The sequence below is a fragment of the Lithobates pipiens genome, unplaced genomic scaffold (assembly GCF_037356315.1).
Source record: "Lithobates pipiens isolate NorthernLeopardFrog02 unplaced genomic scaffold, aLitPip1_a1.2 Scaffold_16, whole genome shotgun sequence".
Classification (NCBI taxonomy): domain Eukaryota; kingdom Metazoa; phylum Chordata; class Amphibia; order Anura; family Ranidae; genus Lithobates; species Lithobates pipiens.
In genome coordinates this window covers 81,187,513-81,331,691 of record NW_027507748.1, presented here as the reverse complement: position 1 = coordinate 81,331,691, position 144,179 = coordinate 81,187,513, and positions in this window count along the sequence as shown.

The following is a 144,179-nucleotide window of genomic DNA, read 5'->3' as shown; positions in this document are numbered from 1 at the left end:
GGGGAGGAGAGGGGTGAAAAGCGCTCCGGAGTCCGAGACCTCCGAGCGTGCCATGCCCCTGAAGTACCTGCCACCGGGCTGTCCTCCTCGATGGCAGCTATCTGCCTGTGTAGCCCGTAGTTGCAGGAGAAAATCTTCCATTCCGGCCATGCTGGAGAGTCACGCAGCTGCTCCTTCTTCCAGTGGCAAGGGGCTGAGCCTCGGACCTTGGCTCCCCCTACCCCCTCGGAATCAATTACCAAGCCACCCCTGCACTAACCTGTACACTCCCATTACTTATTAAGTCTTGCTATGCCGGTTTCCTCTGCTACCCCTTCATGTCAACCCTATCTTAGCCTGCATCCCACTACGGCTTCTCAGGACCACAAAAACTGCACTGCATACCTATAGCTGTGCAGTTGTGCAGGGTAACCAGATTCCAAGAGCTACCTCATGGTCCCTAGCTGTCAGGGTTTAAACTTTGCGGTATCCGCAAGGTGAAGAGTGTACTCTGCTTAATGTTGCTGAGCATTTTGGAGTATCTCATGCCCCAATTCCTCTCTTGTTACAAGTTCTGCAAGCAAAAAATCACGGCTCATTTACACTTGTTTCAACTTCAACACATATTAAAGAACCTACCATTTCAACATGCTTTTTGATATGTTTTTGATGCTTCTGTAATGCTTCAGTGGTGCTTCAATGATGCTTCAATAATGTTCCGGTGATGCTTTTTTAAAGCTTTAATTAAGCTTGGCAGATGCCCTGTGTGTGTAGATATCTCATACCCTGTTATTTCTCTAAAACAAAGCAAAGCTAAAGCTGATGTATCCAGGAGCCGGCTATTTGTGCCTGCAATCACAAGACATTATGCAGCCTTATGCCCCGTACACACAAGCGAATTTCTGCCAGCAAAAGATTGAGAGCAGGTTCTCTATTTTTCCGTTGGAAAAAGTTCCTATCGGAAATTTTGTTCGTCTGTATGCAATTCCGACACGCAAAAGACCACGCATGCTCGGAAACAATTCGACGCATGCTCGGAAGCATTGAACTTCACTTTCTCAGCTCCTCCTAGTGTTGTACGTCACTGCGTTCTTGACGGTCGAAAGTTCAGAGAACTTTTGTGTGACAGTGTGTATGCAAGCCAAGCTTCAGCGGAATTCCATCGGAAAAACCATCCAAGATCGTATATACGGGGCATTACTTTTGTGGAGCTGTTTCCCTCTAGTGTTGAGCTTGGGGTCTGTGCTGTCACATCCAGAACATCTGAATGCAGTGGCAGCAGCTGGTGGGGTTTTTTTGGCAGGGAGACGGCAAACAACAACCACCATTTCTGTCAGTCGGTCCTCTGACACTTACCCCATCTAACCATCTAGGTGGCAGGCATGAGGTAGCGGTGGGCATCGGCAGGCATCTTGCAACAGGCAGCGCCAGGCATCAGGCATCAAGCCAAAGTATGAATCAGACATCAGGCAGCAGTGGGCATTGGGCATTGGTGGGCATCAGGCAGAGATGGGAATTCAGGCTCCTGTGTCTTCTCCTCCTCGCTTTCGCTGTGTGTCTCCTCCCCTCGTCCTAGGTATCCATTAGGATCGCCTGTCCTTTCAGCCAGTCGGGTGATGGGTTTCAGACCCTCTTCCTGATTGGCCAGGAGGAGGATCAGTGTTACAACAGCAAATATTCATTCGCTATAGCAACACACCTGGGTGAGCTCCGGACGCAATTCTCTGCATTCAGAGCCCACCCTATTTTGAAGCCTATTAGAGCCTCTGGCTGTAATCAGGTGCTTCAAAAGAACACCCCCATCACTTTAATTCATGCGCCCGGCGTCCTGCAAGGGCCAAGTGCATGGATAGGGGGGTGGCAGCATAGATGAGAGGCAGCGCTCGTGCGCCCTTAATGGAGGAGCTGCCCCTGCTGGGACGTGTAGTTTAGACTGCTGGGATTTCCCTTTCAGCTGAACTGTTTTGAAACTACAGCAACCAGAGGCTGAGAAGGAAGGTCTTTAGATCTCTCTCTTGGGACCCCGGCCTGGATTTGCAGGCAGGGACGCTGTGTTGAAGAGTGCTGAGGCTGAGTTGAGGCCTGGGCAAGGAAGAGTCTTCCCACATGCTTTACTGTCCAGCAGCAGCCTGGAGGCCATTTCTGCTTCTTTTAGATAACGTTGCAGCTGCTCTGGGTGGACTGTGGTACAGTGCAGTGGTGGCTGGATGCCATTACCTGAGCCAGGACCCTGTGGAAGAGCCTGTAAAGTCACTTTCATCGCCACCAGTTTGACCCATTGCAGTATCAGTGAGCGGGCACTTGCCCATCCAGCTACATAGACACTGTATACAGACATTATTGTCTCTGTTCACCTTGCTGTTACATGTATGCTACAGTACAAGTTCATCCTGCTACATAGCCATTGTATACAGATATGATTACTTCAATTCACCTTGCTGTTACTTGCAGTACCACAGGATACAATACCTTTAAATCAACAATTAAACTGATCTCTCTCTGCATTTAACCAATACCAAAAGACTCTGTTCTTTGCTTGTTGAAACCAGACCAGTTGAATTGCTTTGCTCTGCTATTCAGGAATTTCTTACAATACCATTCCCCCAAATGCTAGCTGAAGACCTAAGGACTTCATCTCTGTAATTCAGGACTACATCAATCCCCCCCCCCCCCCCCCCCCCCCAGCATAAGGAATCCTCTTTACTGTGCTCACAAAGCCTGAATTAGCCGACAACTCTTGCGAGAGCAGGTTAAATTCCACCAATAAAACAGTTTGCTGAAGGTTGTGCCATTGTGTTTATTGTTTGCATCTATGGGTTGAGGTACAGCCAACATTGAACTGTTTCTTTATATTTGATTATCTGACATTATTCATTATTATTGCTGTTTCATCACCAATGACATTTTACTTGACGTATTTCTATAGCTTGTAAGTGTAGCGGTACCCCTGTGAGGGCTGCCAATTGACGCTATGCCCCACTGGTTACCCCAACTCTGCAGATCTTCTCTTACCTCTGACACCTTGGGTTCAATCCTGCAATGTGGTGTTAGCAATAAGAAACTCACACAATATTACTGAACCACTCAGAAAGGTTTACTGAGATAAGTAATATAACACAATAAAGAGCATGAATAAACACAGTTATGCTTGACAATAGTTGACACTTTATGCACATATACAGAACATATAACCGTTTAATCACCTTAAAGTGTATATGGGAACAGATGCACAGAGGGATAAGTACCCAATATCTTCAGAACATATTAAATACCTTCCCACTGAGGCCTCAACACACAGACCAAAATGCAGCCTATAAACTTTACATTCAATAACACAGTGTAAAATTAAGCATCTATGCAAATGGCTCCCCCTAGGCAATAATTCAGAGGATGAACTAGTGAGTAGAGCACCAATGCTTAGTAAAATAAGAAGACGGTGAAAGTTCTTTAAACTCCAGATATCTTCAGCTAGCCTGATGGTTAAACTGCAGTATATTGTTGTAGTTTGTAATTCACAGAGACGAAGGGAAAGAGATGACTGTAGAATAAAAGGTGTGCTGATGATTGCTTAACTGAAGAAATATAACCACTTGTAGATTCCTCTTTACATGTGAATGCAATACAACCTTACAGCGCAGGAGAGAAAGACAAGGCCCCAAAGTTCAGCTGTATGATGCCTGTGAAGAAGTAGATTCACCTCCATGGAACTACAAGTCTCACCAGCAGTCTGTAGAAATAACTCACTCAGCAATACTGTAATCTCTACTGGAATGGGCAGGTGCCCTCTCACCACAATAGGCTCCAATGGCTGTGAGGCTCCATCCGGAGTACCCTCCTGGTGTCTCCATCTGGTGAAAATGGCGCCGCCATGCTGAAACTCCCGATGGACTGAGGTGCAGGTGGCTTTCAGTTGCTCTGAAGTGCAGGCCGGTCTGCTTGCTAGAATAGTAGGTCTGTCCTCCAAGATCCCTCAGAGGTGGGCGATCCAGCTCTCCGCTGTATGGGCTGCAGTCTGTCACTCCTGGTCACACACAGACCCCCTGCTGGTAGGTGTTGAATGGCATCCAGGGAGGCTGAAATCAGGCTGTGCCTGTCCTTTTATCACTCCTCCCAGCAGGCAGTTCTGCACGCTTTGCTTAAGCTGTCCTGTAGTTCAGGGCTGATCCAGTTAACAGAGTCACTTCCTCCTCCAAACTACATCTCCCGTAATACTTTGCTGCATCCCTCCATCAGTGTAAATGAAAAAATCCTAACAGAGTTCAGCTGACACTAGGGGGAGCCAAACCCATTTCTAAACAACAATGAACTGTTTAACTATAATGTCTATAGTAGCAAACCCTTGGCTACTTCAGTTTACCTCCAACGTTCTTTATCATATCAGTAAACAGTGTCTACGTGATTAGAGCCTTCAAAATACACACCTCCCACCTATCCCCGCCATAATATTCCATGTGTCTGGCGTCCTGAAAGGGGCTGGGCATATGAATAGGGAGGACGGCGGAGGTGTCAGGGGGGCTGCCACTGGTCTACGTCCTTTGGCACATTGACAATAAAGTAACTATTCTACAGAAGTTCTTCCTTCCATGGTGTGCATGTAATGCTAAGGTGCTGGATCTGGTGTGGTGTAAGTTTAATTCTTGCTACACAGGATGTATGAATCAAATGCATAGGCAGACATGAGTAAAATCTTCATATTATGCTTCAAATATTAATCAAGGTTTTAGAAAGCAAGTAGTGCCACAACAAGAATGAAGAGTCCAAAAAATGTATTGAGTATCCTTAATTAATCAGCATAAAAGATAAGCCAACTAATTTTGGGGAATTTAGGAGTCCCTTTCACCAGGGTTCTGTAAAACCTTGATCTGAATGGCACTGCGTTTGAATGGGTTAAAAATAATTGAAAGTAATACAGCAAAACTGTTCAAGGAAAACATGTTTGAGCAGCTGACTTAGCAACCTGTGTTGCATCTTAGTGCTGCTGAATTCCTGCAACCTATTTGCAGACACTTTTTCCATGCAAGAACTCCAGTGATAGCTGCTTGGCATTTCCCACGGTTTTTCTCTGATGATGGCATTAGTGGACCATGTAACATTCGAAAATTACAATGTTTAGTCTCCATTAGACATCCATGTGACAGGGTGACAACACAGAAGCACAACTGAAGGACAGGGACAGAGCATTGACACCCTATAACAGGAAGTGTTTGCACAGGAACTTTCATGGCAGGATGACCGGATATTACGTTCAGAAAGCCGCAGATTTAAAATACTTTTGAAATTCCATTAACATGATATAGCATATATAAGATTTTAGTGTTTGTGTTTACATATACTTTAACACCAAGATAAATGTTTGAACATTTTTTTTCTAGAGATGTTATTCAGTAATTTATTTCCATTTTTGTATTGTTTATGCAGCTTTCCACACCTGTCAGTCACTGCCATCAAATCATATGGCTTTTTCACAGGAGTTGTAAGACAGTCAGCAGGTAGAAACAAGTTATAGAGACACTACAGGGTATGGAAAGGAATCTTTCTAAGGACAAGGACCTGCTGTGGTCTTCTTCTCATGCCCCATAAGAATAATGTCCCATGGCAGGTGTGTTGCCTTTTCCTAGTAAACATAGTACATAACTATTATCCCTAATAAACCTACATGCCGAATAGTTTCTTGGTCCTTGAAACATGTTTGAATTGGTCGCAACACTTATAATTGGTCGCATCACCAAGTGGCGCTTGGTGCCTATGCCCATGAACAGTCTGGATACACCACACAAGAAAGACTGTATTAAGCAGATTGTCTCAATACACACAGGAGATAAACAAAGCATTTGGTTTGCTTAAGTCTATGCTGCATTCTCTTGAATACTGCCTTGCTTTTTTATTTCGGCATATCAGTTTAAAAACATTTCTGTATCCAGTGATACGTTGATTTTATCAATCCCAATAATGCTTCTTGGCACTCTTTGCACATTTTAGTTGTGCTAATCTTTCTCCAAAGGATCCCCCTTTTTTGACTGTTGTAAAACACCAAACTACTGTTTGCTTAGATTAAGGGGGACATTTATAATGGAGTGCAGCTACTGATATCCCCTTTCCAACATATACTGGAAGGTTAGACTACACAGCAGCCTGCATTTTAAAATTAATTAAACTTAAAGCAGCACAATGAATACTGGGATTTGAGGGGAGGTTGGTATAGCTCTGCTGTAGCTAGCTGAGATGAAATGTACTTTTTAGGTCTGGTCAGGTTTATCCCTAAACCTGGGGCTGATTGCTTCTGACTGCCTCTAGATCAGGGGTCTCAAACTCATATACCCTCCACACTGCATAAATACCCCCCAAAATACCCCCCACATTCCATAAATACCCCCCCACAAATACCCCCACACTCCATAAACCCCCACACATAAATTTCTACCCCAGTCACCCCACTAAGAACTTGCTTCAGTTTGATGGCTCACTCACCTCTCTTCAAGTCAGCTCCTGGCTCCAACACAGGCCACCCAGAGAAGGACACAATCACCCGCCCTGAGGTGGCAGCAGGACCCTGGATCCAGAGCTCTGATCGATCTCCAGTGCCTAGGCGGGCGGGGCGATGGTCCGCTGCTTCCTCCACTCTGTTCTCTCTCTGGGCTGCAGCAGCATGCAGCAGAGGAGGACACAGGAGGTGGAGACGGAGATAAAGCTCTTCAGCACCTCCCCCTCTGCGGTGCAATGCCGTCCAGGATCGGCCATTTATAACCATAAATGGCCCGAAGGCCGGTACTTTGAGACCACTGCTCCAGAGGAAACCGTGTGGGAGGATTGATCCCTGGGTTATGACTAATCTGACCTTAGCAAATCCCTGGGTAGACCCAGAAGGTGTGACTGGTTAGCAGATAAATACAGTTTTAGGGAAAATCTGATCCCTGCTCTCTTGCCCTTGGGTCCCCACCTGGGAGGGAGCATGTGGGTATTCCAGATGTTACTGCTACTATGCCTCAGCAGGTGTTATGGCTGAGGTCCCGAAGGAAGCTGGATTTAAGGGAACTTGCTGAAGGAAACTTGCCTGTGGAAGCTTGGCTAGAGAGGTGGGTGCCTTTTGCATGAAGTTTTAGGTACAGAACTGCTCACTAGAAGACTGGAATATGGGTTTCTGAATTGAGGCACCGGAGGTTTCCACACCAGCTGCAGAGAGGCATGAGGGTCCAAATACCCCTGTTCAGTTAATGAGCACTAGCACTGATGGGACTGAAGACAAGGGGCTGCTCTTGCAGCTGTGACCAGGGAGATAAAGAACCTGCCCTTAACAATGATATTGTGGCGAAGGCCGAAAAGACATAGGAAGGTGAGACTTCTGAAGTTGCTGGTGATGGGGGTTCAGACCCAGGGTCACCAAATTTGAGCCAGAGATGATAACCTGTAGAGAAGACCCCCCCCCCCCCCCCAATGTGAACATTGAGGGTATGGAGACAGAGGAGTTATCCTGTTCTGATTGTTCCTGAGGGGGAAATAGAAAAAAAAGAGCTGCAGCAGACTATCCATGTTTGTCTGCAAGCTGAATGTCCACTGTGTAAATTTTAGGGGCTTGAATTGATGCCTAAGATAGGTGGAAAGCTTATTCCAAAGTGATGTGCTACCTCAAGCTGAGTTCTGCGGAGGGGACACTCTTCCATTGCAACAGCCTGCCAAACAAATGTGGTTGATTTTTAAAAAAATGTTCACGATGTTTTGTGATTTTCTTTTTCAAGAGTAGTCTAGTCACAAGTTTGTGCAGGTTGCATCTAGTTCATTTTCGTGTAGATAGGATATGTTCTTTTAGCTTTATTATTATTATTATTATTATTATACAGGTTAGAGCTTACAATCTAAAAAGGAAGGGGCAATTACAGGACAGCAGAAAATGTCTCCATGTTGGACTAACAACACTGTAGTCACAGTTACGCAAATGTATGGACTTTGTGTTTGCTGCACTATTTATTTGTGCCACTGGTGGTAAAGTACAGAATGGACTCTAATGCCTTGTACTCAAGATTGGACTTTCCGACAACAAAACCATGGATTTTTGTTCGAAGGATGTTGGCTCCAACTTTTCTTGCATATACAAGGTCACACAAATGTTGGCCAACAATTACGAACGTAGTAACGTACAATATGTACGTGATATCTCCATTACGAATGCTAGTTTTACAAGACCAAGCGCTTCCATCTTGTACTTGATTCCGAGCATGCGTGGACTTTTGTCCGACGGACTTGTGTACACACTATCTGAAAGTCCGACAACCAACATTTTTTGGTAGAAAATTTGAGAACATGCCCGCCAACAAATGTTCGATGTAGCATACACACGGTCAGACTTTCCGACAATAAGCTCACATCCAACGATCGTGTGTATAGGGTATAAGTCAAAATGTTTTGTTTTTTTGTTAGAGATGTAATGCACTGCCAATGCTTTTGAATATTTTTCTTGAGAGGATAAGGTTGCAAAAGTAAGGAATATGTCATGTATTTTTTTTTCTGATTTGTTCTCTTCCAGATAAACAATTCAAAGATTTTTACACTTCCATTGATTGTAAAGTCTTGTTTTTTTAGTTAAAAATAACAAACATGTCATACTTACCTAGTATGTGCAGTGGTTTTGCACAGCGCAGCCCTTCTCTGGTCCCTCTTCGATTCTCCTGGCCTCGCCCTGTTGAGTGCCCCCACAGCAAGTAGCTTGCCGTGGGGGCACCCAAACCGAGCCACAGCTCCCTGTGTCCATTCAGACACGGAGCTGCGGCCTGGCCACCCCATATTTTCTTCTCATTGGCTGATTGACTTTGATTGACAGCAGCGGGAGCCAATGGCACTGCACTGCTGTCTCAACCAATAAGGAGGAGAGTCCCGGGTAGCTGCAGCATCGCTGGATAGCAATGGACCTCAGGTAAGTATTAGGGGGGCTGAGGGTGGCTGCTGCTGGAAGGGATCTACATATGATGTGATTTTTATACCTTCTCATTGTAAAAGTACCTGTCACTGTATGACTGAGTTTGCCTTGTGACAGCCTTTATTTTGTTATGGACTCCAAAGTTTATTATAGTCTTCTTGTGTAAAATTTTACATACAATTATATTTGCTAATTGTTTACCCTTTTTAACCCTTGCCCACTTGTAATGCAGTATATTCAGCTCTTATGCCACGTGCACACGATCGGAATTGTCGTCGGAAAAAGCTCTGATGGTTTTCCCATTGGAATTCCAACGGAATTCCACTCAACCTGTTTTGCCTACACACGGTCACACCAAATTTAAACCGCAGAGAACGTGGTGACGTACAACATGTACGACGGGACTATAAAAAGGAAGTTCAATACCTAGTAGCCAATAGCTTCCATCTCGTAGTTGAATCTGAGCTTGCGTGAGTTTTTGCGCTTCGGAATTGCATACACACGATCAGAATTTTACCATTGGGAAAATTGAGAACATGCTATCAAATTGTTGCTGGCGGGAATTCGGCCAACTAAATTCCGATGGAGCATACACATGGTCACATTTTCTGATGAAAAGCTGTCATCAGTCTTTTGCTGGCCGAAATTCCAATCGTGTGTATGTGGCATCAGGAGCAACAGCCATTTATGATTTTTTTTTCTTGGACTATGAGGGCAAGGCCAACTGTTTTCTTGTAGGTGGAGGGAGGTGGCCCCTGCCCTGGGCTGGCTAAATATATTGTATAGCTCTTCTGTAGCCAGCTGAGCTGCAAATTACTTTTCAGGTCTACGTACAGCACTGCTCACTTGGGAAGAGACACTAGAGGTTGTGTAATGAATATTGAATGCAGGTATCCAGCGGCAGCAAGGATGACCAGTTCAGTGTATAGTAGCTGTACTTAGGAAAATGGAATCAGGCTGAGTTAGATTCAAATATAGTTTATTAATGCCGACAACACAAATCCACCAATACACCAATACCACCATAAGACCATAAGCAAAAGTGTAAACTAAATGTGACAGTGAAGCAAAACCAAACCAAAAACCTAACGATAATGCACTATATGCAAATAAAAGGAAGTTGACATAACGGGGCCTGACCAAGACTGGGACAAGGAAAGCAGAGATGGGGTAACAGGATACAGGAAACAAGACGCAAGATACAGCATAAGGCAGGGATTAGGATAATCAGCAAGCAGGGTTATGGCTAAAGCCTGGTACACACTATAGGTTTTTTTTTCCGTTCAACCCATCGGGTTGAACGAACAAAAACTGTCAGATCTGGGCGGAGCATGTAAAGTAAATACAGCGATCTCCCTCATTAACCACTTCCCACCCGGCCACTGTATATAAATGGCCAGGTGGGAGCCCTCTACTTCTGACTGGACGTTCCTGAACGTCTTGTCAGAAGTAGCGGGAGCGCGTGGGCGCGCTCCCGCGCAGCTGCGTGATCCCGTTGCCTGCATGTCCCCCGCACATGCCGCATCTCGGATCGGCAGGAGGGCAATGTAATTTGTCCTCCTGATCCGCACGATGGCTGTGTCTAATCACAGCCATCGTAAGGTAAACAAAGGGGGATGGGTGGCAGATAACAGGTGATCATGCCGCTGCGTGCCCACGCAGCAGCGCGATCCCGATCTGCCTGTGCCCCCCGGAGACTGCAGAGCAGTATACGACAGGAGGGCCATGTGATTGGCCCTCCTGATCACATGACGACTCTGTCCAATCACAGTCATCATGTAATATAAATAGAGAGCAGTTGTAACTGGTCTCATCTCTTCCTCTCCTCACACAGAGCCTGTCAGTGAGGAGAGGAAGAGAGATCTGTGCTGCAGCTGGGAGATCAGTGTAGAGTGTAGAGTGTAGAGTGTAGAGTGTATAGCTGTTTGTCCGCTGTTTACCCACTGATCACCCAGCTAGTATCCCCCAAAACACAGTGTCCCCAAAACACAGTAAAAACACCTGTCATACAGAACAGTGAACATCTGTCCGCCAACAGTGGGCCCATCAGCCCGCCAACAGCCGGCACATCAGCCCATCAACAGCGGGCACATCAGCCACCTGCCATCATCAGGTGCATCTGCCCACCATCATCTGGCGCATATGCCCGCCATGACCAGGCGCATCTGCGCCTGGTCATGAAGATAGGCCAGATGCTAGCAATGGAGCATCCCATCAACGAGGCAGTGCCCATACTAGCCTTCCAGATGTTCTACTGTATCCAACATGGCTGCCCGATACATCAGTAGAACCTGTAATTCCCCTTTTTACATCCCAGCCAGGCCCTCAGATACAGACAGAAAATGTAACCCCATTTTATTATTTTCATTTATTTTTTACCAATGATCTCCTAACCAACATTGTGGAGCAATGTAATCTATACGCCAGCCAACATATAGCCAACAATCCAAGTTCTTCCTATGCCCGTCCTTTTGTTTGAAAACCCCTCACCATGGAAGAATTTTAAATTTTCCTTGGTCTACCCAACCTATCCACCACATGCCGGTCTATTCATCAATGATGCCCAGAACCAGTTATGAGATGATCATGAGATTTTTACATTTCAATAACAATACCCAATACCTCCCTCGAAATCATCCCAGTTACGATAAATTATTCAAAATTCGGCCCCTAATCAATTTTTTTTCCGCTAGTTTCAAGCAGATGTTTACCCCTGATAGAAATATTTGTGTGGATGAATCCCTATTACACTTCACTGGGCGACTTGGAATACAACACTACATCCCCAGTAATATAGCCAGACGTGGGGTAAAATTTTATAAGGCGTGTGACAGGGCCACGGGTTACACATATGACTTTATAATTTATAAGGGAAAAGACCGACAGCTAAACCCCCCTGGATGCCCTACCTACATGGGAACAAGTGGCAAAATTGTCTGGCAGCTGATCCAACCATTGCTTGGGAAAGGTTACCACCTATATGTAGACAATTTCTACACAAGTCTCCCACTTTTCCGCCATTTGTACCTAAAGCAGACTATGGCCTGTGGGACAGCACGGACCCACCGCAAAGGCTTTCCACAGACATTGGTCGCTAAGAAATTAAAACAGGGTGAAATGGCCAGTATGCGGACTGAAGAGGTACTAGCACTGAAGTGGAGAGATAAAAAAAGAGATGTCTACATCCTTTCCACAATACACAATGACACCTTGGTGGAACTGCAGAGAAGAAAAGGCCCCATCCAGAAGCCAAAATGTATCCATGAGTATAACCTATACATGGGGGGTGGATATGAATGACCAGATGATGCAGCCCTACTTGGTCACCAGAAGATCACTGTTTTGGTACAAGAAAGTCGCCATTTATTTGATGCAACTAGCCATGTTCAATTCATATATTATTTTTTCTAAGAGCACCCAAAGTTCCCTGACCTAAAATTCCAAGAAGATGTTATCACAGCCCTTGTCTATCCCCATGGCCAACCCACTCAACTAATTCGCTCTGATGCAGTAGCCAGACTCCATGAAAGGCACTTTTCTGAAATCCTCCCTCCTACCCAAACAGGTCGCAAACCCCCAAAAAGATGTTGTGTGTGTTCAAGTAAAGGAATTCGCCACGACACCCGATACTACTGTCCAGACTGTCTCTCCCAGCCAGGCCTCTGCATTGGAACTTGCTATCGAAGCTATCATACTTCACGACACTATTAGTAAAGTGAAGATGATTTCTTTCCAGTTTCCACTTTCTGCCATTTCTGTGTATGACCCGGACTGTTAAACGACTATGCATCTGCCAAACATGTTTCTGCCTTCAACGTGAATTGACCTCGGCCTGTTAAATGACCATGCTTTTTGCCTGCCTCCTGAACTGATCATTTGCCCTGCCACTGTACAGCACAGGAGTCTCACATGTGAGGGGCTCCAGAAAAAGTTTTCTGAGTGGAGAAAACATTTTTCTCCGGGTTTTTCTTTTTCTTGGATTAGGGTCTGAAGACTCGGAGGCTTCGTAGAGATTTGGGTGGGAAGAAGCCTCTACCCCTGTCCTCAGGTCTGACCAAGGCCCAATGTACAAAGTGCCGCCTGCTGCCATCTGAACTGTCCCTGCCTTTGCCTGCCACCTGAACTGGCCATGCATTTGCCTGCCACCTGAACTGGCCATGCCTGTGCCTGCCACCTGAACTGGCCATGCCTTTGCCTGCCACCTGAACTAGCCATGCCTTTGCCTGCCACCTAAAATGGCCATGCCTTTGCCTGCCACCTGAACTGGCCATGCCTGTGCCTGACACCTGAACTGGCCATGCATATGCCTGCCACCTGAACTGGCCATGCCTATTACCTGAACTGGCCATGCCTATGCCTGAACTGCCTGCTAAACCTTGGACTGTACTGAACCATGTTCATACTTTTGCATATCTGTCTGCTGCCTGGACAATTCCTGGACATTTCCTTTGGCTGTCTAGAAAATGCTTTGACTGCTCTGGAACGGTATTCCTGCCTGCTAAAACCACAGGTGAGCCTTTTTTTTACCCTTTGCTCAGCAGAATGTATTTTGGGGTGTAATTCCTGGGGTGTACATGCTATATGTTAGAAGCCTGAAGGTGCTACTTGCATGTTGGGCTTCTGTATGTGGCCAGGCTGTGGAAAAGTCTGATACATGGGGTATCGCCATACTCAGAACGAGTAGCAGAATGTATTTTGGGGTGTCATTTTGGCTATGTACATGCTATGTGTTAGAAAGATGTTCTAAATTGACAACTTTGTGAGAAAAAAAATAGGTTTTCATTTTCTTTCCACATTTTCCAAAAACTTGCGGAAAGAAATTACACGTTCAAAAGACTCATTATGCCTCATAGAATATACATCGGGGTGTTTTCTTTCCAAAATTGGGTCACTTTGTGGGTAATACCATTGTTCTGGTGCTCCAGGGCCTTCAAAAATGTGATAGGTACTCAGGAAATGAAATGTGCAATTCATGCCTTTAGAACACCTGATGGTGCTACATGGATGTTGGGCCTCTGTATGTTGCTAGGCTGTAGAAAAGTCTGACACATGGGGTATCGCCATACTCAGGACGAGTAGCAGAATGTATTTTGGGGTATCATTGTGGCTATGTACATGTTATATGTTAGAAAGATCTTCTAAATTTACAACTTTGTGAGAAAAAAATAGGTTTTCATTTTCTTTTCACATTTTCCAAAAACATGTGGAAAGAAATTACATGTTCAAAAGACTCATTATGCCTCATAGAATATACATTGGGTTGTTTTTTTTCCAAATGGGGTCACTTTGTGGGTAATTCCATTGTCCTGGTGCTCCAGGGCCTTCAGAAACGTGATAGGTACTAAGGAAATGAAATGTGCAATTTATGCCTTTAGAACTCCTGATGGTGCTATATGGATGTTGAGCCTCTGTATGTAGTCAGGCTGTGGAAAAGTCTCACACATGGTGTATCTCCATACTCAGGACGAATAGCAGAATGTATTTTGGGGTGTAATTGCAATTATGCCTGCACCATGTGTGAAAAATGACTTGTAAATATGATCATTTAGTGAAGAAAAAAAAAATATATATATATGTATATATATATATGTATATATATATATATATATATATATATATATATATATATATATATATTTATATATATATATATATATATATTTATATATATATATATATATATATATATATATATATATATATATTTCTTAATTTTCCAAAGCATTTTGGGGGAAAAATTGCAACTTAAAAAAATTCACTATGCCTTTTACTAAATACCGCAGACTGTCTTCTTTCCAAAAAGGGGTCATTTACTGTCCTGACATTTTAGGGCCTCAAGAAATGAGATAGGCCATCAGTGCATTAGGATTGATACATTTTCAATAATGCATAGCATGGCTTGTAGGTTCTATAACTTTCACACAAACCAATAGTCATACACTTATCAGGATTTTTTTTACCAAAGACAAGTAGTAGAATACATTTTGGCCAAAATTTGATTTTTTTTTTTGGTTTCTTTTAAAAGAGAAAGTAAAATTTTATTTTTTTTCAAAATATTCACTCTTTTTTCGCTTACATTACAAAAAATAATAAATGAAGTGGCGAATAAATACCACCAAAAGAAAGTTCTATTTGTGTGAACAAAATGATAAAAAATTCATTTGTTTACAGTGTAGCATGACTGAGTAATTGTCATTCAAAATGAGAGAGCACTGAAAGCTGAAAATTGGTCTGGGAGGGAAGGGGGTTTAAGTGTCCTGTATTGAGGTGGTTAAGCTGTAGTGTTCTGACACACTCCAGCTAGTGCTCTCCACCATTGGCTGAGAGTCGGTTGGCTGCTGGCTTTGCCAGCATACTTGTCCAATAGATGGCCGGCTTCTGTTGGACAAACCGACATACACACGGGCAGAATGTTGGCCGTTTTTTTTTAACTGGCAAATGTCTCCTGACATTTGGCTCATGTGTACCTGGCTTAACAAGCAAAACATTGAAGCTCTGATAAAAAGTCAAGGAAGGGGTTATACCCCTTCCCAGGAGCCAGCATCAGGTGGAGCCTAATTACTAGGATCTGTTGGCTGCTGGGAAACACCCGCCAGGTGGCCAGAGGAACTGCATTCTTCAACTCTGGAAACCATAGTTCCACCAGAATGAGATCCAGTTCCTCACATGTAGTTGCTTAAGAACTGTGACTGCTTGCATAGGATCTCAGATTGACTGGCTGTCCCCTCTTTCTTCAGCATAATTTTGTGGCTGCTACTGTAGGGCCCAATAATGCTGGAATATGATTTTTCATGGAAGCTGTTCTCCAAGATTCTGTATCTTGGGTATCCTGCAACCCTAAGACTTTCTCTTTGCATTTTGTTCAAGATCTGTTATAAAAGTTAAAAAGACCCCTAGACTGAGCCTGAACTTGTTGGTGTGCTTCTGGGACTGAACAGGCAGCCTCTGAACAGGTAAGTGGGACCTTTATATACCCAGCAGTCCCTCTGGGGGTTAGCGCTACATTATTATTCCTCCGTCAACTTTGGGGTGAGCAAAGGAATGGAGAATATGTGCAGCTGGAGGGAGCAGTTTAGGTAATCTGTCGCTTTGCAATGTATGAGCAAAGTACAAGTTTACTTTAATAAAATACTTGATAAATGTGTTTGATATAAATATATACAGTATATATATATATATAAATATAGATATACAGTATCTCACAAAAGTGAGTACACCCTCACATTTTTGTAAATATTTTATTCTGTCTCTTCATGTGACAACACTGAAGAAATGACACTTTTCTACAATGTAAAGTAGTGAGTGTACAGCCTGTAGAACAGTGTAAATTTGCTGTCCCCTCAAAATAACTCAACACACAACCATTAATGTCTAAATCGCTGGAAACAAAAGTGAGTACACCCCTAAGTGAAAATGTCCAAATTGGGCCCAATTAGTTTTACAAGGTCTCAGGTGTGAATGGGATGCAGGTGTGTTAAATTTGGTGTTATCGCTCTCACTCTCTCATATTGGTGACTGGAAGTTCAACATGGCACCTCATGGCAAAGAACTCTGAGCATCTGAAAAAAGAGTTGTTGCTCTACATAAAGATGGCCTAGGCTATAAGAAGATTGCCAAGACCCGGAAATTGAATTTCAGCACTGTGGCCAAGACCATACAGCAGTATAACAGGACAGGTTCCACTAAGAATCAGGGGTGTACTTCACACAATCTTTTTTTTCTGATCCTCAGAGAGTTCTTTGCCATGAGGTGCCATGTTGAACTTCCAGTGACCAGTATGAGAGAATGAGAGCAATAACACCAAATTTAACACACCTGCTCCCCATTCACCCCTCAGACCTTGTTACACTAATGAGCCACATGATACCGGGGAGGTGAAATGGCTAATTGAATCCAATTTGGATATTTTCACTTAGGGTTGTACTCACTTTTGTTGCCAGCAGTTTAGACATGAATGGCTGTGTGTTGAGTTATTTTGAGGAGGCAGCAAACTTACACTGTTATACAGGCTGTACACTCAATACTTTACATTGTAGCAAAGTGTAATTTCTTTGGTGTTAAAAGTTATAATAAAATATTTACAAAAATGTGAGGGGTGTACTCACTTTTGTGAGATACTGTATGTGTGTTTTATAATTGTATTCAAACTTTATTGCACAATGTTCCCATTGTATCCAATGCTGTTGGATACAATGGGAACAATCAACTATTGTTGTATTTCAGTTGACAGAAGTTTTTATTGTCTTTGTAACTACGACAAACAACTCTGTAACCTGGGAAAACAATAGCTTGTTTTTTTTTTTACATAAATGACCTATGGAATGTATGATATCATAGTGCCATCTTTAGGTTGAATTGGGGAATGTTTCTCCCATTGCAACTCAATATTGTGAAAGGGCCACACCCATGTGGGATGGTAAATTTTCCAAATAAAAGGTTGTCCGGCATAAGGAAACAAGATGACTCCATAGTGACTTAACACCAAGGAATGTCTGTACCAGCCAGAAAAAGCTACACCTGGAGAGGATTTCACCTGATCTCCAGCAACTGCTTATAGATTAAGCCTGGGTTCATCGTTGCCTACAGAGATCATGAACCCACTCTAATCTGAGTAAAGTAACTTTTCAGGGTATTTCTACTGTTTACAGACCATAGTTTCTGCTTGTTTGCTAGGCATTTTGCTTGTTACAGGTACTGTATATCTGTAATGCCGCATACACATGGTCAGATTTTCTGTCATAAAATGTTCGATGGGAGCTCTTTGTCGGAAATTCTGTGTGTAGGCTCCATCGAACATTTTCCATCGGAATTTCCGACACACAAAATTTGAGAATCCGTTGTCAGAAATTCTGATCGCATGTACACAATTCCGACGCACAAAGTACTACGCATGCTCAGAATCAAGCAGAAGTGCTACACTGGCTATTGAACTTCAATTTTCTTGGCTTGTCGTACGTCACTGTGTTCTTGACGTTTGGAATTTCGGAACATTGTGTAACTGTGTGTATGCAAGGCAAGTTTGAGCCAGCATCCGTCAGAAAAAATCTCATGGATTTTGTTGTCGGAATGTCCGATCATGTATACGCGGCTTTAGTCTTGTATTTTATTCTTATAATTGTAATCATTTTGTATGTACAGCATTTTTTTCATTTAGTAAAAGCACATTAATACATTGCAGAGGTCTAAGCTTCCTTGCTTATGACGCAAAGTAACCTTAATTGATGCAAGCAAAACAATAAAATGACAATCCTAGTTCATATTAAACAACATAAACCTCTTTGTGTCTTGGAATCATTTTTGCATGTCATCCTTGCTGCTATAATTTATGTTGGTATAGTTGATAAAATAGCTTGGAAGTATTTAAGAACATCTAACGAGTGTTTTAGGTCTCTGTGCACCCAGCCATCTCTGCCAGGCAAACAGAATCAATGGTGGCGCTTCCATGCCTTACAGTGTTTATCAAAAGGGTCTTTGTTTAGTACAAGTCTGTAATTTCAGGTAGATGCTGCTCTTTTCCCTACCTTGTTCTAAATTATATCTGCTGCTCCTCACATTACTTGCATTTGCTGACCTATTTCTGAACCAGTTGGTCAAACTACAAACAGCTCTTTTTAAAGTGGCTGTGGGCTGTGATTATAGTAACAGACTTGAAGATGCCTTTTTGTCACAGGTAACATTCACGTTTCACTTAACTACACCTGATGATTTGGATAATATGGGACTCTGTGATTACTTCATTCACAGATGGGCTACTTGTGGATGCTGATATGTTTTAGTGTAAAAGCCAAACATCCTTTATGAATCACACCATGATCATCATTGAAACAACTTCATGTTTAAAAAAAAAAGGGGGGGTAATGTATTCATTTTGCAAAGTGCAAATGGGATGAGAATAATTGCTGAGTATCTTTTCAGTTTCCTCGAGATTACCTTAAATTGAAGGTATTGGAGTGTAAACCTGTACATCACTATCACCATGAAAATGGAACTAAGAAAGGTAGAGATGGTCTACTAATGATAGCATTAAAACATCAATCTTTGAAATTTACATTGTGCACCAGCAAATGTCAGCTACTGCAAATAAAAAAAAGGAAAAGCATGAGACATGAGCAGTACAAAAAAGTCAACAGCCACTGAGAACATCCAGGTTTCTTGATAGCACCACTAGAGCTCACACTCCAATTGTGCTCCAAGACTGTATTTCATGTTTCACCCACTGATTCCATTGGCAAGACCCCACTCCTCAGTATTTAGGCAACATCCTCTCTTCTATTCAAATCCCCAATGTCTACACCTAACTACCAGTGGCAATTGCATTTACCCAAAGAACCACTGGGGGAGATTTACTAAAACTGGAGCACTCATAATCTGGTGTAGCTGTGCATGATAGCCAATCAGCTTCTAACTTCAGCTTGTTCAATTAAGCTTTGACAATAAAACCTGGAAACTCACCCTATGCAGAGCTGCACCAGATTGTGCACTATCCAGTTTTAGTAAAGCTCCCCCACTGTGTCTAAGCCCTTGTACACACGGTCGGACATTTTTGTCCGATGGATTGTGTCCGAAACTTCCGGTCAGACAAAGTTGTCGGAAAATATGATCGTACGTAACGTGATGACGTTATTTCGTTACGACGGGACTATGTTCAGGCTAGTAGCCAATAGCTTTGGTCTAGGAATTTGATCTGAGCATGCGTGGCACTTTGTCCGATCGGAATTCTCTATACACAATCGGACAAATTCTGATCGGATCATGTTGTCGGAAAGTTTTATAGCCCAGCTCTAAAACTTTGTCCATCGGATATTCCGACGGAAACAGTCCGATGGAGCCCACACACAGTCGTATTAAACCGACAACACAGTCCGATCAGACATTTTCCGTCGGAATGTCTGACCGTGTGTACAAGGCCTAAGAGGTCCGTTGAGAAAGCAACAGTATGGATTTACTACCACACAATGATAAAGCACATGTCATGCTTTACAAATGTAAGGTTTTGGGAGTCCAAATCTGGTGGAGCACAAAGAAGATGAATGAAAGCAGAATCAAAACCTATCAAAGACATAACTAGCTCTCCCCCAACCATGAAGTCCTCTCTCCTGCATTATGGGTATTGCTGACTTTACATAGAGGCCCACTTGTTATGAATGGGTTGTAAAATGTAGGCCACAGTGTGCATATCCAAGCTAAAAATAACTAAGAGTGGATAGCAATATCTGCCTTCTGTTATTAATTTCCCTCAAGAGTATTAAAGCGGAACTTCACCCAAAAGGGGAAGTTCCGCTCTTCCCCCTCCTTATTTACATTTGGCACATTTTTGGGGGTTAAGGGGGGCTAGCACCTGATTTTGACAGATACCCACCCCCTACTTCTGGTCGGATCACCTCAGTGATCCGAGCAAAGGTTTGGCTCCTTCTCCTTCCGCCACAGGAGCTGTAACTTGTGGGACACGTTACAGGTCCCAGAAGATTGCAGGATCATCTACAGCTCATACATGCACAGTTGGAAGCTGGCTGTGAAGCCGCAAGGCTTCACTGCCAGTTTCCATTAGTCAAGATGCCGGTGCCTGGACCTGAAGCCAATTGAACAATTGGCTTGAATGAGGACATCGCTGAATCCCAGGGAAGGTAAGTGTCCTTATAATAAAAGTCAGCAGCTACAGTATTTTCATTTGATGACTTTTATCTTTCTTTGGTGAGACTGGAGCTTTTCTTTAAGTATTAGCCTGTCAACCCTTCATGGGCTGCTCACACTGAATACAGCAAGTTTTATTTAAAAAAGTATAATGCACTTCAACGTATATACATTTTACCATTGGTTCCCAGTTAACCAATGAACTGGTTATGAGATCGTTGCATAAATAAATTTAAAGAGCAATAATGTTTCAGTACATCCAGAAAGAGATATTTTAATCATAGGTAGAGCTGGCTGGGATTTAGTTCCTCCCTGGTTTTGTATATTTCTTGGATACTTCAACAAAGAGATAATCCTACCATGATATCTTGGCTCCAAGATTTTCCTGTCAACCTGAGAGTTTTAGGGGTTCTTGCCCACCTTTAAACTTTTCAGCTCCTCTTCTTAAATTCCATATGTACTTTGAAATAAAAAAAACAATGAGATGAGTGCCAATTATAACAACCACAGAAGGGACATAACCTGTGAAATTTAGACTAGATATCTAACCAAGAGGGTCTACAAGATATAGAAGAAAATGCCAGATGGTTTAATCCTACATTGTCTACCAAAAGCTAAAATATCAGTCTTGGGTGGACTGACCCTAATATTAAAATTTATATTTCACCTGGAGCAAAAGAGTTCAAATCAGAATTACAAAACAATGTTACTTACGATGTAAACAAAGGTGCTCCAGAGCTTCCTAATAAGGCCTAAAGTCTAGGCAAAGATAATGTGGTCTTTGGCTGTCAGAAGAATTGTGTTATTTGTTTTTAACCAGACTGAACCTGTCTTTAGTGATATATAAGAAGCAGTAAGACACAATCACTGTGCCACCTGTCTATGGAGGTGGAAGGCACTCCCATTTCCAAGGAGGAAATATCAGCTGGACAGGTTTAGAATCCTCTTTTTGATGATGATTTTGCCTGAAAACAAGCAACATTGTAAGCTGCCTGCCTCCTCTACTTTCAGCAAACCATGCATGTTAGGGATGAGCCAGGCATACGTTTTTAGAGGATCCCCAGCCAATAGATTGGTAATATCATGGGCTGTATGTTTTTGGTGATTTTAAGAGTATTGCCTGAGTTTAGATCAGGTTTTTCAACATTCTTACCTTAAATAAATCCTTAATTATTTCTAATCTGATCCTGAAGAGCACGTGCTATGCGCTTTTCAAAGTTAAACTTTGCCTAAACTGCAGTTTGGTTTGGGTTTATTTGTTTAAATTGGACCTCTGCATCAGTCTGATTGGACTGTGAGATGTTCAGCCTGGCCACAGGGGGCACTGTCTATTGTGGCAGGCATGGAACTATGGTCTGGTTGGGTGCTTAAGTTACTCTCTTTTGGAGCCAGGTCAGTGGGAGTGGCCCTCTTGCTGTGCCCTCTGGGAGAGGGTATTTAAGACGTCACGTGGTTCGGGGTTCCGGTCCAGTATTATGTGCTGATTACATGGTCCTGGTCCTCCTGACCAGCCCCCAGAAAGGCTATGGCCTGCGATGCGGATCCACCCGACTTTAAAGAGGAAGTAAACTCTCCCACTCTGATGCTTCTTTTCATTTAGTCCATTATAACAAGTCATTATCAGACTATAGCCACTGTAATCCAGCCCAAATCGCATATTACTTACTGTTTAAAGAAACTTTAAAAAACTTGTTTCCAGGGGTTAGGCAGCGCCATCTTAAGTAATGTTTTCTGAGTCCACAGTGGGGTGTATTTCCGCCCTTACATTGAGCACTTCCTGTACTGTTAACCAAGCCTCCTTCTCAATCCAACGTTTCTGTGGCAACCCTGCTTTCCTGTTCATAACTTACTTGTTTATTTCATAGTATTTACTTGTGCCGATGTCTACTGTTTCCCTTTGTCAGACTTATCAGCTTCAGCTTATAAAACTGCAGTAATAGCCAAGTTTAGACTGTATGTGAGGTCACATGGTGTGTAGGAGAAAGCTCTGAGTGATTAGCAGAGTTCAGTGCTGTGCCGTAGGAAGTCCTGATAACAGATAGATAAGCACATAGAGAGTGTGCCGTAAATCAGGGGAGATCTGGGCATGCTCAGTGACTTCATTCTACAGAACAACAAGGATTACAACAATACTAAGCAAGTAAGGAGATATCTACAAGCAGTGTTTATTAGAGTTTTTTTATGCTGATTTACATGGGACAAAGTTGTGGGGGAGGGTTTAACACCACTTTAATGTCTCGGGCTGGCTAGCCCGAGGCAAGGAAACTAAAGGAGGATTCTGAGGTGGTTGGGTGCCATCTCCAGTTCGGGAGAGACCCAGTGTACTTCAAGCATTCTGGGGGAGGACTCTTTATAAGAACACCATGTATGGCTTAGTTTTCTTAACAAGAGCCTGGAAGGGCTGAAGTAATCGAGAGAATGCGGTCTTGTGGATATCGCCAAGCAGGCTGAAAGATCCAGGTATCCTACAAGTGTTCTGAAGCTTAGTTTCCCTACATGTTCTGCAACAACGTCTGTGACAAAGACTTTGTTCTTGAGTAAGCACCTTGTTGGCTGCTAGGCCTTGTGAGAGAGGGACTGTCCAACTTGAGTGATCATCCAGCTGCGAATGGCTATTCTGTGGATGCAGTAAAAGTAAGCAAGTTCTTTATCGTTTTTGGACTTTGGCATTAAAAATACCTGAACTTCCTTTTACAACCCTCTGATCCCAAGTTGAAAGACTGTTCAATGGTTTGAGTTATGCAAATAAAATCCATTCAAATGGATCTATTGTCAGTCTTAAGTTACTGGGCCATCTACCACGGGACATCCCTACATGTTCCCTACATGTTCTGCAACAACGTCTGTGACAAAGACTTTGTTCCTTAGTAAGCACCTAAGTACCTGAACTTACTTTTACAACCCTCTGATCCCAAGTTGAAAGACAACGGTAACGGTAAGCCCAAAAATAACCAGCAGCTCCTTCGGGGGTTAGTGCTACACATGGTCCTAGTAGATGACAAGCTAAGCAATGGCATGCAATGCCAATCTGCTGCTAACAAAGCAAACAGAATATTGGCATGCATTAAAAAGGGGATTAACTCCAGGGATAAAGCAATAATTCTCCCACTCTACAAGACTCAGGTCTGGCTGCACCTCTGGAGTATGCTGTCCAGTTCTGGGCACCAGTCCTCAGGAAGGATGTGCTGGAAATAGAGCGAATACAAAGAAGGACAACAAAGCTAATACAGGGTCTGGAAGACATTCGTAACGAACAAAGGTTGGGGGCACTGAACTTATTCTCTCTGGAGAAGAGACGCTTGAGAAGGGATATGATTTCAATTTACAAATACCATACTGGTGGCCTCACAATAGGAATAAAACTTTTTCGCCTAAGAGAGTTTAACAAGACTCGTGGCCATTCATTAAAATTAGAAGAAAAGAGGTTTAACCTTAAACTAGGTAGAGGGTTCTTTACTGTTAGCCCTTGTATACACGGTTGAATATTCCGATGGACAATGTCTGATCGGACTGTGTTGTCGGATAATCCGACAGTGTGTGGGCTCCATCGGACTGTTTCCATCGGAGTATCCGACGGACCAAGTTTTTCAACTTGTCTATAACATTTTCTGACAACATGCTCCGATCTGACTTTGTCTGATCATGTGTAGAGAATTCCGATCGGACAAAGTGCCACGCATGCTCAGATCAAATTCCTAGACCAAAGCTATTGGCTACTAGCCTGAACGTAGTCCCATCCTAATGAAATAATGTCATCACGCTAAGTACGATCGGATTTTCTGACAACTTTGTCTGACTGTGTGTATGCAACAGTTTCGGACAAAATCCGTCTGACAAAATCTGACGGATTTGGTTGTCCGACCGTGTGTACGAGGGCTAAGAGCGGCAAGGATGTGGAATTGCCTTCCACAGGCGGTGGTCTCATCGGGGGCATCAATAGTTTAAAGAAACTATTAGATAAGCACCTGAACAACCTCAACATACCGGTATATACAATGTAATACTGACATATACTCACACCCATAGGTTGGACTTGATAGACTTGAGTCTTTTTTCAACCTCACCTACTATGTATCTATGTAACAGGCCTTGCCATGGTCGACCAAAGAAGTTGAGTGCATGTGCTCAGCACCATGAGTGCTGCAAGCTTTGCTGCAGGGGTGGGGGGGTCAGCCTGTGGGTGCTCAGACCATACACCACACACTGAATCAAATTGGTCTGCATGGCTGTCATCCCACAAGGGAGCCTCTTCTAAAGATAATGCACAAGAAAGCCCACAAACAGTTTTCTGAACACAAGCAAACTAAGGACATGGATTACTGGAACCATGTCCTGTGTTCTAATGAGACCAAGATAAACTTATTTGGCTCAGATGGTGTCAAGCGTCTGTGGCAGCAACCAGGTGAGGAGTACACAGACCAGTGTGTCTTGCCTACAGTCAAGCATGGTGGTGGGAGTGTCATAGTCTGGGGCTGCATGAGTGTTGCCGGAACTGGGGAGCTACAGTTCATTAAGGGAACTTTGAATTCCAACATGTACTGTGGCATACTGAAGCAGAGCATGATCCCCTCCCTTCGAAGACTGGGCCGCAGGGCAGTATTCCAACATGATAACGGCCCCAAACACACCTCCAAGACAACCATTGCCTTGCTAAACAAGCTGAGGGTAAAGGTTATGGACTGGCCAAGTAGTCTCCGGACTTAAACCTTATTGAGCATCTGTGGGGCATCTTCAAATGGAAGGTCTCTAACGTCCACCAGCTCCACGATGTTGTCATGGAGGAGTGGAAGAGGACTCCAGTGGCAACCTGTGAAGCTCTGGTGAACTCCATGCCCAAGAGGGTTAAGGCAGTTCTGGAAAATAATGGTGGCCACACAAAATATTGACACTTTGGGCCCAATTTGGACATTTTCACTTAGGGGTGTACTCACTTTTGTTGCCAGCGGTTAAGACATTAAGGGCTGTGTGCGAGTTATTTTGAGGGGACAGCAAATTTACACTGTTATGCAAGCTGTACACTCACTACTTTATATTGTAGCAAAGTGTAATTTCTCCAGTGTTGTCATGTGAAAAGATTTAATAAAATATTTACAATAATGTGAGGGGTGTACTCACTTTTGTGAGATACTGTATATATGTAGCACTGACCCCCGAAGGAGCTGCTGGTTTTATTTGGGCCGGCACTTTGCTTAGGAAACCCCTTAACTTGACTCAATCCCCTTGACACAGCTGTGGTGCAATATGAATGAGTAGTGAAATAGTGAGAGATGACCCCACAATATACAATACAATATACCTATATTATTACCGTGATACCCAATGGCTCCACCTGCTGAGAGAAGAAGAGTACTCCACACAATTGAGGTACTTAACCATAAATATACTTTACTATAAATTGTGATAGGCAGGTGGTTACAATAATTGTACTGTCACCCTAAAATGAAATGACAGAACAATGAATTCAAGACAACAATTAAACAAAGTAAAACTACAAGGGAGCTCCCCCTAATTTAAGAGCTAGTTGAAAGATCTTGTTAATAGTACACAGTCTTTAATCTTCGTTTCTTCTGCTAGCTATGACGGTCTTTATAATTTGTAATCTAAACGGCAAAAAGATTAGGCTGAACTTAAAGTGGTTCTGCTACTATCTCTTTAAGCGCTCCAGGGAGAGTTCCCTCAGCTATAGTGCAATGCTCAAGATGCAACAAGAGTTAGGCCTTGAGCCTGCCTAAAGTCAGTTTCTGTAAGCTTCTTCCGTAAGACTAAAAATCCCAGCAAACACTGTATGTGATTCTATCTGAATGCAAATGCATAACAAGATGTGGGCTGCAGCCCGCTCACCAACTGCATCTGAAGTCCCGATCAACAGCTCTGGTCCGATGCACCGTAACTTGCTGCAATGCCGGCTGGCTCAGTCATTCCATTCCGCTGGGTGAGCCGAGTCCTGTGACGCTCCAGGAAGTGTCTCTGGATCTCTCCCGATTCAGTCACCGCATCTCTCACATTGTCAGATGACTGGTAATGTCTGTCACTGCAGCGCTCCGCAATGGCTGTAGGCTGTTCCTCCTGAAGGACTCAGCACGGGTCCTCACAGGCAAACCACCTCCGGAAGAGGCCTGAAATGACCACGCCAGGCCCTTTTATAATCTACCCAGCATGCAATTCCGTCCTAGGTGACCATTGGTTGGGCACCTGGCATTCTGGGTAGGCAAAGGTGAATAAAAAGGAACATAAACATAGTCACTTCCTATGATGCTTTCCAATGTTCAAAAAAGAAAGATCCAAGTTCATTACTTGCTATTGGCTGCTAGATGGCGCCAAATACTAAGTCATGATAATGTCCATAGACTTACATCATAATAATTTCAACAAAGATCAATAGGCAGTAATGTCAGCGCTACACACACATATATTATATATATATATATATATATATATATACACGCACCGAACAGCCATTTGTGACCAATAACATTGATTATCTCATTACAGTGGCACCTGAAAATGGGTAGTATACATTAGTATATTAGACAGCAAGTGAACATGTTGTCCCTGAACTTGACATGTTGAAAGCAGAAAAATGGGCAAGCTTAAAGATTTGAGTGACAAGAGACAAATTATTAATGGCTAGACGACTGGGTCAGAGCATCTCCAAAACTGCAGCTCTTGTGGGATATTCTTGGTCTGCAGTGGTCAGGACCTACTAAAATTGGTCCAAGGAAGGAAGACTGGTTACAGGGCCATGGGTGGCTAAGGCTCATTGATTTATGTGTAGAGCAAAGGCTAGTCGGTGTTGTCCCATCCAATAGAAGAGCTACTCTAGCTCCCAAATTGCTGAAAAAGTTAGTGCTGGTTCCAATAGAAAGGTGTCAGATGGGCTGTATGGGGCTTTGTACCCCCATCAAAACTGGACCACGGAACAATGGAAGATGTTGGCATTATCTGATGAATTCAAGAATGATTTGAGGAACACAACAGCAACACATTCTCCAGATCTCAATGCAAAAAAACATCTGTGAGATGTGCTGGAAAAACAAGTCTGATCCATGGAGAGCCCACCTCACAAACTTATAGGACTTAAAGGATCTGCTACTGACAGCTTAATGCCAGATACCACAGTTTATCTTCAGAAGTCTAGTGGAGTCATTGCCTCTTTGGGTTTGGGTTTTTATTTCTTGTTAGCAAAAGGAGGAAAAAGTAGGAGGGGCAGAGGGCAAAAGGACAACCTACTCAAAATGTTATGGCTGATTGGTTTATATATATTTATATATATATATATAGATATATAGATATATAGATATATATAAACCAATCACAAAAGTGAGTACACCCCTTACATTTTTGTAAATATTTTATTATATCTTTTCATGTGACAACACTGAAGAAATGGCACTTTGCTACATTGTAAAGTAGTGAGTGTACAGCTTATATAACAGTGTAAATGTACTGTCCCCTCAAAATAACTCAACACACAGCCATTAATGTATAAACCGCTGGCAACAAAAGTGAGTACACCCCTAAGTGAAAATGTCCAAATTGGATCAAAGTGTCAATATTTTGTGTGGCCACCAGGTTGCCACTGGAGTCCTCTTCCACTCCTCCATGATGACATCATGGAGCTGGTGGATGTTAGAGAACTTGCACTCCTCCACCTTCCATTTCAGAATGCCCCACAAATGCTCAATAGGGTTTAGCTCTGGAGTCAGGCTTGGCCAGCCCATCACCTTTACCCTTAGCTTCTTTAGCAAGGCAGTGGTTGTCTTGGAGGTGTATTTGGAGTCATTATGTTGGAATACTACCCTGCAGCCCAGTCTCTGAAGGGATGAGACCACCATGCTCTGCTTCAGTATGTCACATTACATGTTGGCATTCATGGTTCCCTCAATGAACAGTGGCTCCCCAGTGCCGGCAGCACTCATGCAGCCCCAGACCATAACACTCCCACCACAATGCTTGACTGTAGGCAAAACACACTTGTCTTTGTACTCCACACCTGGTTGCTCCCACACACACTTGACACTATCTGAACCAAATAAGTTTATCTTGGTCTCATCAGACCACAGGACATGGTTGCAGTAATCCATGTCCTTAGTCTGCTTGTCTTCAGCAAACTGTTTGTGGGCTTTCTTGCGCATCATCTTTAGAAGAGGCTTCCTTCTGGGACGACAGCAGGCCAATTTGATGCTGTGGTCAGAATATGGTCTAAGCACTGACAAACTGACCCCCCCACCCCTTAAACCTCTGCAGTAATGCTGGCAGCACTCATACGTCTATTTCCCAAAGACAGGATCAAACTGTGCTTTTACACAATGCAGAAGATTAACCCCTTAAGTTCCACAGTGCGTATAACAAGCATGCTTTGTCTGATATAAAGACTGATTTTACTGTTGTGGATTTAATAAAACTCTAAATGAATTATTATAGAATATATAGAACATATTATAGAATATATAGAACATATCAATTTGTTCAATATGTTGCATAAAGATTTTGTTAATCTGGAAATCAAATGATATGAATGCAATGAAATGAAAGACAACAGAAAATAAACACAAACCGTAAAATTGTGGTGTCTTCTTACATTAGTTGTCGGCTTAGACATGAGCCCTTACATTGGTGTTTACTGGATAATTGCAACCTTTGCATTGGTGTTTTTTGTAGGTAGGAGATTAATTCTCCCTTGCTTTCCACTCAAGGAATCCCTAGCAATCCCAGGAGAAATCTCATGGTCTCACCACGGAAAATTGGTTGAGAAAGGCCAATCTATATTTACACCTGCTATGCATGACCACCCCCTCGATTTTCACCATTTATTTCCTCTGACGCAAGACTTCCTGAATACAAATGCAAATTGACATTGTTGTTGTTCTCCCATAACTGTATGCAAATAATATATTGTTGGTGACAAGGGACATTTCTAGTCTGTGTAGATTTACTGGTAATTAACACCATTTGCAATGTTGTGAATTTTAATGCCCTACTTTAGGTGGAGTCAGTCTTTAATTCTAATTTAAAGATTTGGTTTCAATAAATACATCTCTATTACATTACATTTCAAAGACAAAGAGAAAAAAGCAAAACAAGAACAAAATGATAAGTCTGAAATGAGGGGTTATTTTGTAATAATTCTGTGATTTAACAGTATAATAGTATTATGGCTATAATGCTATGAACAGCACATCTAAGCTTTTCTCCTCTTCTTTTGTAGCTTTGTGGATTTAGACATAGAACACAGGAAATTAAAATCTTTGGTTTTGGGCTTGATTTTTATTGTGTTTTCTATTGTACCTAACAACCTAGTGTTATAAAAGATAAACACAAGAGAATATTCAACAATGCAGACATACTCTGATTTTACTTGTTTCATCTTGACCTGGAATGAAATAGTAATGGTCAACAGCGTTGTTATATTTATATATATTATTTGCTCCCCTTTGGTCTGTTAAGTATACCATTGAAAGCAATGTGTCATATGCACTGTATTACCAAAAGTATTGGGATGCATGCCTACACACACACACACACACACACACACACACACACACACACACACACACACACACACACACACACACACACACACACACACACACACACACACACACACACACACACACACACACACACACACACACACACACACACACACACACACACACACACACACACACACAAATTTTAATAGCATCCCAGTCTTAGTCTGTAGGGTTCAATATTCAGTTGGCTTAACCTCTACTTTTGGGAAGGCTGTTCACAAGGCTTAGGAGTGTGTCTATGGGAATGTTTGATGATTCTTCCAGAAGCACATTTGTTGTGTACAAGAAGGCCTGGCTCGCAGTCTCCGCTCAAATTTATCCCAAAGCTTTTATATCGGGTTGAGGTCAGGACTCTGTGCAGGGCGGTCAAGATCCTCCACCCCAAACTCGTTCATCCATGTCTTTATGGACCTTGCTTTGTGCACTGGTGCGCAGTCATGTTGGAACAGGAAGGGGCCATCCCCAAACTGTTCCCAGAAAGTTGAAAGCATGAAATTGTCCAAAATGTCTTGGTATGCCGACACCTTAAGAGTTCCCTTTACTGAAACTAAGGGGAAAAGCCCAACCCCTGAAAAACAACCCCACATCATAATCCCCCCTCCCCCAAATGATTTGGATCAGTGCACAAAGCAGGGTCCATGAAGACATAGATGAGCAAGTTTGGGGTGGAGGAATTTGACTGGCCTGCACACAGTCCTGACCTCAACTCGATAAAACACCTTTGGGATGAATTATTGCAGAGACTGAGAGCCAGGCCTTCTTGTTCACACCAGTGCCTGACCTCATAAATCTTTTTTATTAGTCTCTTGGATATGGGATATAGATTGGATAGCAGTCGACAGATTCAATTACAACCCAGAGTAGTATTTCTTTAGCCACGTGGTATTTAGGTAATTGTGCTAATTGTGCTGCATAATAGGATGAGAAATTTGGGATTCCCAGGCCTCCACTTAGTTTGGAACGATAAAGGGAAGATTTGGGAATATGAGGTTTGATATCACCCCAGATGTAGCACATTACTCTGCGTTGCGCGAGGCTTAGGAAATATGATGTAACTAGAATGGGAATTACACAAAAGAGTTATAGGAATTTGGGCATTATCGGCATTTTGGTAGCATTAATTCTACCCAACCAGGATAGGAGAAGAGAGGACTATTGAGCTATGAGGTTAGTAACTTGCTTTAGTAGGGGTAATTGGCAGAGAATAAATTAGTTATAGAGGCTGTGAGTTGGACCCCTAAGTATGGAAGATGATGTGGCACCCACGTAAATGGCAGAGAGGACATGGCTTGTTGAAGTTCTGTCAGTGCTAGGGATATATTGAGTGCTCTCGATTTATTAGGGTTAACTTGCCAGCCAGAGATTTCTGCAAAGCTTCCTAAAATGGAGAGCAGTTTGGGGGATGAAATGTGGGGATGGGATAAGAAGATTAGGAAATCACCCGCAAAGAGACAAATTTTGTTTTGGTGACCTGCCAGTTCTATCCCCTTGACATCAGGGTTTGATCTGATCAATTGTGCTAGAGGCTCTATAAGTAAGGCGATCAACAGTGGGGGTAGGGGACAGCCCTGCTTAGTGCCTCTTCTGATGACAAATATTGCAGATTTAAAGATAGCATATTTGATGTATGCTCGCGCGTTGTCATATAATGAAATGACCCAGGTCAGGAAATGGTTCCCAAAGCCCCAGCGCTGGAGGGTGTAGTTGAGATATGGCCAAGTTAGTGTTTCAGATCTAAATGAGTGTCCTCTTGGCAGGGAATTGAAGGCACTTGTCAGCATAGGAACTAATATGGGTGTGAATTGTTTATAATAGGCTGCCGAGAACCCATCGGGTCCTGGTCTCTTATGCGGTTTCAACACTTTTATGGATGCTGACACTTCAATATCTGTAATAGGACACTCAAGCAAATCCTGCTTCTCTCGGGTAAGTGAAGGGAGGGTGATACGGGAAAACAGGGCATCAGCGCTGGCGGGATCAAAGTTTTGTGAAGGTGAATAGAGTTTGGCTAAGTTAGAGTGAAATATTTCCAATATTTTAACAGGGTTGCTGGTGTATGTATTGCGGGTTGTTTTTAATTGGACAGATGTTGTGGGGTGGTGGATCACCCACAGCATCCGTACCATAGGCGTATCAGGTTTATTAGCCTTGAGATAGGATATATATTGATGTTTGCAGATAAGTTTGTCAGCAGAGTTGGTTAGGAATAAGTCAAAATTGAGTCAAGCCTAAGATGTGAGTTAGTAATGGGATTGGGGTCAGTCTGGAAGGCAGCATGGCATGTATCGAAGTTTGCTTCTAGCTTTTGAAATAGGGCTTTGCGTTCTTGTTTAAGGGTCGTTGCTAGTCAGATCTACCTGCCCGGTATAACAGATTTATGCGCTTCCCACAATATCATCAATAGCATTGTCTGAGATGTATTCTTTGAGGGCCATTTCTACAGATAAGCGGTGGGTGGGGTTGGTGAGAGTGGTATTGTTAATATACCAGGAGGTATCTTGCGACTTGAGGATTGGGGAAATTATTGTGGTGCAAACTGTGCAATGATCAGTCCATGAAAAGGGGGGTGATGACAGAGCATAGTATTTCTGGTATCATACCTGTCGCTAAAAAGATGTGGTCTATGCGGCAGAAGGATTTATGCCAGTAAGAATAATGTGTGCAACGTTTACGAGTGGTGTTGACTTCATGCCAGATATCTACTAAGTTGTGTTTGAAAAGCAGGTGTTGGAATGACAACTTGGCTGGGCTCAAATACGGGGTTGGTAGGGATTTATCAAGGAATGGGAAAATCACCTGGTTGGAGTCACCACAGAGAATGACTGTTCCAAACTTATGTTTATCCATGACTTGAAAAAGATGTGAGAGGAAGGCTGTCAGACACTTATTAGGAGCATAGTAGGACACTATTGTGATCTCAGTGTATGATAAATGGCCAGTGAGGATCAGATATCTACCATCAGGGTCTTTAATTTGGGATACAAGGATGAACGGCGAGGAACGGTGAAATCCTATAAGGGTTCCCCGTTGTTTGGTAGTGGCTGAATCTGTATAGAATTGTGGATAGGAGATATTGAGGAATTTGGGGGTGGATTTTTCAATGAAGTGGATTTCCTGTAAGCATATTATATGTGCTTTAACAGCTGCAAAAGAAGCCTAAGGCCTCGGTGCCCTTGTATGGGGTGTTGAAGCCCTGAACATTCAGGGAAAGGATGCCTAAGGGGGCCATAACGTGTCCTTGTTAGTTGTCACTGTGTTAAGGACATGTTCGTGACAGAGGATCGCATCTACCATGTGAAGAAAGGGAAAAGGAGATAAGGAGACATATATAGAAGGAACAATTAAGAGTTGAACAACCCTGTTGGTTGCCAGTGGTAATGTTGAACTAGAACTGAGCAATAGGATGGAGGAGCATTCCAGGGGAGCAGCAAGCAGTCCAGAGGGGGGCTCTGAGGCTGTCATCAGAAACCTGCATAATAGATGCAGGGATCTGACAACAGTAAATGGGGGAGCAAGGAATTCCAGAGGGTTAACAACACCTGAAGGGCCTGGCATGGAATTTGGAGGGTTAATTTTGGTTCGGGGTTCCCCTTAATATTCATGCCAGACCCAAAGGGCCTGGTAATGAACTGGGGGAATCCCATTCTGTTTTATTCAATTGCTTCTTTTATCTGTATTGCCAGGACCGACAATTCATTATAGCCGTGAGTACTGACTTTTAGCCACGAGTACATGACTTCTAAACACGGGAGAAATGTGCCACTTTACAGGCATACTATAGACACCCCCCAGGTACAAAATGTAAAGCAATATTTCACTTTTATTGTTTCACTTTAAGCATTTTTAAAATCACTGCTCCCGAAAATCTGTAGTTTTTAAAACTTTGTTTTTGCATTGATACGTGTTCCCCGGGGCAGGACCCGGGGCCCCCAAACACTTTTTATGACAATAACTTGCATATAAGCCTTTAAAATTAACACTTTTAATTATTCATGTTTGTGTCCCATAGACTTTAATGGTGTTTGTGTGTTCTACTGAATATTTTGCCTGTTCGGTATGTTCTGGTGTGAATCGAACCAGGGGGTGTTCGGCCCATCCCTAGTGGGGACAGGTCTGCATATAGCTGGTATGAATGTCCTTGGAAGGACAAGGATTCTTTGCCCCTGGCTGCTGCAAGTAGCTGCTCCTTGGTATGTTAATAATGTGGGGGACCGTTGGTTTTACCAGCGGATAGGGCCCAGTGAACCCTGTCCATCTCTAATCTTTCAACAGGGCTTGCTGGTTGCAGTTCCTGGAACATGGCAATCATAGTGGCTTGGTAATCAAGCACCGTTTCAGCGACCCCCCTGATTCGTAGATTGGAGTGTCAGACCCTATTCTCCTGGTCTTCTAATCGTGTCTGCAGCACTAAATTCTCTTCCTTAAGATTCTCAATTTCCGCTGGGTAGTCCTGAGTGTGATTTTCCAGCTCATCCATCCTCCCTTCTAACTCAGTGGTTCTGTGTCCCAGCTCTCTGATCTCACATCTCAATCTGTCTTTTATTTGGTCTGATGTCTGTTTCAGATGCTTTTTTAACATCCTTTCAAACTGTTTGAATATATCAGACTGAATGACAGAGTGTGTGCTGCCAGTATCTAAATCAGACTCCCCATCATCCTCATGCTGTGCCTGCGAGTAGATCAGGGACTTGGCTGAGCTTGGCGTTCTGTGTTGTGAGGAGGGGGGAGGTACCATTTTGGCTGGTAAGCGGGCCAGCGCGTCTTTGATGGGATGAGTTTTTATCTTGGCTTTTTTAGCCTCCTAGGACCATGGCGATGTGATCGGCGGGTACCGGGAGACAGCGAGTATCAGTGGAGCCAAAGCTACGCTGTAACCTCCAGAGTGTTCTCCCTGGAGCGGGAGATCAGAGTCCATGCATGCGCCCGGGTCCTGTTCTATTTAATCTATATGTAAAAGATATAACTAAAGGTTTGTTGGTCAATGTATGTCTTGTTTCTGATGACACAAAGGTGTGTAATAGGGTTGATATCCCTGGAGGTGTCTGTAACATGAAGTACGATTTTGCATTGCTGGAATATTGGTCAAAGCAGTGAAGACTAGAGTTCAATATTTCTAAACGTAAATTAATGGACCTAGGGAAAAAGAATCCCCGTGAGAGAGTACAACATTAGGGGTACAGTGTTGGCCAACACTACAGAGGAAAAAGATTTGGGGGTACTTATTTCCGATGAATGCAAAATGAGCATGTGACCAAACAGTGTGACCAGGCAGTGGGAAAAGCAAATAGAATTCTAGGATGCATCACTAGAGGGATCACCAGCAGGAGGAAGGAGGTTCTGATTCCCCTATATACAGTAGATCTTTAGTGAGACCTCATTTACTGGGGTACTGGTGTTTATTTAATAAAACTAGAAAGGGCAAAATTTGTCACAATTCTGCATAGAAACCAATTAGCTTCCAGATTTTATTGCCAAAGCTTAATTGAACAAGCTGAGGTTAGAAATGTGACTAATTTTGCCCTCTCTGGCTTTAGTAAATAAACACCAATGTGTCCAGTTCTGGAGACTTCACTTACAAAAAAGGTACTGATAAAATAGAACAAGTCCAGAGATGGGTAACAAAAATTGTGAAAGGTTTGGGGGATAAAACATATCGAGAGTGACTTTAGGAACTTAAGGTGTACAGTCTGGAGGAAAGAAGAGACATGATTGAAACCATTAAATATATCAAGGGGGTGAATAGGTTTCAGGAGGGCAGTTTTTTCAATATGAAGCCAAAATCAAGAACACAGGGACATCAAACTAACTGGAGGGAAGTTTAAAGCTAATCTTAGAAAGTATTATTTTACTGAAAGGGTAGATGATGCTTGGAATAAACTTCCAGCAGAAGTAGTGAGACAGTGAACAGTAAATGCTTCAAAAAGGCTTGGGATAAACATAGATCTATAGACAGACAAAAAAGTTAACAACAAAAATTTGATAGACTACTCTGTCTTTTTCTGCCGTCACTTTTCTATGTTCCTATGTATTTGTAAAGACAGGTGTCCCAATACTTTTGGAAATATAGTGTATGTTGGGTAAATGCAAAAAAAATGCCAATTAGTCCTACCAGTGAGCTCAGAAATTCATCTGCATTCCGCAATTATTTAAAAACAGCTCAGCCTAGCTCACCTCTGTCAACAGCCCCCCCCACCCCATGTTATATGATGATTGTACTGGGAGGTATTCTGTAGTTCTTACACACCTCCTTTCCTAGGTGACAACTGCTCTTCCATAGATAGAATAAAGTCAGTGAGCATTGTCACCACAGGACAGGAAGTGTGTATTATGCACTGTACACACGGTCAGACTTTCAGACGGAAAATCGGATCATGTTATCAGAAAATCCGATCATGTGTGGGCTTTATCTGACTTTTTCCATCGGAATTTCCGACACACAAAGTTTGAGAACTGGATCTCAAATTTTCTGACAACAAAATCCGATTGCGTAAATTCCAATCGTGTGTAGACAAGTCCGACGCACAAAGTGTCGCACATGCTCAGAATAAATTTTGAGATGGAAGCGCTTGGTCTGGTAAGGCTAGCATTCGTAATGGATATAGCACATTCGTCATGCTGCAATGTTAAAAATTGTTTAATGCAGCACATTCTCTTTTTCTTTATAATGCTAGAAGAATGAAGTTGTTTTGCTGCTCATGTTCACCCAGACAAAATTCTTTCTTTATTATTTCTCCTGATTTCATGAATATAATATTTTAATTTGTCAGATCTACCGAATAATTTTAGATTTTTATGTTTTAATATTTTTAAAAAAAATCTGTGGCTGTTTTTTTACTCAAGATCTTTTTTTCATTTTGGTGAACTCCATAATTTTTTTTGTGTGTTTTGTGTGTCAACTTACCACAACACCATTATTATCTTATTATTTTATTGTTTTATTTTTTAATCTCGAGGAGGTTGTTTGGTGTTGGTGTCCCTTGTTATTTTGACTTTGTATTTTTTAAATGTACCTGCCTACTCACAAATAAACTGTCCTTTTTGAAGTAAAACACATAGGCGAGTATTTCTTTAATAAAAAAATGTTTTATTAGGGGTCATAACCAAATAAAGAGGAAGGCAACGCTGGAGAAACTGGTGAAGGGCACACATCAATTATTTAAAGGAAAAATTGGTGGCCTGAGGAGTCCATATATAAGGGAGTACAATCTTGTCCAGAAGTCCAAGAGATCAGGAACAGCAGCAGATGACATATATGTCCCCAAGCTGTGGTCATATAAGAGCCTGCATCTTTTGTCAGACCAGACTGAACCCACACTCTGGTCTTCCTTCCATGCTTCCTTCCAGGCTGTGGCTGTGGTGTTGGAGGTGTGGCAGAAGAAGGAGGAGGAGGAGGATGGTCCAACTCACACAGGTGGGTTTTGTTGGTGAGTTGTCCCCTCAACCCCTTATTTAGTGTGAGATAAATTAGTTTCTCACACATGAGGTATTGCCCCTCCTCCATTTTCTGCATTTTGCATGCAGCCAAGGAGGCACAGGCCTCTTGATGAGTGGGGGTGGTTTTGAGGGCTGCAGAAGCCTCCCCAATGCCACATTCCATGCCCTCCTCCTGGCTGAGGTCTTCTTGTGTATGAAAAGGGGCATACTTTTAGTTTTTGGTTCATCAATCACACACAATTTGCAGCTCATGACTGTTGCAACTTGAATGTTAACAAATAGAAAAGACTATCATTCTGACCCCAGCATTTTTCATTCTTGTCCCAATTATTTTTGGCTACTACTGTCTATTGATATGTAAAACACTTTATTAAATCAACAATTAGGGATCAATAATAACATCTAGTTAACCTCATTCATTTTTACACAAAAAACATGTATAACAATACTATACCTGGCTCAAGCTGGGCTCCTCCACTTCTTCCTGGCTGGAAAGCCCAGGGTGGCCATCGGAAGCCTCAGCTGGGGTGGAACGAAGCGCGGAAGGAAGGGTTGAGAGGGATTCCTGGATTTTAGTCTGGTCTAACAGAAAATGCATAGTACCACAGCTTGGGAACATAAACGTCATCTGCTGCAGCTCCTGATCTCATGGAATCCTGTACCTTCTTGCGCTCCCTTGGATATGTACTCCTCAGGCCACCAATTTTGGCTTTTAAATAGGGGATGTTTGCCATGGGGACCACCAGCTTCCTCAACTCCAGCAGTTTCTCCAGCGCTGCCTGCCTCTTTAATTTATTATTGTAATGGGGTGTTTCACCTGCCACAGACAGGGCAGCTTCCTGTAGTTGTCTATGAAAATTGGGAGAGAACTGTGGTCTTTGAACCCATCCATTTTCTCTGAAAGACACAACACAAGACAAACCCTAATGTCAGGCTAAACTCTCCTAATCTTGACCCAATATAGGCCTCAATCTATAAGCAGTATAGCCACTGATGCTCCAAGTTTGAATTGTACCTTCATTCTAACGATCATCGCTGCCGATACTCCATCCTCCGCTCACAGATCGTAGCACGATGCACGCATGTTACGTTTTATATACACTGTGCATGCGTGAAACCATCCGCCACCGACGTTCTTTCTATTCTATTCCCCGCCCTTTCTCTTTCGCGTAGTGGGGAAAGCACATGGCGGAGACACAGCAGGTGCATGCTAATTACAGCAATGCGGAGGATGAGGAAAGCCCGAAGCCAGAAACGTCCCGATCCGATTTAAGGCTTCAAATATGTCCTTTGTAGAGATGGTGGAGATAGTGGACATTTTGAAGAGGGCCGACTATTATGGGAAGTATAGACCTTACCTAAATCCAAATGTGAGAAAGGCCAAGATCATGACTAAAGTTGTGAAGAGTCTGCAGAAGAATTATGGGGTACGACGAGCCAAGGATCAACTGAGGAAACGCTGGTCATACCTGAAACTGAGGGAGCATGATCAGTACAGAAAGATCAAGCGAGTTCTTCAATAAAGTAGTTGTGTATTCATATTATTATTATTACTTGCATACTGCTCCATGTGCTTTTCTTTAGTGTTGTACAGTTTAAAATGGCCACTTTCATGTTCATGGGTTCAGTCAGTCGTAGGACACATCATTCGTTCGCCCACTAAAATATGATGTTTTGGGAAGTTGCAGTTAACTACATTTGTTCAGGCTTATTTCTAAGCAAAGAAGTTTGTTGTCTAGATGGATTTGTAACTAGAATGAAATGCAAACTTGATTCAGTGTAAAGGAGAGGACACTCAGCAGCTGTTTACACATCTGGACTCAGTGTGAGACACCAGAACACCCTTTTTATTAGGGTGTCCCACACATGTGCTCCAGTAGATACTATAGGGGCGTCTCCATCTGTGAAACTTGCACAAAACAGGTAAGTATTCTAGCTTTTAAACACTTTTAAGGTGTAAAAAATAATGTTTTCAGTTTTGAACTCTGCCAAAAAAGACAATTGTAGGACACTTACAAGCAATGTTTTATATTCCTATTTCTGCCCTCAAATATCGGTGTGCTAAGTATTCCTTTTTTACATTCTCATAGGGGAGAGACGACTCTGGACGTCTGAGCACACCACGGACCCCACACCTCCCAAAGAAGGGGAAATACCAACACCAGAAGCAGAGGAGGAGGAGGAAGGAGGGGTTGTTGAAATTGGTGAAATTGTCACCACAACTGGTAAGTGTCTGAGACCAGTTTCAGGCAATAGATGTATGCCTGCATTTTTATAATACATGGTGTGTTTTTTTTGTTTATTTTTAGGTGATGTGGATGTTGTGGAAGAAGAATGTCATTTTACCAGTGAAAGTGCCCATATCCTCATCGGGGAGATAATAAAGCTACTAAAGTGGCTGAGATGAAGGGGTTGCACCCCAAAAACATGTACATTGATCCCCCATGATGGGAGATAGCACATGTTGACATTAGGTATGGGATCAGAATGAAAATGCACACTTTGAATCACAATTTGTGTGCATCTTCCAAATTTGGCTTTTACAGGGGTGACACCCCATCTGATGAAGGCAATATCAACACAGTTTGGACATACTAATGTCTGATATTGCCTTCACTTACAAAGTTGAACTTTGTAAGTTCCTGAGTTATGTATGTTTTTATATGCTTTGAAACATGCCTGTTTTCACAAAGATGGCTAGTTATATTAATGTTACCAAAAATAATGTTATATACACCAAATATGTTGGTTTGTTGAAAAACCCTTTTATAAACGCACATGTGAATGTGCTTTGAGTAAAAAGTTTTATCAATGTCAACAATGTGTGGCTTCTTCTTTCAATGCTCAAAAGCAGTTTTTGTAGTAAAGTTGGTGTTTTCTGTGACAATGGGGGTTATTTACTAAAGGCAAATCCACTTTGCACTACAAGTGCAGTTTCAAGTGCACTTTTGCAGTGCACATGTAGTGCAAAGTGGATTTGCCTTTAGTAAATAACACCCACAGTGCTTTTTAATTTGCCCCAATCACACCATTTTCATGACTCCACACATTTCTGTCATGGTGCTGAAAATGCTGAATATTTTTGCCAGTAATGCACTACATACATTTAAAACAAAAACAAGGTGTGTGTGTGTGTAGCATACCCGCAACATAATAATAATATTATCTGAAGAAGAAACTGTCACCTCATGTCTCAAAGAAATTTGGTCTTCACTGTTGAAGAAAACGGGCCAAATAAAAAAAAAAAAAAACTGGGAGACAGCTAAAAGAAACCCAAGCAGTAAATGAATACAAATATTGTTGCAGTTTCAAATATAAATTAATTTAAAAAAATGTCTCTCATACATTGTCTGGCATATCAATGGCCACCCTACCTGCAAAGTACTCCATATATCTGATTCTGATCTCACGGGCATTTTGGGGGGCAAGCCAGAATGGCCAGCTTCAAGTGCCATCAGGTTGGAAAGTCGGCCTCAGGTCCAAATGAGTCCACATAGTTTGGTGAATTATTTTGGAGAAAATTGTGCAGAATGCAACAGACAAGAACAATATGGTTCAGTTTATATTTCGCCTGTGGATTGGTGTCAAAAATAGGCGGAACCAGCTGGCCATTATCCCAAAAGTGTTCTCCACCACTCTTCTGACTCTGGCAAGCCAGTAATTAAAAACCCTCTGGTACGGGTGAGGGTCCTCATAGGGAATGGCCGCATAAAATGGTCCCCCAGTGCAAAGGCTTCATCCGCGACAAAGACAGAGGGGAGTCCTTCCACATTGTCTTCTGGAGGTGGCAAGCCCAAGCTGCTATTCTGGAGATGCCAGTAGAACTCCATCTGGGCGATCACTCTACCATCCGACATCTGGCCATTTTTCCCCATGTCCACATAGAGGAACTCATAAGTAGCTGCCACCACCGCCAACATCACTATACTATTATACCCCTTGTAATTATAATAGTACAACCCCGAGTTGGGGGGTGTGACGATGTGGACGTGTTTCCCATCAATTGCATCTCCACAATTGGGAAAGTCCCAATGGGTGGCAAAGTGGGAGGCCACAGTCTGCCATTCCTGTGGTATTGAAGGAAACTGTGGAGTCAAACAAGAAAAAAAAATAGTAATTTTGCACATAAACATTGCAAGCAGATTAGACACAAACATTTGTGGCCAACATAAGTATAACATTTATTGAAATGAGTATTTAAAGAGAAAAGTAAAAGGTCCACTTATTAGATTCCTCACCCCATCTGAAGGCCCATTGCAAAAATTTAGAAGAGGTAACCTTCTCCACTTCATTGAGAGCTGAATGAATAAATAATGCGTGTTAACGTTGGCCAGCCCCTCCTTACTTATACTATTGGCAGTCCACTGGACAGGTAAGAAGTGTCATAATAAAAAAAAAAAAAATACACACTGAACAAATGGAAGCACATTTTTACATTCTGCAATTACCTATCAAGATAATAATAGGAGAAACCAACTTTAAACAGTACCATTTGAAAGTATTCAGGCAGGCCCTTGTACTACATGCTTTGGTGAATTCATCCATTAATCTGACCACAAAAGAGGTAGGTATAGTGTGTATGGGTTGCCAAAGTCAGCAGATAGAGGATTGGTATCAGCTGATTTAGAGGTTAGGGGGAGGGAGGGTTCCAAATGAGTTTGGTCCACCAAAAAAAAGCTGGGGCGAGGAGGCACTCTGCATGAATTTAAGGACACAAATAACATTTGTACACATTTTAGAGGGTGTTTAGGGGAAAGCAGTACTATGGAGCTAACAAAATACATTGCTAAGTGACTAGGCTATTGGTGTATATGGGCCCAGAAGAGCATGCTGGTGAGGTTAGTGAAGGCAAATATGCATGAAGGGCAAAAAACTTTAAAAGCTTCCAGCATGCATGAGGACAAAGGGGCACAGCATATTGCAGCATATAGTCATGGTAATTAGGGAATGGCTAAACAAATTCAATACATTAGCAAACATTAAATACATATAATGTGATGTTAAAGGAGAAAACTTACCTTAATATAGTCCTTCTGCAGAACCTGAATAATGGCAGAACAGGTCTCTGGAATAAAGATCCCCAGAGCCTGGGAGGACATATCTGTGGAGAACTTGAGGTCCTGCAGGCTTCTTCCAGATGCCAAGTACTGCAACGTGGCAACTAGACTCTGCTCCAGAGTGATGGCTTGCCACATGCAGGTATCCTGCCTGCTGATTGTTGTGAATTCATGAAGAAATACATTTAATATTCACTGGCGGAGATGAGAGATTTCAGTAGGCCTAAAAAAAAAAAAAAAAAAAAAAAAAGTGGATGAACTATAGTGTTGATATTATTGAACTGTGACCTCTTGGAGAACTTTAAAAAGCAAAGTACAAGATCTCACAGGTTTTTCCAAATGTTAAAGGGATTAGCTATCTTTTAAAGTTCTACAAGCCTGTATTGAGACAACCTGAACAAAAGGGGGATTTTGTCATAACATATACCTCAAAATATCATATTTTGTTATTTTTGTTTTAGTCTGGTAACATTTAAATCAGCAGACCAAAGGACCACTTTCCCCTCCCATCAGAATTAGGTGACCAATTTATATGACCCATTGAAAAGCTGGGCTGCGACAAACAAAAGTCTCAAGCTGACTCACACTGAAGCCATAATAACTTTTAATTCAAGGAAGGTTTAAATAAATAACCTATTGTATTAGAGAGTGAACAGATATCCTAAAGTCAACCTCAATATGGACTCAGATGTCAATGAGACAATGACTAAGATACGAAGTGGAGGTCCACCCCAACAGGGCAAATAAGACACCTCTATTAGAAAAGTAAACAATGGGATTGTGTCCTGAATGTTCAAAGTTCATTTGAGACGCTGCAAGGAAACATTGAAAATTGTGTATATTTTTACATCATGAATATAAGTATATTAGAAGCAGGGATATGATATCTTACTATAGTACAAATGTCTCAAAACATGGTGTGAGAGGAATATACAGGCAGACATATTTCAAAAATACTTCAAGTGATTCAAACTGTATGTGATATTTGTTGGTCAACAAGGAGATATTGTGGTTTGGTATCTAGTGATCTGGGGAACTTTGTCATGGAGAGATTATATATGAAAGTGTGATCATAAGTAGAAGTGTTTTAGCAACTAATTAGTATTATGAAAAACATATAATCGTGATTATAAATGTATAAGAATTTAACCTATGTTTAGATAAACAAATATTGATTGGATACCCGAATTATACATGTATCCATATAGATAATAATTGTATGTGATATTGTTTGATATATATCTAACCTGTGTCCTTTATAAATGGACTAAAGATTAATAGATATACATTGTTATGCATATATATCACCATTTTATGCAAGTGATTATTCAAAATTATCTTAAGCATATTTTATATATACTATCATTCCTGAACCCTCGAGATATATTCGTTAGAACATATATAAAACAACGAACGCATATTATAGAAATAAAAATATTAACTTAAAGAGATAAAACACCAAACACATGTGAGACACCTGGTGGTTGAAGGTGCTATTACCTAAAAATCACGAGACTACTGGGAAAGGTGATCATTAAGTCTGCCTGCCAATAGGAAAGGGACACATACCCTCTGGGCAGAACTTAGTATAATTTTATGATCTTTTTGTTTAAGAGGATATTTAAGAAACTAAAAAGATGGTCAAAGAGAAAAGAGAGCTGGGGAAAAGAGAGTCAGGGGGAAGCTTAGGGACCCCCCCCTGAGAAGGGACACTGGAAGACTCCCAGACAGACTGACCCTCATGCACCATGCATGAATATACATTTTTACATTCATGAAGATCCCTGCTCCTTAGAACTCGGAGGTCACACAAAGTAATTCCTCTGTAAAAGGATCCATGTTGAAGCCATGGCAGCCATCTTAAAATTCCTGGTAACCAACACCCCACACTAATATCCATATTGGAAATGGGTAAATATATGTTTATCATCTATTCTATGTTCTCTTAAATATAGATTTTTTGAATATTCTATTATTGAAAATATTTCTCCCGAATCAATAACCGCCTTTTAGATTTTTCTCTAAATTAAATTTTTCATTATAAATTTCTTTTTTGCATAGATGCCAATTTTATTGACAAACTAATGTCTAATTTATTTCACATTGTTAACCACTTACTTACCTGCAGTATAGTAACGGTTGGACGTGTGAAATACAGACATTCTGTTTAATTGTCAATTATCAAAAGGTTATTGATTCTACCGAGAAGTGATAATGGTGATAATTGTGTCCAAGGTACTACTACGCCCAGTTTGAGGGTGTTTCCATTAATTGTCAAAATGATCAAGTAATGCAATCTGTATTTTAATATTTCATGTAAATATTCGTTTTCTGTCAACCAATAAATGTAGCTATTTTGTATGATCACTCGTCTCCGTAAATACGTTTCACATGTATAGACTGTGTCATATAGATTGATTCTGTATCTTAAAAATATCTTCGTTAAAAATTACTTAATAAATATTGTGCGGGAAAATGTCCTTAAAAAGCACAACATGATATAAGGGGGCAGCAAAGCCAACAGATGGTGAAAAACAGGGTCCGTCATCCTGAGATAATTCCTGAAATCATCAGAATTATTCTCCTGGATCTCACAAAGCAAAGGCATGTGCGAGAATTGGTCAAGCTGGAGCAACAAATTCTTCGTCCATGAACTCCTCCTCGCCCTGTTCATAGACTGTGCTTGTGTCAAAGCTAGAAGCCCAACACCAAGCCCCGGCACAGCACGAACTCTATGATGAGTACATACGCGCAACATGGCTTCAAAATGGTCGGCTGGTCAGAATGGACTAACAGAAACCACTGAAAAACAGCAAGGCCTGAAAGAACGAACTGAAAGTTAGCAACGAGCGGACAAACAATGCACTGAATATCAAATACGGTACTATAAATAGCACGCACTGACAAACAAATGCAAACTAACTACACGCACTGAAAAGCAGATACGAACCCACAAGCACAAACTGAAGAGCAGCAACGATCTGAAGCACAAGTCTGAAAAATGTGAATCATCTCTAACCAAACTTCTACTAACATGCGATAAACACAAGATCAGCAGAAGGAGACGAAAGGGTGGCGCACATGGTGCTTAAAGCGGGAGTCCGCCGGGACTCCACGTTTTTTTTTTTTTAAAAGCCAGCAGCTACAAATACTGCAGCTGCTGACTTTTAAAATAGTGACACTTACCTGTCTAGCGCGCCCGCGATGTCGGCACCCGAAGCCGATCTCTAGATCGTCACTCGGGTGCTGCCGTCGCCATCTTGGGTATGGGAATCAGGAAATGGAGCCTTTCGGCTTCATTTCCCTGTTCCCTACTGCGCATGCGCGAGTCGCGCTGCGCAATAAGGACGGTCCCCGCTGCCTCTGGGATCTGTGTGTTTCCCAGCAGGCAGCGGGGCACTTGCGGAAGGGGGCGGGCACTTGCGGAAAAGGGCGTAATCTACGCCCCTTTCCGCAGAGAGCTATCCCGGAAGTGGGTGCAGTTACCTGGATTATCCAGGTAACTGCACCCCCCTCCCCCCTGAAAGGTGCCAATTGTGGCGCCGGAGGGGGGGAGGATTCTGATGAGCGGAAGGTCCATTTTAGGGTGGACCTCCGCTTTAACTTCCCTTTTATAGGCCCATCATACGCGTTGTACGTCACCGCGTTCTTGCCGATAGTAAATTCCGGTTACTTTGTGTGACCGTATGTATGCAAGACAAGTTTGGGCCAACATCCGTCGGAAAAAATCTGATAGATTTTGTTGTCGGAATGTCCGATCGTGTGTATGGGGCATTACATGTATGTTTACAGAACACATACAGTTTATTTTAATGCTTTAGTGATATGAAATTGACATACATTTAATAATCTCCCAAATATGGAACATATTTTCATATATAGACAGTTTTTTTTTTCCTGTTTGGAAGCTTTGCTGCTTATGTGTGACAATGCTGAGCTGCATTTTGGGGAAGACCCTGAAAAATGTTCAGTTATAGAAAAAAGGGGGGGATTTTGTAGGAGCCTGGACCAATATGCAAGCAGTTAGTAAATCTCCACCCACCATGGAAAACAAAAAAAGCACTAATGCTGAGCAACCTGGGAGAGGACCAAGCCTACTGGGAAGAGCAAGGACTTGTGGGAGATGTCCTCAGAGAGACTGTGATACAATTTTGTTCTTGAACTTCAGATTCCAGCATTACTGGAGTTCTAGAAGAAATTAGGAGGATTTGCTCCGGGACAAAATGGGAGGGAGCAATGGGAGGGAGGAATGTGAGCAGCAGACTGTGCGTCGTTGCTGGCAAAACACTTACTACTAGAGAGACACCGCAGAGGACACTGCCTGATACCTGGGATTTTCACTAACACTGACTGAGTCCCCACAGTTGGAGAGAACGTTGTGGTTGTCGTCTTTATTAGGCTGCCGACAGGGAACAGGGAGAGGTAAACTGTTGCCACAGGAGTTGGTGAGAGGCCACTGGCCAACACCACACTACAGTTTGACAAAAGAGGGACAATGCTGCCTGCAAGTATCACAGAGCCAATACCTTTATCAGTGCTTAAAGTTTCTGAGCGCTCCAACATAAAGGTTGGGCTCCAACAAGCTGACTAGCAGAAGAGTAAGTATATTACTGACTGCTAAACTGTTATGCTGGTGTAACTCTCCTTCTTTAGGATTGCCTCAGTATAGGGTTTAGGAGGGGTGGCTCTATATGCCAGAAGTTTTCACAGTATTTTTCTTACTACTGTTCGCCTCTTACTACTGTTCGCCTATTTGCAGTATATTTCTTACTATTTACCCAATTGCAGAATATTTCTTGCTATTGTTTAAAGGAGAAGTGTGGGAAAAAAAATCACCATACATACTCCCCTCTATGCTGCAGCTGTTCCTGCCAGCTCTAAGCCTGAGAACTGAGCGATCATATGACCTTTATCGCTCAGTTTACTACTACTCTACTCTGGGCAGAGAGTGGTGACTATCAGTCAGCACTCTCCGCTCTGCCCATCCAGCGCTTTCTGGACCGCCAGGCTGAGGGGGGGGCACGAGCCACTGGCTACAGCTGTCAGACAAGCATCTGGGTGGATTCCAACATTATTGTCAAGATCCTTCTAGAGTCAGCTCTGTTTAGTCTGATTCTGGGTGACAAGAGTAAGTAAGCACACTCTTATGATCCAGTAGAGAAGTATGGCCAAAAAAGTTTTGGCCATATATCTCTTTTAACTAATTGCTGTGTCATTACTGTTGTTCATATCTATTTTGCCACCAGGGTACTGTACATACATCTGCAATAAATATTTCACACTCAGCCAGGTGTGTCAGAGTGCGTGGTGTTTGCAGAGTTGTGGAAACAGGAACAGGGGACCCAAGAAAGAGCTGCTTCTTTGATGCTTGGCATTACACGTAGAAAACAATATATAGTCATTAATTGTAACAATAATACAATTGAGACATGAAGATACAGTGCTTCCTTTGTAGGCTTGACACTAGTGGTGAGGTCCATTTCATCCACCACCCTTTAGGGTATATTTTACAGACTTAAAGGGGTTACACCCACATTTTCAACTCCTCATCATTCCTCGATAATCTCTGCGCTAAAAACAATTTGGCATTTTTTTTCTGCAACACTTACTGTATTAATCCTGTATTTATTTTTCACTTCCTCCTGTCGGCCGCATCATTTCCAGTTTGCAATGTCTCCTGGGAGATGTCTGTCATCAATCCCAGGAGGCAATAGGCATTTCTGGGCTGGAGCATCGCATTATTTTCAAACCGGCATCCTTACTAAGAGAAACAGGAAGTGAAACCTTTCGGCTTCACAGCCTGTGTCCTAATGTGCATGCGTGAGTCGCACTGTGCATTCTGAATAGTCCCTGCTGTCTTCTGGAACCTGTGTGTCTCCCAGAAGACAGCGGGCGGGGGCAGAGAAGGGTTCGGACATGGCGTAGTTCACCGCAGATTCTGCAGCGCTCTTCTGATGGAAGTGGGAGCAAATACCTCTGAAAGGTGCCAAATGTGACACCGGAGGGGGTGGGGAACCGGATCAGCGGAAGTTCAATTTCTGGGTAAAACTCCACTTTCACTAGTTATTCCAGTCACCTTTTTTTTCTTTTGTATTAATACATACTGTATGCTGCAGAGACCAGTGCGGTTCGGTAAAATAGTTTAAACTTTAGAAATATGCCAACTCACTCAGTGAGTCTTATTGAGTTGGCATATTTCTAAAGTTTAAACCATTTTATCTCTTTATTAGCAATAAAAACTGGCAGGGGATCCAATTCTTCTCCAATGTATCCATTCCACTGGATATCACGAGATAAAACACTGCATATTTCGATGAAATACCGCATGTCTTTTTTTTGTTGCTTTTTTTGTGAATGCCAAAAAACGTTTTGAAAGACACTAAGCCCTTGTACACACGGTCGGAGAGTCTTATCGGACCGCGTCGTCAGATAATCCGACTGTGTGTGGTATGCATCGGACTGATTCCATCCGAATCTCCGTCCGATCCAAATTTCCAACATGTTGGAAATATTTCCCGACCAACTGGGCCGGACGGACCTAATCCGATCATGTGTAGAGCATTTTGATCGGACCAAGTGCCACGCATGCTCAGATCAAATTCCTACATCAAAGCTATTGGCTACTAGCCTGAATGTAGTCCCATCGTAACGAAATTACGTCATCACGTTCTAAAAAGATCAGATTTTTTGCCAACTTGGCCGGACTGTGTGTATGCAACAGTTTCGGACACAATCCGTCGGACTAAATCCGACGGGCAAAATCCGACGGATTTGGTTGGCAAAATCTCCGACCGTGTGTACGTGGGCTAAGGTATTTTACCAAAAATACCACTGTGTGAATGGAACCCAGTAACACGAACCACTAAATAGTATCTCCTAAATACTGCTTTTTTGCCTGTGATAAAAAAGAAATATTTTTTTTCTCTCTGAATGCGTGTTTGCAGTCTGGTAGAAGAAATGCATTTATTTGAACAGACATAAAAAGCCACTGGTCACTAAAAGGTTAAGATTTTAATGAAACCCCTGTAACTCTGCAAATGAGTATATTTAATTCTAAGAATACAATCTTTATTTTGTAGGAACGCCAACATGTTAAGAGCTGCGCAGCCAAGCCCAGAATTCGCTCCTTTTGTTCCTGCCAAGCATAGAAATCACATAGCGTAAGAGATTGAGCCTTTCTGTTATACTAAATAGCAGATGGAAACACTTCTGTGGAAACAAAGAAAGGTAAGTTACTAGGGATATTTTGAGTGCTAACTGCATTCAGCAGCACATTACTGACGCTCACAAACAGATACTGTATGTAGCACCTTGCTATCGTAGGCTGCTAGGCAAAGGGAGTAGTGATTGTTTGTTCTGGTCTGTTAGCCCACGTACACACGGTCGGAGATTTTGCCAACCAAATCCGTCGGATTTTGCCTGTCGGATTTAGTCCGACGGATTGTGTCCGAAACTGTTGCATACACACGGTCGGGCCAAGTTGGCGAAAAATCAGATCTTTCAGAACGTGATGACGTAATTTCATTACGATGGGACTACATTCAGGCTAGTAGCCAATAGCTTTGATGTAGGAATTTGATCTGAGCATGCGTGGCACTTGGTCCGATGAAAATGCTCTACACATGATCGGATTAGGTCCGTCCGGCCCAGTTGGTCGGGAAATATTTCCACCATGTTGGAAAATTGGGTCAGACGGAGATTCGGACGGAATCAGTCCGATGCATACCACACACAGTCGGATTATCTGATGACACGGTCCGATAAGACTCATTCCGACAGATTCTCCGACCGTGTGTACAAGGGCTTAAGGTTTTCACAGGCTGGGAGTTTGATTGCTTCCCCCTGCCCCCGGAAGAATCTTCCAAAGCATAGGAAGATTTAAGTGACCAGCCTCAATATTTATGATGGCCTAGCCCAGTGGTTCTCAACCTGGGGGTCGGGACCCCCTCAGGAGTCAAATGATGATTTGCCAGGGGTCACCGAATTCTGAGCTCTTGCTGAAGCCTGCACCGCTCTCCAAGCCTTTTTGCGGCCACCCAGCTGGGCTGTTCCTGGAGCCCGCGGCCGCCCACTCAGCCTCTTCCCAGCTGCCCATTCAGTTCACGGCATGATTGGGGGGGTCAGCTGACTGACGAGGAATGTGAAATGGAAGAGGCTGGAGGAGACCCTATCTCCTGATTTTGGAATTGGTGTCACTGCTACTAGACACCACAAAGTCGGAGACACAGTGAGTAACACTAATTGTGATTATAGTTGCCATTAAAAGTCCCCACTACAGTTCTCAGATCAGCAGATGACCTTGATCAAGAGCACCTAAGTTGGCTGATCAGAACTCCCCCCAGCACTGTCATTCCTCCCAACTCCCCGCCAGCACTGCCACTCATCCTATTCCACCCACTAAGGGGTAAGAGAAGGAATAAAAATATAGACTACATAGAAAGGAGAGGAAAGAGGGGGAGGAACAAAGAAAAAAGGAGAGAAAGAACAAGAAAGATGGCTAGAGAGAGGTATGGGGAAAAAAACATGAACTTAGTATAGAGAGAGATAATAGGGAAAGAAAGGAGAACAAAGAGAATGAGTGGTACATCCTAAAATGTACCATAAGGAGTTTTAATACTGTATGAGTGGAAGGGACTCAGGGAGGGCTAAATGTTCATGGGTTAGGGGCGCAAATTACTTGTCTTGCCTTGGGTGCTGACAATCCACACTACGAAAATAATTTTACTGTTAGGGGTCCCCAAAACTTGGGAAATGTTATCAAGGGGTCACGGCACTAGGGAGGTTGAGAACCGCTGGCCTAGCCAATCTCTTAAGAGAAGTGTCCAGAAATTGGTTGGGGAGGTGATAAATAGTCCTAAGTGTGGTGCGCCCGTCCTTTCAAAACTTCTCAAAGAAATAGTCAGAAATCATTTCATCAGGTCAAGACAAGCAGTCCAAGTCCCGTCCATGTTTCACAATATGTACTGCTAAAGGCAATTTTCATGCATCCATCAACTGTAAGTGCAAGGCCCAATGTAGGATCCACCTTCTTCTTGCAAGCATGAGTAAACACATGTTTAAACCACTATGTGGCCACTCTTGCATCATCACTCTAAATAAACATGGCTCCCCCACTGACACGTTTCTCCGTCAATCAGGTGTTAATCATAGAGTTGGAGATGTTAAATTGGTTGTTAAGCCACTATGTAATGTTTATACCTTCCCCTCTGTTAGATAACAACACGTGTTCTAGTATCTGTGCTTTATTAAAAAAATGCTGATTATTACCTGATTTCACAGTGCCTCCTGGCGCTCACGTGACTCCTCCTCCCCGCACTGAGGGTAGCCGGGGAGGAGAGGAAGAGAGAGCTGAGGAGTCACATGAGCGCCAGAAAGCACTGTGAAATCAGGTAGAATTCGTCATTTTTTTTATGAAGCACAGACAATAGGACATATGATGTTATCTAACAGAAGGCATGGTATAAACATAACATAGTTTTATAGCAGTGGGGTGGGGAGCAGAGCAGCACTGGTACAAGCTGACAGGGGGGGGGGGGAGCACAGAGGAGGACAGGTGTCACGGCTTAGCAGCCATGATAAACCGTGGTCAGTTTACAAAGTGGAGGGAAGAACCAGGCAGAATCAACCAGGTAGTTCAGGTGATAGAAAGTGCCAAAATACACATTCTTTAAAGGAACGATCCATTTTTTTTAGAGTAACAAACATGTCTGAAAGAATGGTCCATAAAGACGTGCATGAATGAGTTTGGGATTGAGGAACATGACTGGCTTGCACAGAGACCTGACCACAACCTGATAGAACAGTTTTGGGATAAATTACAGTGGAGACTGCGAGCCAGGCCTTTCTCGTCCACATCAGTGGCTGACCTCACAAAGGCGCTTCTGTGAGAATGGTCAAACATTCCCATAGACACATTCCTAAACCTTGTGGACAGCCATCCCAGAAGAGTTGAAGCTGTTATAGCTACAAAGGGTGGGCCAACTCAATATTGAACCCTACGGACTAAGACTGGGATGCGATTAAATTTTATGTGTGTGTAAATGCAGGTGTCCCAGCACTTTTGGTAACATAGTGTGTGTGTGTGCGTGTGTGCGTGTGTGCGTGTATATATATATATATATATATATATATATATATATATATATACAGTATCTCACAAAAGTGAATACACCCCGTACAAATAATGTCCAAATTGGGCCCAAAGTGTCAATATTTTGTGTGACCACCATTATTTTCCAGCACTGTCTTAACCATCTTAGGCATGGAGTTCACCAGAGCTTCACAGGTTGCCACTGGAGTCCTCTTCCTCTCCTTCATGATGACATCATGGAGCTGGTGGATGTTAGAGACCTTGCACTCCTCCACCTTCCATTTGAGGATGCCCCACAGATGCTCAATAGGGTTTAGGTCTGAAGACATGCTTGGCCAGTCCATCACCTTTACCCTTAGCGTCTTTAGCAAGGCAGTGGTCATCTTGGAGGTGTGTCTATCATGTTGGAATACTGCCCTGCAGCCCAGTCTCCAAAGAGAGGGGATCATGTTCTGTTTCAGTATGTCACAGTACATGTTGGTATTCATGGTTCCCTCAATGAACTGTAACTCCCCAGTGCCGGCAAGAACTCATGCAGCCCCAGACCATGACACTCCCACCACCATGCTTGACTCTAAGACACACTTGTCTCTGTACCCCTCATCTGGTATCACCTGGTTTCCGCAACACACGCTTGACACCATCTGAACCAAATAAGTTTATCTTGGTCTCATCAGACCACAGGACATGGGTCCAGTAATTCATGTCCTTAGTCTGCTTGCCTTCAGCAAACTGTTTGCAGGCTTTCTTGTGCATCATCTTTAGAAGAGGCTTCCTTCTGGGACGACAGCCATGCAGACCAATTTGATACAGTGTGAGGCATATGGTCTGAGCACTGACAGGCTGACCCCCCCACCCCTTCAACCTCTGCCGCAATGCTAGCAGCACTCATACATTTATTTCACAAAGACAACCTCTGGATATGATTCTGAGCACATGCACTCAACTTCTTTGGTCAACCATGACGAGGCTTGTTCTGAGTGGAACTTATCCTCTTAAACCGCTGTATGGTCTTGGACACTGCGCTGAGACTCAGTTTCAAGGTCTTGCCAATCTTCTTAAAGCCTAGGCCATCTTTATGTAGAGCAACAATTATTTTTTTTCAGATCCTCAGAGAGTTCTTTGCTGTGAGGTGTCATGTTGAACTTCCAGTGACCAGTATGAGAGTGATAACACCAAATTTAACACACCTGTGCACCATTCACACCTGAGACCTTGTAATACTAATGAGTCACATGACATCGACGAGGTAAAATGGCTAATTGGGCCCAATTTGAACATTTTCACTTAGGGGTGTACTCACTTTTGTTACCAGCGATTTAGACATTAATAGCTGTGTGTTAAGTTATTTTGAGGGGGCAGAAAATTTACAAGCTGTACACTCACTACTTTACATTGTAGCAAAGTGTCATTTTTTCTCAGTGTTGTCACATGAAAAGATATAAAGATATAATAAAATATTTACAAAAATGTGAGGGGTGTACTCAGTTTTGTGAGATACTGTATTTATATATATATATATATATATATATATATATATATATACACAAATTTATTACAGATAGACTTTAGAGAAAAACTGCAGGGTAGTGGGACACCTCCTAATACCTGCATGCACAGTTTTTTTTATTAATGCCTAACATTAAAGTGGTTGTAAACCCTTACAGATGACTTTGACCTACAGGTAAGCCTAGATTAAGGCTTACCTGTAGGTCCAAGAAATATCTCCTAAGCCACGATGCCCAGAAAAAGATGGACGCTCCGTGAAAGAGGGGAAATCGGTGACTTCGCTGGCTCCTGTAAGTAACACATAATGGGCTACTATGCGATGTATAGTAGCCCATTATGCTTTACCTTTGCAGGGAAACATAGAGGAAGTAAACCCATCAGGGATTACTTCCTCTTTAAGCATCAGGCAGTTTAATAGAGGAAAAAATAAACCAAGTTATTAGGAAGATAGAAAGAAAATGTGCGCTACAAAGTAGAAATTACAGGTACCCCCATTGGAGCATTTTCCCGTACAGCTTGCTCTGATGGCAACTCACAATTTCAGACTTCCTCTTCACTTTCTCTCGGTAATCATGGTAAATCCCCATCACGGTGACACAGACAACAATAATAACTTGACAAAGGGTCTAAGGCTGGCTATCAATAATATTTTTTTTCATTTAACCAGCGGCTTGAACACAAAAAAAAGATCTCCTCCATCAATGCACTCAAAATCCTCTCACTGAGTTATTGTATTCTGACAGTAGGGAAACCTCCCGCCATCAGAATACACTGATCAGGGTCGCCGGCTATAACTGACGGCACTGATCTATTGGGAAAAACCTGGCAGGATGGTTGTACAGAAGATGATCGGTAGATAAAATATGGATCAAAATATTACACGGATCAAAATTCAGTCGGCTGCTTTTTCTAACTCTTCCCTACTCTGTCAAGCATTGAACAGAAGATGTCTTTAGATAACTTTAGCTTTATAAATGTTTAGAGAATGTGAATATAATGCTCCTAGAATTGTTGAATAGTATCCAACTGCAAAGAGGTCGCGAGAAAAGAAAACAATGGAGGTTTTGAGCTGGTGAACGATCTGTAAAGCGCTGAGTTATTTTGGTTCATTGTTTGAATACTGCAGGCAGGACATGCTGCGCATGTTATTAAACTTGTCTGGTGTGTCATGGGTATTTTGTCAACTTGCTGCCAACCTCCATTCTCTTCTAAGATTGAAATGTTATCTCAGTTTTGTTGAAAGAGGTGTGGGCTCTGCAGCAGATGAGGGGCAGAGAAGGTTGGCAGCTCATGAAAGTAAGATCACACCGAACTGAAATTTAAATCAGAAAAACATGGCCATCTAAATAACAATGAAGATGAACATCTTTGCCACTTGATACCAAGATGCAATAGTCAATGAACAAGATCTGAAAGTGTGCGTGTGTGTGCTTATTTTTCCTTATTGTTCAGTACCAGGCTTTCTTTGTCCACAAAAACAACAATGCACAATACAATTCAGCAGAACTGATTTATTTGGTAAGAAGAGTGGTTTGTCTAATGCAAATGTACATTGAAAGCTGAAATAACAAAATAAGAGAGATATGCTTATGTAAAGGATAAGTTCAACTTTTGGGGGAAAAAATAATTAATGCACATATCTCTGCAGAAAAAAATAGCATTTATTGTTTTATCCTGCTGCAGCCTGTGATCATGGGTGCAATGCCAGGCTCCTGCAGACTCTTAGTACAGATGATTGTCCATATCTCCCATATGGGCAGACAGTTAAAGTGTAGGAAGATCACTGAACTTCGACTTCGCTCATCAACACCCTCACATTTCATTGCAATGGCACGTCTACTGCGATGGCACGTGGTAGTTGTAGTTCATTCATTCAGAGATCTCGCGAATGAATGACCAAGCTGTGTGGGTGGGTGCAGGGAAAAGAGCTCCTGCCCATTGCCACGGAGGAGGATACGGGGGAGGGGGGAGACTGTTGGGGCATATTGCACATTACACCCAAAATATGAGTTTAATGTGTAACATCAGGGCCGGGACAAGGGGTGGGCAGGAGGGTACAGCTGCCCTAGGCGCAGTGGAGCAAGGTGGCAAAGAATGCATGCAAAGTGGGGCACCCATTCTACAGCATATATTAAGAGTGGTGAAGGGGGCACAGTTCTGGATCCCTGCCCTGGGGGCTGGATGACCCTCTCCCGGCACTGTGTAACATGCTCTCAAAGGTAAACGTATCCTTTAACCCTTTCGCCGCCAGGTCTGTACGTCCTATACTGTGTATACCATATCAGTAGAATAACTCTAGAAGCTAGAAATCACTGTAGTAGGCACCCTTACTACAGTGATCTCCACTTGCTTCAAGGTCCTGTGCTGAGCGTCTGCATCATTGTCTGCTTAGATGAGGTGGAGAGTGTGACATCACCACCCCACCTCATCCAGTCATAGAATGGTTTGCACCAATTGCGAAAATGCAAAGTGTTTTGTAAAAAGCTCTTGTGCTGAGTGGCCAACCTCCTGTGTTCAGAATGCAGGGCAGCCACTTCAGCTTAGAATCCAGAAGCTAGCGGAGATCAATGTAGTAGCAGGATTCCACAGGTGGATCAAAGTAACTATGTAAAAATATCCATACATGGAATTCTTCTTTAAAATCTGGATTAGGTTTAAATTCCCTTTTAGAATAAAGACTCCCCAGCTCTTCCCAGTCCCCTAAATTATTGTAAGCTACCCCACCCCCCACCCTGTTGCTTACTAGACATATGCATGATGAAAAAAATGTTTTGTTTTATGTATTTTTCGGTCAAATCGAAAACTATTTTTTTTTTGTTGTTTTCAATTCGAATGTGGCAAGGTGTACAAACAAAAGAAAAATCTTCATCAAATGATAACAATGACTTTTAACCACTTGCCGACCACCTACCGCATATTTAATTTGGCAGGTAGGCTCTATTGCATGAAATCACGCACCTGTACGTGATTTCATGCAACAGCCACTGGGTAGCGCTCACGCGTGCTGATTGGACACAGGTGATGCCAATCAGCCACTCGCGATCGTTCCCCAGAGAGGCAGAATGGCAATCTGCCTATGTAAACAAAGTAGATTGCCGTTCTGACAGGGATGAAGATGGAGATCTTGTGTTCCCGCTAGGCTGGAAAATCGATCTCTGTCTTCATCCAGTCAGACCATCCTCCACACAGTTAGCAAGTACCAGCTAGGAGCACACTTAACCCTTTTATCGCCCCTCATGTTAACCCGTTTCCTGCCAGTGTCATTAGTACAATAATAGTGCATATTTGTAGCACTGATCACTATAATAATGTCACTGGTCCCCAAAAAAGTGTCAAAAGTGTCAGTTAGGTGTCCGATTTGTCAGCCGCAATGTCCCTCTAAAAATCGCTGATCGCCACCATTACTATTAAAATTAAAAAAATTAAAATGCCATAAAAATATCCCATAGTTTGTAGACTAGATAGCTTTTGCACAAACCAATCAATATACGCTTATTGGGATTTTTTTTACCAAAAATATGTAGCAGAATACATATTGGCCTAAATTAATGAAGAAATCTAAATATTTTACATTTATTGGACATGTTTTATAGCAGAAAGTAAAAAATATTGGGGTTTTATTTCAAAATGTAGGCTCGTTTTTTGTTTATGGCACAAAAAATAAAAACAGCAGAGGTAATCAAATATCACCAAAAGAAAGCTCAATTTGTGGGGAAAAAAGGACATCAATTCTATTTGGGTACAGCGTCGCATGAGCGTGCAATTGTCAGTTAAAGTTAAAGTATCGGGAAAAAATTGCCTGGCCATTAAGGGGGTAAACCCTTCCGGGCTGAAGTGGTTAAATCACCTTTGTCTTTAAAAAAAACAGCATCATTTCAAAATGGTACTCTAATAACACACACACAGTCTTTGATTTCAGAAATATATTTACAGTTCAAATTCGACTGGAATTCGATTCAAATTTCAATTCGAATTTCACAAATTCTGACTAATTACAATTCGTTATATGGAGCATTCGGTAAACTTAGTTTCTACTGTAATTCGGGTATTCGGATATATCCGATTCTCCGAATAACAAAAAATGTGTCCGAATATTTATTCAGAACGAAACGAACTGCACGTGTTTATTGCTTAGTTATGGCCTGCCACATTGTTTACATTATTGGTGCAGAAATCTTGTCTAACACTGCTACACCTGCGCAACACCTTCTATAGGTTTGAATAGGGCCTTGAGGTACAGCCCATTTAAGTTTGTAAGACGCTGCAGAAATTGGAATTGACTTGAATTTCAAAATACATGTCAACACATCCCAAATGCATGCTGCAGATGTTTATTTTCCAATGCACTGTATCACAACTCTTTGGTGTGAAAAAGTCGCGCTGAAGACAACAAAATTTTCATTTTTTTTCAAATCTTTATCATTAATTTTGAAGCAAAAGACATTACTATTGTGAACACACCCTTAGACCTTGAGACCTGGAGCTACTTTTTCACAATATGACTGATCCATAGCTCCCAACTGTCCCTGATTATGAGGGACTGTCCCTCATTTGGAACAAAGCCCCTCTGTCCCTTTTTCCTCCTCATTTGTCCCTCATTTTAGTCTGATCAATATAGTTGTATATAAAATTCACTATTTATCTTTCAAAAAGTGCTTCCCAATGCTAAACCTTTCATCCAATTTCTAAATTGCTGCATTTGTAAATGTCAAAAACCAGTATAAAAAAATAGAAGTGGTAAAAAAAAAAAAAATCACTTTTTTTCTAATTAAATACATAAAAATACACACAAAACTGTTCAGGAGACTTAAACAATATCAAAATGCAGGCATATTGTTTCTGTAGCAAATAATACTCCATTTTGTTTCTATTGTGGCATTTCAAAATATGAGATCATTTTAAATGGAGAGTAATTTACTGTTAATTGGATAATTTTGCCAAATATTTCTAAATGACCTCATCTGTTATTAAATAATATCATCTAAAGCACAGTTCATGCCAATAATGCATTTTTTTTAATCTTGTTATTTATTATTTTTTACATTTAATTATTAGCAGAATTTATTAATATTTTATAATAGAGCAAAAAAAAATTAAGATTTGATAATTACAATGAAAATACATATAATTCATCAATACAACCCACCTAATGTAAGTAATATTAGTGTGGATATTTTTTTATTTCTATATGTCTTGCACAGCATACATAGGGTAGTCATGTATATTATATGCTAATACATTGCTTTTGCCCTATTCCTCTTACATCAAAATAAGGTTTATAAATAACTGAAAACAGTGGGAGTGCCTCTGAGCAAAACCTTTATAATCCTGGAATACTACACTCTCCAGATAGGTTAAGATATAATTTTTTTCCTTTGTATGCATTGTCATTATATTTTTACACAGAGCAGACATATTTGCATGTTACATTTGTAGAAACAGTTTCCTGCGTTGAAGTGTAACACAGAGATTGTGCTTTACTGTTTCTTAGCTAAATGCAGGTTTGTGAGTTAGTAGACGTCTATCCTGAGTGCTGAGAATCCAGGAAGTAGTAATTTGAGACAGCAGCCACATATTGAGGCCAATGAACCCCTTACACTACAGATCCCAATAGGCACTGTGACTAGGAGGAGTGGAGAGATGATTTTTATTAAACTGCCCGAGAAAGTTCTTCCTTTTGGTGCTGAGGGAGTTAGAGAAAGAACACCTTTGTCTAAATATTTCCCTGCTGGCAGGAGACCATACCAGCAGAGATCTGAGCTTGAGACTGGCAGTGAGCCCACCTGGGGGGGGTGGAGGAGCCCACATTGCAGCACCTGCACCGCTACCACAGGGGGATTGACGCATCCAATCATCCTCTGCTTTCCACTGCAGATCATCGGAAGCTTTTGGGGAGAGACCAAAGGAGCCTCCCCTTCTAGAGTGAGAGGTCATTGCAGCATCCCTAAGATTGGTGGAGGTCTATTCGCTCATGACTGATACTGCTTGCAGGGATTGGGGCACTGATAGCAGGACACCAAGTATACCCAACCCATACCCATATTGCACTCTATCTCTATACTGCTCTTATTCCAAATCTAGACTGAACCTTCTATACCAATCCTATACTGCATTATACCTAACATTTACCTCATCTGAACCACATCTACTTTGCACATGTGCTGAGACTATACCGTAGTCTCACTAAGTACACTAGCACTCTTAAATGGCCCCAACAATAGCCAACAGAACGTTTGAAAGGACTGCCCCTCCCGTATTAATTATTCAGTAAGTGCCCTTTATTCCCTTGCCTCCTCCTCTACTAGCCTTCTTTTTCTTTTGGACAGTTCATACCCAATCAGTCTAGGACTAGCATTGCTACCATAAATGTGCTCTGGGAGTATATTTCCATCACTTGGTATATTAAACTTTACTACTGATCACTGCTTCACTTGAGTGGCCTTGCTACTGTGTATGCTGATTTGGACGCCAAATGTCCTCTTATACCCAGTCATTACAGGTAAATTCCTTTGTATGCCAATTAGGGTTTTTATCATCATCAATCCATTTTATGCTTGCCTTGGTATCAATCATAATGGGTGACAATATACTTGCCTTTACTACCTGGTTTGGTGCCTGTTTTCTTTGATGTAGTTACATACTGTAGTTACATAGTAACTAAGGTCGAAAAAAGACAATAGTCCACCAAAAGCCACCTTAAAGTGGTTATAAAGGTACAAGGTTTTTTAACTTCATGCATGCTATACATGAAGGTAAAAAAAACTTCTGTGTGCAGCAGCCCCCCCTAATCCTTACCTGAGCCCCCTCTTGATCCAGCGATGTCCACGAGAGCTTTGTCTCTCCGGGGACTCATATTCCTGATTGGCTTGTGGCAGCAGTGAAAGTCAGTAGTCAGTGAGCCAATCACAGCCAGTGAGCCAATAAGGAGGGCAGGGCCGATTCGCAGCTCCATGTGTAAATGGACACACAGAGTAGCAGGTCAGGAGCACACCTGCTTGGGTGCCCCCAGAGCAAGCTGTTTGCTGTGTGGGGCACCCAGCATTGGGGAGGGCCCAGGAGCACCAGCGTTGGACACTAAAAGAGGAGGATCTGGGCTGTTCTGTGCAAAACCATTGCACACAGCAGGTAAGTATAACATGTTTGTTATTTTAAAGAGAAAAAAAACAAGACTTTAATATCCCTTTAATTTCATCTACCTCATTGACTTCAGTGACCCCATCTTTACTCCATTTTTTACTAAGATGGTGATTTTTCTCCTAATTATCACAGACATTTCAGAGAAATGTAAAACCTTCAATTCCTTTCATTGCTAGAAAAGACTCCTTCTAAAGCCTTGTACACACAATCGGATTTTCTGATAGGAAATGTGCGATGTCAGGCTGTTGGAGGAAAATCTGATTGCGTGTACGCTCCATCGGACAATTGTTGTCGGATTTTCCGTGGACAAATATTGGATCGCAGGTTTTACAAGTTTCGCAGACAAATGTCTGTTGTCGGATTTTCCGAGCATGTGTACACAAGTCAGTCGGACAAAAGTCCAAAGTACAAACACGCATTCTCAAGAAGCAAGGATGAGCTGAAAGCGGTCGGTCTTGTAAAACTAGCATTCGTAATGGAGAATTAACATTCGTGACGTGGCAAATTATGAAATCTCGAAATACAGCGCACAATTCTCTTCTTCATTAATGCGATAATAATGAAGCTGTTTTGCTGGTGATACTGATGAAGTTATTGCAAACTATTTTCAAAGGCTTTTTTTTTCTAGTGATATCAAGAATAATATTATTATGTTTTTTTTTTTTTCTATTTGGGCAAGTTACCCCAAACCATTATTGCATAGTTTTTAAGATCAAAGATACAACTATGTTGGTGTCCCTTGTAAATTTTACATTGTATTTTTTTAAATGTAACTGCCTACTCCCAAACTGTCATTTGAAGTACAACACGTAGCCAAGCATTATTCTCCACAATTTTTTTATTGTGCATTAAAAAAAGAAAACAAATAAAATTAGGCATGCTATCTGCCAATAGAACTTAACCAAAAAGTGCATTCTATGCATTCAGAAATATAGAAAATATACCAAATCAAATCATTATTCAACCACAAAAAAAATGTCAAAGCAATAGGTCCAGGGCCAATAATAAATAACATGTTATCTCCTCCGATTTCGCAACATGTCTGGCTGACAAATGGTCATTCAGAAACAAACTGAAAAGTACGAAATGAAAAGTACAAAATGAAAAGTGCGAAATGAAAAGCGTGAAATGAAAAGTGCGAATCAACACTCACCAAACTTCTACTAACATGAAATTAGCAGAAGGAACCCAAAGGGTGATGCTAAAGAGCTGAAAAACAACATAGTACGTCACTGCATTCGTATTTGTTGGCCTACAATTCCTTGCTGTTCTTATGCAAGACAAGTTTGGGCCAACGCTCTTTGGACAAAAGTCCAAGGTTTTGTTGGCCAACATTCCAATCGTGTGTATGAGGCTTTACTCCCTTCTGATTCTGTTTTCACTTCCCTTATTGTGGGGCAAAGTCCTTCCCCATAATTAATTTATGATCACCTGCTGTCTTCCTGTCCAGGGATCAGGCTTAATGACCAATGAGCACTGTACTTGTGAAACCTGTATTTAATTGGACAGGGGAACGGCCCTCACTGATAAAATGAAAACCAGATAGGTACACAAAAAAAGGCTTATTCGGCTATGACAGATAACAGCTGACTCCTCGTGGTGCCGTCTTAGATAGGACATAACTTATGAAATTTTAAAATGACTGACAAGTTCACTTTAATTTACTAATTTTACAAATTCAAGTACCTGTGTTGCTATATTGTACAAGAGTTATAAATGATTGAGCTACAAGAAATATTTTCACCTCTGGAGCCTGCAGACTTTTTTAAACTGCTGACTCCACTGCATTCCGCAGCCAGAATTCAAGAACATTGAAATCACCTCATCAGTATAAAGTTGGCTGCAAACGTTCCCAGGATATTAACAGTAAAGATGTCTGAATGCTCTTATATACCTCATCCTGAGTGTGTACACTTCACATTTAACCCTCTCCCACACGCTCCCTATTAAATGGCAGGCTTAATGCTCACTTGAAGCTTGATTATTAAACCACTGACACAACTGGTTTAAATCAATCAACTTGTTTGTCCTGGGCCAATTTGTAATTTAAAAGTTAAAGCTCTCCAGATGCAAATTAAAACTTGTCAAGTAATAAAGACCTCACAAATTGAGATACAAAACAAATGTAGAAAAAAAATGTGTCTGTCACCATTTATTATTACCTTATTTTACACTACACAGGATTCATATTTTGAAACTGTAGCCTCTTAAATTGAATATTTATAATAAAGTGATAAAGATAATATTAGTGTCTTAGATAATGGATACAAATACACATGGTTAATGAAGGTTAAAAAAAAAGTATAAATAAGGTTTTAATGAAGTGGAAGTATTATTTACAGCTCATTACTATAACGTCATAAACAACTGGAGGGGGAACAAGCTTACAATATTGGCTTTTTTCGACCAGAGCTCTGTGGAACCCTGGGGTTTCTCCAAAGGCTGTTAGGGGTTTCTTGAGCAATACTAGATATCTTTAGGAGGGCATTTTCCTCAAAGACCTCCAATGTGAGGTGCATTATTCCCACAGACCACCAATGGTGGGGGACTTGTTCTCACAGACCACCAATGTAGGGGGCATTCTTCCAACTAACCACCAATGTAAGGGGAATTCTTCCCACTGACCTCCAATGTAAGGGGAATTCTTCCCACTGACCTCCAATGTAAGGGGAATTCTTCCTACTGACCTCCAATGTAAGGGAAATTCTTGCCACAAACCACCAATGTAGGGGGCATTTTTCCCACCACCTCCAATGTAAGGGGAATTCTTCCCACTGACATCCAATGTAGGGGGATTTTTTCCACTAACCACCAATGTAGGGGGCATTTTCCCCACTAGCCTCCAATGTAAGGACCATTGTTCCCACAGACCATCAATGCATATTATTATATTCCCGCTGACCCACAATGTAAAGGCCATTTTTCTTACTGACCTACAATGTAAGGGGAATTCTTCCCACTGACCACCAATGTAAGGAGAATTCTTCCCACTGACCACCAATATAAGAGACATTTCTCCCACTGACCACCAATGTAAAGGTTATTATTCCCACTGGCCTCCAATGTGAGTGATATTAACCCCACTGACGACCAATGTAAGGGGCATTCTAGCCACTGATCAATAATGTAAAGAACATTTTTTCCCACAGATCCCCAGTGTATTCTTTCCACTAACAAACAGTGTAAGAGGCACTATTTTACTGTCCATCATTGTAAGGGGGCTTTTTGTCAAATACTGTATGTAAAGTATTACATGTACCTTATTCTTTTTTTCATTCTGACATCTATAGCTACAACTTACTGTTCATGCTAATGTACCTTGAGATGTTAATTTAATTTTTAGCACGGATTCCCGAAGACTTAAAATGTATGTCAAGGGTTCTTCCACGTTAACAAGGTTGAGAAAGGCTCACTTAATGAGATCTGAGGCATTAAAACAAGCATTATGGGAAGGAGAAGGCTGTATGTAAAGTGACAGGCGGTGACTTTTCAGGCAATGGAGGAGGAAGCAGTGCTAGATCTTTGACTGAAAGAAATTGTTTAGGTAAAATATCAGTAATATTACTGAGCACATGGCAGACTTTGATGACCATAAAGACCATGAAAAAAGATGTCGCCAACTGCCTCAGAGATTTACTGCCCTAGGTGCTGGCAGCCCCCTTGCTCAAGCTAACTGCTAAGTTGGGAAGAATTACCCCATTACTATAGTCACATGATCACATTTAAGGCTCTTTTACACTTGTGGTTGGGGGGCAGTAAAAACACATGATTGTACAGCTCCCCTACCACTTCTCCTTAAGCTACAAAGGCAGCAGCTGGGGGTGTACACATGCCGTTCCTATGATGCTTCATGTAATGTGAGGACCTTACACTGCTGGAGCATGGGGGATAAGATGCCAATGTCTGGGAAGTCTGATACATAAGTATTGTTGCAATTATTTTGCATCAAAGCAAAATGTTACCTTGTCAATAAGGGCTCGTGCACACAGGATGTTTTTACAGTTACTGTTAAGGGCATCTGATGTTTTTTTTTTTTTTGCCTCTAAATGCCCCTCCATGTTAGCCTATGTGTCCATCCACATATAAACTGTCAGAGGCATTTGGAGGCATAAGGAGGCAGTAGAAAAAAACGACAGCCTGTGCTTCCAAGAGCAGTAAAAATGAGCTGCAAAAACGAAAAATGCCCAAAAACACTGCCAAAACTGTAACAAGCTGTTAACTGTGTTTAGCTACGTTTAGCCGCCTTTTCTGTTTTTAGGAAACAGCGCGTTTTTAACGCTGCTTTTTCCTGGTAGCAGTGCTGCCATTTTTTTTACGTCCTGTGTGCATGAGGCCTTACAGTATGTAAGAGTGCACATATGTAAAAGTCATATGATAACAATGGCACAGTAAGTACAAGAGTACAGTTTTGACCCAGTAGTGTATACATTTCCGGACAAAAGATCATATAGTACTATACAGCCATGGTATGCCTAAATCAGTAAACATACTTCTTAAAAAAAAGAGAAGAAGAACCATTGTAAAGCAGCAATGGGTATGACCATATCTCAAAGGCTCAACCCGAACGACACAAAATAACTGGTGGTTGTATATCCTCAAGTTATTTTTATTTTTTTATATAACAAAAAATTACTTTTCCTTTAAATACCTACTGCAATAATAATATGAGTATATTCTTTAACAGATACCATATTTTCTGGTGATAACATTGTTTAAAGCTAGAGTCAAGGTTATTATATAGTGGTGACACATACTAAAATTTGAACTGAAAAAACATGTTCCGAAAAATAACTAATAGCAGCAAGAATGTAAGCACAGAAGATAAACAAAAAAATATAATAAACAAAAACATAAGGCCTAAAGGTCCACTAGAATAATTGTGAAAATGCTATCTTATATATTCACTTACGTTATATGACATACAGTAAGTCGTTAAAGCGGAGGTCCACCCTAAAATGGACCTCCGCTCATCGGAATCCCCCCCCCCTCCGGCGCCACAATCGGCACCTTTCAGGGGGGAGGGGGGTGCAGTTACCTGGATAATCCAGGTAACTGCACCCACTTCCGGGCTAGCTCTCTGCGGAACGGGCGTAGGTTACGCCCCCGTTCCGCAAGCGGCCGCCCCCTTCAGCAAGTGCCCCGCTGCCTGCTGGGAAACACACAGCTCCCAGAGGCAGCGGGGACCGTCCGGATTGCGCCGCGCGGCTCGCGCATGCGCAGTAGGGAACCGGGAAATGAAGCCGAAAGGCTCCATTTCCTGATTCCCATACCCAAGATGGCGGCGGGACCCGGCAGCCGAGCGAGCGATCGGCTTCGGGTGCCGACATCGCGGGCGCGCTGGACAGGTAAGTGTCACTATTTAAAAGTCAGCAGCTGCAGTATTTGTAGCTGCTGGCTTTTAAAAAAAAAAAAAAAAAACGCGGAGTACCGGTGGACTCCCGCTTTAAAATTCTTTATTGTAGATTTGAATTTAATAAGAATCTAAACCAGGATATGTTTTCTATTCTTTAATATTTAAGGATAAAATATTTTCCCTTTCAATTATGTTTCCTGGTTTATAAGATGGTGATAGTATCTGTGGGTATAAAAAATAAGTGCTCAAATATGCCACGCTAAACCTTGAAAAGTGTATACTCTTATAATTACTGTTCATTGTACAATTCCAGTCTCCAAAACACAAAATTGTGAAAATTAACAAACTAAAATTTGAATAGTAATTATGTACATGAAATCCAACGTGAAAAGTCCCCCAAGCCATAGAGATCCGGGGCTTATGTGAGCAGTTTTCCAACCAGTGCAAAGCTCAATGTGATAAAAAATGTGAAAAGCCTTCAACCGCTAAGTGACAGAAATCTTAGCATGCATGTGCTCTTCCCCAGCACACACCAGTGGCAAAACTTGATGGGTTCTCACTTTCTAATGAGGGCCTTTAGATTGTTGTGTGACTATGTTACATTTGCACTGTTTCCCCTTTAAGTGCCAGGAACCTGCTCACTACACTGGCAAGCTAGAGGTTCCTCAGTAATAAACAATGGCCATAAAAGATACAAAAAAGAAACAAATAGTGCTCCCTGTATATAAACAATAATTGCCCTTTATTACTGCAATAAATCTCACTCACAAACGATTAGTATTCAGTGGCCAAACAACATCAATGCTAATCCACAAGAGCTTCTGCCTGATGTGTGTGCCTCCTGATGCTCTACCCTACGTGTTACGTTGATTTGACTTTTTCCAGGGAAAACTATCAAGATATATACTTGATAATTAGGGCGATATAAACCTATCCTCTTTCAAATATTTTATTGAGAGTAATACAGTACAAGTTATCAGACAAAGTATTTGTAAGAAAACAAGATGTACGAGTATGGAAAACAAGGCTTCTCAATAGCTGTACAGATTGTATATATTTTAATTTAATCATACAATTCAAAGTGTAATACAAGAAATATGTCTCTTAATGAGACAAATATATAAGAAAAACTAAGAAGAATTAAAACCTAGACCATGTAATATCATTTCGAAAACTCAGGTTTGGGCGAGACAAAGTATCCTATAAATTGAAAGGATGGATATCCGTGGGATAGTAGGGGAAGAATGTTTTAAATCCATTCATGTGGCTTGGCTGTACCTGGGAAAGGGGAAAATAAACCGATTCATCCCAAGTGTCTCCATTGTAAATATATTGTTGAATTATGTGTAAATGACCTGTTGTCTTAGGTTCTAATACAAAGAGGAATATAAACCTATCCTCAAAACAAATCATTTGAGAACCAGTGCCCCTTGTGATGCTCACCCAACAGTCAAATAGGTACATCATTTTGCAGTATGGTGGAGAAACAATCAGACCAGCTAAACACTTATCCAGTTGCCGACTGCCGCACGCCAATATACGTCAGCACAATGGCAGCGGTGGGCAAATGAGCGTGCCTGTACGTCCCCTTTAAGAGCCAGTGATCGTGACACGGAGTCTCAAAACGGGGAGGTGCCTATGTAAACAAGACATTTCCCCGTTCTGGTTTGTGTCATGACAGAGATCACTGCGCTCTATCATTGAAAGCAGTGATCACTGTCATGTGACTTGAAGCACATCTCCCCCACAGTTAGAATCACTCCCTAGGACACACTTAACCCCTTCATCGCCTCCTAGTTGTTAACCCCTTCACTGCCAGTGTCATTTATACAGTAATCAATGCATTTGTATAGCACTGATCGCTGTATAAATGACAATGGTCCCACAATAGTGTCAAAAATGTCCGATGTGTCTGCCATAATGTCGCAGTCCCAATAAATATCGCAGATTGCTGCCACTACTAATAAAAAAAAATAATGATAAAAATACCATAAAACTATCCCCTATTTTGTAGACACTATAACTTTTGCCCAAACCAATCAATATACACTTATTGCGATTTTTTTGGGCTAAAAATATGTAGAAGAATTCATATTGGCCTAAACTGAGGAAAAAAAATGCTTTTTTTATATATATTTTTGGGAGATATTTATTATAGCAAAATATAAAAAAGAATGCATTTTTTTCAAATCAAAAATAAAAACCTCAGAGGTGATCAAATACCACCAAAAGAAAGCTCTATTTGTCAGAAAAAAAGGGTGTCAATTTTGTTTGGGCGCAACGTCACACGATTGTGCAATTGTCAGTTAAAGGGACGCAGTGCCGAATCGCAAAAAGTGCTCTGGTCAGGAAGGGGATAAAATCTTCCGGGGCTGAATCAATTAAAGTGATTGTAAAGTCTTGTTTTTTGTTTTTTGTTTTTATAAAATAATAAATATGTTATACTTACCTGGCATGTGCAGTGGATTTGCACAGAGCATCCCATATCCTCCTCTTCTTGGGTCCTTCTTTGGCTCTCCCGGCCCCTCCCTCCTGACGAGTGCTCTCACAGCAAGCAGCTTACTATGGGGGCACCCGAGCTGAGCTGCAGCTCCACGTATCCATTGAGACATGGAGCTGAGGCCCGGCACTGCCGCCTTTCTCTCATTGGCTGACTGAGTTTGCTTGACAGCAGCGGGAGCCAATGGCACTGCCATGCAGTTTCAGCCAATGAGGAAAGAAGTCCCGATAGAACGGGGGCTCTGGTAAGTATTAGAGGGGCTGAGGGGGGAGAATAAGAGAATAAACCACTCTATAATGTTTTTATTAATAGTGTATAAGTGTGAAAACCAAGGAAAACCAAGGAAGCAGCATTCACCTACAAGTTCTGAATTTGGAGATAACCTGGGTAGAATGAGATCAGAAAGAAGCTGTGTGATTACTGTACCTTAAAGTAAGAAAATTCTAATTAAAGTCAGCATATTCTTTTCTGAATAATGGCTTGTTTCTTTTCATTCATAGCCTAAGCTCTTTTTTAATGAGACTATCAAGTTAATGTAACAATAGTACAGGTGCAGTAGAACAATGAATCAATATGGTGTGTGCGCTGGAAATTGCAGTGACACATACCATTCCCCTTCGATCTTCTCTTTTTGTTTCCAGTTCTTTTACACAATTACATGAATCACTAACATTAAAACATCTTCCCTGTACGCTTCTCTCTACTGTCAATAGCAATTAGTTGTATGATTATTCAATAAAAATATTAGAGTCTAGGAAATACTTTATTCATATTGATGTTAAAAATATGTGTTGAGCTTTCACCTCCACTAAGGAACTACATTTCCCTACAGTAGACGTATGCATTGACATTAAATAACATATTAAAATGTCTCATTATACAGTATAATCTTCAATATATTATTGTAATTTCAAAAGGCATTTCAATATTTTTAATCTGTAGCTTTTGTTTAATGTAGCCATTGTAGCCATTGGCTCCCACTGCTGTCAATCACAGCCAGTGAGCAAATCAGGAGCAGGTTATCAAGGAAATCAACCACCCCCTCACTTCTTGTACAAGCATATGTATGAATTCTGGCGCCATTTTAGTTTTTTATTACATTAGTGAACCAAGGACAATGGTCTCAAAAAAATCCCATTTAGCTTGCTATTTGAAGGTATCACCTTCACAACAAATATCCTTATTACCTATTCACTAGAGATTTTAGAATTTTGGAATGTGACTCAGCAGCTAACAAAGACTGAGAGTCAATGGTATTGCCCATTTGGTCAATATCATCTTGCTGCTTCCGGCTACCTATACCTTGCAGTGATGATCATCAAAATCCTTCCTACACAAAAGATTATATATATATACTGTATATATCGCCTTCAATATATACATTTATGAAAACATATTCAACTAAGACCTCTACTTTTATTAAAATGTTAGAAATGTCTTCAATTATATTCTCATTCTGGCTTTGTGACAATGATTTTTGGCAATTTTGTTTATTTGCATTTGCAGAGTATTGCACCCTCCTACATGCACCTTCTTTGCTAGTTATAATTTGGATAAGCTGCAGACTGAGGACAGTCATTGACCAAGCTGCATTGCATTTGGGACTAAAGCCCCATACACACAATCAGAAATTCTGCCAGCAAAAGTTGGATGTGAGCTTTTCCGACTGTGTGTATACTCCATCAGACTTTTTCTGGCAGAATTCCAGCCAGCAAAAGATTGAGAGCAGGTTCTCTATTTTTCAGTCGGAAATTCTGATGATCTGTACATATTCCAACGAGCAAAATTCCTACGTATGCTCAAAAACAATTTGACGCATGCTCGGAAGCATTGAACTTAATTTTCTCAGCTCATCATAGTGTTGTACATCACCGCGTTCTTGACGGTCGAAAGTTCAGAGAACTTTTGTGTGACCGTGTGTATGCAAGGCAAGCTTGAGCGGAATCCCGTCGGAAAAAACATAAGAGTTTTTTCTGACGGAAAATCTGCTCCTGTGTATGGGGCATTAGCAGAAGGAAAGCAATTCTGGTTTCTCCCATAATCATTCAGAGGAACTCTGTCACTTTAATTGTTTACCACCAGCTTCCGGTTACAGTTTAAGTGGGTGTTAAGCCTAGGAGGCAGAGTGATGTTTTACAATCATGTGATCGCTGTGATTGTTGGTCACAGGTCACATGAGCGGGTGCTCATCACGCTGGCTGCTATTTGCAAACAATGACTGGGAGCTCTCACTGACACCTTCAGCAGAACCTTGAAGTCCCATGGATGTATATGTGTTGCGGCTTATTGTTAAGGCCCACCCACCCTGTTGGTGCATATACGCATTGTGCCGGTGGGAAAAGGGTAAAGTGGATAACGGGGCAAAATAAAAAAAAATGACATATACTGTAACATGCATTCTGTCACTAGCATTACCACAGCAGGTTAATTTATTCTGAGTCACCTCTCTTAGGACGCCTTTACAATAGCAGTTAAGGGGAAGTAAAACCCTGCGGTTGAACCACGTTTTAGTAACCCTCAACCACTCCCTTTTCAGCTACAGAGGCAGCAACAGCTGTGGCAGGAAATATACCCACTGTTTGCAGTGGGCATAGCACCCACCAAGGGAAACCAATTTAATTGAATAGGGCGGCTCTGAAAAAACACGAGGATTTACAACCCCTTTAGACCAAGTATGGGCATTAGTGGCTCTCCAGCTGTTTGGAACTATTTGTCCCATGAGGCATTGCAAAACTGACAGTTACAAGCATGACTCTCAGAGGCAGAGGCATGATGGGGCTTGTAGCTCCACAACACCTGGAGGGCCGCAGCTGTCCACCCCAGGTTTAGCAAACATTGTAGTTAACTTTCCTCATTATCTTAGGTCTCCAGAAAGCTGAAATATAAACTGATTTATCATATTATCTTAGCAGATTTCTTTAGTATGGGCAGATGGTGGGTTTATCTTGGGGACAATGGGTACAAAGATCCCTTCTGACTCTTGACTAAACCAGCTATGAAAAGTTTAAGAGCCCATTTGCATGTACGTAGAGGTACATTTTTTTGGTAGCGTTAGGCCACATTCACACCTTTGTATAGCGGGAAATCGCATTTCCGTGCATCACAAATACAGTAGCCCATTCACTTGAATGCGCTGCCTTATGCACGACAAATGCTTCTAAGAAGCTCTAGAAACTTTTTGGGCATGGCGTGTTGTGCATTTTTTTTTTAAATGGTTATCTTGGCATGTTTGTAGCATGTTTCCTAGCCAAGCATTTGCTAACCGTGTTTGGGGTGCCATTACCAAATAATGGCACTGCAAGCGTGATGCCCGTTTTGGTGGTATCGGGTTGCGACCAGGAAACCCATCTCTATTCCTATTGTCATAACTGGGTTAAATGGAAAGGTTGCACTGCATTTCTGAAATACTTGTCAAAACACACATTTCCTGTGTGTATTGTTGTGCGTTCAGGAAACTCAGAGTCTGAATGGAGCCTAGGCAGTTGCATTTTCATATGTGTGTTTCCTTTGTGCGTTGTTGATATGTATTTAGGCACATATTCAATGCACACTTTCAATGCACTTTTGACTAGATAGGCTAACAGCCATTGGCCAAGACTTGTTGATAAATGTTGCCAACGCATCAAAACATGTGTTTTAATGCGCTGCCATTGACTTTGATGTGCTGCTGTGTGTCCCAACACAATAAAGCCTCGTACACACGATTGGATTTTCCACAGACAAAGCATCAGTCTTTTGTCTGAAAGGAGTATTCAAATAACTTGTCTTGCATACAAACAGTACACAATTGTCTGCCAACAAACATGAACATAGTGGCGTACTAGACGTACTACAAGCCGATAAAGAGGAAGTTCAATTGTCAGGCGCCACCCTTTGGGCTCCTTCTGCTAATTTCGTGTTAGTAAAGGTTTGGTGAGTGTTGATTTGCGCTTTTCATTATGTGCTTTTCATTTTGCGCATTTTATTTCACACTTTTCAGTTTGTTTCTGAATGGCTGTTTGTAACCAGACATGTTGGGGAATCAGAGGAGATAACATGTTATTTATTATTGGCCTTGGAATTATTGCTTTGACCCAAGTCCAGTCCAGAAACAGGAGGAGGAGGATTTCTTGGACAAAAATTGGTTTCTTTATTAATCGTGCCAAATATGTCATATGCTTTTGCTGCGGAAGCTCCAGGAGAATAATCCGGATGATTTTCGGAATTATCTCTGGATGACGGACCCCTTCTTTCACCAACTGTTGGCATTGTTGACCCCCTATATTAAGAAGCAGGACACACGCATGAGGCTTTTATTTTTTTTTTTGGTTGAATAATGATTTGATTTGGTATATTTTCTATATTTTTGGATGCATAGAATGCACTTTTTGGTTAAGTTCTTTTGGCAGATAGCATAATATTTAGTCTAATTTTTTTTGTTTTCTTTTTTTAATGCACAATGAAAAAAAATGTGGAGAATAATACTTGGCTATGTGTTTTACTTCAAATGACAGTTTGGGAGTAGGCAGTTACATTTAAAAAAATACAATGTAAAATTAACAAGGGACACCAACATAGTTGTATCTTTGATCTTACGGGATAATGGTGTTGTGGTAACGTGCCCAAAAAAACAAGCATAATACTATTATTCTTGATAGAAGTAGAAAATAAAAGCCTTTTAAAATATGTTTGGCAGAACTCCATCCGTATCACCAGCAAAGCAGCTTCATTATTAACCCATTAACCACCTCAACACTGGGCAATTACACCCCCTTCCTGACCAGACCAATTTTCAGCTTTCAGCATTCTCACATTTTGAATGATAATTACTCAGTCATGCAACACTGTACCCATATGAAGTTTGCGTCCTTTTTTTCACACAAATAGAGCTTTCTTTTGGTGGTATTTAAACACTTCTGGGTTTTTTATTTTTTGTGCTATAAATAAAAAGGCCATACATTTTGTGAAAAAAATGCCTTTTTCTTTATTTCTGTCATAAAATGTTGCTAATTGCCAGTAATTTTTCTTCATAAATGTTGCCTAAAATTTATATTGCTACATAGTTTTGGTAAAAACAACCCAAATTAGTGTATATTATTTGGTCTTTGTGAAAGTTATAGAGTCTGCAAACTATGGTACCAACCACAGAAAATTGATCACATCTGATCAGGCCTTCATCATGAATCTCATTTCTTGAGACACTAACAAGTCAGGAAAGTACAAATACCACTCAAATGACCCCTTTTTAGAAAGTAGACATCCCAAGGTATTAGGTAAGTAGCATGGTGAGTTTTGTAAGTTGTATTTTTTTCCCACAATTCTTTGCAAAAGGAATTTTTTTTATTTTTTTACTAAATTGTCATATTATCAGGTTATTTCTAACACACAGCATATGCATACAACAAATTACACCCCAAAATACATTCTGTTATTCTTCCCGAGTATGGCGATACCACATGTATGAGACTTTTACACAGCCTGGCCACATACAAAGGCCCAACATTGAAGTAGCACCTTCAGGCATTCTATGAGCATAAATGACACATCTCATTTCTCAACCACCTATTACAGTTTTTAAGGCCCTGGAGCACTAGGATAATGGAATTGCCCACAAAATGACCCCATTTTGGAAAGCAAACACCCCAAGGTATAATCTATGAAGCATAATGAGTCTTTTGAACGGTTCATTTTTTTCCAGAAGTTTTTGGAAAATGTGGGAAAAAATGAAAATGCTTTTTTTTTTTACACACAGTTGTCTATTTATAAGATATTTCTAACACAAAACATGTATATAGCAAACAATACACCCAAAAATACATTCTTCTACTCATCCTGAGTTTGGAGATACCACATGTGTGAAACTTTTACACAGCCTGGCTACATACAGAGGCCCAACATTGAAGTAGTACCTTCAGGTGTTCTAGGAGCATAAATTACACATCTCATTTCATCTATCACACTTTTGAAGGTCCTTGAGCACCAGGACAGTGGAATTACCCACAAAATTACCCCATTTTGGAAAGCAAACAACACATCTTATATTCTATAAGGCATGGGCTGCAGATAGGTACTCGGGTACTCTGATGGGCGGCAGATAGGTACTCGGGTAATCTGATGGGCTGGAGACAGGTACTCGGGTAACTTGATGAACTACAGACAGGTACTCGGGTACTCTGATGGGCTGGTGACAGGTACTCGGTTACTCTGATGGGCTGGTGACAGGTACTCGGGTACTCTGATGGCCTGGTGACAGGTACTCGGGTACTCTGATGGGCAACAGATAGGTACCCGGGTACTCTGATGGGCTGGTGACTGGTATACAGGTACTCTGAAGGGCGGTGACAGGTACTCAGGTACTCAGTACTCATATAAACTGTGACAGGTACTCCGGTGAACTGTGACAGGTACTTGGGTACTCAGATGAACTGTGACAGGTACTCGGTTACTCAGATGAACTGTGACATGTACTCAGGTACTCATATGGACTGTAACAGGTACTCAGGTACTTGGGTACTTAGATGAACTGTGACAGGTACTCGAGTACTCAGATAAACTGTGACAGGTACTCAGGTACTCAGATGGACTGTGACATGTACTCATATGGACAGTGACAGGTACTTTGATGGGTGGTCACAGTTCCTCCTTATTGAGGGGGGCACACTGTAAGTGGTAACGAGATCTTACCGCAATCTCCTCCTCACACACCATCGGTGTGTGAGGAGGAGAACCCGGTAACACCTCGTTACCGCTCTATGTTTACATTTAGTGATCGGCAGTGAAAGAATCACAGCCGATCATGTGGTAAACAGTCATGGCCAATGGCTGTTTACCAGTGACGGTGACGAGCAGTGTTCCCAGGAACACACTGCCACCGACGTGCACGCGCAGCATGCTCGTGCGCATGCGCTGTGCAAAGTGGGGCGGTACCATCTGTGATTGGCCGTGACTACATCACGGGTGATCGCGTGGTGAACAGCCATGCCCAATGGCTGTTTACCCCCCTCATGGGCGAGCAGTGTCTCCGTGACACGTCACCGAAGGTACAGGGCTGCACGCACATGATCGCGTGTATGCCCTGTTTAAATGGACGGACGTCATATGATGCCCACCCAGAACAAGAGCCACGCTGCCTGGCCGTCTAAGAACAGTGCAGTAAGTGGTTAAAGAAGAAGAGAATGTGCACTACATTTCAGGATTTCATTAATTGCTACATTACAAATTTTAATTCTAAATTATGGACACTAGTTTACAAGACCGACCGCTTCTGTCTCATCCTTGCTTCCGAGCATGCATGTTTGTACTTTGGACTTTTGTCTGACAGACTTGCTGTTTCTGAGTAGAGACTCACTGCTGGCTGATTGTGGCTGAATAAAGTTTTACAAAGTGATGTTTTTGGTGTGTGACCTTCCATTTATCACAGTTACGGCAACAGGAATGGAGATGGGTTTCCTGGTTGCCGCCCAATACTGCCATGAAGGACAAGGACAAGAGTCTACCATTTGGAATGCTACTGCATTTCCCATATCATAAAATCTCATATTTTATTATGGTGAACCAATACATGCATTTTTAGTGAATCGGGAATATATAAAACAGTATAAATGGGCATTTAAAGTGACAGAAATATCATAGCTAAAATAAATCTATAGCATTTTCGTCGTAGGTGAAGACTTCAGTGTAAAGATAACCTAAATAATATTTTACCAACCAGTCCCACATGTCCATGAAAGACAAAAAGGATTCCTATAATACATGCCATTTAAAAATCATATTTAAATGCACATTTTTCACAGCGTTTTAGCAGTGATGGTCTTTGAGAAATGGCAAGCAATGAATGACACATGTGTCTCTCCATGGTTAATATCTCTTTCATAGCAATGAAATGCTTTAGGTTATTTTCTTCAGATGTGCTGAATTAATCATCAGCATTAATCCAGCTTCTCCGAGCGTCCTTACATAACACCGCAGAATTAGAATATTTTTGAGTAAATACACCTTCTTGCTCCAGTTAGATGTTTCATTTTGTTTTGAGTTGCAAATCCGCCAGTAAAAAATCATTTTACCATGGCAGGGAATAGCAATATATAATGATTGAGTACAGCCCAGTGAGCGTTTTGTGAACTGCAAATGTTTTATACCAACTCGTTTCCTTATGAAGATTTCTGGAGGTTAAGGGAGAGCAATGCCACAGCAGCACGTCTGGTTCCTTTATAGTCTTGCATGCTTGTAAATCATGAAACCAGGTGAGTGTATTTTTATATTTTGAGTCTTGTAATAAAATATTACTGCACTATGATGGGATCCCCCCCCCCCTTATTTGCCTTTACACATGTGGAGCCATAAGACCTTGAAGTGGTGCATTATCAAAAGGAATGCACGAGTGACACAGACAAGAGGATGACGATAAGACCTGAGGACAACTCAAGAGGAACATAACCTTCCCAATCCAGCAAGGTGGTGCATAAGCCTGTCAGACTCTTCTAGCTGTATTGCAGAGAGTCATATCTTTCCAGTGTGTGTGTGGGCACATCTGGGGGCACACATCTGTACTTTAACAGCTTGCCGACCAGTGCACAATGATATACGTCGGCGCAATGGCACGTACGCGCAAATGGGCGTACAGGTACGTCCCCTTTTAGATGTGGCATTGTGGGCAAGCCACGTACTCCGTGACCATGCCCGCGGGTCCAGCGGACTCAATGTCCGCTGATGTCCCGTGATCGTGTCACAGAGCAGCAGAACGGGGAGATGAAACAAGGCATTTCCCCGTTCTGCCTAGGGACATGACAGAGATCTACTGCTCCCTGTCATCGGTAGTAGTGATCGCTGTCACGTCAGTGGTAGCCCATCCCCTCCACAGTTAGAATCACTCCCTAGGACACACTCAACCCCTTGATTGCCCTCTAGTGTTTAACCCCTTCCCTGCCAGTGTCATTTATACATTATTCAGTGCATTTTTTATAGAACTGATTGCCGTAAAAATGACAATGGTCCCAAAATAGTGTCAAAAGTGTCCAAAGTGTCCGCCATAATGTGGCAGTCATGATAAAAATCGCAGATCGCTGCCATTAACTACAAAAAAAAAAAAATAATAATAAAAATGACATAAATCTATCCCCTACATTGTAGACGCTATAACTTTTGCACAGACTAATCAATATACGCTTATTGCAATTTTTATTTTTTTCCCCAAAAATATGTAAGAATATCGGTCTAAACAGAGAAAGAATTTTTTTATATATTTTTGGGGGATATTTATTATAGCAAAAAGTAAGAAATATTGCTTTTTTTTTTAATTTGTCGCTCTTTTTTTGTTTATATGCAAAAAATAAAAACCGAGGTGATCAAATACCACCATAAGAAAGCTCTATTTGTGGGGGAAAAAAGGACGTAAATTTTTTTTGGGTGCAACGTCACACGACCGTGCAATTGTTAATTAAAGCGGCGCAGTGCCATACCGCAAAAAGTGTTCTGCTCAGGCAGGGGGTAAATTCTTTCAGGGCTGAAGTGGTTAATGGTGGAAAGGGGAAGCAGTGGATCAGCATTAATTAAGCACACTGACGCAAGGAGCAATTTATAGAAAGCCTGGCAGATGGATTTCACATTGGATAATGATTGGTTGAAAGCAAAGATTGTTTATTAACTTATTTTCTAGATCGTATTTTTTGTATCGCATTTTTATTTCATGGTGTATATGGTGTAGATAGTGAGAATTGCTTAGGATCATGGAATCCAGTAGCATCACACATGACTTCTTTTGGTGCCACAAACCACCTATTACGCCAGCAGGGGAAAAGCTAAAGGGCTTCCTTCACCTTAGGAAAGGGGGCTTCCTAAATATTGTTCCAGAACATTGCAAACCTGTTTTGTTAAAGCTAGGCCCAACTCAAGCTAGGTCCAACCCATTGATGACCAGAGTCTGGCCAGCTGACAAAACGGGCAGGTCTCTCTGTATCCACCCCTCATACAGGACTCTGAAGCCTCCTCAACAGAAAAATTGAAAAGTGATATCATACAAATTATCCTTTTTATGCAATATCATGCAAAACATTATGCAATGCACAAAACAGAAAATAACAGTTCCCAGGAGACAACAGAATGAGTTGTGCAATGTTAATCCTAGTACACAGGATGAGATTATTGTCCATTTTTTTTAATAGCTAATCTCCATATTGAAAACGAATAGGTTACTAAAGTACAAAAATTGTCATATGACAGAATAAAAATTTGGAAGTGATGTAATGTGTTGTAGTGTATTTGTATTGTATTTTCGGACGGAAACTGTAGTGATTAAATGTAAATCCTATGCTCTGGTATTGTATGAGTAGAATTTTCTTGTTTGTCCCTTAGGGAAAATTTCAGAGGACAGCTGTGTACTAACAATCAGATTATTGTACAATCTATTCAAAAGCAGTAGAGACAGTCCCTATTATCGTCCTTACAAGCAGTAGGAATTCTCTCCAGTAGAGTCTGATCTCACCAGGCATCCAAATCACACCTCACACCTTCCCAGGGAGAATGTTCTCGGTCTATTTGCTTCTCTGAGTTCTCACGAAATTGTTGTCAGCTATGGCAGGGATCCATTCAGGCAAGCAGCAGCTCAGTCTTTTCCCCACACATCTGATTGCTTTCAGACAGTCCTCTTCCAGACAGTTCTCTCTGCAAACCCACTTTACTTTGTAAGATAGCTGCCCCCTGCACTAGAGAAATTCCATAGATATACATTGCCAAGGGGTCTCCTTAAAGATAGCTGCTGCACTTCTGCTTTAATGAATAGCTAGTTTAACCCTGTCCACACTGCAGAAGAATAATACAGCAGCAACAAAAGAAGTTCCACAGCAATTATAAGATACAGTCCACGTTACAAGTGATATAATTGGATTATGTGGGCTATCTCATTTAAACAAATTCAGCTTACTTTAACATGGCCCAGCAGTTGCCTACTATACCCCTGCTTCAGAGTGGCTCTAGAGGGGCCATTGGAAATAGCCCAGGTCTGCCTTATCTGTTCAGAGGCTGTCAGGCCCAGATAATAGTTTCAGAGGACACTGGCAAACACAAGCTTAGTTTAGGGAATTTCCTTTTTGCAGATTTATTCTAGTAATTGAACAGGAGAAGGGGATGGGGGTGCAGGATACGCCAAAAATGTCATCAGGTACAGGAGAAAAAATCTCAAGCAGAAAAACCTTCAGCAGGGTTTAACCACTTCAGCCTTGGGAGGATTTTATACTTTTTACAATTTGCCATTGCGTCGTTTTAACTGACACTTTGTGCTGTCATGCAATGTTGTACCCAAACAAAATTTACGCCCTTTTTTCCCAGAAATTAGAGCTTTCTTTTGGTGGTATTTGATCACCTCTGCAGTTTTTATTTTGTGCGCTATAAACAAAAATATACAAACAATTAAAAAAAAAAAAAATTTCTTTTTATTTTCTGCTATAAAAAATATCCCCAAAAAATATATAAAAATAGAAATGTCTTCCACAGTTTAGGCCTATATGTATTCCTTTACATTTTTTGGGTAAAACAAATCGCAATAAGTGTATATTGATTGGTTTGCGCACAAGTTATAGCGTCTACAAATTAGTGGATAGATTTATGGCATTTTTATTATACATTTTTTTATTAGTAATGGCGGCAATCTGCGATTTTTATCAGGACTGCGACATTGTGGTGGACAGTTAGGACACTTTTAACACTATTTTTGGACCATTGACAGCGATCAGAGCGAAAAATAGCCACTGATTACTGTATAAATGTCACGGACAGGGAAAGGGTTAAATGTGTAGGAGTAGGCTATAAAATACAATGTGGAAATTAACATATGATTTTTACATTTTGACCATACATAGCACCCTCTAGTGCTAGAAGTGTAGATTCTTAGTTACTTTTTGTGTTAGTGTAGGTACATTTTTACAGGCTTGGCTGGCAGGCAAGCCTTTCTGTGTTTTTGTCCTGGGCTGGGCAGAAATCCAAGGAGAGCTGGATGACTCACAGGCACCAGCACTGAGACCCCTCCTCCTCTTCTCGAATGTTCTGGAACCTTCTAGAAGAATGGGAAGGGAGGTAAGATGGAGCTGCCTGGAGTATTCTGAGGGCCCTGACCAATCCCCAACTTGGATTGGCAGGGGGCGGGTCCCCTCAAATACTCAGGATCAGCCCAGCTGGAGAGGAGTTGTGCAGGTGGAAGCAGGAGATGGAGTGTTATGCTGTTGTGGCCTTTGAGGGTGCTCCCCAATCTGGGGGGGGGTGACCTTGGGCCTGGGCCCGGGTGTGGACACGACCCTCTCAAGTCACATGGAGGTGTCCTGGACAGGAAGCACTGAGAGCAAGGAGAGTACAGAGGGAGAACACTGCTGGGAAAGTCTCCAGGATCAGCAGGAACAGCCAGGAGGGCTGGTAAGGAACACACAGTCGGAAGGACTAGGAGGCATGCCTGAAAGGACTGGAATGGAGCAGTCTGACATGGGTGCAGAGCCAGTCAGGAGGACTGTGGTGGCACAAGCAGTGGAAAGAGGCAGCTGCAGCCAGGAGGGCTAGCAGGGCCTGAAGAGGTGATACTGGGAACAGTAGTCACATGTGGGACAGCTAGCACTAAGAACTACCTATTTTTTGTTGCACCATAGGGGCCCAGAGTCCCTGCCTGCAAAGTGCATTTGCTTTGGGTCTGGCTGAGCCAATGCCAGACTCTTTATAACAGTGCTAGCTAGTCCTGGTAGTGATAGTCTGCAAGCAAGTGTATGTGCTGGAGGTGAAGGAGAAGAGGTTGTATCTACCGGTGTGTATATAGTTCAGACCCTGTATATTTCTTCAATCAGGTGGGCATCCCATATGCACCCTATCCCCATCCAAGTTCTATTCCCCTAATCAAACAAAAACAAAACAAAGTACAAGGACTGTTTCTTGACTTAGTGTGTCTGGAAATTTGTGCCCCTGGCTGTGCAGGGTGGGAGATGGACCACAATCACCAGCAGCCCCTACAGGGCTACCACTACACATAGATATGTTTTAAGCAACAACAAACAAACGAATCCACAAAATTATATAACCATGATATTACAGCAAGGAGAAACAACAGTTGCTGTTTAAAAGAGGATAAGCGAGAAAACAGCTTGATCTGGACATTGATTCAAAGAATGCTTGGACATACAACAAAATCTGACCTCTCGCAATATAATTTGGAACAACTTCAGTCATACTTAGGATTGAATTTCATTAGTGTTTTAGCCTTCTGAGGAGGGGTAGGAGGTACAGCTCCCGCTGGTGTAGGCAGTTACAGCACTGGCTTACCTAGGACATATAACGCAAATGAATGAGGTTTTCTAAGAACTGTTGGGTGGGGCTGTCTAAGGCTTCCCCAAGACATGAGAACAGCAGTTGGATCTGGCAACCATTAGCTCATCTCTATGGACAGCTGAAACCTCAATGCATCCAAAAAACAGTGCAGCTATAAAGTCTTGACCTTTATTTATTTTAAATTATTCTATTCTAATCCATTCCAATCAAGTCAGTTGTGTTTTTTTTTTTTTAATCTTTGGTTGGAATTACTCATCGAACGATTGTTTGATGAAGTAAGTCATTTTTGTGAAAACACAATTACTTAACATTTGGATTTCCTTTTCTGGTTTAATTTTATTTCTTGGTTCATCTTTTTTTTTGGGGCTTTTTTGAATCATCTTATATCATCTTGGCATTCGCTTAGAAGGTATGTCATAACTATGGCTACTTTCTACAGAGTGTGTAATCTTTTTGGCTTAACTATCACACATTATTGCTTTGGCAATATCTTAATTCTAGGTCATCCTTGGCTTGTCATTATGGGAATATCACCTAACTTTGACTTTAGTAAAGTCGATATTGACTTAAGTGCCACAAATAACAAGGACCAAAGTCCACCTAAGCAAGGATCACACTTGGCTTTGTGAAAATGTGTACTTGGAAAATATGATGGAATCTTCAAACAGGCTTCTTGTTATAAAGTGTGAACTGTTGAAGAAAAGGAAAACAAAATCTGAACTAACTACCCCTTCATATGTAACCACTTCAATACTGTGCACCTTTACCCCCTTCCTGCACAGGTCAACTTTCAGGTCACAATCTGAATGACAATTGTGTGGTCAGGCAACACTGTAACCATATGACATTTCTATCATTTTTTTTCACACAAATAGAGCTTTCTTTTGGTGGTATTTAACCACTTAAGGACCAGCCCCTTTTTGAGATTTTGGTGTTTACATGTTGAAAATCGTTTTTTTTTTGCTAGAAAATTACTTAGAACCCCCAAACATTATATATTGTTTTTTCTAACACCCTAGAGAATAAAATGGCGGTCATTGCAATACTTTTTTTCACACCGTATTTGCGCAGCGGTCTTACAAGCGCACTTTTTTTTTGGACAAAAATTCACTTTTTTGAATAAAAAGATAAGACAGCAGTAAAATTAGCCCAATTTTTTTTATATTGGGCATGATAATTTTACGCCAAGTAAATTGATACCCAACATGTCATGCTTCAAAATTGCGCCCGCTCGTGGAATGGAGAAAAACTTTTCCCCTTAAAAATCTCCATAGTCGATGTTTAAAAAATTCTACAGGTTGCATGTTTTGCGTTAGAGAGGATGTCTGGAACTATAATCATTGCTCTTGCTCTACAGATCACGGAGATACCTCACATGTGTGGTTTGAACACCATTTTCATATGCGGGCGCTACTCACGTATGCGCTCGGTTCTGCACGCGAGCTTGGCGGGACAGGGGGGGTTTAAAAAAATGTATTATTATTATTTATTTTACCTTTTATTTTTTATTTTGACACTGTTAAAAAAAAAAAATTATCACTTTTATTCCTATTACAAGGAATGTAAACATCCTTTGTAATAGATAAAAAACATGGCAGGTCCTCTTAAATATGAGATCTGGGGTCAAAAAGACCTCAGATCTCATATTTAGACTAAAATGCAATAAAAAAAAAAAATAGTAATTTAAAAAGATTTGACGTCGCTTTCGCCCAGCAATTGTATGAAGACGGGTAGGGGCCATCTTCCCTTAACTCGTCTCCATACTGAACCCTTGACAGGATGTGATTGCCTCTGCCGCTGCCTACAGCTCCGGTAAACGATGGAAGGCACCAAATCGCGGCGGGAGGGGGGCCCTCTCCCACCACCAATAAAAGTGATCTTGCGGCGAATCCGCTGCAGGGACCACTTTTAACTTGTAGCGGACCACCGGCTGAAGAAGGGGATACCGGGGTTATGGCCACCACTGAGTTTTTATTTTTTGCTAAATAAACACAAAAAGCCAACATTTTTGGGGGAAAATTTTTTTTTCTTTGATTCAGTTATAACATTTTGCAAATAAGTAATCTTTCTTCATAAATTTAGGGCATTTCTTAGGTGAAAATAACCAAAATCAGTGTATATTATTTAGTCTGTAAGAAAGTTACATATATATATATATATAATTTTTTTATTTTTTTTTATTCCTTTTTTTTTACATTTTTTTTTACATGCTGTGGCCAGAGCAATACAATGTTACCATATTAACAAAGTACCACTTTGGGGAGTTGATTAGAATTGTATTTTTATTTTTTTTACATACTATACTTGCTTATAGTAGTGAATTTCACTGCTACTATTTTTACTGAATGACAGAGTGTAGACACTGTCTATTGTTGTGATTAGCTATGATTGGTCACAGCTAATCACATAGTACAAATGGGCTTTGATTTGCCTTGTCTGTACCATGTGACTACTTTGATCAATCACAGGTAGCAACACAATTGTATATAATGAATGGCATGAAAGGATGCCATCTTGGTCCTTTCCAGCTGGCCGCCTTTTCCAGGTGCAGACAGCCAGCTATCAATGACGTGCTGGGCCAGCTCTCCAATCCGTTCCCTGCCTGCTCCAATCCTGCAGGCTCCTATGAGAGGTGATGTAAGTATCTCAGAAGAATGCAGAACCAGGTACGTCTTTTTGACCTAGGCCAGAATGGCGGTGGAGGGAACAAACACAATTCTGCCTAGGGAGGTGGAAAGTTTAAATAGAACTAACTCCCTTTTGGGAGTTCTGCTTTAAATTATAGTATTTTTTGTTGACCTATATTTTCAAATCCTGTGGTTGTTTTTGTTGTTTGAAGAATTTTGTGGTTCCGTTTTTTTAGTTAGTTATGGTAGAACTAAAAATAAAGATCAGGGATATGCAAATCTTATCGCCCAACGCCCACGACATGCAGTTCTGGACATTGGGCAGGACTTTTTTTTTTTATTATTTAGCGCTGTTACAGGCAAACAGCAGAGTTTACCCAGGGCAAAGATGTCCAATGGCTTATAAACACAGGAGCGCTGCACCTGCAGTAAGGATAGGGGGAGAGGGAGCCAGCATTGGCTCCCAGCTCTCTCCTTTCCTTGCCACTCCTAGCGCTGGACTGACAGGAGTAGTCCTACCACTGTCACTACTTTCAGCCTTGTAACAGAAGGAGGGCGTCCCCATCCCTACACCAAATTATTTTACCCATGGCAGTTTTCCTTACTGCCCACCCCTTTTCCTGGGCCCTGGAAGCAGCACAAGGAGCCAAAGAGCTGTGCTGCAGTGATGATGTACTAACAAGGGGCATAGTGATAGGAAAGGAAAAGGGTAATTGAGGTTATCATACAGGTATTTGTCCTGCCTAGACAGGGTGGAGCTGTGTGGCAGAGCTGTGTAAATCTCTGAACTTGATGGACAGAAATACAAATCCTTTGGCAGTTAAAAAATCTGCCTTCTATGTATTTCATGTTTGTGTTTCAGCTTCAAAGGGGTTGTATAGGTTTTTTTTTGTTTTTAAATAACAAACATGTCATACTTACCTCCACTGTGCATTTCATTTTGCACAGAGTGGCCCCACAAGAGCTAACCCCCCTCTTGGGAAGTGCTCTCCCAAGAGGGTTATCTTGTGGGCGCGCTCCCGTGTGATACATTTGGTGGCCATAGACGTAAAGTGTATCACTCGGCCCCGCATCCCGGCATGCCGTGTCATGATTTGACAGCAGCAAGAGCCAATGGCTGCAATGCTATCAATCATCCAATGAAGAGCCCACAGGAACTGGGGGAGAGCAACGCGGGACTGCACGAACAGAGATTCAGGGCTCAGGTAAGTTAAATGGGGGCTCGGGGGGGGGGGTTGGAGAGTGCAAGGTGAAAAAATACGAAGCTTTATAACCCCTTTGAATTATTATACGTATAAATCTGTCTTTATATTATCTTATAACAATTCCATGCACAACAGAAATGAAACTAGTAGTGGGAGGTCTGGACTCTGAGCCAATCAGATTCCACTTTATTGTGCGATCTGTTGTATTTCCCCTCAGCGTGCAACCAGCTGTGTTCTAAGAATTCTATACAGATGCAGTATATGGGGCCTGTGGGAATACAAGAAATAATATTATAAAGGCGATAATCCTGCAGAGTGGAGAAATGAATGTTTCAATAATGTCACATGACAGTTTGGGGGGCTCGAGGTGAATGAGAAGGGTTCACAGTCAGGAAACAGATGATGGAAGATGACAGTCTGCTCAAGTAACAGGTATACAATATTATTATCTGTATGTTGAGATATATTCTGTTCCAGAGATCTTGACACAAAGTAGAATATTCATGGGAAAACAGAGAAAGTAAAAATAATTTTATTTGATTTGGCTTCACAAATGCTCCCCCTTTATCTTCAAGCAACATGGAATTCCTATTGGCAGCCCTCTTCCCATCTATAGGTAATACTAACCTAAACAAACAAATCTGTAAAACGATCATCAAAACCTACAACACAAACCTAGGTCGTGAATTCCAAAAATTATAGTAAAATGTCATTTGATACACACAAAAGGATCTCAGATTCACTTGAATTTTTTATGCATGCTTTTTATTTTATATTCGGGTACATTGTATTCCTTATAGCATGAAAGTGTCAATCTTTATTTAGATTATTCTACAAGTTTTAGTAGAGCTCTCTCTGTGTTGTGATCTCTGCATGCGGGTGAGTATCGCATTTGATGACAATTGTAAATTTTATTGCGGAAACACCTACATGTGATATCATGTGATAGAATTGGTTTTGGTATTTCTTAAATATGTTGTAAAGCACACTACGATTATTCAACACAGAAATGTGGGTTCATGTAAGGAAAACGCCGATCTTTACGGTTTTTTCCATCGTTCCGATTTACACTTTCCACTCTATTGTATGATTGTGATTAGCTTCCTTATTTGCAAAGCTCCATCTTTCTATTCTTATATGATTTCTCATCCGTGAGTTCAGGCAATGGGCTGTGACGCTGTACACTGCATTGCAGCCTTCCGTGGTGAAAAAAAAATGATTAAAATGTCATTTTGTGACACTTCAATAAATTAAAAAAAAAACTGAAACCTAAGCACCACGATGATTTATTTACAACACAATGGAGTGAAGCCCCATACACACTATCAGTTTTTCTGCTGAGTTTTTCCTTCAGACTTACCAAAACCATATAATATGAGGTCAAACCTTAGGAGTTTCAATGTGTATGCAATCAGGGAGGCCCTTGCACTACATGGTTTTGGTAAACCTGATGGAAAAACTCAGCAGAAAAACTGATAGTGTGTATGGGGCTTTACTAAAACTGGAGAGCGTAAAATCTGGTGAAGCTCTGCATAGAAACCAATCAACTTCCAGGTTTTTTTTTTTTTTTTTTGGTCAAACCTTAATTGAACAATTTGAAATTAGAAGCTGATTGGTTACCATGCACAACTGCACCAAATGTTGCACTCTCCAATTTTAGTAAATCAACTCCAATAGCACTGTTACTTTCACAATGGACACTAGTGGTAGATTGTGGCCGCTGTTTGAATGAGTCCTAAAGCTATAATGTCAAGCCAGGTGGAGATGGCGGGCTAAGAAAGCCTCCCACGAATTGCAGACTTTTTTTTCCCAAGCAGGATTGATTTATTAGAAAAATAAAAGCCATACATTACAACACATTAGCATGACAAAGCACAACATCAATAATAATACAAAGTAAAAAAAAAAAAAGAAAAAAAAAATCAAGGTACCTCAAGTCACTACAGTGGTGGGAATGGAATCACCATATATATATATATTAGAACAGGCACGTATTGCACGATTTGAAGACAAACACCATAGCAGAAATGTTAGGGGCCCACGCATTAATTGTGATGGAGAGAGGAAATAGGGGAGGATGTGGGAAAGGGAACATACATATGACCTGCTTGAGCCTCTGCTCAGAGAAACGGCTATTGAGATGTCCAGGGAAGCCAGACCTCTACTGAGGTATGTTAACATATACATCGGTAAGGCAGCATCAATCATAGATTGACAGGACGACATAGCAGGAGGAGAAATAAATGACCATTTACACAGAATTTCTTTCTTAACATAATATAACAGAAAGGAGACCAATAGTTTCGTATGATGTGGTCTCTGATCATTCACATGTATACCCAATAAGGCCAGCTTCTAAATCACCAGAAGGTTTAGCTGAAGTTTAGTATTAATGAGATCGAAGATCTTCAACCAGAAGGGGGAAACCTTGGGGCTCGCCCAAAACATATGAAAATAGGTGCTTGGATGGATTGAGCAATGTGGGCAGGTGGACCCATGACTAGGCTAAATCCTATGCAACCGGTAAAAGGTGTATAATATACTCTATGTAGAAATATAATTTGAATGCATTTATCCCTAGAGGAGATGACCAGTTTGGGGCAGGCCTCCAGGCAGTCCTTCCAGTCCTCTCTCTCAAGAGAAGGGAGATCCACAGACACTCGACCTTCTGGGTTTTCATACAAAGGAGTATAGACCAGATAGAGGCTTAGGCAACTCTGGTTGGTACAGGCTTCAGACTTTGATAGAGAATTTAACATTCTGGCAGGAGTTCTTCTCAGGTTTGGCAGACATAATCACTCTGTCTATTGAGGATTACCCTTTTTGGTACAACAAGACCTTACAAGGGATAAGTCAATGAGATGTAGAGTTCTGAACAGGATAGCAAGCAACCCCTTGACTGGGAATAGAGTAAATATTTCAAGCGGGTTATCAGTTTTTAACAGGATAACTGCATGATTAAATGGGAAACTCACCATTTGCTCCACTTTACCAGAATTACAGTATATGATCCCTCAGCTGGAACAGTTATACAGAGGAGTCGATTCACTACAGACAAATAGGCTTTTCACTTTGCAAGAGAAGTTGGACTTTATAAGGAAATTTGACCTAGAGCTTAGCAAATGAGGTGGAACTCTACTGATTTCCATCATCCAAACATCTCTTGCAAAGTGAACACTCAATTTGCCTTTAGTAAAGCGGATCTTCAATGCATCTGGGCACCACACACCAAATACACTATTTAATTAATTTGTAATATTCAATGCAAACTCCGTCATCCATCCATGTCTCCATGCTTTATTTTAGTGAGAAATCTCTTTGAAATACACCCCTAGCATTTCTGGCCATGGCCATCTTGAGTAAGAGCATATGATTCATGTAGCATTTACTTCCTTCCCTTAGCTCAAGCATGCATGCAGGAGAGTGTGCTTAGCTGAGAAAACCCTTTCTCCTATCCTCCCCCGCTGAAGACTCGTGAGATGTATGACATCATTTGTCTAGGCAAAAATAAAAGTTTAAAACAAGTAAATATACCTTCCTATCTACAGTATTTACTAATGCTAGCAGCATAAGGATTAAAAATCATTAATGTTGATTGAGTGAGTGAGTGAGTCAGTGTTTCTCAATTGCAGCCCTCAAGGCAATCCAACAGGTCATGTTTTCAGGCTTTACATTATTTTGCACAGGTGATTTGATCAGTTTTACTGCCTTAGTAACTACCACAGCCATTTCATCCGAGGAAAATCTTGAAAACATGACCTGTTTGGACGCCTTGAGGGCTGGAGTTGAGAAACACTGTCTTATCACACTCTCGGAGGAGATTCAAAGCAGAACTCCATTCCCTTGTCTCTTGGTTCAGCAGGGCATACCTATAGGGCATGTCAAAAGCTTTCATCTAACTACTCTAAGTGAATTGTGGCTCTTGCTTCCATAGCCAACCCCACACATCTCTCAGTGTAGAAGGGGTTTCTGTTTGCTTGTGTCTCCATGCTCTCCAAGTTCCTGCCATGAGACAAAATTCTGTTGCACAGGGTAAGTCCTCTCACAGCCACTAGCCATATACACCAGTAAAAAGAGCCTATTAAATCTGTACAACCAGTGTAGCCTTTGCATTTGCTGTAGCTTTCCCATTAGTTATACTCAGGACTTTTTTTCTTGGAAAATAGGTACAGGAACTCAATCACGACTCCCCGTCCCTTACACACACCCTCCAAACTGCATCAAATAGAGGGTGTGATCAAATGTCACTAACAGTGGAAGGGTCTTAACAGGGTCATTAAATACCAGGACTGCATTATATACAGAGTGCAGAGTTCCGTAAGGGGGTTACACACAGACTGCAGAGTTCAGGGGTGTACTGCATACAGAGTGCAGAGTTTAGAGGTGGACTACACAGAGTGCAGAATTCAGCCTTCTTCCACAGCTGCTTGCCTCTGCATCCCCCATCCACATCTCCCGTTTACCACTCTACAGCTCTGACCTCTGCATGCAACCCCCCTCTACTGCCCCCATCTTCTTCCCAACTCTTTAAAAGCTCCACCATCTTCCACATGCCCTATTTTTGTTGCTGCATTAAGCTGAAGCACCCAGCCAGCTCTAGTACCTCCCTGCATACTGTAGTTGGCTCCACCTCTCTCACTTACAGGGAGATCATCCAGTGGTGATGTTGGCATTTGCACTGCACCCCCTATACCTGCATCTCCCTTGTCCTCATCCTTCACTCAGTGGAAGCGACTTAGGAGATCTGATCTGTGGGAGCCGTTGGGGAACAAGTTGTCACTTATAAGCATAGAAGCCAGACTTTTGTGTTTTCAAGTAATAGCGGTCAGCAGGGAGCAGAGGGCCTGATCCAAAAGTGGTGGAACTGAGTTCCACCAAGTTCCAGCTGAAAAAAAGCCCTGGTTATACCCAAATCCATCCTAACCTTTTTTTTTGTTTTGGACAGAGTTATCAAGGCATAGAAACCCTGACAAGTTTTTATTGTCTTTTTATAATTTTTTTTTAAATTTTGTTAATAAAAATGAAATAAGTTATTAAAGGATTTTACAGTCTGTGGCTTCCAGCTCAGACTCCCCTTATTTTATCTACTATCAGATGTGAAATATCTGCAGCAGGCTCAGGAACAGCAGTACAAATTTGACAAACAATATGTATTTACTTTTTTAAAGGTGGCAGCAATAGGCAGAAATATGTGAGTATCCAGTTCTCACTAACTTGATTAATCCCTCCTTCTTTTGTTTGCCTTCCTTCTTGCTCAGAATTCCCTCTATTTTTCAGAACTCAAGAAAGATGTGAGCTCAGTGTATTTAAAGTAAACGAATCTGACCGAAGAATCCCAAATTATAACAGACAGGCTCAGCCACTTTTAATTTCATTCCCCTCATCTCAGGTTTTCCTTAAAGAAAATACTTGTCAGCTACAAACTGCCTTGATAATGAGATTCACACAAACAAGATTAGTCGCTGCTCTTTCGTATCATTGTGTTATTTTCCAGAATTCAGTTCTCAGATCCAATTTACCTGATTCTAAATTACAATATGAGACGTTCAACTGGGCTCGAAGAATGAGATTGCTGCAAAACTACGTGTAATACCAATAAATTACAGCACAATATTTGTTCAGTCAAAACGCATTTGTTTAAACGGTATGGATAAGATCAAGTATGTGTTGACTGCTCGGTAATGTTTATAGCACAGCTGTTCATAGAAATCTAAGGAGGTGTCCGCCGCTGACAATATTTTTGCTAAAAGTCTTCATGGAAATATATTTTCCTCTCCATTTGCCATTACCGAGATACAGTTTCTAAAACAATGTTGCAAAGCCGACAACACCTGGGTATCAGTTTGCAGCATTTAGCGGACCATAGGACTCTGGCAGCATGGTGGTTTAGTGGTTAGAATGGGGATACTAGGTTAGATTTCCACCATTACATCTCAAAGGAGTTTGTGTTCTCCCCATGTTTGTGTAGACTTCCTTTCACAATCTCAAAATAAGCTTGGAGTTAACTGGCTTCTGACCTTTGACAGAGTATTTGTGTGCTTATGTACTTATGCAGGGGTTGGGCAAAATTATGGAAACATAAGGTAAAAGAACAAAATCGTTACCTAATATGGTGTAGGACCACCGTTGGCATCCAAGATGGACTGAATTATCCTGGGAATTAACAAATATATTTGTCTACATTTAATTTACTTAAAAGGACTTTTTTTGTATCTCGTCACGATTTATATATTTTCACTAACACACTGGGTGTTTATTATATTGTTTCATTTGGATCATTGTTTATGATTTATCCTGAATTTCCTATTTTACTCATGAGATAGGGTGTAATAGGCGTATCTCATATTGGCACATTGTCACAAAAGTATATGCACGGCAGGTTCTTACCTTCTAAACTTCGTGTTATACTTATGGTTTAACGCAGCTTTTTTCTTTTTCCATGTGTTTTTTCTGTAGCTATGTGATACAGTTAAGCCGCAGCTGAACCGGGTCCTTTACGACCAATTAGTACATAATTTGTTGCTCACCTTAGCGCAGTTTCTTTTTCTTGATTAACAAATATAAGTCTTGGATGGTGGATAATGGAATCCCATACCATTTTTCATGCAAAAATCCAGGTCACAACCCTGCACAATGTCTTTTTGTCTTTCGATCAGTTGACAATGTCGACCACGCTTATGCTTATCAGATGACATTTTACCGGAAACTGTATATGCCATCATAAACTTTGATATGGTACCTCGTGACACCGAAAATAAATTGGAAACTTCAGTCACAGAGGCACCAGCCAAGTGGGCACTAACAATTTGTCCTCTTTGAAACTCAATAAGCTCGGGCCAGACTCTGTATTACTAGCAGCACACACAGTGAATGTCGAAAGTGAGGCTTCCCACCCGTTAGCTAGATGTCTCATCACACAGCGGGAGCAAAAGAATGTTACATCACTTTCGCTTTCAACTCAAAACATGTCATCACTTTCACACCTGCAAATCATGTAGTGTTTTCATATTTTTGTCCGATCCCTGTAAATGGTTATGTGTACTGTAAAGATGTGCAATAAATGTAGGTGCTATTTCAGTGTAGAAATACCTAAAATAAATAAGACCAACTTATACCTAAAAAAGGTTTTAGGTTTCAAGAAAGTAGTATATTTTGGACTGATTGAACATCAAAAGTCTAAAAACCCATACACTATGTTATCCCACATAGGGAGGAATTAACAAAGAGCTATGCAAGCACAAGGCTTGCACAACTTTTCTAAGTTTAGAACATGGAGCAAAGATGCTCTTAATTAACAAAAGGGGCACACACCCCTTTGTTAAACTGGTGTAGCACACTCATTGGTGATAGGATTGGGTAAATTTAAGTCTGGCTCGCTGCATTCAGGGGAGCTGCTTTTCGTTGTTAGGCAGATTTAGTTTTGGCTCACTGTAATCGGTGTGGCTGTGTTCATGGTTCTGGCCTGCTCTGTGTTTCAGTGGCTACAGGATTGACTGTTTCTCCTTGGAAATTCTCTGGAATTAGTGGGCTGGAAGAGTCTAAACAGCAGCTGAGTATTCATGCAGCCCTGGCCAATCCCTGAGGAGAGGTGCCCAGATGAGGATCGGAATCTGTATAAATATTCTGGGACTTACAGCATAGTTCTTCCCTCCGCTCTGTCAGTCAGCAGCTCTCTGCTCTCCCCTCTAGCACTCACTGGAGTGCTGGCCACTGGAGGGGGTGGGAGGGGCTGGCTCAGGCTCACAGCGGATGGCTGAGGGGCTGAGCCAGGTGCTGATCCAAGCTTCTGGGCAGATACTGACCATATGGTTGGGATGTTTTCAGAGCCTGGACCAGCTATGTGATGTCAGCTGACAGTGAGCTTCAGACCCCTGTCACCTGAAAAGGGATCACATGAGTGCAGAATGAACTGCACTCCTGTGATCCATAAGAGAAGTATGGCCAAAATAGCTTCTCCTGAGCCTGAGGAGGGTTTGGAACTGTGTGCTTGGAGTGCTTGTGTGCTACTGAGAAAAGGATCCTAGCATCTACTTAGCAGCTCCAACAGGGGGAGCGCTACACAGGAGTGATCAGTTCCCTGTTCTGTGGCTGTGGTAGGCACAGTACAGAGAAACTAGAGCTGGAGCTGCAAGCTCTACCTACCCAAGCCTGTTTCCCCACTCAGCTCAAAGTGAGAAGGAAGAGGAGGGTTGATAAAACTGCAGGCTCTGCGTATGTGGTATAATCACTGCATGGGCAGTCTGTGCACTGACAGCTCACATCTTGTATGACAGGTCAAACATGGCTGTAATCTGTGGCAGTTTTCTATATAGAAAACTGTCACATATATATATATATATATATATATATATATATATATATATATATATATATATAGAAACTGAAGGAAGAGGTACAGATAGATCTGAAACAGGTCTAATTGTTCTGTTAATGTAGCACACCACTTCTGATAGCTTCCTGCACCATTATAATGGTGGAAAAAGCTTAGTTGATTCCCCAGGGTATATCTATATATTGATACATACTGTATACCTACAGCTTCATGTATGAAAGTGTCAGATCTATTGACTAGATTGCTAATAGTCCAGGTTGCTTCAAGAACATATACATGAATGAAAAGTCTATGACTCTTCTTTCATATCAACACCATTACACTTCTCCACTATCACAGATAGAGGGAGCTAGATCACAATTATGTAAGGTGGTTGACTGCCACTAACATAATGACCCTTGCTCACTAAGCCCAATCCTCTTTCCCTTACTTACTGTGTTATAATTGGTGCAAAAATCTGCACAAAATGTGGAGAAAGGGTGTTCATTGTTGTTCCTGTCCATATGAAGTAGAACAATAGCTTCATGCTGATTATGAGCAGTAGGTCAGAACTATACAGTCCACTCTTAGGTATTTTGTTTGGATCAAAACAAAAACAGACAGTAAAGCTGTATTGACCATACTGACACTTGTGGACAGTGGCTAGGGTAATAGGTTAGAGGGAGCAGGTCTAAACCTCAAAATTGTGGTAGAGCTTTTCTTATTTTGTTTCCCTCTTCTCCCCTTCTCAGGGGAACATGTGAGGAGCCAAAAGGCTCTATATGATTTTTTTTTTCAATTTGGAGCTATGTAATGTTCTTTATAGTTAACTAACAATTTGAACTGCCGGGGGATTATAATATGGTTTTCTTGGGTTGGGGTATAGAGTATATGGCGATATCACCAAATGTTCAGACTTACCTTTGTTCCCTAGGCTAGGAGCCAATGCACCTGGACTCACACCCTACCTCCTGGAACTAGGCTTGATTTATTGCTTCTTGATTTGCGTTTGCTAAATACATTTGCATTTTTTTCTACTTTATATATGAAGTGTCATAAATGTTATAGACATATGTTTTGTAAAGTGTCTTTATTAAACTCAATAAAAAAACATAGAAACACAAAATTTAATTCTAGGCAAGTTACAAAAAGGCAATGTAAACTCAATTTGTATGTTTCCAACAAACTCATTATCACCATGAACAGCACAGACGTTCAGATTATCCTGGAATAAGAGATGGTTATTATTGCCATGTGTGTGATAATGAAAAGCCCCACAAACAGGCCTGAGGCTTCTGGATAATTGTTCCGTCTCAAAAATGCATTTAGAAAATGAAGGACATTGATTACAATCACAAAACAAATGATGGCTGATTGAGGACTGCAATAAATTTCCTAAATTGTAAAAAAAAATGATAATCTACTCTTCGAAGACTAAGCAATCACTGAAGATTATTTGCAAAGAGAGGTCCAGCAGCGAGAAGGAAAATTTGAAGTACAAATAATTTTGAGGTAGAAAAGGCCAATTTGAATAGTCATGATGGATTAGTTAGCATAAATCTATTCATCAGTTATGAAGAGGCAGCCAAAAAACTGATTTTCAATATTTTTTTAAAGAGGGGAAAAGATTTCACTGTAAAAGTTTTCCAGTTTCCGAGTATTTAAAAGTAGTTTCATAAAAAAAAATGTTTTTTAAATCAAAATTTCAGCCAAAAAAAAACTAAAAATATATACTGTATTTTTCACTCCATAAGACGCACCTGACCATAAGACGCACCTAGGTTTTAGAGAAGGAAAACAAGAAAAAAATATTCTGTACCAAATGGTGTACTAAAATATTTACCAGTGCCCATGAAATGCAGCCTGCCATTTGCCAAAGAAATGCAGCCTTACCAGTCCCATAAATGCAACCTTACCAGTCTCATAAATGCAGCCTAACCTGACGTCATCACATCTACCTGACAGAAGACAGAGCAGGCAGAGCGAACGTACTCCATTCGGCCGCTCGGGCTGCTCTGTCTTCTGTCTGAGTGATAGTCCCAGCCGGGAGATCGCCCGGCGCTCGCGGGGGCTTGGGACGTCTGCCCTTTGTTTTCCTGCCTCTCTTCTGCCGATACTAACATGATGGCAGCGGGGGGTGGTGCCTGGTCAGTATTCGCTCCATAAGACGCATACTTTTGGGGGGGAAAAAGTGCTTTCTTATGGAACGAAAAATACGGTAATTAAAAAAAATCAAAACCAGATTTTGCTGCAATATTCATCTTCAGTTCAGAAATTTGCCACACGGTACTTTTTTTGTGCCACTAGATGTCCCCAGTCATCATTCAACCCACTTCTTTTGTTCCAGCCTGTAACTGGATGGTGAAAGAAGAAGCAGCACAGTGATGAGCGCATTTCTTTATCACTCTGCTCTCTCTTCCTATTAGCATTCTTCTTATCAGCACATGAACTAATTGGCTCCTTGTACTGCTTCTTCCTCCGACACTCCAGTTCTGCTATACACAGACTGCAAGAAGCTGATCCCAGGTCAAGTTCACATATTTACATAGTGTACAGTTAAAAAAAAATACCAAGTACTCTCAGGTGCAAACCATCTGGTCCCGGTGATTTATTAATGTTAAGTTTCCCAAGTCCTCTGTTAACCATGGAAGTGCTTCCTGTGATGTGTCATGAGGATAAACACTGCAGTTTTGGTTACTGAAGCCCCCCAATTCCCTTGTTAAGACTGAGGAGAAGAATAAATTCAGTACCTTTGTCATCTCCCCATCCTTTGTAACCAGATGTCCTTCCTCATTCTTTATGGGGCCAATATGGTCTGTCCTCCCTATTTTACTGTTTACATACTTAAAGAATTTCTTGGGATTTTTTTTGCTCTCCTCCTCTGTGTGTCTTTCATGTTCTATTTTAGCCATTCTTATTGCACCCTTACATTTATTGTTGCATTCTTTATAAAGTCTGAATGCTGAGGATGATCCCTCAACCTTGTGTTTTTTGAAGGCCTTCTCCTTTGCTTTTATATGCATTTTTACATTGGAGTTAAGCCATCCAGGACTGGAATGGTACCAGTTTATTGGAGAAAAGCCAATGTAGCCCCAATATTTAAAAAGGGCCCAAAATACATCCCTGGGAATTACAGACCAGTTAGCCTAACATCAATAGTATGTAAACTCTTGGAGGGGATGATAAGGGACTATATACAAGATTTTAGTAATGAGAATGGTATCATTAGCAGTAATCAGCATGGATTCATGAAGAATCGTTCTTGCCAAACAAATCTATTAACCTTCTATGAGGAAGTGAGTTGCCATCTAGATAAAGGAAGGCCCGTAGACGTGGTGTATCTGGATTTTGCAAAGGCATTTGACATAGTCCCCCATAAACGTTTACTGTACAAAATAAGGGCCGTTGGCATGGACCATAGGGTGAGTACATTAATTCAGTACTCGTAATGGTCAGGGATGGGTAGTGGGGTCCTCCAGGGTTCTGTGCTGGGACCAATCCTAGTTAATTTGTTCATAAACAACCTGGAGGATAGGATAAACAGTTCAATCTCTGTATTTGCGGGCGATACTAAGCTAAGCAGGGCTATAACTTCTCCGCATGATGTGGAAACCTTGAAAAAAGATCTGAACAAAGTAATGGGGTGGGCAACTACATGGCAAATGAGGATCAATGTAGAAAAATTTTAAATAATGCATTTGGATGACAAAAATATGAATGCAATCTATACACCGGGGGAGAACCTCTGGGGGAATCTAGGATGGAAAAGGACCTGGAGGTCCTAGTGGATGATACGCTCAGCAATGGCATGCAATGTCAAGCTGCTGCTAATAAAGCAAACAGAATATTGGCATGCATTAAAAAGGGGATTAATTCCAGAGATAAAACGATAATTCTCCCACTCTGCAAGACTCTGGTCCGGCCGCACCTAGAATATGCTGTCCATTTCTGGGCACCAGTCCTCAGGAAGGATGTACTGGAAATGGAGAGCATACAAAGAAGGGCAACAAAGCTAATAAAGGGTTTGGAGGATATTAGTTATGAGGAAAGGTTGCAAGCACTGAACTTATTCTCTCTGGAGAAGAGACGCTTTAGAGGGGATATGATTTCAATTTACAAATACCATACTGGTGACCCCACAACAGAGATAACACTTTTTGCGGAAGGGAGTTTAACTAGACTTGTGGCCACTCATTAAAATTAGAAGATAAGAGGTTTAACCTTAAACTACTAAGAGGGTTCTTTACTGTAAGAGAAGCAAGGATGTGGAATTCCTTTCTACAGGCGGTGGTCTCAGCGGGGAGCATCAATAGTTTTAAGAAACTATTGGAGAAGCACCAGAATGACCATAACATACAGGGATATACAAGGTAATACTGACATATAATCACACACATAGGTTGGACTTCATGAACTTGTGTCTTTTTTCAACCTCACCTACTATGTAACTATGTAAATCCCACACGTGAATAACGTCTTCAGTGCGTATAAGAAAGCTTCCTCTCCACCACCGTGCAGACACACTATACACTCACCAGACTTAATTGACCCCCTATCACAGGTCAAATTAGGCATATGGCAAAATCCAACATGTCATACATAAGGTTAACCCCTAAAGACGTCAGACATAGGATGACGAAACGGTGTTGAGTGGTGTTTGAAATTCATAATTTTAGGTCAGCTGGAATGCAGATGGAGCACAAACCCATAATTCCTTTAAAAAACTTACTGACCCTGTCTTCTTTAATGTAAATGCAAAACAACCTTCTTTTTTAACCACTTGCCACCCACCATATAGCAATATGACGTCGGCAAAGTGGTTCTGTTATCCTGACCGGACATCATATGATGTGATTAGGATAACAAGCCACCGCACAACCGCAGTCTGTCATACCACAACATCGATCTTGGTAAAGAGTCTCTGACGGAGACTCTTTACCATATTATCGGCTGTGTCCAATCAAAACTGATCACAATTTTACAGACGCGAGTAGAGGAGAGATGACCGGCTGCACTCCTGACAGGGGGGTCTGTGCTGATTGATTATCAGCGCAGCCCCCCCCCGAGGGTGCCCATCCAGGACCCCCAGGGATTCCACCAGGACCACCAGGGATGCCACCACTGATGACCACCAGGTATGACACCAGGGATGCTAACCTGTGCCCACAAATGGTGCCAATCACTGCCCACAAATGGTACCAATCAGTGCCCATTACGAATGCCTGCCAGTGCCTCATTATCAGTGATGTCCATCAGTGCCATTGATCGGTGTCCCTCAGTGCCTCCCATCAGTGTCCATCAGTGCCACCTATCACTGGCCATACATGCCCATCAGTGCCCACCTATCAGAGCCCATCAGTGCCACCCATAACTACCCATCAGTGCAGCCTTTCAGTGCCCATCAGTGTCACCTATGATTGCCCATCTGTGCCGCCTATGAGTGCCCCTCAGTGCTGCATATTAGTGCCTATCAGTAAAACCTATCAGTGCCCATCAGTGTCGCATATCAGTGACCATCATCAGTGCCACCTCATCTGTGCCACCTCATTGGTGCCATCTCATCAGTGCCCATCAGTACTGCCTTATCAGTGCCTGTCAGTGCAGCCTCATCAGTGCCCATCAGTGAAGGAGAAAACGTACTTATTTACAAAATTTTATAACGGAAACAAAGACAAACATTTTTTTTTTTATTTCCGGTCTTTTTTTATTTGTTTAACAAAAAATAAAAACCCCAGAGGTGATCAATACCACCAAAAGAAAGCTCTATTTATGGGGACAAAATTCAAAAAATTTAGTTTGGGTACAATGTAGCATGACCGCGCAAATGTCATTTAACCACTTCCCATCCCGCCCATGACATCTGCAGAGGGGATCTCTTATCCCGGGCAGGTGCCATATGACATCCTCTGCTTCCCATCTGCATAGGGGGCGTGCATGTTTCCCGGCGAATCACCAAGGAGCCGATACGCGTGCCCAGTGACCGCGATGTCTGCCTGGTACCCGCGATCGCTCGTGACAGAGCAGTAACGTGGATCTGTGTGTGTAAACACATCTTGTCAGGGGAGAGAAGACAGTTCACGAGCCCTTGTGTATCAAGAATGGACGCACAAAGGCTCACACATGTTTCCAGTGCCATACTGTTGAAATATCATTCCTTTCTTTGGGTATATGTAACGTCCGTCTCTTCTGGCCATTGGGTGGCTGTCAATGGCCGATACCTTTTTATAATTTTATACTGTTTTTTCTTATGTATCTATGTTTAATAAAAATCAATTTTTCAAGATAATATATTGTTGTTCCAATCTGCTTTCAAATTCCGACCTAGAGGGTTTCTTTTTCTTTTCCAATGACTTTTACGGATATGGCACATGAGTGATTCACTTTAAAGTATTGCCGCCATTACTAGTAACAACAATAAAAAAAATAAAAAGTCCATAAATCTATCCCATAGTTTGTAGACGCTATAAATTTTGCAGAAACCAATCAATATATACGCTTATTGGGATTTTTTTTGCCAAAAATATGTAGCAGAATACATATTGGCCTAAACTGATCAAGAAATTTGATTTTTTAATTTTTTTTATTTGATACGTTTTATAGCAGAAAGCAAAAAATATTGGGTTTTTTTCAAAATATACAGACTTTTTCTGTTTATAGCGCAAAAAAAAAAAAACGGCAGAGGTGATCAAATACCACCAAAAGAAAGCTCTATTTCTGGGAAAAAAAGCACATTAATTTTACTTGGGTACCGTGTCGTGTGATCACGCAATTGTCATTTAAAGCAATGCAGTGCAGTATGGCAAAAAATGGTCTGGTCAGGAAGGGGGTAAAACAGCAAAAAAATAAATGTCGCTCCGGTCCCCCAAGGACATAGAGCCAAGTGGGGGCCATCTTGACCTAACTCGGTTTCCTGCTCAGGCATCAGAGGGATTGGATCGGCTCTAAGCTTGCCAACGGTTCCAGTAAGCTCGGAGACAACCGCAAAGCCGTGGGGAGGGCACCCTTCCTGCTGCCTAAAAAAGTGATCTTGCGGCGAATTCGCCACTGGGATCACTTTTATTGGAGAGTTTGCCGCCTGACTGAAAAAAAGATACCGGGGTTATGGCAGCTTGCAGTGCCAAAACCTCAGCATTTAACGTCAAACTAATGATGTACATTTACAGTTAGGCAAGTGGTTAAGTGATCCCTACCACTTTGTGAATTGGCGGTATTCAGGCAAATGAACGAATTACCAATGCTCATTGGATTTGCCGTTTTGTCAGAGATGCATTTGCTAAGCAATGTCTGTATCTAGAAAACACTTTGCAGGTTTTGAATCTCTAATTGGATACGGCTGCATGCGAGAGACAAAAGGGAAAACTGAAATGCTATATAAAACTATAATGTAATACTGTAAAACCCTGCTGGAAACTATGTGTCTGTTGCTCATTTCATTTTTTTTCTTTGTAAGGCGACTATTAAGTCAGGGCTGATAGGGATAAATCTATTAATAAATAATAAGGTAGCTGTTTTTAGTCTATATAGCACATGGGATGAATAAATAATATGTCCAAATCACTGTAAAATGTGGAGGAAAGAGATTATCTTTGGTTTACAAATTACAGTTTTATCTGCTGAAATCAGGGACCTCTGGCTGTGAACGCATTAATATTGCATCAGGTCTGTGAAAAGAAATTGTCACTGCTATTAATATTTACATGTGGCACGAAGAAACGCGTTCCGACTGTTCTCGCTGGGTGTTCTGCTGGCGGTATATGTATGTTTCAATTAATCCAGAACATTGCAACAAAACATGTCTTGTGTATTAATATGCATGAGGGCAGAATTGCCTCAAACCGTGGGGTCCATACCAACCAATCAGATTCTATTGTTGCTTTTTCTGCAAAGAAAAAATCCAAATGGCTCTGTTGGATAATACAATCTGGACAATTCTTCCTTCTGACACATTGATAAAAGAGGTCAAGCGTGCTTTATGAGATTACAAGATAAATATCTTATTAATATTCATGATAAAAATTTATAGGGATTTGTCAAAATTGCTTTTATGGTGAAATTACTGATTTTCAGAAATGTTAAACCTGTTATCACACCGTGCTATATAAAACCCTTTGTTACAAGTTCTTACAGCTGCTGTATTGGATAGCCCCTAATATCTTTAAAAATAAAAAAATAAAAAAAACAAGGCTACAAATAAAGTGGTATTAAACCCAAAACCAAAAATGTAATATATTGACGCTTAGCAATCATTATATGTGGTGGCTGCATTCGTTTTCTCTTTTTTTTAGGATTCTTGCGCCTCTACTTTCATCTGGTGATCTGGCCAGTAAGGCACCTTTATTAGAATGCCCCCACTCTGGATGAAGGAGCAATAGAGACACTCTTGAACAGCAGCATTGTCAGTCTGGGGGGAGGGGAGTGTACTAGCAGATTTGGATACTTTTATAGGGTGCAGTGCCAACATTTTTAAAAACTTGTTTTCAACAAAATTGTGCCTGTTTTACCTGATAAAATAATGGAAGATGGCTGCTGGCCATCATTTTTTTTCCTTGAAATTATTGAAATAGCCCTAGGGAAAATTTCTGCTGATGTCTATGAATGAAAGGTGCCCTCTGAAAAATAGTGCTCAATGCTGTTTTTCCTGATACATCTATGAATAATCCAGGGCAATTAACCGGTTATTTATGGGTCAGGACCCTTCAAATCAGCATAATAGTGTCCCCTGAACACATGCTGTTGCACGAAACGGCTGTGATCAAGGCCTTTTGTGCCGAAATGCGTTAGCCTTTGCACTGTTCTTACACTGTTCCTGAATGTAGCAATAAAGACCTTTTTATTTTGATTACTGGAGATGCCGACTACCTTCATTTTTTGACGTATTTCACGAAACGCGTTGGGTCGGAGCTAAGTTTAAGTTTTCAAGATCAGCAGCCATCTTAGTAAGTGCACTCCTATTCTTTTGATTTTTATTGTTTTTGCAGATGTACTGCTGGATATGGCTTTTTTTTTTTAATTAAAGCTATATATGGTATTTGTATGCATTTTTGCTTCAATGTAGCGCTAGATTTATCCTTTTAATAAAATACTACACTATAGTCCTTATGTGGCTCTGCTTGGTGAGCTTTTTCTTCCACCCACTCTCTGTAAGTGTGAATGGATTTCTGTAGCAGAGGTGTGTGAAGGAAAATGCCTCCTAAAAGTCAAGAACTCACCTGAAAATAAGACCCCGTGTTTAAAGGGGAAGTAAACCCTGATGGGTTTTACTTCCTCTTTGTTTCCCTGCAAAGGTAAAGCATAATGGGTTGCTATGCATCACATAGTAGCTCATTATGTGTCACTTACCTGACACAGGAACCAGCGATTTCACCAATGTCCCCTCTTCCACAAAGCTCCCATCTTCCTTCCGGTATCGCGGCTCTGGCGCTGTGATTGGTCGGAGACGCGATTATGTAACCCCCGTGCATGCGCGCGTGAGCCACTGCTAACGGCATGATCGTCGTTAGCAACTGCACGCACAGTGCGCCTGTGCGCCGATGTCTACAGCAAATGCGCCGTAGACAGCGGTGCCTGTCTTTTGCAAATATCTCCTAAACCGCATACGTGCTGTACGTTATCGCGTTCTTGACGGTCGAAAGTTCAAAGGACTTTTGTGTGACCGTGTGAATGCAAGCCAAGCTTGAGCGGAATTCCGTGGGAAAAACCATCCAAGTTTTTTCAGACGGAAAATCCGCTCGTGTGTATGGGGCATAAGGCAAATAAATTTTTTGGATAAAACTTCCATTTTTAATTCATATCCTCTAATAGACTAGTGACATATAATAGACTAGTGACATCATTACTGGGTTTCTGTGCTTCTCTATGTAATGTAGGCACATCATGTCTGGTGGGAGTGACTGGCAAGGTGCTGTACATAGTTACTAGAAAAGATCACAGCCCCTGCCTCAGTACTTCTTTCAGGAAGCCCTTGGCCCTTGGCCCTAATGAAAGAAGTTGGCTGGTTCTTTGAGGGAGTTATGCCTTGATGAGTGGATATCAGTCTACAGGAGTGGGCGTTCCCAGGTTGTATTTGCATGTAGACTGCCCTAAGTAACAATCACAATCTAATGAAAGAAAGGGGTAGGCCACAGAAAAGACCTCCCTTGCACACTGCAAGGGTTAACTGCTCATTTATGTCTAAGGTACCAGGTAAAGCCTGATCCTCCACGCTGCTAGCCCAGTACCCACAGCCTCTTCTCCCCTGAACTCTGGTAGTCAGATGCCTCTGATGTCATTAAGCCTGATGCATGGACCATAGTCCTGCCTTGGATGGGAGGACACCAAGGGACAGCCCACTGCTGGAGCATAGGGGAGCTTTGTTTGCCAGGGGAGTGGGGGATCAGGTAAGTAAAAGTGCATTGACCGTCCCCTTGACTAAATGAGCATTCAATCCTTGCAGTCCAACTGCAAGGGAAGACCTTTACTTTTCCAGGCTATGGGCCATTTTTTCTCAACTTTGACTGCAAAGTGGAAATACAGTTTTCCAAATTAAAAAATCGCTGTTCACCTTTTACTGGCTTTTTATTTGCTAAACAAATCCTACTTTGATTTTCCCCTTTTATGTAATGTTAAGCAAAGGGCTGGTGAGTTGATGAATCTACTGTGCTGGCAGATCTCCATTATCAGTTGTAAACCAGATGTGCACACTGTCTGTCCTAACAAAGTGCAAGTATAGGCTAATATAAGTTTTATTAAAAATGTTGCCCCCCCCCCCCACCTATTCTGCATGTCATTTGTAAAAAAGACCTGTGTAAATACCTTTTGTAAACAGCTTCAGTGCTATTATGTGATTGAGAAGCTGTGAATGAGTTGAGCCATGTCCAGTGGTACGGTTACAACGTGGCTCCCTCTCTGGTGATGCGTCTACAGCGTGGCTCCCTCTCTGGTGGTACGGTTACAGCGTGGCTCCCTCTCTGGTGGTACGGTTACAGCGTGGCTCCCTCTCTGGTGGTACGGTTACAGCGCGGCTCCCTCTCTGGTGGTGCGGTTACAGTGCGGCTGCCTCTCTGGTGGTGCGGTTACATCGTGGCTCCCTCTCTGGTGGTGTGGGTACAGTGTGGCTCTCTCTCTCTCTGATGGTGCGGTTACAGCATGGCTCCCTCTCTGGTGGTGCAGTTACAACGTGTCTCCCTCTCTGATGTTGCGGTTACAATGTGGTTCCCTCTCTGGTGATGCGGGTACAGCGTGGCTCCCTCTCTGGTGGTGCGGGTATAACGTGGCTCCCTCTCTGGTGGTGCGGTTACAGCATGGCTCCCTCTTTGGTGGTGCAGTTACAGTGTGGCTCCCTCTCTAGTGGTGCGGTTACAGCATGACTCCTTCTCTGGAGGTGCATGTACAGGGTGGCTCACTCTCTGTTGGTGCGGTTACAGCGTGGCTCCCTCTCTGGTGGTGTGGGTACAGGGTGTCTCTCTCTCTTGTGGTGCAGTTACAGCGTGGCTCCCTCTCTGGTGGTGCGGGTACAGTGTGGCTCCCTCTCTGGTGGTGCGGGTACAACATGGCTCCCTCTCTGGTGGTTGTGGGTACAACGTGGCTCCCTCTTTAGCCACCCCCTGCACAGTCCTCTCTTTTTCTCTTCTGTAGCACTCTGCTTTTTGCCGGGTTCCAGGTCTCATGCTGGGGGACTGTAGCCTGCCTACCATCTGTGGATACACTGGGGCCGCAGAAACACCACCAATCTTCCGGGACTTTGTTTCTCATTATGACCCACTCCCTTAGTGTAATACAAAAAAAGTGGCCTTATGCGATTCGCATAGCCGGTACCCCAAGGGATATTTGAGATATACCAAGCCATAAAATACACTGTTTTACGGCTTGGTACATCTCAAATATCCCTTGGGGTACCGGCTATGCGAATCGCATAAGGTCACTTTTTTTGTATTGTTTCTTTTGGGATTGCTATACCAGCCTTATGTGGATCACCAGCCTGCGCACATTATATTGATTTGTTTCCACTCCCTTAGTGTGTTCTGATTGGCTTTCTGCTTTGGCCAATGGGGAGGGCAATGGGAGCGGGCAGGAATACACAGACACTGTGCAGCCAAAATACAGCTCTGGTGCCGGGACAAGGTAATCTAGAGCCCAGGTGAACATGCCAAACTGCCCCCCCCCCCCCCCCCCGAAGATGTATGAGCATTATGTGTCAGGAAAAATCTTCCCACAAGCAAACTGAGCACTAATCTGCATGCTTAATCCCTAAGCATAAACCCCCGCTCCCCCCAGTACGAATCTGCCCCCCCGCCAGCATAAATCTTTTCCCCCCATCCCCCAAATCTCCCAGCACAAATCCCCCAAACCCCCCACATAGCACAAATCTTTTTCCCCCATCCCCCCTCCCAACACAGATCTCCCTAAAGCAACACTCTTAGCAACCCCCCCCCCCCAAATTTCCCCTCCTAGAACAATACTTACCCCCTGCCATCCCCAAATTCCTCCTTTCAGCACGAATCCCCCCATCCCAATCTCCTTGTGCCCCCCACCTCAGATGATACCACAGTGCCCAGGGTAGCTGACCCTCCTGCCCACTCCTTGTCCCGGTCCTGGCCATGATGTCACCCAATGGCTTCCACTGCCTCTCCGTTGTCTGTGCTCCCTCCCTTCCCCTGCAGCAGCCTCTAGCTGACAGAGGGGGAACCGCAGTTTCTGGATCACCGACTGACTCAAAGCTGATGTAAAATAAAAGGTATTTACATAGATCTCTTTTACAAATGATAAGCATTATGGGTAGGAGGAGATAACCTTATTAAACAAACTTATATTGCCTATACTTCCAGTCAAGGCTCAAGGATGATACATAGCATGTTAATGGACTTAAAACATAACTTGGTCTGTCCCCTATTGCACATTGAAAGATATTCTAAACATAATCGGCTGCCTATAGAGTATAAACCTGGTCAACAGAAACAACTAGAAAGGTGACAACTATTTTGTTTTAATTATTTTTAGGTGTGCTGTGTGAATAGGAACACATTACTAATATACAGTGTTTGTGCTATGTTAATAGATGATAAGAGCTAAATCTAAGTCAATGATTAGCATAGAGTCTTTGATACAGAAAACAGAGATTTTAAGTTACAGTTAGGCTAAAAAGTAGGCCATGTTTCAAGGGACACATCCTCAAAACCAGACACTGACCCTGAAATTCAAAGATAAAGGATTTGGTAGCGAGGAACATAATTCTGGTATTATATCGCCCTCTTGTGTAGCAGTGGCACACTGCACCTTTATAGGAGAACTCAGAATGCCACTAAATTATTATCTCTGTCAAATGTGGATCTCAAATATAAAATAATGGCTGAATATATTAGAATCAATGAGATACAGAGCACACATTTCATTATTTCATTTTTTGGGGGGCATTGCATAGTTTTTTATTGCTGTATTTTATTGCTAGAAAATTGCTTAGAACCCCCAAACATCAATAACTCACAAAAGTCAGTACGCCCCTCACATTTTCGTAAATATTTGACTATATCTTTCATGTAACAACACTGAAGAAATTACACTTTGCTACAATGTAAAGTAGTGAGTGTACAGCTTGTATAACAGTGTAAATTTGCTGTCCCCTCAAAATAACTCAACACACAGTCATTAATGTCTAAACCGCTGGCAACAAAAGTGAGTACACCCCTAAGCGAAAATGTCCAACTTGGGCCCAAAGTATCAATATTTTGTGTGGCCACCATTATTTTCCAGCACTGCCTTAACCCTCTTGGGCATGGAGTTCACCAGAGCTTCACAGGTTGTCACTGGAGTCCTCTTCCACTCCTCCATGATGACATCACGAAGCTGGTGGATGTTAGAGACCTTGTGCTCCTCAACCTTCCATTTGAGGATGCCCCACAGATGGTCAAAAGGGTTTAGGCCTGGAGACATGCTTGGCCAGTCCCTCATCTTTACCCTCAGCTTCTTTAGTAAGGCAGTGGTCATGGGGCTGCATGAGTGCTGCTGGAACTGTAGTCTGGGGCTACATGAGTGCTGAACAGTGGTCTGGGGCTGCATGAGTGCTGCTGGAACTGTAGCTCCCCAGTGCCAGCAGCACTCATGCAGCCCCAGACCACATGTCTCTGTGCTCCTCACCTAGTTGCTGCCACACATGCTTGACACCATCTGAACCAAAAATGTGTATCTTGGTCTCATCAGACCACAGGACCTGGTTCCAGTAATTCATGTCCTTAGTCTTCTTGCCTTCAGCAAACTGTTTGCAGGCTTTCTTGTGCTTCATGTTGAGAAGAGGCTTCCTTCTGGGACGACAGCCATGCAGACCAATTTGATGCAGTGTGTGGCGTATAGTCTAAGCACTGACAGGCTGACCCCCCCACCCCTTCAACCTCTGCAGCAATGCTGGCAGCACTCATACGTCTATTTCCCACAGACAACCTCTGGATTTGACACTGAGCACGTGCACTCAACTTCTTTGGTCAACCATGGCGAGGCCTGTTCTGAGTGGAATCTGTCCTGTTAACCACTTCCCTACCACAAATAGCCATATGACGGCAGTAAGAACCCTTTGTCCCTCCGGGCCGCCGTCATATGATGTCTTTTACTTTCTGAACCTCTAGGGGGCACACGTGCCACCCGCCGCGCAACTAGGCACCTGATGCGTGTGCCCAGTGGCCTCGATGTCCGCCGGGCACCAGCGATTGTCCGTGAACACAGCAGGACCGTGGATCTGTGTGTGTAAACACACAGATCTATGTCCTGTCAAAGGAGAAAAAGGGAAAGGTCTGGTGTCCCCAGTAACCCACTTCCATCCCCGTATAATAAAACGAAGGCTATACCCCGGGACTTTAAATTAAGTGGGTACCGTTTCCATCAGTAAACAAAACAGTAGTAGATACAGTATATGGTTTATTGAAATAACATTGTTTACATGGATAGATATCACCAACAATTGCCAATTTAAAAAAGATACATAAACAAGGAATATTGATACATTGATGTAATAGCAGTCATAGTACACGGGCATCATACTACCGACACGTTTGGTGAGATCCAGCTCGCTCTTCAAGGGTGGATGTGTGTAACAATGTGCCTAGGATGAAAAATTACATATTTGGCAATATGGCACAGTATTAATTAATTAATCTTTGGCCCAGGCCTTTCATTCATATATACGTATTTTTATGTTAATACTTATTGATTCTATTTCATTACTTTAGATGCCTGATAAACATACTTATGTTCACAACCTATACTCTTTATGGACTAACGAGGTCTCTAGGAATACATCACTATATCCATGCCATGCCTGCTCTCCGTTTGGCCCTTGGTGGGGTCCCATCTGACTCCACCTCCTCAGCTCCCTGGTGAGGCACCTGTTGCCACCGTCTTGGAGCCACGCACCTGTAGCCATGGCCAAGCTCAGTGGTGAGTATGGAGACCCATAACTCCTCCTACTATGTGCCTTTATAATTAATACAGTGCTATATGTCCAAATATATACTTTTTCATCCTAGGCACATTGTTACACACATCCACCCCTGAAGAGTGAGCTAGATCTCACCAAATGCGTTGGGTAGTATGATGCCGTTTACTATGACTGCTTTTACATCTATGTATCAATATTCCTTGTTTATGTATGTTTTTTTAAATTGGCAATTGTTGGTGATATCTATGCATGTAAACAATGTTACTTCAATAAACCATATACTGTATTTACTATTGTTTTGTTTACGGACGGAAACATTACCCACTTCATTTAAAGTCCCAGGGAGAACCCTTCGTTTTATTCCCGTCAGAGGAGAGGAGACCGATGGTGTGTTCCCAGTACAGAGAAACACCGATCGGTCTCCTCCCCTTGTGAGTCCCCTCCCCCTACAGTTAGAATCACTCCCTAGGATACACATTTAACCCATTCCTCGCCCCTTAGTGTTAACCCCTTCCCTGCCAGTCACATTTACACAGTAATTAGTGCATTTTTATAGCTCTGATCGCTGTATAAATGTTAATGGTCCCAAAAAAGTGTCCAAAGTGTCCGCCGTAATATCGCAGTCATGATAAAAATCGCAGATCACCGACCATTACTTGTAAAAAAAAAAAATAACAATAAAAATGCAATAAATGTATCCCCTATTTTGTAGACACTATAACTTTTGCTGAAACCAATCAATATACGCTTATTGCAATTTTTTTTTTTTTAAGAAAAATATGTAGAAGAATACATATCGGCCTAAGCTGAGTAAATTTTTTTTTAATGGGATATTTATTATAGCAAAAAGTAAAAAATATTGTGTTTTTTTTTTCAAAATTGTCGCTCTTTTTTTGTTTATAGCGCAGATCATATCAGATCAGAGGTGATCAAATACCACCACAAGAAAGCTCTATTTGTGGGGGGAAAAATTATCATATCATATGGGTACAGTGTTGCATGACCGCGCAATTGTCATTCAAAATTTAACAGCGCTGAAAGCTGAAAATTGGCATTGGCAGGAAGGGGGTGAAAATGCCCAGTATTGAAGTGGTTAAACTTCTGTATGGTCTTGGCCACCGTGCTGCAGCTCACTTTCAGGGTCTGGGCAATCTTCTTATAGCCTAGGCCATCTTTATGTAGAGCAACAATTCTTTTTTTTCAGATCCTCAGAGAGTTCTTTGCCATGAGGTGCCATGTTGAACTTCCAGTGACCAGTATTAGCCCCTGTACACACGGTCGGACATTCCGGCGGAAAATGTCCGATCGGACCTTGTTGTCGGATAATCCGACCGTTTGTGGGCTCCATCAGATTTTTTCCGTCGGAATGTCCAACCAACAAAGTTTGCCTTAATGGAATGCACCAGAGCTTCACAGGTTGCCCCTGGAGTCCTCTTCCACTCCTCCATGACCACATCACGGAGCTGGTGGATGTTAGAGACCTTGTGCTCCTCCACCTTCCGTTTGAGGATGCCCCACAGATGCTCAATAGGGTTTAGGTCTGGAGACATGTGTAGCTGGGATATAATGGTGTATTAATGCAATAAATGTGAAGTAATTGAAGTAAATCTATGGACAATGTATTCACTAGTATTGGATGCCATCTAGTGACCAAAAACTGGACCTGGACCTTAGCTATTTTTATTTTCTATGGTGTTAAAAGATAACAGGAAGTGACTGTGTTTACTTTGGTCATCTGACCTCATTTACCCAGGAGTCTGTGTGACCTACCCATGGACACTTTGATATGCAGTGCATGCTGGGTAGGATATAAATGGGACTGCAGCGGCCATTTTAGGTCTCTTGGATCCACGTTGCCTGCCTGTGCGGAACTGTGTGTAAGGTTCTTGGACGCATTGGTAGATAATCACAGCGGAGTGCAAACCGGACTGTTTGCTGGGTGACTAGACAGAGCCAAGAGCTGGTGATCAGACTGACGGGGATTGGAGACGCTTGTTGGAGCAGCAGAGAGCCGAATCCAGTTTGTGGCGTGACATGGAGCATCTGGCCTAGTCAGCGGAAGCAAGCTGCAGCTGTAGGTCTCAAGCCATCACTCAGAACTCTAATCCGATTGGTGAGCGGGTTGCGGCTCACCGTTTAATCTATTACACGTACTTAGACTTACTAATAGGCCTTGCCAGAACCTGTTGTTCCACGGAAGTGCAACTGAGCAACTGACACTTAGTAGGCCCAAGGCCCGTTACACTTTGGTATCTAAGTGTGATTACAAGTTTCTGGAGTTACACCTGGAGTGTTCTAAGTTAACTTTCTCTACTTACCCCCTTTGGATTACAATTATTTGAGAAACTATTTAATCTAGCGAAGAAAGAAGATAAAGGAGGAAATACATTAAGTGAGGCCTCACGTTAGACTTTAAATAAGGAGAGCTCCCAGGTCTAGATAGTAACATACCTGCATGCTGTTTATTGTATTTGACTGTTGATTTATGCTGTACTGACGTTCTACGTTGGAACGACAGTGCAAACTCTATAACCACCTATTTGCTATATTTTCAGTAAAAGTATTCCTGTTTAAGAGTACAATTGTGTGGTTTACTGTCTTTCCCCACCAGGTGGAGCCAGAGGATCCTGAGGGATAGACACAGGTACATTATATTGTTTACACTGTATTGTATTATTATTGCACCACAGCTGTGCCAAGGGGACAGAGTCATTCAGAAGGAGGGTTTCTTAGTAGAGTGCAGGCCCAATTTAAATCAGTAGCTCCTTCGGGGGTCGATGCTATACATGCTTGGCAAGTCCATAACCTTTACCCTCAGTTTCTTTAGCAAGGCAATGGTCATCTTGGAGGTATGTTTGGGGTCGTTATCATGTTGGAATATTGCCCTGCAGCCCAGTCTCTGAAGGGAGGGGATCATGCTCTACTTCAGTATGTCACAGTACATGTTGGCATTCATAGTTCCCCCAATGAACTGTAGCTCCCCAATGCCGGCAGCACTAATGCAGCCCCAGACCATGACACTCCCACCACCATGCTTCACTATAGGCAAGACACACTTGTCTTTGTACTTGTCATCTGGTTGCTGACACATGCGCTTAACACCATCTGACCCAAATAAGTTTATCTTTGTCTCATCAGACCACAGGACATGGGTCCAGTAATGCATGTCCTTAGTCTGCTTGTCTTCAGCAAACTTTTTGCAGGCTCTCTTGTGCATCATCTTTAGAAGAGGCTTCCTTCTGGGATGACAGCCATGCAAACCAATTTGATACAATGTGAGGCATATGGTCTGAGCACTGACAGGCTGACCCCCCACCCCTTCAACCTCTGCAGCAATGCTAGAAGTACTCATACATCTATTTCACAAAGACAACCTCTGCATATGACGCTGAGCACATGCACTTCTTTGGTCGACCATTGCAAGGCCTGTTCTGAGTGGAACCTGTCCCACTATATGGTCTTGGCCACTGTGCTGCAGCTTAGTTTCAGGGTCTTGGCAATCTTCTTATAGCCTAGGCCATCTTTATGTAGAGCAACAATTCTTTTTTTTTTCCACACCTCAGACCTTGCAACACTAACGAGTCACATGACACCTGGGAGGGAAAATGGCTAATTGGGCCCAATTTGGACCTTTTTCACTTAGGGGTGTACTCACTTCTGTTGCCAGCGGTTTAGCCATTAATGGCTGTGTGTAGATTTATTTTGACAGGACAGCAAATTTACACTGTTATATAAGCTGCACACCCACTACCTTACATTGTAGCAAAGTGACATTTCTTTAGTGTTGTCACATGAAAAGAATAAAATATTTACAAAAATGCGAGAGGTGTACTACTTTTGTGAGATACTGTAAAACTTGTATTTTTGTATATTATACTGTACTTTTTATATGGTCTTTTTGTACAATAGTACACAAATAAATTGTCATTTGCTTTTTAAATCTATTTACTCTTTCTTTGAGCTGCTTTAAGGGGTGTCCTTTGTGCATGTGTATGCATCATTTTGTGTCTTTCTAGCAATATTGGGATGCTTAGAGCTCCCAACACACTCCATCTGGCTTCCCTTTCCTTTCTTAGATGGGGGAGGAGAGAGGCCAGAGGTCATATGACCAGCCAGAACAGATCAGCGATAAGGTATTGACAGACATCATTTAAAAAAACAAAACACCTACACTTGGATTGATAGAGCAGAGGTGCTGGCCTTAATCATTCTTTACTTTACTGGCAGCTATTAATAGTGGTGGGGGAGGGGGCATAGAGGGGGAGAGACACACACAGGAGCAGATTAGGCAGGGAGGGAGGTGGGAGAGCAGCGGGATGACAGAGGCACGTAAACTGACCACAGTAATCAGGGATCAGCAGCCATGATTACCGTGGTCAGCACACAGGGGGACACTGGAACAGGTGGGATCAATCGTTTTTTAACAGCTTTGAAAGGGGCAGATCAGACAGCACAAGCACAAGGGAACAGGAGCTCTTTTTTTTTTTTTTTTTTTTTTTATAGAGTTACAACCTCTTTAATGCAGCCTTAAATGCAAACAGTATAAGTATCTGAATTGTACCTGGCAATAACCTCTCACAGTCCCTGTACACCAGAGCTCAATGAGCATGTCACTAGAAGTAGAGAGCAGAGAAAAACTAAGATGAATAAATCAATGTGTAATGGATGTGTTTGGAATATCATGATGACATTTCTATTCTAATATATGTCTATTCCAATATATATAAGTACATGCTTTATATGCCTGACATATATCAGCTTCTGCTACTGCCGATCTTCTTACTGGGCTGGGGGTAGGACCTGTAGGATTTTCAAATGATTTCTTAACTGCTTTCTTAACTCCTCCACCTCACACTGTAAGACGGAGTTCTAGAATTGAGCCCCCCAACATTCCACCACAATGTTTACTTATGGCCAGCCTGTCTTCTTTTCACTGCTGCCCATGCATGCGCAATAGAAGCCCATAGACTTCTATGGAGCTGGGATACGGATTCATCCCTCTGCCCCAGAGAGGTCTATAGGGTTCTACTGTGCACATGCAGGTAGCAAAAAGAAGAGGACAGGCTGGCCACAGCCAATGCAGTCAATTCCAGAATTCTGTAAGTATTCTAGTAAAAATAAAGTACAGCGCAATATTGACTAAGAGATCATTAGAAATAAAAAGTTGTATAGTCCAAAGTAAAAAGTTCAATGTAGAACCACAAGACCCAGAACACAGCAGCAATATCCACGTCAGAAAGATGGTCTGATATCTGACTGTGTGTGTGATAATCCCTCCACCAGCAAGCAAAATGCTCAGCTACTGCAACAGATGGATCACTGATCTACCAGGAAGTCAAATGTGCTTGTCCCCACTGGGGAAAATGAAAAAGTCACCGGCAATCCAAACAATGGTATCCATTAATGAAAACATTGTCCATTCAGCTCCGCATAATAGTGGATGGCAGCAGGTGACGTCCGCAATGTAGCTCCCCCCACCATACGCGTTACGTCCTACGGGACATCGCCAGAATTGTAAGTATTCAACTGAAAAGGGGGATGGTGGGCTACATCTCACAGTGTGAATTGGGTGGGATGTAAGTTGGGGTTTTGTTCCCTAACGCATGTAATACCGTAGCTGAGGAGGTGATTATATATCAGGGTCAGGTCACCTATTGGGGATAGTTTTCAAATTGGGTTAATTTAAATACAATTTATGTTTAACTACTGTGCCATGGTCCCAGCACTGTGTATGCTATCAATGCACCTAAAATAATTGTTTTGTTTTTGTAAGTAGAATATTGTAGGAAATCCAATAAAAAAAAGTTAGAGCTGTAGGTCACTAATTATATAAAGCAGTGTATCTTGAGCATGTGTGTGTGCATAGGTGCGTGCAGCCTATTAATTTAGGATGTGCACCCCAAAGCTCAAACACATATGAATGCCAACTGCTATCACAGGGAGGCTCTGGTGGTAGATATGGGGTGATTATGGTGTGCCCAGGCACACCCAGAACACCCTACGCATGTGTGTGCGCACTAATAAAATTGTTAGTATGTAGGTCCAGGCTTTGAATAATAAGGTGCAGCACCTAGACACAGGCAAGTGTTGACAGCCTCAGCATTCATGTAGCTTGAATTACTTGGGATTAGCAGCATACATTTAAAAAGTTTCTATAAACTCAGTATTTTCTCAGACCTACAACAGTTTTAATTTTAAATCAAGTTGTTTACATTAAAAAAACAAAAACTATCCATTGTCTTGAGTTGGCATTGACCTGGACAGATTAGGTTACACCCTGACTTGTATAGGAACCCTGCAGACACAAATGGCAGGCAGCTAAAAGGGGAAGCAATGAAAAACGGATTTCCCCCAAAGATATGCCAACCTTTAGACCAGTCGATCCCAGTGGTGGCTGGTGCTCAATTTTCTTGGGGGGGGGGGGCAGCCCGCGGCCCCACCCAAAGGCCGCCACTGGTCATTCTGAACCATTGACTTCATAGTTTCAATACAACTTGGCAGAGGGGCATTCTTGCCACTGATCACCAATGAATTAATTTTAGCAAGGGTTCCCTTTAAACCTGAACCTTATTTCAAGGGTTCCTTCAAGGTAAAAAGATTGAGAAAAGCTGATCTAGACTGTCTAAATGAATACCTCCCTTGCCCCTCTCTATAGGGTATGCCAATCTTTCCAGTACGAAGTAACTAACCCAGCTTCTATAGAGAGTCAGATGCTGCCCACAAATGCCAACCATCCTCTGACTATGTGTTGAACTATACAGTAGCTGCATACAGCTAAAGATAGTATAGCTAAAATGGGAAATTGATCAATTCCATTTTAAAAAATAACCACAAGAGGGTGCTATATTACCTTGCGTTTAAGCAGACAGCAAATATACAGCATTCAGTGTAAATCTAACACTATGATGTTGTAGACTTGCTGACAAAATCTTTTAGAAGCTGGCATCCCTAAATGCACCTTCTTTATGCTCCATGGTCACCCTAGAGTGTCCAAATCATGGATGCTAAACATGCAATCACTGACTTTCAGTTATAACATGACCTCCCAGAAATAAGCACCCTTATACTGGCCAGAAAGGTGCATCACACTGACCTGAGAAGGGGTATACCTCCAGATTTGATATTTTGCACTTCAGGGTTCCTTGGTTCTCACAACCTTTAGAAGGTTCCTGTAGGGTAAGCACATCCTTGTATCTGCATTTGAGAGCTGATGCCAGTTTTATTGCAAAAGGAAATGACCTGCAATGCATTGTAACAACACATCACCTTCTGTACACAACCTGAACAAACCTTTAAAAAAGAAGTGCCCAAGAAAAGGCAGGCAGAGGGCAAAGTATTGCATACGGTTTCCTCACAGTTGATTTCTCCTTATTACTGACTTATCATTCATTGTTCTGTGCTATGTTCAAGAGGAAAGGTGCTCTTAGACAGCTATCACCGAAACAAGTATCCCATTGGACGATTGCAAATTGTGAAAATCATTAATTCCATGTTACACAACTACATTTTAATTATAAATGAAATATTTGATTATAATTAATATAGTGTGGGGGAAAGGGGATAGAGTCAGAGCATCATCCAGACCCCCCTCCCCTCATCCAAATAATTTTCATGTTAATTAGGCCCATTTCACACTGGGGTGGCGTCGGCGGTAAAGCGCCGCTATTTTTAGCGGCGCTTTACAGTCGTATTTGTGGAGGTATTCAGCCGCTAGCGGGGGTTAAAAGCGTTGAAACCACCCACAAAGCACTGCTGCAGCAGCGCTTTACCAGCAGTAAGGCCGCGCTTCCCCATTGATTTCAATGGGCAGGAGCAGTGTGTACACTGCTCCTTCACCTCTCCAAAGATGCTGCTAGTAGTACTTTTTTTAGCATTCTACCAAGGCACTGCTCCAGTATCACACTGGAGACACAGCAGCGGCTCTTTCCGGGGAGCTTTGCAGACGCTATTTTTAGCGTTGTAGCGCCTGTAAAGCGCCCCAGTGTGAAATGGGTCTTAGTGCTGCCATTTAATTAAATAGGGGATAGTTGTTTAGCTTAGAGAATTTACGATATATGATGTAAGTAGGCCTGAGATGCTAAAGCTAGGCCTATTGCAGTTGGTTCCACCTTATTAGCAGTTCCATTAGCCACTTTAAGACCAGGCGCCGTCATTATACTGTGGCAGGTTGGCACTCCTGCGTGAATCACCGTAGGTGTACGTCGACCGCACTCCTTCTGACAGGGGAGGAGGGATAGATCTACTGTTCCTAGTGATTAGGAGCAGCATCTCTGTGCTCCTGCAGTCAGTCCAACACCCCACCCCCACTCCCCTCACAGTTAGAAACATCTCCCAGGGGACACATTTATCCCCTTGATCGCCCCTTAGAGTTAACCCCTTCCCTGCCGGTTACACAGTAATCAGTGCATTTTTAGAGCACTCGTCACTGTATATACATAGTTACATAGTAGGTGAGGTTGAAAAAAGACACAAGTTCATCAAGTCCAACCTTTGTGTGTGATTATATGTCAGTATTACATTGTATATCCCTGTATGTTGTGGTCGTTGAGGTGCTTATCTAATAATTTCTTGAAACTTTCAATGCCTCCTGTTGAGACCACCGCCTGTTGAAGGGGATTCCACATCCTTGCCGCTCTTACAGTAAAGAACCCTCTATGTAGTTTAAGGTTAAACCTCTTTTCTTCTAATTGTAAACTCCCTTCTGCGGAAAAGTTTTATCCCTATTGTGGGGTCACCAGTACGGTATTTGTATATTGAAATCATATCCCCTCTCAAGCGTCTTTTCTCCAGAGAGAATAAGTTCAGTGCTTGCAACCTTGCCTCATAACTAATATCCTCCAGACCCTTTATTAGCTTTTTTGCCCTTCTTTGTACTCGCTCCATTTCCAGTACATCCTTCCTAAGGACTGGTGCCCAGAACTGGACAACATACTCTAGGTGAGGCCGGACCAGAGTCTTGTAGAGCGGGAGAATTATCGTTTTATCCCTGGAGTTGATCCCCTTTTTAATGCATGCCAATATTCTGTTTGTTTTGTTAGCAGCAGCTTGCCATTGCATGCCATTGCTGAGCCTATCATCTACTAGGACCCTCAGGTCCTTTTCCATCCTAGATTCTCCCAGAGGTTCTCCCCCAGTGTATAGATTGCATTCATATTTTGCCCCCCAAATACATTGTTTTACATTTTTCTACATTGAACCTCATTTGCCATGTAGTTGCCCACCCCATTAATTTGGTTAGATCTTTTTGCAAGGTTTACACATCCTGCAGAGAAGTTATTGCCCTGCTTAGCTTAGTATCGTCCGCAAATACAGAGATTGAACTGTTTACCCCATCCTCCAGGTCGTTTATAAACAAATGAAATAGGATTGGTCCCAGCACAGAACCCTGGGGGACCCCACTACCCACCCCTGACCATTCAGAGTACTCCCCATTTATGACCACCCTCTGAACTCGCTCTTGTAGCCAGTTTTCAATCCATGTACTCTCCCTATGGTCCATGCCAACAGACCTTATTTTGTTCAGTAAACGTTTATGGGGAACCGTGTCAAATGCTTTTGCAAAATCCAGATACACCACGTCTATGGGCCTTCCTTTATCTAGATGGCAACTCACCTCCTCATAGAAGGTTGATAGATTGGTTTGGCAAGAACGATTCTTCATGAATCCATGCTGATTACTGCAATAATACCATTCTCATTACTAAAATCTTGTATATATAGTCCATTGGCATCCCCTCCAAGGGTTTATAATATTGATGTTAAGCTAACTGGTCTGTAATTCCCAGGGATGTATTTTCGACCCTGTTTAAATATTGGTGATACATTGGCTTTTCTCCAATCAGCTAGTATAGTAGTCAATGGTCCTAAAAATGTGTCAAAAGTTTCTGATCGGTCCGCCGCAATGTCGCAGTCCCGCTAAAAATCGCAGGTTGCCACCATTACAAGTACAAAAAAATAATAATAAAAATGCCATAAATCTATCCCCTATTTTATAGACACTATAACTTTTGCACAAACCAAGCACTAAATGCTTATTGCGATTTTTTTTTTACCTGGAATATGTAGAAGAATACATATTACCCTAAACTGATGAAGAAATTTGTTTTATGTTTTATATATATTTTTTTTATATTAATTATAGCAAAAAGTAAAAATTATTGTTTTTTTTCATAATTGTCGATCTTTTTGTGTTTATAGTGCAAAAAAATAAAAAAATGCAGCGGTGATAAAATACCACCAAAAGAAAGCTCTATTTGTGGGGAAAAAAGGACATCAAGTTTGTTTGGGTACAATGTCGCACGACCGCGCAATTGTCAGTTAAAGCGACGCAGTGCTGTATTGCAAAAAATTGCCTGGTCATTAAGCGGGCAAATCCTTTCGGGCCTTAAGTGGTTAATATTATATTAAGTAACTCCTTTTAATAATTAACTGCTGCATTTTTAAGCGCAATGTTTGTTTATATGCATGTTTCTTATTTCCTGTTTTTAATCCCATTCTACTTCCTGTCATTTGTACTGCAAACACACGACTGGACTTTCCAGCAGACTAGGTCCGACGGTCTTCCCGACAGATTTTCGACGGAGTTACGACGGAATTCCAAATGAACGAACTTGCCCACCCATGGACTAAAGTCCGTTCATTTTGAATGTGATGAGTTATGACAGGACTAGAAAAGGAAGTCAATCTTGCCGCTTTTATGGTCTCTCCTCCTCTTTCCTCTTTAGCTGCTGCGGGAGAGGGTCAGCCTGAGGTAAGGAGTCTGCAGGACCACCCCCCCCCCCCCCGGTACGCCACTGCCCCTCCCTTTCCATTCCACTTTAAAATGCTCCCAGATTATAAATTAGTTTAGCTTTCTATATTTTAACTATTTAACAATCAGACTTCCAAAATGCCTACTGAAACCAAATTAGAATACAAAGACTGCCAAGATTGTGTCTTGTGCAGCAAAAAAAAAAAAGTATGTATATATATGTTATTGTATAAAAAACATTTAAAGAATGTTACAAATCTCAATATACAAATATATACAATATACAAATGTGAAAAATTAGGATAAACCTCTGAATGGGGAACCCCATGCAGTAGTGCCCTCTACGGAAATTGGAGACAAAGCACCTAATGAGACACAGTAATTTGTACAGTGTGCTTATCCAATTCTGAAGGTCAACACATTTTGCATATCTTGTTGCTTCTTCAGGACCATAAACTGAGACGGCGTCACTATATATAATAACCACTTCAGCTCCGGGCCATTTTTTGCAATATGTCACTGCGTTGCTTTAACTGACAATTGAACGGTCGTGTGACGATGTACCCAAATAAAATTGATGCATTTTTTCCCCCACAAATGGATGTTTCTTTTGGTGGTATTTGATCACCTCTGCAGTTATTTTTTGCTCTATAACCAAAAAAAGACCGACAATTTTGAAAAAAAAACATAATTTTTTACTGCTATAAAACATTCCCAATAAATGTTTTTTTTTTAAATCGAATTTCTTCATTAATTTAGACCAATATGTATTCTGCTACATAGTTTTTGTAAAAAGAAATCAGAATAAGCATATATTGATTGGTTTGCGCAAAAGTTACAGCGTCTACAAACTATGGGAACTTTTTTATAGACTTTTAATTTATTTTTGTTGTTTTTACTAGTAATGGTGGCGATCAGCGATTTTTAGCAAGATTGCGGTGGACAAATCTGACACTAATGCCGCGTACACATGTAGCCGACTATTCAACGGACTTAGTCTGGTGGACTTCCTGCCGGACTGTCCGTCCGACTTTCCGAACGGGCTACTTGCCCACACACGGCACTTTTTCAGCAGACTAATATGGTGTACTAAGTCCACCGTACTATCCGCCGTACTTTTGAAATGAACGGACTCACCCACACACGCGGAGGAAAGTCCGCTCATTTTGAGCGCGTCTCCATGTAGGCGGGGCCCGCGAAGGAGACGTCGCTGGCCCCGTCACTTGGTATGGACTTAAAGGGCAACCCCCAACGCCGAAAAAAATTGGCGTGGGGGTCCCCCCCAGGTCCGCATCAGATCCTTGTCCGAGCACGCTACCTGGCCGGCCAGGAAAGGGGGAATGAGCGAGCGCCCCCCCCCCTCCAGAGCCGTACTAGGCTGCGTGCCCTCAACATGGGGGGTGCCTTGGGGAAGGGGGTAGCCGCTCGGCACCCCCACCCCAAAGCACATTGTCCCAATGTTGATGAGGACCAGGGCCTCTTCCCGATAACCCTGGCCGTTGGTTGTCGGGGTCTGCGGGCGGGGGGCTTATCGGAATCCGGGAGCCCCCTTTAATAAGGGGTCCCTCGGATACCGACCCCCCACCCTATGTGAATGAGTATGGGGTACAATGTACCCTTCCCCTTCACCTGTGAAAAAAGTACAAGAAAAAACACAACACAGGGTAAAAATAGTTTATTGCATAGCTCCGGGGGTCTTCCGTCTTCGGGGGTCTTCTCGCCGGACTCCTCCGCTATCTTCTTCTAGCTCTTTTACTAGTGGAGGAGCTTTCTTCCTCGCCGCCGGCCTCTTCTTCCGACTTCGGGGGTCTTGTCCACATAGGGTGGGGGGCCGGTATCCGGGGGACCCCTTATTAAAGGGGGTTCCCGGATTCCGATAAGCCCCCCGCCCGCAGACCCCGACAACCAACGGCCAGGGTTGTCGGGAAGAGGCCCTTGTCCTCATCAACATGGGGACAAGGTGCTTTGGGGTGGGGGGGCGCGTGGCCCCCCCTTTCCCAAGGCACCCCCCATGTTGAGGGAACGCGGCCTGGTACGGCTCAGGAGGGGGGGGCGCTCGCTCGTCCCCCACTTTCCTGGCCGGCCGGGTAGCGTGCTCGGACAAGGGTCTGATGTGGACTTTTTTTCGCGTTGGGGTTGCCCTTTAAGTCCATACCAGGTGGCGGGGCCAGCAACGTCTCCTTTGCGGGCCCCGCCTACCTGGAGACCCACTCAAAATAAGTGGACTTTTCTCTGGGCGGGAAAAGTCTGTTCATTTCAAAAGTACGGCGGACTGGCATACGCACGGCCGGATTGTCCGTCGAAATGCGAGTCCGGCGGGAAGATTGGAGTGCAAAACTACTTTCTAAGTCCGCCGTACTTTCGGGTAAAAAAAGTCTGCCGGAGGCTACACACGGGGGGATTGTCCGGCGGACTTGAGTTTTCTGGACTTTTCCACCCGATTGTTTGATCGTGTGTACACGGCATAAGTGACACCAATACAGTGATCAAAAATGCACTGTCACTGTATAAATGACACTGGCAGGGAAGTGGTTAACATTAGGGGTGATCAAAGGGTAAAATGTGCTCTTAGGGAGTGCTTTATAACTGTAGGGGGGGTGCTGGCACTGGAGGAAAACAGAGATCTGTGATTTTGCTTAGCAGAAACACAAGATCTTCATTTTTTCCCTCACAGAACGGCGGTCTGCCTTGTTTACATAGGCAGGCTGCCGTTCTGCCTCTCCTGTGAACAATCGCAGGTGGCCAGCAGCCATCGTGGTCGCTGGACCTGCTGATTGGCTCCCGCTGTGTCGAATCACAACGGCAGCCAATGAAACATGTTGTATAACGTTGTATAACGTGTTTCCCCAAAATAAGCCGTTATTAATATGTCTTATATTAGTTTTGTCAGTAAAAGACACATTAGACATTAATGGCTGTGTGTTGAGTTATTTTGAGGGGACAGCAAGTGTACACTGTTATACAAGCTGTACACTCACTACTTTTCATTGTAGCAAAGTGTCATTTCGTCAGTGTTGTCACATGAAGAGATAATAAAATATTTACAAAAATATGAGAGGTGTACTCTAGGGTGACCAGACATCCCCGGTTTCCGGGGACAGTCCCCGGATTGAGGACACTGTCCCCGGACCAAGTCTGCCCCTGGTTTTGTCCCTGGATTGGATTTGAACAAGGACTGGGGCAATAAGTCAGTGCCGACTAAAAGTGCAGAATAAAAAAATAAAAAATCAGAATTACACACCTCCGTTCCGCCACTCCTACTAGCTTATGGGGGTGCATTTTTTTTCCATTATCTGTGCCCCTTTCTGATGATCATGTGCTGGTCGGAGCGGAGGGAATATTTCTTCAGTTTCGGGCGCATGCCCATTCAGCTCTGTTTGTCTCTTCTTCTGCCTTGGCTCAAGTCCCCGCCAACCGCCTTCCTGATTATCTCCTTGCCTTCCATGGCGGAGTGATCTTCCTCTGCTCCCCACCCAGTAGTAGCCGGGGCCTGGAGAGTAAGACTTGTCAGGCTGTGAGGTGGGCGGCGGCGGTGATGGGTAGAGTCACGGATTGGCGCCATTACCAGTAAAAAAAAAAATGTCCCCGAAATTTAATTTTAAAAATCTGGTTACCTTAGTGTACTCACTTTTGTGAAATACTGTATATATCACCCTGAGGGGAATATTTTTTTTCTCAACAAAAGTGGACTTGTGTAGAGACATGTACAGAGTACAGTATCTCAAAGCAACCAATCAACTCTGTCATGTTCAGATCATTCCTTCAAGGAAACTTGTTGCTATGGTTACCGTATTTTGGAAAATTTTGGTACCTTTGCTTTCATATTTCAATACGGCCAACAGAGTTAATTTCCTCTCTAAGCTGAGCTCAGCAGCGGTGTACTTGTGTATACTTGTTGGAATGGTCTCTTTCCAGATTGCTTCACTTAAGTGTATTGTATGCTGTAATATACACTGTGAAGCTTCTCCAGGAACAAGTCATGTACTGATCCCCCTAAATACAGGTGGTTTTACCTATGAAAAGCCTGTAATTACGAAGTCTGTGTCATGTCTTAATCTGCAAATCAAAGCATCTATGCGATTATCTCCTTATACCCCTCATTGTTCATTGTTTTATACCAGGGAAAATAAAAGCAGGAAAATGAAATACAGGTGATACTTTGTATTGGTTAATAAATAAAAATGGAGTGTGTGCGGTAACCATTAGAAAACCTCATCCCGATATTCTCTGGTATGTGCTGGGACCTCATCAGTAGAGATGAGTTTAGTTCGGATCCTAGTCCAAACCTACCTAAGCTTTCTTGCCAGGAAACTTGCACTGCACCCCACCAATCATAGGTGGCCGACAACTATATCAATGCAAGGGGCATGCATACATGCAGCTGCAGGGCTGGGAATGCCTCGGTCACTTATGATTGGAGGTGTGCAGTGCCAGCTTCCTGGCGTGAAAGCTCATGAGGCTTCAGACTAGGATCCGAACACGTCTGGGCTCATCCCTGCTCATCACCAATAATATTAATTCTCCAAAAATAATACATACAAATCCACAGATTAGTGGCCCCGCAATCTATTTTTCCATTAAATCGTTATTGTGCCTCCTTCTAATGTTAACCTCTCTTTTTTCCTCCTTCGCTTCCATTTGTTTGGAATAAATGGAGCACATTAGTTGTGGTCATGTGTACTGCTCAATGCACACTACAAATCTCATAGGCCATAGACCCTAGTCCATAATGGGAATGAGGAAGAGGGGGTGGCTACATGACCATGGAGAATGAATGTGGCCACCCTCTTACAGGAATTGAGATCACAGCAGCAAAATAAGGAATTTGGAGATTTGGAGGGATTTGGAGGAGGCTGATAGCAATAGAAGGATATTTGTTGAGTTAAAGTGAAACTTTACCCATAACAACTTGATAAAAAATAATGTTCTTTAGCAAGGAACATTCATTCCACATAAATAATTATGATACCAAAATTACTGTGTGCTGTAAATTGCCTCCAGCATTGTTCCTGTTTCATCTTGCTATTTTGAAGCCCAGAGCCTCTGAACAGCAGTAAATCATAAAGCGGAACTAAACCCATTGATTTAACGGTTTTAAAAAATCAGTTACATTCCTGGAATGCTGTGATTGCTAACTGTCACATCTGTTTGTGTCCTCAACCAAACTGTCGAACCATCAAAAGGCTGGTGTCTTAACCGATTACATGTGCAGCAGCATGGTAGTTGCAGATCAAACAGAAGCAGCTTCCTTGGCTGTAAAGGATAACAGTGTTACTCTTTAAGGAATTCTGCTTTAAGGCTGTCAGTAGATCGACCTCTACAAACTCAGCAGTGTCTAAAATTGCCTAAAAATGGAGAGCAACTGAGCATGTGCAATGCAGGGTGAAGCAGTGTATTACTAGATTTTAAACAGTTTTCTGACTAAAGTTTCAAGTTTTTTAAACCAGAGTTTAGGGCCAATTTAAAATTCCCCCTAAAGAACACAAGCCATCATCATGCCACATTCAGTTTTCTACTTGCTGTCTCAGGTTATCTTCAGAGTGCTCAGAGATCACCAAACCCAGGTATTCTATTAGGTCATTATTGCTTACACGGCTTCCTAGTTAGGAATGCCTTCTCCTGCCCCCTGTGCCTTCCTATTGGCTATCAAATGCAAAGGGCACCCTCTCTAGCTTGTAGTAAGGTGCAGTATGTGAGAAGGCTAGCCAGTAATCACACAGAAAGCTTCATGTGTGATAATTACCTAATATAATGCCAGGGTTTTGAAGATTCCCGGCCACTCTCAGCAGGGCCATCTTTAAGGCAGGGCAAAAGGGGCAGCTGCCCTGGGCCCTGTCATTGTTGTGGAGCCCAAAACAGCTGCCTCATACTTGCCAACTATCCAGATTTAAATTTCCTTGTCCCTTGAAGTTTTATTCCTGTGCTGTGTCCCAATATCTCAGTGTGCAGTGCTGGTACTAATGCTGCCCAGCTCTGCCCTATTGTTGTGTGTAGATGACTCACCTGCAGATCCTATGTTTACATGTAAATAACCGGCATTCGTATGTAAATAGCAGCGACAATACTAAGTAAATAGCTGCGGTTGGCGGCATTGGTATGCAAATAAAGGCAGCATTCCTGTGTATATCATGCTCCCCTGCTGTGAGGAGGTAATGCTGTAACCTCTAGCAACTAGTCAGTAAGCAGTAATGATATGCTGTAACTGCTGGCAACCAATCGCAATTGCTGCCTGATCTGATACAGAAAACTGATTTTAAGTCTAGCTGCTATTTATTGTATGTCTCAGAGTAGGTGGAGAGGGAAATTGCATGGGGGGGGGGAGGGGAGCCCTAAGAATTTTTTTGCCCAGGGTCCAATCTACACTAAAGACCGCCCTGACTCTCAGGGTATAAACTAAGCCATTGAATGCACACCAGAGGTGCTTACTTCATGGAACAGAGGCCATGAGTTTCCTTTATCCAATTGAATGCCAGCCTGTTAAATCCCTTCATTGCAAGGCCATTTTTCAGTTTTCAGTGCTTTGATAGTTTGACTGACAATTACTTAACCATGCAATACTAAACCTAAATACATTTTATATCTTTTTGATTTTTTAGAAAGACAGACCAAAAGTTTGGGCTTGCTTATATTTGCGTTCCATTTCTCTGCTTTGATAAAACAATCCCACAATTATTGGTGGTCCGTGGCCTTTAAAACTCCCCACAAAATCCCACAATTATTGGTGGTCAGTGGCCCTATAAAACTCCCCTCAATAAATCTCATAATCATTGGTGGTCAGTTGCCCTTTAAATCTTCCCCATAAATAATCGCACAGTTATTGGTGCTCAGTAGAGCTGTAATAAAAACGACACTTTGAGACCCCCACCTTCACCTTCGAATTGCTATTCTTCCTTCCTGCTGTGTTTATAAATATTCAGTCCATTGGCAACAGAGGAAAGGAAGGTGAATTGAGAGGTGAATGGGCTGAATGTTTGCACACACTGCTAGTGCTTATACGTGGGATGACTATGATTGGATCACTATGATCACAAAGTACAGTGCTTTCTGAAATGCTGTTTATAAACTGTTATAAAAATTGTAGAAAATTTCAATACTGTAAAGCAAACACTGTAACCACGCTAAAGTCAAATAGGTTTAGAGTAACCATGCCAAAAAAAATAGAAAACACACACAAACACACTTTATTTGGCACAAGGTACTCTCCAGTCCAGTGCCTTTACTTACTTGAACCCCTTCCATGGAACGGCACAGAACTCTTATTTTTGGACAATTTTATTTATTGACTTGTTTATTGTTATCAAGTTTAGAAATTGATGTTTTATATCCATTTCTACATAGAAATTGATGTTTTTTATATTTATAAAAAATATTTATACAGTATACACATGTTGCTAACAGGTAACAATGATTTTTACACTTTTGTTACATGACAATTCCATGACACTCACTTTGCTAAGCATGCAAGGCTTTTCTAATCAGCTGTCTCTTTACGTCACTCATAAAATAAAGACCATCTTCAAAGTTTTAAAACACCATTTGTTTCTAAGAACATTGTTTAATATGAAAGGTCAAAAGTCAGGTATTCTTGATCCTTCCACAGTATACTGTATATTGTTCTTTAATGACCTCAGTGCCCCTGCTGTCACACACAATGATTTTTTTTTGTTCATTTAGGCTTCACCTTTCCTGAGCCATTTGTCTAATGTATTGTCTATAATAAAAAAATAAAAAAAGTACCAGCAGTTCTAAGTATTTTTAGAACTTCCCTTAGATGTATTGCTCTGTGGAAATCACAAAAATATTTGTAGCTCATGTCATATGTAGCATGCAATGTGCATCAAAAGTACAAAGGCAGCAGAGGTATGCCTAAAGAAGTTTGGGATCATAAAGAAACTAAAACAAACATACATACTCACCTCAATGCTGTAGTATCAGTGTGATGCTGCAACTGTCCCACACTGTCTCTAAGCCCAAGATGTAAACGATCACATGATTGGTCTGCTCTGCACAGTGAGCAGTGACTGTCATTCACCCTTCTTCTCTCTGCCCCTACAGCGCTCACTGGAGCACCAGGTTGGAGAGGGGGTGGGATCGGCTGGCTCAGGGTCTCAGCGCGCACTGAGAGGCTGAGCCAGCTGCCAATCAGGTATCTGGGTGGATCCCTACAATATGGTTGGGATCATTCCAGAGCCTGTAGCAACTCTGTGGTGTCAGCTGACAGCAGATTTTAATTCACTGTCAGCTGATTCTGGGTCACAAGAGAGCAGAAGCAAGGGCACGCATGTAACCCACAAGAGATGTAACTTTTCTTTTAAGGCCTTATTCATATGGGTGTACCTATCCATACACCCATGTGCAAAGCAGACTTTGCTAGCATGGGATACACAAGTGTTCAGTGCATCTGCTTGCAGGCAATCTCTGTCATGTCTATTGGGACGCAGTAACCAGTCCCAATTTGACAGTCATGTAGGTTCAAATTGGTAGAGTTTGTTCAGGGACCAAATGTCAGGATACTTGCCGGAGGAGAGTGGCCCGTAGGCCTAGCACAGTGGGCAATTTCCAATATGGCTATGGCCGTTTGCGCAGGAATGCATGCACAGGTATTGCGAACGCATGTTCCCCTTGGTTCACGCAATGCACTACAGATCCTGGCGCCCTTTGGCCTTTAAAAGAGTGACTGTTGCACATGGACATTGCTGCTTGGTCTTCAGCTTCGTGCTTCCCGTTCCCTTGCTTTGCTTATTCCTTTGATTACCAATTACCGACCCAGCTTGCTTTTGGATTCCTCTTGTCTCTCTCTCAGCTCTGACCTCGGATTGCTCATGGATCTGCTCCTGCCTCCTGTCCTGTGTATGACCTCGGCTTGCCTTGACTACGTCTCTGATCTCTTATCTGCTGACCACTGGCTTACTGACCTCTGCAATCATCCCTGACTATACCTCCTGCTTTGCCTTGTCTGCTGTGATCCGCCTTGGTGCCTACCTGCTGTACCCAGCCAGCTGTACCTACCTGCTGTACTCACCTGTTGCTCCAGCTTGTAGTACTTACCTACTGTATCCTGACTTCTGTACTTACCACTGCAACCCACTTCCTGCTGTGTGCAGCCCACACAACTATCAGCTCTCCTGGGTCCTTCTGCTCACCTCATCTGGTATCCACCTGCAGAGAGATCTCCACACCTACATCTCTCATCTGTGGTTTAGCCAGCAATCCATGCTCCTTTGGGCTTTGTGATCCCTGTTTACACTTTCAGGGACACCGAACACTCAGCCGCAACAAGAGCCCTCTCAGCATTTCGGGTTCAGGACCAGATACGTGACAATAAGGGGAGCAAATGAGAGAAGTTTATTCTGAGGGTATGCATACACTTTAAACAGGAGGCAGAGAACATACTAAGACGACACTACAGGTTCAGAATCTGTGGTCACAGTTTTTGGAGGCTAATGGTCATCAGTGTCCATTCAGTAACATATTGGAAAAGAAAATTTATTCTTCACTTTTTTGGCTTGGGTTCCTCTTCAATTTCCACTGCTCATTTGATAAATATGAGTGATATTAAAATGCCAAAATCAGTTTGTCCATACAGGAGGCTGGCTATAATAAGAAAATGACCTTTCTGCTGAGTACAGATGAAAAGATGATGGCAGGTGTGACTGTGGCCCAGTTTACCCTGATGCTCTACAAAGATATTCCTGCTATTCCTCGTCTGGCGAAAGGCCCTGGAGATGGCTCAGGAATCAGAATCGATTAGCTCACGTTGAGCATCAGTTGAAGTGGAAACATCATATTAATTGAGGCATGAATCCCCAAACGGCTTCTGTAACTGAGCTGAAATGTGATAAACGTTTCCACTTCTGCTCTAGATAACACAGCAGTATGCTTTAATTGTTCTCCAGCTTACCGCTAATAAATGAAGTGCAACTTATGTCTGCTGGGAGATGTCAATGTGATATATTAAAAATCATACAGAAGTATCTGCTAAAGGTCAGTATACACATTCAATGCACAAGAAAGATTAACAGGTATAGAGACAGATTTTTTTCTTCTTCTAGTTTCCAGCCAAGTTCTCTCTTGCACCAGGGGTAAATTGCCCATGGATAATGGAAACAAACTGTCAAATTGCAGTTTATAGAACTTTGCTTCTTCCTGTTTAACCACTTTCAGACCGGACCATTTTGCTGGTAAATGACCAGAGGTCTTTTTACACTTTGGCACTGCGCTGCTTTAACTGGTAATTGCGCGGTCATGCAATGTTGTACCCAAACAAAATTTGCGTCCTTTTCTTCCCACAAATAGAGCTTTCTTTTGATGGTATTTGATTGCCTCTGCGATTTTTATTTTTTGCGATATAAACGTAAAAAGACCGCAAATTTTGAAAAAAAATGATATTTTCTACTTTTTGTTATTAGAAAAATCCAATAAACTCAATTTTAGTCATACATTTAGGCCAAAATGTATTCAGCCACATGTCTTTGGTAAAAAAAAAGTCAATAATTGTATATTTATTGGTTTGCGCAAAAGTTGTCACATCTACAAACTAAGGTACGTTTTCTGGAATTTACGCAGCTTTTAGTTTACGACTGCCTATCTCATTTCTTGAGGTGCTAAAATGACAGGGCAGTACAAAACCCCCCCAAATGACCCCATTTTGGAAAGTAGACCCCCTAAGGAAATTGATAAGTGGCATGTTGAGCCCATTGAATATTTTATTTTTTTGCCTCAAGCGATTGAATAATGACAAAAAAAAAATTTTTTTTTTTTTTTTACACAAAGTTGTCACTAAATGATATATTGCTCACACATGCTATGGGCGTATGTGAAATGACACCCCAAAATAAATTCTGCTGCTTCTCCTGAGTACGGGGATACCACATATGTGGGACTTTTTGGGAGCCTAGCCGCGTACGGGGCCCCGAAAACCAAGCACCGCCTTCAGGCTTTCTAAGGGCGTAAATTTTTGATTTCACGCCTCACTACCTATTACAGTTTTGAAGGCCATAAAATGCCAAGATGGCACAAAACCCCCACAAATGACCCCATTTTAGAAAGTAGACACCCCAAGCTATTTGCTGAGAGGCATGTTGAGTCCATGGAATATTTTATATTTTGCCACAAGTTGCGGGAAAATTACAAACTTTTTTTTTTTTTTTTTTTTTTCACAAAGTTGTCACTAAATGATATATTGCTCATGCATGCCATGGGCATATGTGAAATGACACCCCAAAATAAATTCTGCTGCTTCTCCTGAGTACGGGGATACCACATATGTGGGACTTTTTGGGAGCCTAGCCGCGTACGGGGCCCCGAAAACCAAGCACCGCCTTCAGGCTTTCTAAGGGCGTAATTTTTTGAGTTCACTTCTCACTACCTATTACAGTTTTGAAGGCCATAAAATGCCAAGATGGCACAAAACCCCCACAAATGACCCCATTTTAGAAAGTAGACACCCCAAGCTATTTGCTGAGAGGCATGTTGAGTCCATGGAATATTTTATATTTTGCCACAAGTTGCGGGAAAATTACAAACTTTTTTTTTTTTTCACAAAGTTGTCACTAAATGATATATTGCTCACGCATGCCATGGGCATATGTGAAATGACACCCCAAAATAAATTCTGCTGCTTCTCCTGAGTACGGGGATACCACATATGTGGGACTTTTTGGGAGCCTAGCCGCGTACGGGGCCCCAAAAACCAAGCACCGCCTTCAGGCTTTCTAAGGGCGTTACAGTTTTGAAGGCCATAAAATGCCAAGATGGCACAAACCCCCCCCCCCCCCCAAATGACCCCATTTTAGAAAGTAGACACCCCTAAATTTAGGGGTACACTAGTGAGACTAGGTAATAAATGGCGGGTGCCCTGAAACTATAAAAAAATAACTAACCAACCAGCGTCACCTGTAACAGTTATATGGTGATCACTGGTGAAAGGGTTAACTAGGGGGCAATCAGGGGGCTTTATGCGGTAGTATATGGGGGTCCCTGGCGCTATAAAAAGCTGCGGCGAACCTAAATACCTACCTGCCTAACTAGCGTCACCTGTGACACTAATACAGCGATCAGAAAAACGATCGCTTATTAGGCTGGGTTCACACTGGAGCGATGCGGGAACGCCACGAATGCGCGGCGGGTTCCCGCATCGCATGCCTCCCGGCGGCAGTTCACACTGCCCTATGCGAACTGCTGGGAGTGTCAGTGAAATGTTAATGACACCCCCAGATCAGTTCGCATATCGCAGTGCGATCTGCAAACTTGGATCGCATGGTGTGAACACCCATGCGATCCGATTCTGCTGCGGACCAAAAAAAGGGTCCCGTGCGAGTTTGCGGCGGGTGCGGCGGGTGCGACACGAATTCAGCCATACTATCTGTATAGCTGAACTCGAATCGCACAGAGATCGGATGTGATTTGCACTGCAGTGCGGTGCGAATCACATCCGTTCTCATAAACCGCTGCAATGTGAACCCAGCCTTAGTGACACTGGCGACGGGGGGTGATCACGGGGTTAAACCTTTATTGGGGGGGTTAGGGGGGTACCTTAGAACTAAAGGGGGCTAACCCTAACTGCCCTAACAGTTATTAGTCACAAATGACACCTGCCGGGTGATCAGGGGGTTAAACCTTTATTAGGTAATAAATGGCGGGTGCCCTGAAACTATAAAAAAATAACTAACCAACCAGCGTCACCTGTAACAGTTATATGGTGATCACTGGTGAAAGGGTTAACTAGGGGGCAATCAGGGGGCTTTATGCGGTAGTATATGGGGGTCCCTAGCGCTATAAAAAGCTGCGGCGAACCTAAATACCTACCTGCCTAACTAGCGTCACCTGTGACACTAATACGGCGATCAGAAAAATGATCGCTTATTAGGCTGGGTTCACACTGGAGCGATGCGGAAACGCCGCGAATCCGCGGCGGGTTCCCGCATCGCATGCCTCCCGGCGGCAGTTCACACTGCCCTATGCGAACTGCTGGGAGTGTCAGTGAAATGTTACTGACACCCCCAGATCAGTTCGCATATCGCAGTGCGATCTGCAAACTCGGATCGCATGGTGTGAACACCCATGCGATCCGATTCTGCTGCGGGCCAAAAAAAGGGTCCCGTGCGAATTTGCGGCGGGTGCGGCGGGTGTGGCGGGTGCGGCGGGTGCGGCGAATGGCTGAACTCGAATCGCACAGAGATCGGATGTGATTTGCACTGCAGTGCGGTGCGAATCACATTCGTTCTCATAAACCGCTGCAATGTGAACCCAGCCTTAGTGACACTGGCGACGGGGGGTGATCACGGGGTTAAACCTTTATTGGGGGGGTTAGGGGGGTACCTTAGAACTAAAGGGGGCTAACCCTAACTGCCCTAACAGTTATTAGTCACAAATGACACCTGCCGGGTGATCAGGGGGTTAAACCTTTATTAGGTAATAAATGGCGGGTGCCCTGAAACTATAAAAAAATAACTAACCAACCAGCGTCACCTGTAACAGTTATATGGTGATCACTGGTGAAAGGGTTAACTAGGGGGCAATCAGGGGGCTTTATGCGGTAGTATATGGGGGTCCCTGGCGCTATAAAAAGCTGCGGCGAACCTAAATACCTACCTGCCTAACTAGCGTCACCTGTGACACTAATACGGCGATCAGAAAAATGATCGCTTATTAGGCTGGGTTCACACTGGAGCGATGCGGAAACGCCGCGAATCCGCGGCGGGTTCCCGCATCGCATGCCTCCCGGCGGCAGTTCACACTGCCCTATGCGAACTGCTGGGAGTGTCAGTGAAATGTTACTGACACCCCCAGATCAGTTCGCATATCGCAGTGCGATCTGCAAACTCGGATCGCATGGTGTGAACACCCATGCGATCCGATTCTGCTGCGGGCCAAAAAAAGGGTCCCGTGCGAATTTGCGGCGGGTGCGGCGGGTGTGGCGGGTGCGGCGGGTGCGGCGAATGGCTGAACTCGAATCGCACAGAGATCGGATGTGATTTGCACTGCAGTGCGGTGCGAATCACATTCGTTCTCATAAACCGCTGCAATGTGAACCCAGCCTTAGTGACACTGGCGACGGGGGGTGATCACGGGGTTAAACCTTTATTGGGGGGGTTAGGGGGGTACATTAGAACTAAAGGGGGCTAACCCTAACTGCCCTAACAGTTATTACAGTCACAAATGACACCAATGCAAAAAAAAAAAAAAAAAAAAAAAATGACATTGGTGTCACTGTGACTGGGGGGCAGGGGTAATTGGGGGGGTGATCGGGGGGTAAAGGGGGGGTGTGAGTGTGCCTGGCATGTTCTACTGTGTGTGGGATGTGTTGGTGCAACTCACTGATCCGCTCTCCTCCGTGTCGGAACGAAAAATACCGACACGGAGGAGAGAATACATCACTTCCTCTCCTGTGTTTACATTACAGGAGAGGAAGTGATGTCACCGGGGATTTCCATTCGTCGGGAGCGATCGCGAGGGGGTGGCCATGAATGAATGGCCGTCCCCTCGTCCGGGATCGCTCCCGCACGAATACCGACCGCCGCAGGCACCGGGCGGGGGCCCGATCGGGCCCCCGACCCGCGGGAGGCAAAGGACGTACATGTATGTGCTTATGCCTGCCCGTGCCATTCTGCCGACGTACATCGGCGTGCGGCGGTCGGCAAGTGGTTAAAGCCGAACCCAGGGATAAGCAAATACTGTCTAAATAAAAGAACCATCTGTTTTTCTTTATGAATTTTGGTGTGGTTTGTGTATTCCTTCAAGATCTGTGCAGGAGCTTCCTGTGATAAAGACCAATTACTGCTGCCTTCTCTCCTTGTGCAGAGTGACTGGTCTTGTCTCCGCCCCCTCCTGTAGTTTTCTACAGGCAGCTTACAGTGGGTGGAGCCTGCTGGCAGAACAGTGATGATGATGTCACTGCTACTTTACAAGGCAATATATTGGTTTGAAAAGAAATGTGGTGCACACATAGTAGATTTATATTCTTTGCGGTTATTGGGGAATATATTTAAAGAAATGTTTTTGTAACCAAAGTTTAGCTCTAAGTTACCTGCCAATGGAAAAGCTGTACAAAGGAAAACAATTCTACAGTAAGAAATGCACAATATAAATGGTTGATAAATGATGTTTACTGCTTCAAATAACTAGGAACAAGAGATGACTGCAGCTGCACATGAAATATATATATATATATATATATATATATATATATATATATATATTTTTTTTTTTTTTTTTTTTTAAAGGGGTTGAGACACTTGTCCCAGGCTAAATACCACAATGACATGCCTCCATCCCTGCTTTGTATAGAAAAAAGAGGAATAGAATTCTGGACGGGACTTTAAATGAGGCATATCATGGAGTTGATAGTAATTGTTTATTAGGACATAAATTGGATTTCTTTTAATATAAAATAGAAATGTCAAATCAGTGGTCCATAGTATTAAAAATATCAATATGCAATAATATAGACTGAATAGTGTAATCGCAAAGGATTTACATAATAATATTCATATAAAAATATTTAATATGATTAAACACTGGACATGATACAGTTGGTACAGAAAAAATCAGATAATAACCATGATTGCTACAGTTGATACAAAGGTCAATACATAGACAAATTAATGAATATACAGATTTGTTGGGGCATCCATTAGTTGGTAACGCAACGTGTTTCTTGGCTTTCAACCAATCATTAGGAGTCAGATGCATATATAACTAAAAAATATGATAATAGAACATCTATTAAGGTATGAGGCCCTCTGTATAAGTAAGGTACCTGTCTAATCAAAACGTGGCCCAAAAAAGGTCACTACCCCACTGTGGTAATGCATGGAGTGAACCGATAATTGGCCGCCACTAAAATACCCTGGGTCAGGGGTGTGTTCACACCAATGTCATGAAGAGATGTCAGAGCAGCGTATAGGAGCAAGCAGGGGCATAACTAGAAATCACAGGGCCCCATAGCAAAATGTTGTATGGGCCCCCCCCCACAAAAAAAAATAATTAACTAATGCCATTGAACAACAGACTACCACATCCATGTGGCACAGTACCCAGGCAACGGCTTATATTAATTTTTAACAACAAAGTATGCAGTATACTGTATGCAGCCCCTGAAGAGAACACATTGCAGACCTCCATGCCTTCTAACCAATTTCTGTTCTGTTATATAAAACAAAATAGTTCAACTCACCATAATGCAAAATCAGGGGGATCCCTGAGCGTGTCACTTGCCATCATCGCCTGCCACCAGATGCAGATTTTAACTTGTCACACGTTGCAGAATGTCACCTTCCACATGTTGCGGATTGTCCTCTTGCCACATCCCAGATTGTCACTTGCCACGTCACTTGCGACGCATTATGGATTGTCACTTGCCACGTCCTGGATTGTCACTTGTCACACATTAAGGATTGTCACTTGTCACATCACCTGCCACACGTTGCGGATTGTCCACTTGCCACGTCACCTGCCACCAGGTGCAGATTGTCACTTGTCACACGTTACAGAATGTCACCTGCCAACTGTTGCGGATTATCCACTTGCCACGTCCCGGATAGTCACTCGACACACATTACGGATTGTCCCTTGCCATGTCCTAGATTGCCACTTGCCACACATTACAGATTGTCATTTGCCACGTCCCAGATTGCCACTCGCCACACATTATGGATTGACATTTGCCACGTCCTAGATTGTCACTTACCCCACATTATGGATTGTCACTTGCCACGTCCTAGATTGTCACTTGCCACACATTATGGATTTTCACTTGCCACATCCCGGATTGTCACTTGCCACATCACCTGCCACACATTATGGATTGTCACTTGCCACGTCACCTGCCACACATTACGGATTGTCACTTGCCACGTCACCTGCCACACATTACGGATTGTCACTTGCCACGTCACCTGCCACACATTACGGATTGTTACTTGCCATGTCACGGATTTTCACTTGCCACGTCACCTGCCGCATATTACGGATTGTCACTTGCCACATCCAGGTTGTCACTTACCACATCACCTGCCACACATTACGGATTGTCACTTGCCATGTCCCAGGTTGTCACTTGCCATGTCACCTGCCACACATTATGGATTGTCACTTGCCACGTCACCTGCCACACATTACGGATTGTCACTTGCCACGTCACAGATTTTCACTTGCCACGTCACCTGCCACACGTTACGGATTGTCACTTGCCACGTCATGGATTTTCACTTGCCACGTTACCTGCCACACATTACAGATTGTCACTTGCCATGTCCCGGGTTGTCACTTGCCACGTCGCCTGCCACACATTATGGATTGTCACTTGCTCTGTCATTTTCCTGCTGTGTCACAGAGTCAGGCAGCAGATAGTCAGGCAGCAGAGAGATAATGTCATCTCTCTGCTTCCTGGCTGCCTGCACAGTGAGGGGGAAACTGCACTGCAGGGATGCAGGGCGGGCGCAGGGCAGTGAGAGATGATCTCATCTCTATGGTCCCCCGCCCGTCAGCTCCCTGATTGGCCAGCCCGTTCACGCTCACTCTCTCACCCGCGGAGCCGCCCGCTCTTGTCCGCGGACCACCCGCGGAGCCTCGGACCACCCACTCTCACCCGCGGAGCCGCCCGCTCTCGCCCGTGGACCACCCGCGGAGCCGCGAACCACCCGCGGGCCGCCCGCTATCACCCACGGAGCCGCACCGCCTGTCCTCACCGGGCCCCACTTGACTGCGGGCCCCATAGTGCCCGCATGTGGTGCTATGGCGGTAGTTCCGCCACTGGGAGCAAGGGGGCCTCCCCTCCGTGATACACTGATCACGGTGGGTGCCCGTCCCCCTTATCGCTGCAGTGCAGAATAGAATAAACACACATTCCCACAACACGGCATCAAATGGAGCTGCGTGCGGGACGTGAGACCATGACGTCGATGTTATTCAGGAAAATTGGATTCATACAGATGTACCTTTATGTGCATTAACACATTGCTAAAATGCATGACATTAGGTTCCATTCTTTTCGTTTTTATTTATGTGGAGCACCCTAGACTTGAAATACACAGTGCCTGAAATAAAGCAAATGTAAGCCCTACCTGAATGACAGTTTGTTTTCTAAAGCAAACACTTGCATTTTTTTTTATAAAATACCAGTTTTCACCTTTTTATTTATTTGTTTCATCTCAGTGTTGCTGATTCTTTGAACCCCATTGAAGCCACACTGTCGGCAATGGACTTATCGCATTTTTCCAGTAGGTTTCCTGACAATAAGAACAGTAGGCTTGTGCAATTTGTTTTTTAACGAATCGAAATTCGGCCGAATTTTGCCTCTTTCGGACATTCGGATGCATCCGAATGTCTGAATAAAAAAATAACGAATAACAACAAATACGAAAGAAATATAATGAATGAATTCGACATGATTCGGTAATTCTTTAAAGATCTAATGAAACAAAAGGTCACTCAAAGTAAATCTTATAGTCCAATCAGCTAATTAATTTTGTGCCGGAGGATGGATTACTGGCAAAGTGCATTCCTGAGAACTGAGTTAGAAGGGTGTTGTATTGTATTTGAGCTGAGGAGAAGAGACGTTGTCATTGTGTGTGTTAAAAGATTCAATAAACAAACGACTTTCCAAACTACAAATCATTATCACGAATGTCTATACATACATAAATAGCGAATTTCAACGAATACGAACAAATTAATTTGACACTCTACGAATAATAACGAATTATCCGAAAATGTATTAACGTAACATAATGAATATTACAGAACGAAATTATGTATTTTACGAATGACAACGAACCAAAACTAAACTAAATTTTCCGTTGTGCACAAGTCTAAAGAACAGTGAACAATGCCTGTGTAATGTGTGTTGAATTTAAGGTGGTTGTAAACCTCAGATTTGAAACATGAATAAAGTATATTTTTCTATAGTGTGTACTTGTCTCAATCCTGAAAAATAAATCCTGAATAATAATTTAGAGTGTAATTTCTGTCTGCTGCTTCCTTCCTCTGCCATCAGCATGAATCACTTCTGACAAGTTTTTCTAACACCAAGAGAAAAAAAGGCCATAAGGGAGGTATGTTCAGCACACAGCCTGTGATTGACAGTTTCGGTCTCGTAGGTGGGGTGCAGCGTGGTACGAGTTCAAGTGCGACGAAAGAACTTGTATTGAAATAATGCAAAGACAGTTCACAATAAACCCAAGTCCAACAGCCTATAGAGAACAGATTTCAGCCGAACTGACAGCACCTGTTAGGAGGAGCAGTATGCGGCCTGGTCATCTGGTACCCAAGTGGGAAAATGTGCAGAGAAGTTGTGAGCCTTACGCCTTCCTTCCTTATCAGGAACCTTTTCATTCCATTAGTTCTGTTCCTATCAGGCTGGGTACTTGCCCTTACTCTACCCACTCACAAAATGCACGCCAAACCTGGGAGCCAGGGTCTTAAAGAGGTTGCAAGGACAGAAGGTTTTTTATCTTAATGCATTTAATGCATTAAGATAGTTACATAGTTACATAGTTAGTCAGGTTGAAAAAAGATACAAGTCCATCCAGTTCAACCTTAAAAACAAATAAATAAAATAAAAAAATAATCGTACAATCCAAATACCCAATTTTATGCCCACAATTGATCCAGAGGAAGGCGAAAAAAACCCCCAGCAGAGCATGCTCCAATTTGCTACAGCAGGGGAAAAAAATTCCTTCCTGATCCCCCAAGAGGCAATCGGATTTTCCCTGGATCAACTTTACCTATGTTAGTACCCAGTTATATTATTTACATTCAGGAAAGTATCCAGGCCTTTCTTAAAGCAATCTACTGAGCTGGCCAGAACCACCTCTGGCGGGAGTCTATTCCACATTTTCACAGCTCTAACTGTGAAGAAACCTTTCCGTACTTGAAGATGAAATCTCTTTTCCTCTAGACGTAAAGAGTGCCCCCTTGTCCTCTGGGTTGACCGTACAGAGAACAACTCAACACCAAGTTCACTATATGGACCCCTAATATATTTGAACATGTTGATCATATCCCCCCTTATTCTCCTCTTCTCAAGAGTGAATAAATTCAGTTCCTCTAATCTTTCCTCATAGCTGAGTTCCTTCATGCCTCTTATCAGTTTGGTTGCCCTTCTCTGCACTTTCTCCAGTTCCCCGATATCCTTTTTGAGAACTGGTGCCCAAAACTGAACTGCATATTCCAGGTGAGGTCTTACTAATGATTTGAACAGGGGCAAAATGATATCTCTGAATGAATGAATGAATGAATGAAATACTTGTATAGCGCACAATGCGAACTGAATCGCCTCTAGGCGCTGTGGCGAGCTTTGATCATCTGCTAAAAGAGGAAGGTCTTGAGTTTTTTCCTAAAAGCCAGGTGATTTTCTTCCAGGCGGATGTTGATTGGTAGAGCATTCCATAGCCGAGGCCCTTGGACAGCGAATCTCCGATCACCCTTGGATTTATACCGGGCTTTGGGCATGAGGAGGAGGTTTTTGTTGGCTGATCAAAGACTGCGGTTTGGTGTGTAATGATTTATTTTCTCCATTAGGTATTGCGGAGCTTCTCTATGCACGCATTTGTGGGTGAGGCAAAGGGTCTTGAACGTGATCCGATTTTTTACGGTTAGCCAATGTAAGCTCCTCAGTGAAGGACAGATGGATTCCCAGGTTTTTTTCCTGTTATCAGCCTTGCCGCCGTGTTTTGGATCAGTTGTAATCGCGCAAGTTGATATTGTGGTAATCCTATGTAAAGCGAGTTTGCGTAGTCCAGTCGTGAATTAATGATTGTTCCAACTACCACTGCTTTGTCATTCTTTGGGATAAAAGGGATGAGTCTGCGAAGCATGCGCAGCAGATGGTGAGATCGACTGACTACAGATCCTATTTGCGCATCCATTGACATTTGTGCGTCTAAAATAACCCCGAGACTCTTCGCTTTGGTATTTGGGGAGATAGTCTGCCCAAAGACGGTTGGTGGAGACCAGGAGGTTTTGGTTGCGGGCTTATGATTTGGGTGTAAGATAAGAAGCTCTGTCTTTGATTGGTTCAGCTGGAGGGAGTTGGTGGTCATCCAGTCCTCTATTGATTTGAGGCAGTTTTCAAGTTGTTGTTGGTGATCTTTTTTTCCATTGATCCGGAAATAAAGTTGCGTGTCGTCAGCGTAAGAGTGGAAGCAGAGATCTGAGCATCTGATGATTTGAAGGAGTGGGCGAATGTAAATGTTGAAGAGAACGGGTGACAACAGGGAGCCTTGAGGGACTCCGCAGGTGACTGCCCAAGTTTCGGAGAGGAATTTTCCTAGTTTCACTGTCTGTGACCGATTTCCTAGGAAGGACGCGAACCATTGGAGATCTATGTCTTGGACTCCGGCTACTTCTGTCTCTATATCTCTCTCTGGAGTCCATACCTCTCCTAATACAAGAAAGGACTTTGCTCGCTTTGGAGACAGCAGCTTGGCATTGCATGCTATTATTGAGCTTATGATCTACCAAAACCCCCAGATCCTTCTCCACTATGGATCCCCCCAGTTGTACTCCCCCTAGCATGTATGATGCATGCATATCTGTGTGCAGTAGCCTCCCTAACACTTACCTGAGGTCCTTCTCTGTCCAGCAATGTCCACGAGTTTCTCAGACGTCCCAGATTCTCCTTCCTGATGGGCTAAGACACAGCAGTGGCGCCATTGGCTCCTGCTGCTGTGAATCAACGTCAGGTAGCCAACCAGGGGAGAGAGGGGACAGGGCTGGGCGTCCATGTCTAAATGTGACTCAGCTTGGGTGCCCCATAACAAGCTGCTTGCTGTGGGGGCACTGAACATGAGGGAGGGGCCAGGATCACAGAAGAGGGACCCGAGCAGAGGAGGATCTGGGTGGTTCTGTGCAAATCCACTGCAACAGAGCAGGTAAGTATAATATGTTTGTTATTTTTATTGGGGGAAAAAAAACAGCCCTTACAATTAATTTAAAGGAGAAATACAGCCAAAGCTCATTTGGCTGTACTTCTCCTGCGGATCACAAGAATGCAGTTCATTCTGCACTTCTGTGACCCGTTTTCTGCCTACAGCTGGCTGAAGCCTGCTTTCGGCTGATGTCACAGAGTTCGGTCTAGGGCGTGAGGGAAGATCAGAGAGCCTGTGACTGTGACTGTCAGTTCAGACCAGCTCATTGCTCAGGGAACTCTGAGAACCGAGCGATCTCAGTGTTAGAGCCAGCGTGGGGACTGATGCAGCATCCAGCTAGGTAAGTATATTTAAAAAAAACAATTTCCATACTTCTCTTCTAAATATGCTCTTCTTAACCCAAGATGGCTTCTAGAGTCACATGGGGTGGCAGCATTCAATTGGATAGCTTCCCCAGTGACCCAGAAAGCCATAGAGGATCCATGTTCCTCTTGACTTCCTCTCCCACTGCGATGCCACTGCGGACAATCACCACCCACAGTGGAAAAAGGAAACTGCACCTGCCTACAAACTTTGTTTGTGTGTCCCTGCCCCCTAATTTCTGAGAGCTCAGACAGGCTTTATAAGTTCTGGACTTTGAATTGATGTAGACAAGAGAAGACCGCAGATAAATGGGTACAACTTAAGCAAGAGGGTTTTGTTTATCTCTGTTTATCACCTGAGGCCAGTTAATTCACTGGGTATATGTACGGATTTACAACCACTTTAAGGCTCCTTTTCACATGTTTCACGTCAGTGCTATTCAGAAAGAATTATACAGACTTTCATTCAGAGAGAGACTGAAGGCAAAAAGCTTTTTTTTATTTAAAAATAAATGATTTCTAGACACCAGTATCACAGCTGCATTCTATGTTAAATATTTGTAAAATAAAGATTTTCTATAAACAGCCAAAAATATACAAACCCTCACTTTAGAACTTACTGTACAAAAATATAAAACTGACACCAAGTATCACAGTATCCCTTTAGACTTATCCCCAATCTGACCCTTATCCTTAACCTAATATATAAATGTAATTTTATCATGGTAAACAATGATTGCTCAAAGAATGGCTTTCAAGTTAACAAAATTTTTGCAAGTCCAAAAAAACTATGGTAAAATATCCAGACAAAATATCATTACCTTTTGATGAAGTCATGTGTTCAGTGACGCAACGCGTCAGTGGGGGTGGGTCTCATCACTTCGGGTCGCGGCCGAGACCGTAAGTTCCCTTTGTTTGCATACTGTACCGAGTGTTCCTTAACTGTAAGTTACTACTGGGTTTTATTAATAAATATTTTTGGATTACTACACTATGGAGCCCCCCCTTTTTTATTGCATGTATAATTGCATTGGATGAGCCTGGAAGCTTACCCTTTTATCGGCATTGGTGTGGATACCTTTGGGAATCGATCGTTTACTGAGGATTCATCTCTGTATTCATACAAGGGCTAGATTTGACCTGTAGGGGTCTTCCTATGAGGTGAGAGGCTGGGGCAAATGAGTGGCACACATCGGATGGTGAAATATTCGTTTTTTTTTCTGCTGTCTGCACATTCACCCTT